Source organism: Antechinus flavipes, chromosome 3, assembly GCF_016432865.1.
Source record: "Antechinus flavipes isolate AdamAnt ecotype Samford, QLD, Australia chromosome 3, AdamAnt_v2, whole genome shotgun sequence".
NCBI classification, from domain to species: Eukaryota; Metazoa; Chordata; class Mammalia; order Dasyuromorphia; family Dasyuridae; genus Antechinus; species Antechinus flavipes.
This window is the reverse complement of record NC_067400.1, coordinates 472,973,285-473,117,463: the sequence shown is the minus strand read 5'-3', so window position 1 is coordinate 473,117,463 and position 144,179 is coordinate 472,973,285. Positions and strand designations below refer to the sequence as shown.

General features: G+C 39.6%; 1 protein-coding gene across 3 annotated transcripts; it reads right to left on the bottom strand.

Moving 5' to 3' along the window:
- Positions 1-64,387: 64,387 nt before the first annotated feature.
- Positions 64,388-127,604, bottom strand: SNX19 (sorting nexin 19). 3 transcript variants are annotated; one of them, XM_051986661.1, is made up of 12 exons: positions 125,809-127,604; positions 124,676-125,049; positions 121,535-121,673; positions 119,953-120,053; positions 119,725-119,844; positions 116,437-116,567; positions 115,099-115,195; positions 114,380-114,569; positions 108,291-108,420; positions 73,265-73,449; positions 72,574-72,661; positions 64,388-70,343 (listed from the first exon to the last, which is right to left on the bottom strand). In XM_051986661.1, exons 1-12 carry the CDS (start codon positions 127,103-127,105, stop codon positions 70,211-70,213), a joined length of 2,985 nt encoding a protein of 994 aa, XP_051842621.1. In that variant the 5' UTR covers positions 127,106-127,604; the 3' UTR covers positions 64,388-70,210. The 3 variants fall into 3 exon arrangements, with proteins under 3 accessions (XP_051842621.1, XP_051842620.1, XP_051842619.1); XM_051986660.1 differs by having other exon boundaries at positions 124,676-125,079; positions 125,860-127,604; XM_051986659.1 differs by having other exon boundaries at positions 124,676-125,365; positions 126,131-127,589.
- Between the last annotated feature and the right edge of the window lie 16,575 nt (positions 127,605-144,179).

Below are 144,179 nucleotides of genomic sequence, written 5' to 3'. Positions count from 1 at the left end.
AATTTCATTTTCTGGAATCTCAGTTTCCTCATATATAAAGACAGAATAATGATAACCATGACATCCACTTCTTAGGGTTCTGGTGAGATTCATTTGAGGCATTATATACTGAATCCTTTACAAATTTTAAATTAGTAAATATCAGCCATTATTACTTTTGTACTGTTCTAGCTGAAGATGGAAGGAGACGGAGGGAGACGGAGATGGAGAGAGAGAGAGAGAGAGAGAAGGAGTGAGGGAGAGAGACAGACAGAAGACAGAGAGGGAGAGAGAGAGACAAAGACAGAGACAAAGAACAAGGGAGGGAGGGAGAGAGGAAAGAAGAGAGAGAAAAACACAGAGAAAAACAGAGAGAGACAGAGAGAGAGAAAGAGAGACACTCAGAGAGAGACACTCAGCGAGAGAGACACACAGAGAGAGACACAGAGAGAGAAAGAGACACACACACACACACAGAGACACACACACAAAGACACACACAGAGAGACACACACAGAGAAAGAGAGACTCAGAGAGAAAGAGACTCGGAGAGAGAGAGAGAAAGACACGCACACACAGACTGATTGACTTTTACTTGCCTTAAAAGCCAGAGAAGTAGTAAAATAAATTCCTATCAAGACAGGAAAATTTGATTATTTCTCTAACAAGAAAAGATTCTAGGGGTTTTGACAGTGAGTTAAATCAGAATGTGTTTATAGGAATAGAATATCCTTTCTTTTTAGCTTAGACTCTCCATAACTTAGATATGGAAACCATATGCACCTGGTTTTCTGGAGAAGCTTTGATTTCAAGAAAAGAAAATGTGTTTTTAAATTAAGCTTTTGCAAAAGAAATATATATTCTTATCCAGACTATGGAGTTTGTAAAATATGTTTGCCATAAATACAGAAGTTTGATTTGGTGGTTCTTGATCAAGAAACTCTTCATCTATCAAATACCTTGACAAAAAAAAGAAAAAAAAAACCAACAACAAAATACAGAAAGTAAAGAACAGGTAACAGAGACAATGAGATATAGAAGTGGTCTTTTTTGACTCTGAGTGGTTGAATTTGCAAGGTGTAACACTTTGTTCTTTTCAATCAGTCAACCAATAAAAATAAACAATAAACATTTATTAAACAGCTATTATGTGGCAGACCCAGGACTAAGCATTGGAGATACAAAAAAAAAAAAAGAAAACAATTTTTGCCTTCCAGATTAAATAAAGGATAATAACTAAGAGAAGGTACTAGAATTGAGAGAATTAGAAAAAGACTTCCTATAGAAGATGAGATTTTTTTTAATGACTTAAAGTAACCAGTAGGTTGGAAAAAAAATAAGAACAACAATAATAACATTCAATGTATAAAGAACAGATGGAGAAAATGCTCAGAGCTGAGATGGAATGTCTTGTTCATGGAACAGCAAATAGACCAGGATACACTGGGGAGTAAGATGTAAGAAGTCTGGAAAGGTAGGGGGAGCTCGGTTATGAAAGCCTTTGAATGCCAAACAGAATATTTTGTATCTGACCACAGAGATAATAAGGAGCTACTGAAGTGTTTATGTGTCTGTCTGTCTGTCTGTATATATACATACAACACACAGTGTGAGGAGGGGGGAAGACAGTGAGTGGGAGGGGCAGTGGTGTGTGACATGGTCAGACCTGCACTTTAGGGAAATCACTTTAGTAGCCGAATGGAGGATGGATTAGAGTAGGGAGAAACTTGAGTCAGATTTACTCACTAGTTGTCTGTTGCAGTAGTCTAGGAGTGAGGTGCTAAGGGGCTATAACAGGATGGTAGCAGTCGAGAAGAGGGTGTCTTGGAAAGATGTAGTAAAGGTAAAATTGATAGGCTTGGCAACAGGTTAAATATGGGGGTGCTGAGAGTGAGGATTTGAAAATGACTTTTAGGTTGGAGACTGAGAAACTAGGAAATTGATGTTGGTCTTTTCAATAAAAGGGAAAGTAAAAATGGGGAAAGATAATGAGTTTTCCTTATATAATAATAAGTAAGGTAGGGAAGGAAGAGAGTAAGGGTTAGGAAAAAATATAGTGAGTTCTGTTTTAGGACATGTCTTAATGGATATCCAGCTCAAGATGTCTGAAAGAATGTTGGAGATGCAGGAGTGGAGGTCAGCAGAGAGGTTGGAATAGGATTGCCAGCATGGAGATAGTGATTAAATCCATGGGAACTGATGAGATCACAGAGTAAAGTAGTCTAGATGATTCAAGAAAAAGCCCTGTTAGACATCTACAGTTAGAGAATGTTGTTTAGAGGAGAATCCAGGAAAGAAGACTGAGAAATAGTGGTCAGATTGAAGGAAGATAAGGAGGCAGTAATGTCTGGGATACCTGTCAAATACTGCAGAGAGGTTAAAGAGAATGATGATTAAGGGGGAAAAAAATCATTGGAATCGTCAATTAGGAGATGATTAATAACTTTGGAGAAAGTAACTTCAGTGGAATAATGTCAAATGCCAAACTGCAAAGAATTAAAACAATGAAGATGAAAAATGTGGGAGCATCCAAGACTGAAGCTTGGTAGGTATAATTAGCAAAATGATAAAGGGACTATGGATCGAAGAGAAGACAATGTAGAGCTGAACTGGTCCACCAAGGGATCAAGATGTGGGAAAGAGGAGAAAGTGGCCTGGGGAAATGGTCATGGAAAGAACTGAAATAAAAGGATTGGAGGTCATAGTTTGGAAGAAAAGCAGTATTTTGTGAGGGAAGGCAGAGGGAGAGGTGAAAAAGCTACCAGAGAGTGAAAGGCCATTTCGCTTCCCAGAGAAGGATGGAGATCAAGCTGGAGGCAATTGTATCATGAGAAGAAAAGCACATGATCAAATGGGATTGTCTCTATTTCAATATTCCCTTTTATTTGAAAGGTGGAGATTAGGCAGAGAAATGGTACGAGAGCAGATAGAAATTCCCTACTAATTTACCCTTTCCTCTTCACTTAAGGCACAGGAGGAAATGGGAGGTCTGAGGTCAAAGAGAAGGTTGCCGTTCCTTTTTGCACCAGAATTTCTCTGCCTCCCCATTGGGAGATGACAGGAAATTGCCTTGTGCTGGCAAGACGGAATTCAGTGCTTTAGGACAGATGAAGGATGTCCAGCCTGTCCCCTTACTGCCTTCCTTCAGAGGAATTGCTAAGCCCAGCCAGAGATAGATGGTGCAAGTATTGCAAAGTTTGTCTTCTTGAGGAGGCTGGAATTGAGGCAGCAATAAGAAGTCAGGGGTAAAGAATTCCAGCTGCCTATCCACAGATTGTAAAGGATAGGAAATTTTGATCCTACTAAAATTTTGAATTAGAGAGGGAAAAGAAGAGGAAGTGAGAGAGGAAGAGAGTCTCGATGGTGTTTGAAGTGGGGATTCTGCTTGGGAGATGTTATTTAGCCTTCATATGCTTCACTTTCCCCATTTGTAAGTGAGAATATTGGACTCCAAAATCTTTTCTAGTTCTCCTATAATGTCATAAAAGGACTGTGATTCTCCTTTATGGAAAGAATCCCCTCTAATCTTACCCCAAATTAATGAAATCACAGATGTCTCCAGTATTCGGGTAGCTTTAGTTAAGTCTTTCTGGTTCACATACTGAACTAGAGAAGATAAATATAAGCTATTATTTTTATTAGGAGCTTTAGCCTGAATGATAAGAAATGCATTGCTGATCTGACATCAGTAGTTGCTGAAAGAAAACCTTCATATGTTCGTACATGGGATGTTCTGACTTACCATCCTTGCCTCTTAGAATCCTTATCTTCAAAGCTCAGTTCAGGTATAACCTTCTACAAGGTTTTTCTTGTTGCTATCCTCTCTCTCCTCAAATTATCTTGTATTTTCTTATTTCTATAAACATAACCATGGATTTTAAGTTGGAAGAGATTTTAGGGATCTTGTCTAACCCTCTCATTTTATGGATGCGGCAGATGAAGTACTGTTGTTGCTTTTCCCTAAGACAGGAGTTTTTAACCTGGAATCCATAAATGTATTTTAAAATATATAAATACATAACACATAAAATGTATTTTAAAAAAAACATTGTGATAAGTATATTTTAATATTATTGATTTCCTTTGAAATCATATGTATCTTTTACCTTTGCAAACATTATTCTGAGGAGGTGTTCATGGGCTTCACCAGCCAAAGGTGTGCATAACACACAAAATAATTTAAGAACCCCTGCTTAGTCAAATGTAAACTCCTTGAGGACAGGATTAGCTTCTTTTGTCTTTGTTTCTTCTAACACCTAGAATAGTGCAGCAAATATTAGCCGCTTAATAAATGTTTGTTTAATAGAATTCACTGGCAAATCTTTGGACATGTAATATCTAAACTTAAAAGAATATATCTTGAGAATACACCTTAATTTTTTGTAAACCTAACCTATCATCTAATACTGATCTAGTCAGAAGTGAATTGGTGAAATCAATGGGGGCAGCTTCTATTGCTGGAAGTTAGTCTTGGTACTTGTCTTTGGTGTCTATGAAACAAAGTGAAGTTAGAAATAGCAGGAAAAAAGTATAATGCAGTTCACTTACTAGACTTCTTCCTCAAAGATTTAGAAATGGCACCAGATTGAACCCTCATAGAGATATCCAAGAAAAAAATTACTGTGAAAAATCATATTTTTTCAACCCAAGATGGGATAGGAAGACTGTGAACTTTGTGGACAAGGTCTGCTCAGGGGCTAGCAGACTATTTCAGCTCCCAGGAATGAAGCAGGACTAATATTTACACTTAGGCAGAAAATACCAAGGTAGAAAGAGGTTTCAAAGAATCTCTGAAGCTCCTTTAGAGTGTGGGACTCGGTACCATTTGGCAGCCCTGTCCAGATTAGAAATCCAGGGAAGACTGCAGGAGTGATCTGTACATAGTAGGGAGAAGGTATATTATGGTCATGGGCCATAGTTGTATTTTGAGTGAGAAACAAATTCAGAAGCAAGCAATGTGTCTCTGATCCTAGGATCAGAAGAGAAACTCATTTCTGGGTTTTAGATCATGTTGAAGCTTACAGGGAATTTACAAGGACATGATTCCTAAAACAAAGAAGAGCAGGAAGTTAGGTTCCTCTGCATCTGCAGACCCTGTCAGCTAGCTGGCCAAGAGTAGCTGAGACCAACAGCAGTTTACTGAAACTTTTAAACCAACAGGTGTCTTGCTGAGATCCAGATGTCAGTCAGAAACCTGCAGATCTCAGAGAAGGAGGGCAATGAGTAGACTTTGCTCCATATTATATCACTTACAAGTCACTGAAAGTTTGCAGATCACTAGCCTGAACTGTCCCAGACATACCTAATATTCAAGAAAGTAGCAGAAGTACTCAAGAAGACAAAAGCTTATTCCTGACGTTCCTTTTAAATGTACATAAAGCCTTGCCCTAAAATAAAGGCTGAAGTAAAGAAGTAGGCTAGAAGAAATAATCAATTTCTTTTTTATTAACGCTTTTTATTTTCAAAACAAATTCATAGATAATTTTCAACATGCACCCTTGTAAAACCTCGTGCTCCAATTTTTTCCCTCCCTTGCTCCCATCCTCTCCCCTAGATAGCAAGTAATGCAATATATGTTAAACATATGCAATTCTTCTATGCATATTTTCACAATTATTCTGCACAAGAAAAATCAATCAAAAAGGAAAATGAGAAAAAACAAATGCAAACAAACAACAATAAAAAAGTTAAAATATTATGTTGTGATCCATACTCAGTCCCCATAGTCCTCTCTCTGGGTGCAGATAGCTCTCTTCATCACAAGACCATTGGGGATTGATCTGAATCACCTTGTAGTTGGGGAAAAAAAAACATGTCTATCAGAATTGATCATCCTATAAGCTTGCTATTGTTGTGTACAATGTTCTCCTGGTTCTACTTACTTCATTTAGCATCACTTCACATACGTCTCTCCAGGCTTCTCTGAAATTATCCTGCCAATCATTTCTTATAGAACAATATATATTCCATAACATTCATATTCCATAACTTATTCAGCCATTCTCCAACCAATGGGCATCCACTCAGCTTCCAGTTCCTTGCCACTACATAAAGGGTTGCTACAAATATTTTTGCACTTATGGTCCTTTTCTTTTTTTAATAATCTCTTTGAGATACAGGCTCAGATAAACTACTAGCTAATGATATAAAAAAGAAAACCAAATTGCCAGAATCAAAAATAGGAAAAGTGAATTTACATCCAATAAAGAAAAAATTAAAAATATATTAGGAGCTATTGGACTAAATAATATACCAGTAAAACCAAATTAAATGGATGGATACTTGCCTAGGTTAACAGAATAAAAATATATTATTTAAAAAAGAAACTGAATAAGCTATTAATAAGCTCTCAAAGAAAAAAATCTGTAGTTTCACTATAAATTATCATTTTCCTTTTTAATCATTTTTGTCAGTCTAATAGGTATAAGGTGATACTTCAGAGCTGCTTTAATTTCCATTTCTCTAATAATTCATGATTTATAGCATTTTCCAAGTGGTTATTGATGTTTTTTTCCCCAAAGGAAGAAATCCAAGCTATCTCAATTTTATCAAGCAATCAGTCAAACATTTAAACTAAGATCAAACAAATCCTTAATCATCCTCTTCACATTTTTTGACCATTTATCAAATGGGTAATGGCTCTTATTCTTACAAATGATGATGGGATCATGGGGAACATATATTTATGGTACTGCAGGTAGAATTGTAAACTGCTCCAATCATTCTGAAAAGCAATTTTGATCTATGTTTTCAAAGCTATTAAACTGTGTCTACCTCAGACTAGTACGAGTTAGGGAAGGTATCCTAGAGAGAAGGTGTTTCATGCCCATTGTCACGTATTACAAGTCTTAAATCTTGCCATTCCAGACATTGTGGAGAAACTTAAAAAGTTGACAAAACATTCCTTGCTCTTTAGACATAGATAGAAATTAAGAATTGGTGGTAAGACATATGTTTATGAAAGAACCATACACAGCAATGAAGTTCAAATTTCATGATATTTATTAGCTATATAACATTGGGCAAGGCTCTTCACTTATAAGAACCTCAGTTTCCATATGTGTAAAGTGGGAATGATACCTATGTTACCTACCACATAAGATTGTTATAAGGGTCAGTCAACGAATATTAAGCACCTATTATGTGTCAGGCACTATGTTAAGCACCAGGGATTCAAAGAATATTAAAAGATTGTCAAGGAGCTCACAGTCTAACTAATAGGAGAGACAGCATGCAGACCACCATAAATCAATAAGCTATAGATGAATAACAGACAATAATAATGTAGGTAAATTGGATGTAATCAACAGAAGGAAGACACCAGCATTAAGACTGTCTGGGAAAGGCTTCTTGCAGAGGTGAGATTTTAGTTGGGATTGCAAGGGCGCCAGGTAAACCAAGAAGCAGAGGAGAGAGAATTCCAGACATAAGGTGTAGCGGGTGAATCTGCCTAGAGTTAGGAGATAGAATGTCTTATGCGGAGATAATGGAGGTAAAACATTTTGTAAATATGAAGTACATTATCAATATGTGCTATCATTATCAATAAGTGCAAGACAATACAAAGTAATCAGACAACAGGGTGATAGAAACACAAGAATTCTGAGATGAGACAGACCATTGCAGGGTAGAGTTAATCAAAGAAACAAGCATTTATTATGAGCCAGGAGCTGTGCTAAACACTTGGAATGCAAATACAAAGTTTTGTACCTCAAAGAGCTTACAATCTAAGGCAACATATGAAAAGGAGCTGAATAGAGGAGATGTAGGGGAGGGAGGAAGAGATGAAGGTACCATCTGTATTATAGAAAAAAATCCCAGATGGTTGGGAGAGAGTCTGGAAAGAAATGAAGACACGATTGGACCAAACCTCATCCTTAAGATGGAAATTCTAATAAGAACCAGCCAATCAAAGAAACTGAAGGAGAAGGAAGTTGCATCCAATGTTTGAAGTCTAGGAGTGGAGTACCAAGGTACAACGAGCATCCAGAATAAGGATGTTTCAGGTGGCACTCCAGGAGAGTTAAGAGTATAGGTATACTATAGGTGGTATTTTATGTTTATAGAATGGGCTCTGTGTATAGTGAGGACTATCCCCCTATATGTAGCATGGGGGTATCATTGGGTAGTTCAAAGGGAGGCAGAATAGATATCTCGAGCCTCTTTCCCCAACCCTTCTCCAAGAATAACTTTAATTCCTGCCAGGAGGAAGAACAGTAAGTTGGGTCTGGAGGCTACTCTGCCCTCCTTGGAAAGAGGGGATACGAGGCTAGAATTATATCCATTTGCTCCTTTAAATATTGTTAGTCTGTATTTTATGAACAAGTTCAATTTCATTTGTTTGTGGGGTTATTACTGGGGGAAAGCAGGATTCCAAGTTCTAAATCCAAGACTTGAATCACTTCTCAGCAAAGATCAGTTTCACAATAAACATATAGCAATTCTTTTTAAAAATCCATTTATTCAAATCAGCAGCAAAACTGAAATCAGAGAAAGTATACATGGGAAAAAATATACAAAACGACAGAGACTGAAGGAGCTCTTACACTGGAGGCAAGGTAACTCAGCTCCACAGAGAGCAAGAGACAGAAAGACAGAAGGAGAGAGGGAGAGAGCAGAGAGAGGAAAAAAAAACAGAGAGCAGGGGAGAGAGAGATGGAAAAAGAGAGGAGGGAGGAGTGTCTTAGATCTCACACAAGGAGAAATCCCCCTCGCTAGCAAGTTGGGGATCGGGGTATGGTGATGGGGACTGCCAGATTCTCTCATCTTCACACAGTCCTTTTCTTCGGCAAAATGGGACTGTGGTTGACCTCTTCTATCTTCCTTCTTGAAGATGGAAGCCAGAAACTCCTGATGTGACAACATTAAAAGTCCCAAAGAAGGCTCTGATCTTCCACTCTCAACAACTCAGTTCTGCTCCTCACACAGTGCAGGGAATTCTTTGAGGAGGGATTTCTATACCAAGAGACTTCAGGACTAAAGTTATAAATATATATATATATATATATATATATATTTAATTTCCCCAGCAAGATTGTAAACTCAATGAAATCTTATCTTCTTTACTCTTTCCTAAAGGCATTTATTTGTTTGGTTGCATATATATATATTTACCTTTTTTTTTTTTTTTTTTTGCTGAGGCAATTGGGGCTAAGTGACTTGCCCAGGGTCACACAGCTAGGAAGTGTTAAGTGTTTAAGGTCAAATTTGAACTCAGGTCTTCCCAATTTGAGGATTGGTGCTCTAACCACTGCACCACCGAGCTGCCCCCAAAGGCATGTATTTGAATAAGAGTCAATATATTGAGTGAGAATTGAGATCAGTCTCACCTCAGTGCTCTATTCTGTCCTCAAGCCTAGAATCTCTTAAAGAATTTTAAAACCTTTGGCTTGAATCAGGTGATTCAACAAAATGAAGAAAACCAAAGGTTCTTGGCCACATTTCATAGAGATCATTATAGAATTTAGAACTGGAAGAGATTTTGGACGGGATCCAGTTTAGTTTCTTTTTACATCCAAAGAAGCTGAGCCCTGGAATAAGAGGGTGCTCTGTCTGAAGTCACCCAGGTAACTTAGAAGGAATATCCTGCATGAATTTTCCCTGTTGAAACGAGATCCTTCCCTTTTCCATCAAGGCCTCCTCCTGGAACCCGGGTCCTTCCCGACCTCTTGTAGCCAGTCCAAAAGGCCAGAGAGATAAAACACGGGAGAGGGAGCAGCTGGTTCTGGGCCCCCGGGGCCCGCCAGGGGAGAGGTGACCCAGCCGGGGCTGGCCAGGTGGCTGTCTGGCCTTGGGCATCACAAAGGCCGCAGTGATCTGTGGGGGGCAGCGCATGCCAGGGGCTCGGGGCAGGTCAGACGGAGACAGCCAGCTTCACCCCACTGGCAGCCGGGGCCTGATAAAGACCTGATTGATTGGGGGAGTGCTTCCTGACAGCTTAATGAATGGCCGTAATTAGGGGGCCCCACTATGAGCTTCTGCACTCACATAGGATCCATTGTGGGCAGGATGCGTGCTGAAGTTCAAGGCCGTAATATGGAATGAGAGCAACTCAAAAGATTTTCCACAGAGAGAGGGAGCAGATCTGTAGGAAAATGTGTTTATGGGGCAGAACAAAGCATCCCCATTTCCTACGGGTCCATCTCTGAACCTCAGGGTCACCATGAATGATTAGCTCCTTGTAGATAGCTGAGGTCCTTTCCCTTGAGGTAATATGGTGATGGTAGCTGCCCTCGCCTTGATGGGAGAGACCCAATGAGCTTATGACCCGAAGGAGTAAAGATAGTCCCTCAGAGGTTGTCAGAAAGCTCGGGGTATCACTTATCTGGGCCTTTCCCCCCTCTCCCTTCTAACCCACAAATATTTAGGGGAATTTAATCCACATCTTTCAGATTTTCTCATGTTTTCTTTATCCAAATGTTGTTTGGTGAAAGTAGTTTGATGCCTGTGACAGTTCCCAAGACATTTTTAAGGTTTTTCTTAGAAGCAGGAAGTGACAGTGTGCCAAACACCAAAGGAGCCAGCTTCTAATGATGAAGAATACAGTGAGTAATGGTAATAATGTGCCCAGAGAGAAAAACAACTCGGCTCATTCTTTGGAGCTAGTTCTAGAGAATTTGTATGCTTGCTTTCTCGCATCACTGATGAGTGGACTTCCTGCTTTGGTTAGCAATATGGAGATACGAGAGGAAATCTCTGGTATTCCAAGAGAGACTGAGAAACCAACTGGGGATATCAGAAGGGATTCATCTATCAGGCAGGATGGGTGGGCTAGCTTTAAGATCCCTTCCCCCAAACCTAGAAGATGGAAACTTGAAACTTGACAAGATTTTTCCTGTTTTCACTCTGATTTTCAAATTTTTCTTAGTGAAAATTTATAAATGGTTCACCCTTTGAGTAACCCTTTTATCTGTCTCTTCTCTCATTTTAAAAATAAAGTTGGAATGAAAAGAGTCCTGGACTTGGAATTAAGAGAGCCTTGTGTTCTAATTGTGCCTTTCACAATTGTGGAATTACGAGCAAGTCTACAGTTTTCTCGTCTGTATAATTGGCATTATAATATCTCTAGCACTTATTTCATGAAATTATGATGAGGATCACAGGAAGATTGTGTTTGTAAGCCCTTTGTAAAACATAAGACACTAAATAAGAGTAGGGGCTTATAACTGTGATTCACTGAGCTGAGGGGCTCTCCCATGTACTGGTTGTGAATTTGCCCCCCTGGGGCCCTGCCATGGGAAAGGTGAGGGCAGCAGGTGAAGGCCTGTCTGGCCTCTGGAATTCTTCCTTGCCAAAGAGAACCAAAATGACCTTATTAGGTTAGGGACAAATTAGTGTTCGCCTGTCACTGATGGGACCAACATGGGCTCGGGATGCTCGATTACAGTCGGACATAAATAGTGAATATTTGGGGTGGATTCTCTAATTTTGCACATCTTGGGTTTCCTCTGAGCTACTGCAACCCTGCTTTGCTGGTAGAGGGAAGCACCTTCTTCGAGGAGGGCACAGCATGCTGGGAGAGCCTATTCCAGGGTCTCCCATGTAGTGGAATCAATTACCAAAGCTGATCAGCACCTTCCTATCAATATGTAGTCTCAGAGAGTTGCCTTGGGGACACTAAGAGATTAAATGGCTTCCCCGGGGGCCCACAAGGACCCCAACCTGGAGGCCAGCTCTCTCTCCCATATGTCATACTGTCTTTGCTGCTGTTATCATTACTTCAATTCTAGATTTTATTTTTTTAATAATAATTGCTCACATGTATGTAAGAATCACTGACATTTGCACACCATTTTCAAGTTAGAAAATAATTTTGCTTCCATTATAATCATGGTGCCTCTTTACAACCTTTCCTATTATCACTTGATAATTCACTAAGTTCATTGCAAACGGCAAGCCTGAGATAAAGGGACTATTGTGATACCCATTAGACAGACAATAGATCTAGCTTGTAGAGTCTATAAAGGGCCACTTTACAGATGAGGAAATTGAGGCAGACAGTTAAACGAATTTTCTAGGGTCATACAGCTGGTAAGTGTCTGAGACTGGATTTAAACTTAGGCTTTCCTGACTCCAGACTTAGCATTCTAGGAAGTAGAACCCAGGTCTTCTACCTCCAACCAAGCCCACCATGCTTTTGTGCCCGTAACTAAGCTAAGCTGCTTCTCCTAACAAAATTCAGTCAGAGATCATGTCTTCTATTCCTTTGGAATTCTTTATAAATGAATTAAGTGCATCAGGTGCTTAATATAATGGTTCTCTTAAAAGTGCAAACATCATAAGCGTTTAAGGGTCTTTAACTGTGGTCCTCTTCTTTGCCCACTGGCTCCCCCAGCTTTGAAAGACTCCAAGACTTGTGGAGGGGGTGAGCTGCTCAGTCTCTCTCTTTCTCTTTCACATATTGTTCCAGTTATGGCTTTATTGAATTATTTAAAATTATTTTTTTTCTTTCAGTTATATGGCATGACTCTTGTTTTTCACACTCAGCTGTCTTACATGTTCAGCCTGAATCAAAGTTCAAAGTATTTCACAAGATGGTCTTGGACTGAAAACTAAAGAAACTAAGAAGACTGGACACTCCAAAACAAATTAGGTGCCAAATTATACAATTATACAATTTCATGTCATAGCTAAGCCCACAAATACATACTGAGGCTACTCTCCCCGTTGCCCCAAGCTACACTTGGTGCTAGGATCAGCAAAAAATAAAATGAAAAAGACAAGCAGATCTGTTGCTTTGAATTTAGCTTTTGAATATCATCCCTAAGCTTTAGCTTTTAATACCACTATTCCTTTCTTCAAAAACAAACAAAACTAAGAAAAAATCTAATTTGTTCTCCTATCCTCCCTTCCTTAAGTATATCACTTTCCCAGTTTCCCATAGATCTAATATATCTGAAGCATTAACCTCCTTTACAACATTTGCAGGAAATGGTTTAATCTTTACTTGATATGTCTAGGGATAATAAATTCACTACTTTCTAAAGTAACCCATTCCTTGTACAGCAAGCTCTAAGGGAAAACATTTGGACAGTGGGTAGAAACCTGATCAGAAACACTTGGGTTCAAGTCCCATCATTGACAGATACTGAATGTGTGATGTTGGACTAGTCACTTAACCTGTCAGCCTTCTAGGCACTCTGAGTCTAAGTTTTAGAGATAATGGTGACCTGCTGTGGGAGAGACCCAATGAGCTTATGACCCGAAGGAGTAAAGATAGTCCCTCAGAGGTTGTCAGAAAGCTCGGGGTATCACTTATCTGGGCCTTTCCCCCCTCTCCCTTCTAACCCACAAATATTTAGGGGAATTTAATCCACATCTTTCAGATTTTCTCATGTTTTCTTTATCCAAATGTTGTTTGGTGAAAGTAGTTTGATGCCTGTGACAGTTCCCAAGACATTTTTAAGGTTTTTCTTAGAAGCAGGAAGTGACAGTGTGCCAAACACCAAAGGAGCCAGCTTCTAATGATGAAGAATACAGTGAGTAATGGTAATAATGTGCCCAGAGAGAAAAACAACTCGGCTCATTCTTTGGAGCTAGTTCTAGAGAATTTGTATGCTTGCTTTCTCGCATCACTGATGAGTGGACTTCCTGCTTTGGTTAGCAATATGGAGATACGAGAGGAAATCTCTGGTATTCCAAGAGAGACTGAGAAACCAACTGGGGATATCAGAAGGGATTCATCTATCAGGCAGGATGGGTGGGCTAGCTTTAAGATCCCTTCCCCCAAACCTAGAAGATGGAAACTTGAAACTTGACAAGATTTTTCCTGTTTTCACTCTGATTTTCAAATTTTTCTTAGTGAAAATTTATAAATGGTTCACCCTTTGAGTAACCCTTTTATCTGTCTCTTCTCTCATTTTAAAAATAAAGTTGGAATGAAAAGAGTCCTGGACTTGGAATTAAGAGAGCCTTGTGTTCTAATTGTGCCTTTCACAATTGTGGAATTACGAGCAAGTCTACAGTTTTCTCGTCTGTATAATTGGCATTATAATATCTCTAGCACTTATTTCATGAAATTATGATGAGGATCACAGGAAGATTGTGTTTGTAAGCCCTTTGTAAAACATAAGACACTAAATAAGAGTAGGGGCTTATAACTGTGATTCACTGAGCTGAGGGGCTCTCCCATGTACTGGTTGTGAATTTGCCCCCCTGGGGCCCTGCCATGGGAAAGGTGAGGGCAGCAGGTGAAGGCCTGTCTGGCCTCTGGAATTCTTCCTTGCCAAAGAGAACCAAAATGACCTTATTAGGTTAGGGACAAATTAGTGTTCGCCTGTCACTGATGGGACCAACATGGGCTCGGGATGCTCGATTACAGTCGGACATAAATAGTGAATATTTGGGGTGGATTCTCTAATTTTGCACATCTTGGGTTCCTCTGAGCTACTGCAACCCTGCTTTGCTGGTAGAGGGAAGCACCTTCTCGAGGAGGGCACAGCATGCTGGGAGAGCCTATTCCAGGGTCTCCCATGTAGTGGAATCAATTACCAAAGCTGATCAGCATCTTCCTATCAATATGTAGTCTCAGAGAGTTGCCTTGGGGACACTAAGAGATTAAATGGCTTCCCCGGGGGCCCACAAGGACCCCAACCTGGAGGCCAGCTCTCTCTCCCATATGTCATACTGTCTTTGCTGCTGTAATCATTACTTCAACTCTAGATTTTATTTTTTTAATAATAATTGCTCACATGTATGTAAGAATCACTGACATTTGCACACCATTTTCAAGTTAGAAAATAATTTTGCTTCCATTATAATCATGGTGCCTCTTTACAACCTTTCCTACTATCACTTGATAATTCACTAAGTTCATTGCAAACGGCAAGCCTGAGATAAAGGGACTGTTGTGATACCCATTAGACAGATAATGGATCTAGCTCGTAGAGTCTATAAAGGGCCATTTTACAGATGAGGAAATTGAGGCAGACAGTTAAACGAATTTTCTAGGGTCATACAGCTGGTAAGTGTCTGAGACTGGATTTAAACTTAGGCTTTCCTGACTCCAGACTTAGCATTCTAGGAAGTAGAACCCAGGTCTTCTACCTCCAACCAAACCCACCATGCTTTCGTGCCTGTAACTAAGCTAAGCTGCTTCTCCTAACAAAATTCAGTCAGAGATCATGTCTTCTATTCCTTTGGAATTCTTTATAAATGAATTAAGTGCATCAGGTGCTTAATATAATGGTTCTCTTAAAAGTGCAAACACCATAAGCGTTTAAGGGTCTTTAACTGTGGTCCTCTTCTTTGCCCACTGGCTCCCCCAGCTTTGAAAGACTCCAAGACTTGTGGAGGGGGTGAGCTGCTCAGTCTCTCTCTTTCTCTTTCACATATTGTTCCAGTTATGGCTTTATTGAATTATTTAAAATTATTTTTTTTCTTTCAGTTATATGGCATGACTCTTGTTTTTCACACTCAGCTGTCTTACATGTTCAGCCTGAATCAAAGTTCAAAGTATTTCACAAGATGGTCTTGGACTGAAAACTAAAGAAACTAAGAAGACTGGACACTCCAAAACAAATTAGGTGCCAAATTATACAATTATACAATTTCATGTCATAGCTAAGCCCACAAATACATACTGAGGCTACTCTCCCCGTTGCCCCAAGCTACACTTGGTGCTAGGATCAGCAAAAAATAAAATGAAAAAGACAAGCAGATCTGTTGCTTTGAATTTAGCTTTTGAATATCATCCCTAAGCTTTAGCTTTTAATACCACTATTCCTTTCTTCAAAAACAAACAAAACTAAGAAAAAATCTAATTTGTTCTCCTATCCTCCCTTCCTTAAGTATATCACTTTCCCAGTTTCCCATAGATCTAACATATCTGAAGCATTAACCTCCTTTACAACATTTGCAGGAAATGGTTTAATCTTTACTTGATATGTCTAGGGATAATAAATTCACTACTTTCTAAAGTAGCCCATTCCTTGTACAGCAAGCTCTAAGGGAAAACATTTGGACAGTGGGTAGAAACCTGATCAGAAACACTTGGGTTCAAGTCCCATCATTGACAGATACTGAATGTGTGATGTTGGACTAGTCACTTAACCTGTCAGCCTTCTAGGCACTCTGAGTCTAAGTTTTAGAGATAATGGTGACCTGCTGTGGGAAATTTCTTCACCCTGGAGTTCCCTATCCCTGTAAAATCACATGTCTAATCCCTATCTAATATTAGGAAGTCTGTCATTATATTATGAACTAACTTCCAGCTATTAGTCCTAGTTCTGATCTCCAAGGCCAAACAAAGTAAATCTAATTTATCTTTTCCATGAGAACCATTCAAATATTTGAACAGTGTTTTTCATTCTTTCCCCCTGATTTCCTTCTCCCTTCCCTATGCCTTGGAACAAATAGCCTTAGTTCCTTCAAACAATCATCATATGGTATAGGTTCCAATTTGTCCCCATCATTGTTACTCTCCTGTGGAAAAACTCTATCCTATCCATGTTCTGCCTTAAAATGTAGTGCCCAGAACTGAACACAATACCTGGATTGGGGACAACATTCATATTATCACCCTCCATCTGGATCATATATTAGTGTCAAAATAGCCTAACTCCACATTCAATTTTTCTGGATGCTGCAGACTCATGATGGTTAAAGGATTAAGGATGATTTTGGCAGGATTCAGTCCAATAGTAAGTTAAACCCAATCTACCATTATTCTTGGGATGCATAAAAAAATTCAAGGTTTTTTTTTAAAGCACATTTAGGACTGAGCCATTAATGATGGAGATAACTTGTATATTCCTGAACTTGAATACTAATTTGACAACTTTCACCCCAGATTTTGGACATTAATCATCTAAAATTTTGTGTAGAATCTCAGACCTGGTAAGGACCCCAAATGTTATTTATTCCAAATTTCAGCTGATTAGGGATCCTCTCAACAACATCAATGGCAAATGATCAAATCAGTCTTCACTTGCATACCTCCAGTGACAGGGAACTCAGTATGCTTGTGGTGGCTTAGGCTACTTTGAGACAGCTCTTAAGTGGGAGAATATTATTCCTTATGTGATGCCAAAATCTGTTTCTCTGAAATGTATTTATATTGCTTCTCAGTTTGTTCCCTGGGTTTTTGAAAAGAACAAGTCTAATTCTTTTCCCAGATGGCAGCCTCTCAAATATTTGAAGGCAATTATATGGCATCAACTCTTTCTTCCTCCTTCTTTCTGTTGAAGACCAAGAACAGATGCAAGGCATTCTACTATTGATCTCTTTCTAGACTGATATCTATCCTTGATTCCCTACTCCACTAGCTCCATTCATTCAACCAGTTCTGAGTTCATCTACTTATATTCTTGCCTAGTCCACATCTTGCCACCTTATTCACAAAAATATAATGAAACACTTTGTCAAATTTTTTTGGTGAAATCCAGGTATGTTGGGTCTATAACATTGCCTTAAATTGCTAGTCTGATAACCCTGGCAAAAAAAAAAAAAAGGATATAATCATGTTGTTCATGGTCTCAATTTGTTTATACAAATTGTATAGGATTGTGATATCTTGACTATTCGTGGAATTTTCAGAGTAGTGATTTGGCTGTGTTTGTAAATTTATTAGGGTTGACTCTAAGCAACTATGAAGTAGGTTAAGATCTATTCTTTTTTTCCAGGTGTTACTACCTTCAAGAAACTTCCTCTGAATCCTGCCCACTGCTTTAGGTGAAAGTGATCTCTCCTTCCTTTATTTTTTCATAGCATTATTCCTGGATGACTTCTATTTTCTTATTGAACTCTCTCTTGTATCAATATTAATTATGTTCACGTAAAGATATAATTATAATGTATGTTCCTTGGAAGCAGGAATTTTGTCATTTCAATTTTTGTACCTCCAGCATCTCCAGCTCAGTGCTTTGTGAATGGTCGGTGCTCCATTAATTGGATTGAATGAAATTAAAAGATTGTTTAATTCAAAGGAATGAACTAGATATAGTCTAAACTCAATGCAATGAAGCAGGCCAATGTAGGAAATATTTAAGGTCAGGAAGTCCACTTGGCAGTGCTGATCCTTATTGGAGCCAGGTCTTACTGACTTTTTTTTTTCCTGAGGCAATTAGGGTTAAGTGACTTGCCCAAGGTTACACAACTAGGAAGTGTTAAGTGTCTGAGGCCAGATTTGAACTCAGGTCCTCCTGACTTCAGCTGCTCTACCCACTGCACCACCTCGCTGTCCCCTTCCTGACTTTTGTTTGAGTGAAGTGGACCCTGCTTGGATTCCCCAAATCTTTTTTATGGAAATATCAATTCAAGCAATCTTTTGCTTTTACAAGGGCAACAAGATGTAACACTGGCATAATAAAATCATGGATGTAACATCTCGATTTGCATCCGATCTTTTCATTTTACTAGCTTTGTGACAGTGGACAAATCACTTAACAAAGAGGTATGCTGGAGCCATCTTTAATTGACTGAGAGCTGGTTGTTAACTTTTCAGCGTGAGCATTTATACCTCTGAAATTAGCTTCCAATCAGTGCTTTCTTTAGTTTTTGTGTTGTTGATTATATAATCTTTAAAAAGGGTTAATAATTCAGATTAAACTTAAAAGTATGTATTTTCTCATTTTCTACTTCCCTACTCCTATCCCAAAGAGTCTGGTGGTTAAAAATTAATCAGTATGCCATTGTTAATGGCTCTATAAATATTGCCTCAGCTTAGGAAGGGCATATGATATAAGTCAGGGAATGAAGTCATTGCCAGACTGAAGACTTAGTGATTGTAAATGCACAATAACAGAAATGACAACAATGTCTACAGCAACAACGAGAGCATTAATCCTAATCCTAATAATAACTGGCATTTATTATATAGCACTTTAAGGTTGGTAATGTGCTTTACATTTATTATTTTATTTGGACCTCATAACAATCCTGCTCAGTTTCCCCATCTGTGAAGTAGAATAATAGCTCTACTGCTTTTCCTTTCACAGGGTTCAATAATGAATATAAATACTGTGAAACTATAAAATGTCTTCTAAATGTGAGCAATTTTGATTACTAGGTTCTGAAACAGTCATCTCAACATTGTTGTGATGTTGCAAAATTTTTGTTTTTATATTTAGGAATAATAACTACCTTCCAGGATTTGATCTAATAGCACAATGTCACTTGTGAAGAAAAACATTTAGATAATGTTTATCTTTATGGAAGGTTCCCTATAGGATCAAACTCTATTTTGATCATCCTTCATAATAGTGGCGAACATATTTTGAACATCTTTTCTATTGCAAAACCTTATAAAGTCTCCCAAATGAGAGTTATAAGGAAAGGGAAAAATAGCATTTATTAAAAGCTTACTGTGCTGATTGATGGGAATACAAATACAAAAACTAAAGATACTGGGGCAGCTAGGTGGTGCAGTGGATAGAGCACCAGCCCTGGAGTCAGGAGGATCTGAGTTCAATTCTGGTCTCAGACACTTAACACTTCCTAGCTGTGTGACCCTGGGCAAATCACTTAATCCCAGTTGTGTCAGCAGAAAATAAACCCAAAACTAAAGATTTTTCTTGCCTTTGATTTAAAAGGGAGAGTATACATATACTCTGATGGCCAGAGAAGAAAATTTTGGTCCAAAAAGCTGCAAGGATGGTAAGTGGGACCAAACATCTCTTCAGGAGCAAGATCGTGTTGGATTTAATCATGATATCAAAACTGGAGTACAATGAATGGAATGGGGTGGGAGAGAAGACATTGCAGAGAAAGAAGCATGAAAAATAGAGTCAAGGGAAGCATAGTGGACTCCACCTGCCACAGTGGACCAGACAAGGTACCTATCATTCAGGGGGGCACAAAATCTGGAGTTGAAATGATTAAAATCTCTGTTGCTCTAGCTTGGGTACCAAGGTGATAGCTGGGGAATAGAAATCAAGTGAAACATGGCTAGAACCTGTTAGGAAGAGTGGACCTTGGTGAAACACTCACTCACTAATGAAGACTTAAAATAGTGATGCACTTTTTAAAATTTTACCTCCTGTTGAGGTAGGGAATCTTACATAGGTGGAGGAAGAATCTCTGTTGTCCAGATTACATTATACATTTGTGGTGGTGAGCTTATGGAACTATGGAGTGTGTGGGTGATTCAATCATTGGAACAATTCCTTAACTTGATAAAGATAAATGGAGGTGAAGCTTTGAGACTTTGATTCCATTCTCATGGGTGTAATAAAGTATTCTTCTTAACAATTTTACTGAGAAGATTAATGTCTTTGGAGGTGAGTTGGTGACTTGGTGGACTTTTCCAATGGTGGATCAGAACTTGAGATTTGTCTTCAGTCTATAAAAGTGGGGAAGGGAAGGATTTGCAGAATTTCTTCCTTCCTTCCTTCCTTCCTTCCTTCCTTCCTTCCTTCCTTCCTTCCTTCCTTCCTTCCTTCCTTCCTTCCTTCCTTCCTTCCTTCCTTCCTTCCTTCCTTCCTTCCTTCCCTTCTTTCCTCCCTCCTTTCTTCCTTTCTTTTCTCCTTTCCTTCCTCCTTCCCTCCCTCTCTTCCTTCTTCCTTTCTTCCATCTTTTCCTCCTTCCTTCCCTTCTTTCATCCTTTCATTTCCTTCTTTCTTCCCTTCCTTCTTCCCTTTCTTCTTTCTTTCCTTTCTTCCTTCTTTCCTTTCTTTCTCATTCTTCTTCCCCTCCATCTTTCTGTGTCTCTTTCTCTCTGTCTTTGTTTCTGCCTCTGCTCCTGTCTCTTTCTTTTTCTCTTTGAGAGAGCCTGACAGATTTGAGACCAGACGTGAGAGCAAACTTTGGGCCCACTGGGTATAAGCACTGTCTGTCTGAATGTCAGCACAGTTTTCCCAAGGGACTAACTGACTACTCCATGACTCTTATTAGCCAAGGGATGGCAGCAGCCAATGACAGGGGTACTAGAATTTAGAATTCCTTGGCTAGTCGTTTATCTACTAATCATGCAAAGGAATATTTAACTTGAATGTGTTTTTAGAAGCCATATGGTTCCAAAAGCCAAGTGGTGAGAATTTCTCTTTGTCAGACTCCTGGGTAGAAGATGGTGCGTGTGTGGGGAGGGGGGACAGGGAGTGTTTCTAGCTAATTGAGAACTCTATATACATATATGTGTCTATATATGCATTGGTTGTTGTCCTTTGTTCTCACTGAGGATCGCAATGACATCACTATGTTAGAGTCAAGTTGCAGTGTGTCCAACTGTGGCTGATTAGACCAATATGAGCTCGGAGTGCTCTGCCACAGGTTGGGCACAAATAGTCCACAGAACATTTGGGTTGGGTTCTCTAAATTTGTGCATCTTGTGTTTCTTTGGAGCTATTTCAATTCTGTGTTGCTTATAAAACACAGCAACTTTCCCGATGAGGGCACATAATGCTGGGTGGTCCCGTGCCAGTGTCTCTCATGTCATATAGTGAATTCCAAAGTTCCAGAGAGATACGCATACGTACACTGTTAGCACAGTGTGTAAAGCTCTGGGCTTAGAATCAGCAAGACTCATCTCCGTGAGTTCAAATTCAGTTTTAGACACTAGCCGTGTGATCCTGGGCAAATAACTTAACCCAGATTGCCTCAGTTTCCTCATCTGTAAAATGATCTAGAGAGGAAAATGGCAAACCAGTCTTATCTTTGCCAGGAAAATTCCAAATGGGGTCATAAAAACCTGACTGACTGAATGAAGTTGAAAAAACAACTGAAATGACTGAATGGCAGCAAGAACAACATATATGCATATTATGTCTGTGTACAATATATAACTGACTGAATCCTAAAAATCAAACCATACCTGATACCCAGGAGATGTCTTTTATTTCCTTGATGATGATTAACTGGGCATGTCCCACACTCACCAGAGGGAGTTACAATTAAAGTTAATCTTGTCTTCCCTAACCTCATCAGTTAATTAGGAAACTCTCGGAACAACCCCGTTACATGCACATATTTCTTGACTTCGGAAAAACAATGATGTGGATCTAGAATTGAATAGAGGGAGCAGGATGGGTTAGATTGCATTTTGGGGGATTGCGCAGTGTTTGTGATGACACAATGCTCAATCCTCAAACAAAACCATATCTTTTAAATATTTATATTCTTCTGGCTTTTCTGTATGACTGTAAGTCATATAATATGACAGTTTTTGAAGAATTACTATTGTGGGTGACCCAAAGCAACAATGAAGAGAGCAAGGAAAGCAATGAAGGAGGGAACGTGAGTTGGCTCCAATATAATAGCAGAAGAATTCATAAATGGTATAAAAGAGATCATGAAGAAGATGAATGACTAAAAAAAAATCACACGGAGACAATCATATGGAGAAAATGAGATGCATAACCAATGAATGGTGCTTTGGTAAAGGGTGGTACCCTTGGGAACAGACAAGAATTTCACAGAATGAGAAGGCTTATAATCAGCATTATTGGAGGGCATTACAGAATTATCAAAATATCCTATTTCCTTATTTTTCACACTTCTCACAGGATTAGGCATGGGTAAGCTGCAACCTGTCACCATTGTAAGGAGCCCAAATTCATGGCACCACATATTCTTTTTCAATTGTTATCTTCCTTCTTAGAGTTCATTACTTGCTTTATGGGCAACATCTGGCTAATTACAGGTTTAATAGAATGTTTCAAGATTGTGTTATCATGACTTTGAGCCTGGTACTCCCACTTGGAAAATAATCTGAGGTAGTAAATGAGGGCAGGAAGGCATAGTTTACTCTTCAGACCACTGTGTGGTGACAGGAGTAATCTAAGAGAAGAAACAGAATTCCAGATTTGTCTCACCTACACACCCTTTTGCTCACCTTCCCCCTTTCTTTGAAGCCTTCTTTTCAGCCATGACATATTGACTTTTTTTAAGCTGAGAAGTAAAATAGAAAAAAAACGAAACACTGGAGTGCCGACCTGGCCCTTTCCAACTCAAATTCTGGGGACAAACTACTGCCTCGTATCACTAAGTCCTGGTTTCTGTGGTTGTTTTGCGTAAGCATTAGCCAAGCAGGTATTAAACATATCCATTTAGCATCTCGAGGGGGATATATCTATCTGTATAATAATAATAATACTAATAATAACACTGCTTTCTTAAGAGCCATGCCAAGTGCTTTACTCATATTAGCTAATCCTTGTGGTCAGGAGGGGAAAGATGTGATTGCATACATCTTTGAAGATAGTTTTGAAAAATCATAAGGCCACAAAAATTCTGTTTGACCACAATGTTTGTTATTTTCCAGGGTGCTCCCCATTCCCAGTTTACCCTATATCTATCACTGCCCTCTCAAACCACTAAGATATTTCTGGTAAAAATTAAGGACAGAAGGAAGAGTCTAACAGTAAATATGCTTCCCACCCCCATTAACAACACTGGTATTATCTTTAATGATTTAGTGGATTACTGTTATAAAGTACAATATTCGTTTAATAGATGTGGGAATAGTGGTGTCCAGAGGGGTGGTTCTCCGATCTGGGTCATATGAGTCAGCCTCCGAAGGCAAGCCCAGAACGGAGCATTGAGATGCCATGCTAGGCTGGTCTTAAACCTGCAAAAATTAGAATAGTGCTTCACCACCTGGTGTAGCTCTCCCTCACGTTTATTGCATTGAGTTAAATTGAATTTTGTCTTGTTATCCCCTTGAATGGGCCTTATTGGATTAGTGGTCTGTTTCTTGCTTGGGGTGTGAGAGGCTCTAGGCTGAAATCCCTGGCAAGCTCAGGCAAATTTTTGGTCTAGAAAGAATGGGGAAAAAAAATAAAGGTTAATACGGAATTGAAACCCAAGATAAGTGAGACAATAGCAAAAGATAGCTTTATTCCCTCAACGAATTCAAGTCATCAGAACTGGATCATCTATAAACCAGGGTGCTGATGGATGGGATTGCTGACCTACTGTTAAGTGACCTTTGAATGACAATGGAGAATGAGAGAGATGTCTTCGAAATAGAGAAAGGCAAATATTATTCTGTATTTCAAATAAGAGATAAGGAGATATTCAAACTATAGGGCAGTGATCTTGATTTTGATTTCTGGCAACATTTTAAAATATATTTAAAAGAATGAGCTTTGAATGTTTAACAGATTGTGCCACACTAATCTCATTTGCTTTTTTTGTTAAGTATATTAAACTAGTAGAGATGGGGAAATTTGTAGCCATAGTTTACCCAGGAAAGTGTTTAGCCAAATTGCTTATATTGTCCTTCTGGTCAGCAGGAAGAGATCTGGGTTAAACAATAATATAGTTAGGGGCATTTAGTTAAATGAATGACTACATCCAAAGATAGACAGTAATGGTTTAATTGCAACTTACTAATAGAAATAGTCCTAAAAAAGTCAACTATGGGAAGAGAAACTGGATTAAACAAGTCTGTGCTACCAGAGACTCAACTTTAAGGCTATTGAAAGATTAATTTGCAATATATTTGGAAAAGGAGAGAATACTTAATTCTTGGTGAAAATCATAGACCTTTGGGGGAAAAAGCAATAAAGAAAAAAGGTACTGAACTATATGTTGACTTGCCCATTCCTATAAAATTTTTATGAGAATAATTTAAATATGTTGAAGAGGCATCTTGATGAAACTTTGTAGCTTTCTAAAAGAAGATATTCATAGTCAGTTCTTTATATATCTTTAGGTTCCACAATTAACTAAAAGACACAGATAAAACCAGACTCCATTGGGCTTATTGTTGGTAATTATAAAAATATATTTGATTTAGTATCTCAAAATGCCACATTAAAAACACTACTTCAAAATGTCATCATGTGTGGATCCAAACCACATGAGGTTCCTTGAAAGATGCAATACAAAATATACATACATACATACACACACACACACACACACACACACACACATATATAATGCACACACACACATTTTCTTTTTAAAGAAAACTCAGATTCAAAATTTGCTTTTTAATACAAGCATATATTATTTCTCCTTCCACTGCCCTCCTCAATTAGACAAGGAAAGAGAAGAAAATTCTCACAAAAAATTCAGGTAGTCCAGCAAAACCAAATTCCTATATTGACTATATTCAAATATAGTCTCTCTCTGTCAGGGGTCAGATGGCAAGGTTCATCTTTGATCCTCTGAAATCATGATTTATCATTGCAATGATAAGACTTCTATAAAGAATATGAAAATTATTTTTCTCTTTATTTTAGCCTTTTTGAATATTATTCTTCAATTTCTGCTCATGTCACTCTATATTAGTTAATAGATGTCTTCTATTTCCTCAGAAACTTTCCAGCCTACTTTGTAGAATAGCCAGGATAATTCTCAGCTTCACCTTCCCTATGTCTGTTTTCATTCAACATCATCAAAATTTGTTTCTTTCATCTTTTACAATCTGACTAGTGTGAGGTAGAATGTAAAACTTCTAGTTTATATTTATCTAGCCATTTCAGCCATTTTTCAAAGATGATTGAGCCACTGATTTTTAATATCGAATGAAGCATAAATCAAGGAAACTTTTGCTTTCCAAGTAATTTTGCCATTGATCTAGAGGATGATAATTGTAGAATTCACATTGTGCTAATTACATAAAACCTGAGAATGTGGTAGTTTCTTTTTATATGACATATATCTTGGACACATATAACAAATAAATAATGAATTGGGCTCAAAACTGACTAGAAGGAAAAATGGGTTAGATAGTTTTTATATACTTTATAATCCCATGCTTTTTCTTAAAGCAAGGGTCCATTTTTTGAGACCAATGCTCTTATGATGAAAGAGATAGTTTCAGAAAAACTTGGATGAGTTGTCTCAACTGATGCAGAGTGAAGAGAATAAAAATGAGAGTAATTTACACAAAAACAATGTGGTAAAAATTGACTTTGAAAAACTTAAAAATTCTAAGAAACACCAACTATGTTTTCAGACAACCAATGATGAAACATTCTACCCAATTTCCTAAAAGAGAGGTAATGGATTCAAGATACAGAATGAGATGTATATTTGTCAACATGGCCAATGTAAGTATTTATCTTGCTTGATTTTACATATATGTACACACACACACACACATACACATATGTGGGATGAGGACTTTGTTTTTCTTTTTCTGTAGTTAGGAGGGTGAGAAAAAAATCAATATAACTGAAAAATAATGTTTAATTTTTTAAAAAACCAAAGTTATTATTCCAATGATGCTATGTGACTATAAATCATTGCACACCACAATTTCCAATAATGGTAAGTGATGGATCACCCAAATCACAAAGGTGAAGTAAATGATAGGAATAATTAATTGAGCATTGCACTAGCAATGGAATAAAAGATGAACAATCAGACAAAGAGGTGGAGAATTAGGTGGTGAGAGAGAAAGATAACAATAGACAGACAATTTGCCTGCTACAGTGATACTCATATGATGTCACAAAATCTAAAGGAAGGTGATGATTCTGTTTCATTCTGCTTTGGTCATAATAAATCTAGAGTATTATATTTGATTCTAAGAACTTACAATTTAGTTACTCCAAATGTTCTTTCAATCTCTGAGATTTTGAGATTCTCTCTCTTTACAAAATGTAATGATTCCCTATTGTTTCTTATCTGCTGAACCTTACCAAGGTCTAGCATCCCCATCTTTTGAGCCAGTTTTTCCCCTCCATGATATCATCAAAATTTACTTCTTCTTTTACCCCAAAACCTTTGTCTCCCAAATGGATATTTCCCAATTTTTTTTTCATTTTCATTTTTGTTTTTGCCAACAAACACTTTTAGATTTGAAAATATATTGATGTAACCCATAAGTGCTAGCCCAGGATAGGAATGTTACCAGAACACTACTGAAATTTATCTTTCCAAGAATCCTAGTGGCCTCTTAATCACCACATTCATTGTTCTTGTCTCAGTCTTCAACAAACTTGAATTATCTATAGCATCTGATATTGTTCACACCTTAACCTGGAAACTCTCATTTCCCTTGGACTCCATTCCTTTGCTTGCTTCTGGCTCTTTTACTGCTCCTGACTGATCTTCATTTTGGCTCCCATGCTCTAAGTGGGAGAGTACTCTAAGGTCTGTCCTTGGCCCTCTTCTCTCTTTGCATGCTTTCCATTGGAGCTGTTAACCAGTTTCATGGCTTAGATATCACTTCATTACAAAAGACTCTCTCACCTCAATTTCTAATTCTAACTTCCCAGCTTCTACAATAGCATCTCTATCCATGTATTTTGCTGATACTTCAAACTCAAACTATTGAAAATTTCACTTTTCATCCCCATTCCTGGAAATTTTCATGTTTCCAAACTTTCCCATTGTTATTGATGATACTACCACTGTCCCAGTTATTCTTGCTCAAAGCCTCAAAAGTCATCTTTGATTTTCCTCTCTTACTCATATTTCACTTGCAGTCTCTAAGTCATTTCTGCACATGCTACTCCACAACTTGGGAAAATCAATACCAAATAGGAACTGTAAAAATTGAACCTACTCTCCACTCTACCCTACCCCAGACTAAGGCATGTCTCTTCTGAGAGAGTATACTCTCAGACATTGAGGAAAATGTTTTTATGTTTGTTATTGCCTTATCTTTGAAATAAATATAGCTTTGTAAAAATTAATATTAAATAATTAAATTGAACTGAATGTTACTCATTGGCCCTTAACAATGGAAAGAACAAAAAGTCAGTCAGGGATTGAATAGATGATGGGAGAAGATGAGCAAAACTAGCCTTGGAAAAGTGAACCAGAAGGTACCACTTCTGGCTATATTTATAAGAAAGGACAACTCATCGGATGTTGGGGGTTTTGGGTATATACAGAAATGACTGTGTTGTAAACACTAAATGCATCAATAAAACAAAAAATACTTTAAGGATATATAAACACCAACTCCAATGCAGATCACAATCTCTCTATCAAAGTGGGTGGTATTTGAGAATTTTTATAGCCAAAAAAAATCATTTTATGATCAATCTGGTAACAAACTTCTCTGGACTTAGATCTTTAGACACACAATAAATAGTCTATAACTGGATATATATATATCCTTTCCATTTTGACAATAGGGCCTACTATCATTGCATTCTTATTCCTTGATGGACTCCTATTTTTAGGGAGTGAGAGATGGATATCAATCTAGCAAAGGAGACAGAGAATGAATGATCAGACAGGTAGGAAGAAAACCAGGATAAGTTAAGGGAAGAGAGACTACCCAGGATGTAAGAAGAAGTAGTGTTAAAGAAGCAGAGAGGTCAAGGATGAATCCTGAAAAGGCCAACAGATTTAATAATTAAAGAGATCATTGGTAACCTTTGAAAGAACAGTTTCAATTTAGTTGTGGGGTCAGAAGCTGACTGTCAAGGGTCAGTGACTGAATAAATTGGAAAGCAGAACTTTTGAGTGCAGAAGTTTTTCTTCTTGAAGAATGCATAAGATTTTCTAAGGTGGAGAGTAAATAGAAATCATTTGGGGAACAAAAATTAATCTTTGCCTTAAAAAGCAGATGTTTCTTTATTATTTTATGTGCAAAAGTCATTTAATAAATATTAAAATGATCAACATTCAACCTGCTTGTTTTCACTCCTCTGCAGCTTCCCTCTTTAAACACACAATGCTCACAGATATGTGCATACAAATATGTACACAATTAAGCACATATACACCTTCCAACTCTCTAATGGAACAATATCAAACTTTAGTTTGCATCTGCTAGATTTCCTATATCCCAAAGCATCTAGAGGGCTCTACCTTCCTTCCCCAAACTGTGCCTTCTTCTTTGAGGCTTTTTTCAACTGAAAACATTCTTTTTATCTCGTGGTTGAAGGATGGTAGATAACCTCTATTATAATTTGGATTTGGGAAGGAGAGAGATAAAAAAAAAAGAGGAAGACAGAGAGATAGAGTCAGAGGGACAGAGAAAGAGAGATAAATACAAAGAGACAGATACAGGAAGGCAGACAGAGATGGGGGGAGAGAGACAGACAGACAGAGACAGAGAGAGACAGACACAAAGATGAGGATAGATGGAAACAGAGACAGAGATAGAGAGAAAGGGAAAGAGACAGATGGAGGAAGGGAGGGAGGGAGGGAGGAGGAGGACACAGAGAGAGAGAGACAGACTGACAAAGATAGAGAGAGACAGACACACAGACACAGAGACATAAAGAATCAGAGGGACAGAGAGAGACAAACACAAAGATGAAGATAGATGAAAACAGAGAGACAGAGATAGCGAGAAAGGGAAAGAGGCACAGGGAGACACAAAGATGGAGAAAGAGACACAGAGAGAAAGAGACAGAGAGAGACACACAGACACAGACATAAAGAATCAGAGGGACAGAGAAAGACAAACACAAAGATGCGGATAGATGAAAACAGAGACAGGGAAAGAGACAAAGAGAGGCAGAGAAAGAGGCACAGAGAAAGAGACAGAGAGAGACAGAGACAGAGAGACAGACAAACAGAGTAAGAGAAAGGGGGGGAAGGAAGGGGAGACAAAGAGGGAAAGAGTCAGAGGAACATTGACAAAGAGAGGAACACAGACTAAGAGATACAGGCAGACTGACAAGATGGAGAAAGACAGAGAATTAGAGACAGAAACAGAGACTGAGAGACAGAGACAGAGATAGAGAAATAGAGAAAATGTTTTCTAAAGAAAGTGGCCCTTGAGGATGGGGAAAAAATTAAGGATGATGAAAGGTGGAAATAAGGAGGGAAGTTCATTCCGGACATGGGAGATAGTTTGAACAAAACATGGAGATTAGATGAGGAAACACCAAATTAGGGCACAATGAGTAGGCTTATTTTATTTTTTTTCTGGAAAATAGGCTACCTGAAAGGGGTGATTAGAAATAATTCTGCAAAACCAAATTGTGAAGGGTGTTAAGTGCTAAACCAAAATTAATCATTTATTCTAGTGGCAATGTGGATCCCACTAAGATTCTTGGCCTGGGGCATGATGTGGTCAGCCCTGTCTTAGGAAGGTTATTTTAGCAGCCACATTGTGGAGAATTGATTAGTGGGAGAGAGACTGATTCAGAGAGATTGGTTAGAACCCTCCTGGAAGTGTCTGTTAACCTGTGATTTAATGAGATAACTATGAAGCTAGAGCAAATGGGATAAGTATTAGGTAATGCAGAGGTAAACTTGACAAGACAATACAAGAATGGTATCTTTTTGGCTATGAAGAATAAGTGGGAGTGCAGAGCCACGGATGGTTGCATCTGTAAAGTTGGTGATTAGAAGGGTAATGGTGCCCTTGACAAGAACAGGAAAAGGCAGTAATAATTGTTGTTGGGTTGTATCTGACTCTCTGTGGACCATACAGTTCATGAGATTTTCTTGGCAAAGATACCAGAGCGGTTTGCCATTTCCTTCTCCAGGGCACAAAGGCAGAAATATTAAATGATCTGCCCACAATCACATAGCGAGTAAGTATCTGAGGCTAGATTGGGCCTGAGGTTTTCCAGACTCCAAACCCAGTGGATTACCTGGGTCTGAGCCACCTCGCTACCTCCTAGGCAAACCCAGGATAAATGACTTGCCTAGAGCCTAGAGCTAGTCTGAGGCTGAATCTGAACACACAGGTTCCTGACTCCAGGCCTAGCACTCTCCTCACTAATACCTCTAGTTGCATTTAATATTTATTTAGCATTTTACTGTAGCGTTTAACTAGTAGTCACCCAATCGCTAGATGATTTTAAGCATCATGTCCCCATTTTTAACAGATGGCAAAACCGAGATCGAGACGAGTTAGATTATTTCTGCGCAGTTGTTTCGAAGCTGTCTTCCACGTTAGACTGTCCGACTCTTCCTGACCCCAAATGGGGCTTTGTTGGCAGAGGGACTGGAGAGGTTTGCCACTTCCTTCTCCAGCCCATTTTACAGAGGGGGAAACTGAGGCAAACAGAGCTGAGTGACTTGCCCGGAGTCACACAGCTAGGAAATGTCCAAACTCCGGTTCTCTGACTCGGGGCCACTCTATCCACCGTGCCTGGATCTAGTACGAGGAAGTATTTAAAATGTTTTTTTTTTCTTTTTGTTTCTCACTTAGTGCAGGATTTGAACTGAGGTCTCCTGATTTGAGATCTATTATTCTTCTTCTCCTACAAGCTGCTGCCTGAAGTCCAGGGGTCTAGGCGGCAAAGTACCCTTCCATCTGCCGCTGGGTAGCTTCGTGGTTCACCTAGGAAGGTGCCCTGGTAAAATGGCAGCAGTCCTATATTCATTTAATACAATCTATTTTCACCCCGAGACTCCAGCCTAGGCGGGAAGAGAGCGGGGTTTATGGGACGTCTCCGGGGGTCCGGGATTAGAACTCTGGGCCCTCACTCCCACCTCCGGGAGCCGTCCCTCCCCTTTCCCACAGCCAGCGTTCCGGCTTGGCCGGGCCTTTCGGGGCGGGGTGGGGACTGTGGGTGCGGCAGAAGCAGCATCTTCTCCAGGGACCACGCTCCGCACGCAGGGATGCTCCGACATCCCCTCCCCACTCCCCGCATCCTGCCGCGCTCCTTCTTCAGTGGCTAAGGCAACAGCACCATCTCCTGGCCGGAGCGCCTCTCCCTGATGGCGAAAACAAGAGGCCCTTGGCCCCCTCTTGTGGCCGTTTTCAATACGGCGCCCTAAAGTTTCTGGCAGAAATGCAGAGGGAAAAGGGTTAGTATACGATTTATTTTTTTTACAGGATAGGGGGTTCTCGGGCGAATAAAATGCTGGGCTCTGAATCAGGAAGATGTGAGTGCAAATCCTAGTTCTTGCACTCAATTCCCTCATTTGCAAAAGAGTGAAAATGTTACCTTTAACACTGGCAGGGACTCGGATAAGATGCTGCCCCTAAAACCTCTTGCAGACCTTAAAGCGCCGCTCGGATGTCGCGGAGCGGCAGCCCCTGCGGCTGCAGGAACAGTCCGGGGATAATTTGCCCCAACGGAGCCCAGCCAGCGCCTTCCTGGGGTTCGGGACCGGAGGGCCCCACGTGGACCCCACGGTACCGTGCCCGACTGAAACCCGGACCGGGCCCGGGAGCCGTGTGCGGGAAGCCGGCCCCAGACGGCAGCAGCACGGAGGAGCGGGGGCGGGAGAGCGGCAGGGAAAGCCTCTGGGGGCCCAAGGGCCAAAGCTAAGGGGAGGGGATTCTGAGCCCTCCCGTCCCCATCAGGACAAAGGTCATTGTAGTGAGAGAAGATGATTTAGAGGCCGAGTGCGCAGAGCGGGTCTCTCCCCCAGGTACATGCGGCCTTTCCAGGCAGCCCCGGCAGTGCCGCCCGGCAGGGCCTTCCCCGGAGGCCTCCCACAGCCCATCTCTCCGGCCTTCACTGGCCTTGTCCTGTGCTTGGCAAGTCGTTAAAGGTCTCGGGCCGGCCCCGGCCCCACTCTGGTGTCAGCCCCGAAAGAAGCACAATGGCTTGGGAGCACCAGCCGCGACTGGAAACACAGTTCCCCTGAAAGGCCCGTCTTTCTGGGACAAATCTCGTGCCATCCTGTCTTGCCAAGAGATTATTGTTTTTAAACTGTCAGTCCTCGTTCCTGTCAAACACAATATTACCAGAGCAAAGCAAAGGAGAATAGAGAACAGAGAAGGAAGAGAAAGTAAAGGGAGAGGGAAAGGGGGGGAAGGGAGAGGCAGACAGACAGAGGGACACAGGGACAGACAATCAGAGGGACAGAGAGAGACAAACACAAACAGAGAAAAGAAACACAGACAGACACACAGACAGAGACAGGGACGGACAATCAGAGGGACAGAGAGAGAAACACAAACAGAAACAGAAACACAGACAGACAGACACAGGGATAGACAATCAGAGGGACAGAGAGAGAAACACAAACAGAAACAGAAACGCAGACAGACAGACACAGGGACAGACAGACACAGGGACAGACAATCAGAGGGACAGACAGAGACAAACACAGAGAAGCAGAAACACAGACAGACAGACGGACACAGGGACAGACAATCAGAGGGACAGAGAGAGATAAACACAAACAGAGAAAAGAAACACAGACAGACACACAGACAGAGACAGGGACAGACAATCAGAGAGACAGAGAGACAAACACAAAGAGAGATAAACAGAGAAAAGAAATGGAGAAGATAGAGACAGAGAAAGGGAAAAAGAGACAGAGACAGAGGAAGGAAGGAAGGGAGGAGGAAGAGAGAGAGAGAGAGAGAGAGAGAGAGAGAGAGAGAGAGAGAGAGAGAGAGAGAGAGAGCCAGAGCCAGAGATAAAGAGACAAAGAGAAAGACAGAGACAGAGTAACCCTCATGGGCCAGCTGGGAGATGGTTCAGTGTACTTTCCTGGAAACCTCTGGGGAGGCTAAAACAGAACATCTGGGATGAATATTGTCTGAAGAACACGGAACACCCACAGTGTATCAAAACAATTCAGCAAGAATGAACCTAATAGCTCCCTCCTTCTGCAGCATCCCCCCAAATCAGTGTCCCAGTTTGTGCTCACAGGCCCCAGAGTCCTCACTGGCTTGTGCTGGACTTGCAGAAGCAAGGAAGGGCCCAGAAAGTTAACCCTTAACCCGAGTCAGTGTCCTCTTCTATCCAAGGTGAGCCATCATACCAAATCCTGCCTAGCATATAGACTTGTGGGAGTTAGTGAACCAGTGCCCAAAAGCGTCGTTCTGCAGATTTAGCGGGCTGTCCAAGACCAGTTCAACGGCAATTTCTTCAAGAATGTTGTTTAAAACACTTAAAAATATGTCTTGCCAGACAACTAGCCTTCTTCTTAAAAATAAAAACAACTTGTGTGCTCATAATTCCCGAGTAGAAGGACACCAGAGGCCACGTAACCCAAGTGTCTCATTTTCCAGATGAGGAAAGCGTGCAGAATCTCCTGCTTGGCAACGATGATCTTGAACTTGGGAGGAAGCGGCCCTTCGGTGGCAGGTGCAGCACTGGAGCATCCTTTGCTCTAGGTGAGTTAGTTGTCACTTACCCGGTCACAGAGCCTCCAACTCTGACCAGCACAGGCAGAAATGTCACATGCCAAAGCCCAAGAGGCTGATTCCTTGGACGCGTACGATGGAGCACTTCATGACTGAATGAGAAGAATAATGTTATATCCTGGGCCTTGGGCTACTCATGAAGTTCACCTCGGCTTCCTCATCTGTTAAACGAGGGGGTCGGACTAGGTGACCTCTAGGGTCCATGACATCTCTAATTCTTTGACCTGGAATATTTGTTTACATGGTAACTTCTGGGAATATCATGGCCACCATTGATTGAATAGTTACCATGTGAAAACCTCTGTAGTAGACATTGGGGATAAAAATACATATAAGCAGGGTTCTTGCCGATAAGGGATCTAGTTAGGGAGTAAGCATGAAGATTTAAGAACTATCACAAGACCACATAAGTCAAGGACCCAATAAAGATTAAGGGTGTTTGGATAAAGGAGGTGCCACAGTGGCTTGGTGGTGGTCAGAAAGACTGGACCAGAGTCTGCAGGGCTTGAGCTGGGCCTCGAAAGTAGGATAAGACTAAGCAGAATGAAAGAAGGTCAGACCGGAGGAACAGAGAGCCAAGGGGTAAAAAAGCAATCGAGCCATTTCGGGGAATAAAGAAGGATCCACCCTGGCCAGAACGGAGAGCTTGTTCAAAGAGGTTTTAGAAGAAAAGATTTGGAATAAATAGTGGAGGCAGATAGCCAACAGTCTTGATTTATTCTCAAAATGCCAGATAACAAGGATAAAAAAGCTGCAGAAAGGTGGGGGAGACTTATCGTATTATCTAAAGCAGAGGGGTCTGTCGAATAGGATATTATAGAAAATCCTTAAATGTCTTATAAGCTTTTATAAAACTAGGTAGGTATACCATCTTTCAAACCAAAACCTTGGTTCATCTATTTTATAAGTTTTGGGAAAAAAAAAAAAAGCAAAACTTTTAATACTGACATTAACTACACGAAAGTAGGCTTGGCCCCCCAGCTCAATAACAACATAAATCATGTTTTTCAGAAGTTTTCCGTTGTTTCCATATCTTTTGACCCCACTTGGGGTTTTCTTGACAGAGATAGTAGAGTAGTTTGCCATTTCCTTCTCCAGCTCATTTAACAGATGAGGAAACTGAGGCAAACAGGGTTTGCCCAGGGCTCACAGCTAGTATCTAGGCCTGATTTGAACTAGGGAAAGTTATTTTTCCTGACCTCAGGTCCCTAAACTTGATTCACTTCACCTTTTATTAAGTGGGTTTTTATCCTATCAGGCACTATGCAAAACTGTGGGGATACCAAGAAATAGTCAATACCCGACTGCCTTCAAGGAACTCACAATCTCATTAGGCCATCGGGTAGCACAAAAGTCAAGGCAGTGTGCCATAGTGTACAAAGATCCCTAAGCCTGCAAGGGGAGAAAAGAGAGCTGGGTTTGGGGGCAGAGGTCTTGTGTGAGCATCCCAGCTCTGACACTCTCTATGCTGATCACCACCATAGCCCTTAGTTTTCTCATTTAAGAAACCAATCATTCAAATGTTTTTTGTTCTAGAATTAGGGGTCCTCAAACTACGGCCCGCGGGCCAGATGCGGCAGCTGAGGACATTTATCCCCCTCATCCAAGGCTATGAAGTTTTTTTATTTAAAGGCCCACAAAACAAAGTTTTTGCTTTTACTATAGTCCGGCCCTCCAACAGTCTGAGGGACAGTGAACTGGCCCCCTATTTAAAAAGTTTGAGGACCCTGTAAGATGAACTCTAAAAATCCTTCTGGTTTAGATGCAATGACTTATGTTTATTTATTTGTGAATACATTGCTCTCCCCAGTAGATTCAAAGTTTGAGAGCAAGGTCTGTTCTTTTGTCTTTCTATTTCCTGTACCTGCCCCAATGCTTCCAGGGCATCCCCCCTAAATTCAGTGGAATTGAAGTGAATGCCTCTGGGCCTAGTTCTAGCATCTGAGCTGGTACGATCCTTCTCACTGGGACTTGCCTATAAAAGGGACCCTTCGTGGGAATGGCAGTTCTTTTCTCTGGCTCCATCTTACTCTGCCATTGTATGTTTCTCCAACCTCAGAAGAGAAAGGTCTGCTGCACGTATGATACCTCTAATTCCAAATACTGGGACTCGTTTTGTGAACCGTGCATGAGTCCCTTCCATCCCTTCCTTGAACCTCACCCTGTCTTCCTGCTCCTGTCTCAGACCACAGTTCATTGGGTGGGAGGCACGGAATGGGGGCTGAGAAGACCCTAGCCATTCCTGCCCATCCACCCTAGCACGGGCTGGGCTCTGGGATCCTGCTTGCCAGAAGCAGACCCTGCCAGCCTTGCTGCCACCCCCATGAGATAATGTCTCTCTACTTTGGGTTGGTGACACAGACCTCGTCCGCCGGTGCTCACATTGCATGCAAGACAGGGACCAGAGGGACGACAGGGAAACCTGAGACAGAAGGGACATTCTCAGGCTCAAAAATCACAGCCCCGGCAGGGAAAGGCATCTGAGCATCCAGAGACACCCCCAGGGTATTTTCATGCCCCTCATTCTCTCTCTACTTCAGACATGACTTCTCCGTCCCAGCTCCCTGGCAGCTTGCATTTGACACTCACTTTGCCTCCAACCTTGTTTTTAATTGCAGGAGGTTGCCCACAGTGCTCTGACCTGGGCCCGAGGGAGGAAGATGAGCTGAGACATCATATCTATATATTCCTGTGCACACAGTGTTCGACCTGGGGGAGGACAGAACGAGATCTCTGAGGTTCCTTGGGAGATGACAATGGTTCCAGTGTAAGGAGATACTCTCTCTATTCCTGCAGCCTCCGTATTTGCTTTTAAGGACCGTCAGGTTGAACGTCATCCAAGGGCCCAGGCAGAGCCATCCATCAACTTGAACTTTTCACTAAGTGGCAAGGATGGAATTAGCTCCCCTGGTGTGGAGCTATCAATCAATCAAGCAAGTGTTTATTGAGCACATGCTATATATCTAGTATTTTCCCTGACTCTATGGAACACAGATGCTTTCATGGGTGGGATGATCCCTGCTCTGGAAGCTTAAAAGCTAATCGAAGAAGATGAGAGGTCAGCAGATGAAGCAATAATAGAATCACCAAATGTGTACTTGGGACGTGCAATAAGATCAGGATGTGCAGGGGTCAGTATTGAAGGCTTTTTGGAGAAAGGAGGACTTGATAAGCTTTGAATAGGCAAAGCATAAAACAGAGATCTATCCAGATGGGGTGAGTGCAAGCAATTAAAGATTGGCCCTTGATAAGAAATATGATATGCAATGGCTACGAGGAAGCTGTTCTGGATGATTTTTGTAACCTATTGCAGAAGAGGCCAGCCACTTTAAGTGGGTAGTGATACTGAAAGGGACCATCCCAAGATCCATTTCAGCAAGCTAAATATTTCTTAGGTCTCTCTCAAAACTCAAAATCCTACTCTTATTTTTTTTTCCTGTATTTTCTTTGTTAAAGCCAAATTGGAAGTCTCCAGAAGATGAAGGGATGCTTTAACTTTCAGTGATCCCCAAAGTTGTTATCCTAATCAAGTGCCCCCAATAATGCTAGAGATGAACCCCCCAATCATTTGTATACAATCTCCTCCCTCAATTCACCCCCACTCTCATTTCCTAATATGTTTTCCACCTACTATATCATCCTTTTTAATATCCCTGTTAAGTAAGGTGGATATCATCCCCATTTTAGAAGGGGAGGAATTGACTAGTTAGGACTAGAATTCAGGTCTCTTGGAACTTGATAGCTTAGCTAGAGGTAAAAAACACAAATCTTGGTTCCAGGAAACCTGAGGTCTACTTCTCATTACTGGTGAGACTTGAGGCATTGCTTTATCTACAAATTATACAGTGTCCTTTGCAATTTTGGCGTAAGCCATCTTTGAAAAAGGAGAGAACAGACAGACCACAAAGCCCTAAAGTGGGAACTTTGCATTTTAATGTTTATCATCCAGCTTCTTAGAATAGAAAAAAAAAAGGCAATTCTTCAGCCAAGGGAAGTTCAGGGCAAGACTATACAATACATCAATTAGGGGATAGAATCTTGCCAAATATCTAAAGAAAACTGAAGGTGAAATTTTGCACTGGTGAGGGATCTTCTAGTCCTATCGCTTCATTTTATGGATAAGGAAATGGAGGCCCAAAGCATTGATGTAACACTCCCAAATTTATATGGCAGCTTAGTGTGACAAAGTCTGGACACATTGGATTTAACAGCAGAAGACTTAAGTCAAATTCCATTGCTGTTGAATACGGATATGACTTGAGGTGTCCCTTCATTTCTCTAACCTCAGATTCTTCATCAATATTATGAAGGAGTTGGGAGATCCTCCCCAGATATAGAGCAGTGATCTTACAAGTAGACTATCTAGCAACGATCAGCGATGAAAGACTTGGTTCTTCTCAGTGGTTCAGTGATCCAAAGCGATCCCAATAGGCTTTGGGCAGAAAATGCCGTCTGCATCCAGAAAAACATCTAAGGAGACTAAATGTAAATCAATACATGCTGTATTCGCTTCTTGTTTCTGTTTATTTCTCCCATGGTTTTTCCCTTTTGCTCTGATTTTTTTCTCCCAATTTGATTTATAAAGCAATGTGTATTAAAAATAAATAAATTTTCCAGGAAAAAAGAGTGGACTACACACAGGGACAGGTAGAGAGCACTTTGGACTTTGCTGGAAGTGGAAACATCTCCTCAACATATTGAAAACAGGGCCTGATATATATGGTGGTGAGTGTGTGTGTGTGTGAGCTGAAGTAATCAATTATAGCTATTAAATATCAACAATTTCCCATGAAGCTGACATTTCTAATCCCCTGCCTGACCTCCTTATTCACACACTGATGACAGCAGCCTCTCCCCACTGAGAGGAGACCTTTTTCAATTCCCTTAGCTTTGTTCCCTCCCACTTCAGCTCAGAATTAAAAACAAAACAAAACATCATAATAAGAAAGGGCCCTTTAACTATGGGTAGGGCTGTTTTTGTGGGGGGAGTATGTCTGTTAAGGGGACAAAAAAGTCACACCCTCTTAGGAGCCTAGGTTCTACAGGCTTCTTCCCGGGGAGATATAAAAGTCCTTTCACCCCAGCAACCAGGAGGTGGATGTTGGATATGTGCTTCCTGGATGGGCTATAGTTAAGAGCTGCCAATCTGGGGCCTGCTTTGGTGACATTTTTACCTCAGATTAGACAGTGAGCTTCAAAAGGCATTAGAGTGTGGGTCTCGCTGGTTGCTGAGGCAACGGGCTCTTCAGAAGGTGCAAGTTTGAGGGGATGGCTGCAGTAGCTATGAAACAGGGTCTGAGACACCCTCTGGGCATCCTTTCTCCCCCCCAGCTTAAGGTTAATGAGGTCCCTCCCCCTGCCATGGTCTCAGAGCAGAGAGACAACCTGGTAGAAAATTAAGGCCTTCTGCAGACCCTGGCGCAGATTCACTGCTGCTCTCCCATTTTATGGGGATGGATACTGCCAATGGAAGAGTCGGATCCAAAACTCATCAGGAAGAGAAAAAAGGTTGGCTAGATGGCCTTTGGGAAACTGAAAATCCCCTTGAAATGATCTGAGACTATTCCCTGAAACAAAGGGCCATCTTTTTTGATCTCAATTTTCTGCTGGTGGTGGTCTTTAGTGCCAGGTCATGGGATACCACAGTCAATAAAGAATCAAAAACAAAGCGCCGCCATGACATTACTCTAACTCCCATTTGCAGTGATAAGCAGGGTCCCCAGAATATGACTACTGTGTGGCTGCTCTTGGATCCCGAAGGGACTGAGCGATGTCCTTCTAATGTTTTATAGCTCAGAAGCCCCCTCCACAGCTGCTAGGACTAGGAGTTGATATACATTAATCAGCCAGACTTAGGTACAAAACCTCTCCTGAAAAACTGTGACACAATCTCCCAGATAAAGTAAACTAGGCTCAAGCTTAAAAAGCACATGTGGCAAAGGGGTAACGTAGTTTATGGAAGCCCATTTGTCCCCCCATTATGGTGAAAATTTTTCCCTCAGTAGGTTCTTTGTAGTACCTTCAATCTATGTTCACGCTATCATTGATTTTCAATACAAATAAGGTTGTTAGCTGTTCTGGGAACACTGCTGTGATGTTGATGGGAAAACGGGACGTTTTGAGTGAATTCAGTCTCGTGGAGAGATAGAGAAATCCACGCTGGGTAAGTGCCAATAGATAGATGGAGTCAATGGGAATTTCTAATTCTAAGCCATGTCTTTCTTCTTAGGGTCTCTCTTAGGGAAATCACTCTCTAGTTTTTTGTAAAAGAAGCAACGGTCTGAACCAGTAATGGTGATATCCCATCACAGCTGGGCTCCTCAGCATTGATCCCAACTTCTCTTTCTTTCTGCGGCTCCTTACAACACGATGCATTTGGAAACAAAGGGCCCATATTGGAATTCTGGCTTCATTACTTCTTACCTGTCACAGGTGAGCCATTTTGCCAAATAATGAAACTGAGAATCAGATGCCCCCAAAGGTCCCATGAAAATAATTGTACCCAGCTATATAAACTTCCTGAACTCTGTCACCTGCTAACTCTTTAACATTATTCCTGGGACTGAAGTGGCCAGGTTTCCTCCTAGGACTCCAGATTACCTAAAGAGAATCTTTCTTCCTGATGCACTCGCACACACACACAGAACACAATACAGAGATACACTCACACCCTGATTAGGTCTTCCCTAGAAATGTTCTGGAGGAAATGAATTTGCTGAGGTTTGATGCAGTCTGTCCAGACCAGATCTTTTGCCCCAAACGGGCAAAATTTTGTCACACCAAAATAGTTGAGAAAACTGATAAATCCATCCACAAGGTCCTATGACATCCCTGACCCCAAAAGAATTCACCAAGCCCTGCACATGTCCTTATTGGATTTACTATGATGGGTACAGTTACCAGGTATTTGGGGGCTGATAACCTTAGAGGAGCATATTTGGAAAAAGTTCTATATTCTCTTACCCTACTGACTATAACAACACGGCTACCCTGAATCTGCTATTGCTCCTCAGGCCTGGCTTTTTATCCCTGTATAAACCTAACTCTCCTAGAATCATCAGGGTTACTACTGTTTCTCTTCTCAAGAACCGGAACAGCTGAGAAATAGGAAGACTCTCAAAGCGGATGGTGACACCGTGTATTCTGTTTATACATGTGTACAACTACTGCTGTGTGCTATTACCAATAGATCTCATCGTTTCATAGTGTTCCAAAAGCATTTTGTTGTTCAGTTGTGACTGACTATGACCCCATTTGGGGGTCGTTTGGTATCTCCTCCTCCAGCCCATTTTACAGATGAGGAAACTGAGGGAAAGAGAGTTAAGGGACCTGTCCAAGCACACTTAACCAGTCAGTTTCTAAGACCAAATTTGAACTCATGCAGATGAGTTTTCCTGACTTTACACATGATGCTCTATACACTGCACTACCTAGCAGTTTGGATTCCAAAAGTTTTAGTACAGTTTTAAGTTTTAATCACTGAAACGTACACTGAAACTTTTGGAACACCCTGTATTAGACGAGTGTGGGTCTGTGATTTGGTTTTTTGAGAGGAGGACTGGACTAATTCCAGATTGCCACTCTGAGCTTACTCTGAGCCAACAGTAAAGGCTTCTTGTTGAGGAGCTTTGGGAGCCCAAACACACAGGAGTGAACTGGGAAATGATTTGCAATCAAAAAAATTTGCATTATATAATGTTAAATTTAATCTGCATTATTAAGATTTTCTCTATTACATTCTTAGGTCTGGACAAAATGACAAAACAAAAAATCAAGTTCTGATTTATAGTATTTGCTGATTTCCAAAGTGTAAATGCTGACCTTGAAAATTTAACAATGGACTCCTAAGCCAGTTTGAGCAGACTCCCGAACACCTCTGCAAATGTATCTTTTCCCACAGCCACTATCCAAAAGAATATTTGCTGAGTCCTTGCCTCAAGGGATACCACGATACCAGGGGATACCAATTAAGGTTAAATATTATAGGAACAAACAGTACATAATTTGAAAGATACAGAGGCATCCTTTAAATGATTATAAACTTTTCCCAGTTTTCAGCGTGCCACAAATAATATTTTGAAGCAAGGCAACAGTCTTATAAGATACAGCTCAAAAGCTGGCTGAATGAAGGTATAATAGATATTCCTTTGTGGTGGCAGAGAATCTGAGCTTTACCTGTCCTACCTAATAGCAAAGAAGCTAAGCCTAATGAGTTCTGGATATTAACTGAGTCCAGTTCTCCAACCTGATCAGAATGAAGAAATTGCTCCACAACTTTTACAAATTCAGATCCTTTTTTCCTTTACACTGTTATAAAAAACAACAATGGGGAAAAAATACCAGTGCTTAGGTATCAAAAGATCTGAGTTCATATCCTGTTTCTGATACTTTCTAGCTGTGTAATTCTGGAGAGTCACTACCTCACTGGACTTTGGTTTCCTATTCTATAAAATTGAGGGTTCAATTAAATGACCTTTGAGGTTCTTTCTAACTTTAGTTGTGTGATCCTTTATATTTTTCCCCATAGTTCTAAATGTAGACAATGAGCCAGTTTTAAAGCCGAGTCCATTTTTTTCCTCTCTATTCATTTTTATCCATAGTTCTAAATATCTAATTTTAAGTTTTTCTTATCCTTCTGATTGTAGCTTTTCCTATTATATTAGAACTATTATTAGAGCTCTTATTAGAACCATTCTATGCTGATCTATTGAAGCAGTTTGGTGGCAGAGTGGATAGACTAAAAAATGTCTCAATTTCCTGAGTTTAAATCTAGCCCCAGACACTTACTAGCTGGGTGACTCTGGACAAGTCACTTAATTCTGTTTGCCTTCATTCTTCATCTATAGAGTGAATTGAAGAAAGGGTAAACCATTCCAGTATCTTTTCCAGGACAATCCCAAATGCGGTCACAAAGACTCATTGAATCATTGAAAGGACCAAACAAGAGACCAGGGGCAACAAGAACACTATCAACAACTACCACAGTAGCCCCTCCACTTGAACCATTGATAAAGGCTGAAGAAGCTGGACACTTTGAATAATGATCTGCTTAGGCTTAAAAGGAAACAAACTGAGATAGAAAAAAGGATAGATATCTTCTTTCGAGAGTTTAATTAAGGAAGACTTTGTAGTAAAGAAAAATTTTGAAGAAACGAGAGGTCTGTAAGGATCTGTAAAGAGGGGTAAAAATAAATATACTAGTGGAAGTGGAGGCTAACGACTGGTGAAGTTGTTAAGCAGGTAAAATGAGTGTTCCTCTTCATCTTTTGGCATCCTTCTCCCCCATTACCTGCTGTATTTTCTGCTCTGCTTGTGTAGAAAAGCCTAGTGTCCTCATAAGATCCAGTCCCTCGAAGAGCCTAGAGAAATTGAACATTGTTCTATTATGCCCGTTCTGATTTCTGGCTATCCTTTCTGATACTATAATGGTTTTCCAAATATTTTTGGATATTCTTTGCTTTTATTTTGTCTATTTTCCCAATGTATAATTTTTTCCTCTCCTTGTCTCAGATAGTTATTCCTTATAATGATGATTTTTTTTTAAAAAGGTGATGGGGAGTTTATAAAAATTAACTGATATATGGAAAACATCTGATATCATATGCATTGTCCCCCACGTTTGTAAAAAGCAAGTGGGGCTTTTTGATATCTCTCTTTTGGAGCCGACAATATTCATTGTAACTTTTTAGGATTTAATGATTTATCTTTGTTTTTATTCTTTCCATTTACATTATTGTAATTATTATGTATGCTATTTTCCTGGTTCTGCTTACTTATGGAGTAAACAATTATGCTCAATGATTTATTTTATGTCACTTTGCCTTTTCTTAGAACCACAGAATCTTAGAGCTGGAAGGAAGGCCATCTCATCTAACCTTTACCTTAACATTAATCTTCTCTACAACATACATGACAAATGATTTTCCAACTTTTGCATAAAGACTTCCAGTGAAGGAAACCTATTACCTGGAATAGCTCTAATTATTAGGAAATGTTCCCTTTTGTGAAACCTAATTTTTTTCTTTGGCAATTTCCTCTTGCTATTCTCCATTCTGTCCTGTGGGGCTAAACAAAAGTCTAATTCCCAGTCTTCCAAATACTTGAAGAAAACCATCATGTTTTCCTTAAATCTTTTCCAGACTAAACATTATGAGTTTCTTCCCTGGATCCTCAAATGACATGAACTTAAGGACCTTCAGCAACTTTGTTCAATTCAATACAATTCAATTATACTCATTTCAATAAAAAAATAAAGACAAAACTGAAATAGTTGTTGCCTTGAACTAGATTACATTTTATTGGCAGAAGTGAATAAATGGGAAATATAATATACAGACAAAAAATAAATACAAAGTAATAAAAATTGATTTTAGGAGGGAGAGAATCATAGCTAGAGAAATCCGGAAAAGCTTTATGTAGTAGATCTTACCAGATCTGGACTCAAAGAGCTGAGGATTTCTACAAAATGAAGGTGAAGAGTAAGTGCATTCCAGATATGGGGGATTATTTCTTCAAAGGCATGCAAACAGGAAATGCAATGTTGCAAGGAATAGCTTGAATGGAATAGAAGATGCATGAAGAGTGATGTCAAATAAGACCAGCTAAGTAAGTGAGAACCAGGTTGCCATGGGCTTCAAATGCCAAGTTAAGGGGGATGGGATGGTATGTTATCCTAGTAGCAATAGGGAGCCACTGGTGACTTTTGAGTGGGGAGAGTCAGAGTCAGTTTTATATTTTAGCTTTATAAATTCAGCAGCTTTGTGGATATTGGATTGGAAAAGGAAACAGGGGTGGCTGCAGTAGTTTCAATGAGTTGTGATGAGAACCTACACCAAGGTAGAAGCACTATAAGGAGACAGAAGAAAATGGATATGAACAATACTACAGATGTGGGATCAAAAGGATTTTACAATTGATTGGATATGGGACATCACTGAAAAATTAGTTTAACAGAAGACTCATGGGTGCTATAACTGTGTTATACAGGTATAATCAGTTTTTAACATATTTCCATAAGTTATATTGGGAAAGAAAAATTAGAACAAAAGAGGGAAACCACAAGAAAACAACAACAAGGTGAAAATAGTATGCTTCAATGAACTTTCAATTTCCATAGTTCCTTCTCTGGATGTGGACATCAATTTCTATCTCAAATCTGTTGGAATTGTCTTGTATCACCACATTGGTGGGAAGAGCCAAGTCCATGATAATTGATCATCAAATAATCTTCACCAAAATCTTAAGTTTTTTTTTTCAGATGAACTGCTATCCATTTATACCTCCCCTACGTTATACTTACAAATCTTATGTTTTTGGAACTAAAAGTAAGATGTTAGATGTATTCTCATTAAATTGCTTTTTATTTCTTTCAATCTTATGTTCAAGTCTGTCAAGATCTTTTTGAATTCCCTCTATCACTGTACTCCCTAGATACTAAGCTGTATATCACCTGCGTTCTGCACAATCCCTTATCCTTGGAGTGTTCAATTAGCAGTCTTCCTCCATATTGACTCTAAACCATTAAAGCCTACTCTTTGGGTTCTGCCATTCAACTAGTTCTGAATTCATCTAATTTTACTGGCTCCTAGTGGACTCTTTCTCCATATTTCCCACAGGAATAGCTTGAGATTTAGACAAATTTTATTTACAAAATTTCCAGTTTCTGTCAATTGAAAAAGGAACTAAGACAATTCAGGTATGACCAGTTCTTCATAAGATTATCCTGGTTTGTGTTCATTTTCAAAGTATTCCCACATCTTCCCTTTAATAATATCTTTCAGCATTTTACCAGCAATCAAATCAAACCTGCAGTTTTTGGACTCTTCCCCTTTTGGAAACTGTGATAACATTTGGTCTTTTCCAAGCTTGCAGTATGCCTTTAGTTCCCCACAATCTTTCAAAGATCACTGATGACTCCACAGCTTCATCTGTTAGTTCTTTCAGTATCTAAGGATGTAACGCATATGGACCAAGTGACTTGAACTCATGTAGGGCAGCAAGGTGCTTGCCAACTGTCTTCTTCCTTATCTCACTAACAGTCATTTTTTCTTCTCTTTTTCTAGGTTAAAGATCATTTTCTTCGTCTGAAAATAGGGGAGAAAAAAAAAAGCAGCTGTGCCTTCTTGTTAATTATCATGATTCCATCCTCTCTGAGCTGGTCTTCTATTTTCTTTGCTGTTCTTCCTCCATATCTAAAGAGCCTTTTTTGTTTAATTTCTTAGCTTTTCCCATCAGCCTCAGCTTCTTTGCTTTCATATTCTTCACATTAAATATGCAAGATTTAACATGGAAGGAGTTGTTTGGACAGTGCAAAACTGAGAAGAAATTGGAAGTATTAGAGCCAACTGTAAGAGCTGAGACCAGAAATCCCCTTTACCACTTCCATGACTTGAGCCTGTGTTTTATAGACCTCCAGTGATAGAGAAACCAATTGCTTGGTAATTCCACTTGTGAATAGCTTTAATAGGAATATTTTCCTATTATCAAATCTAAGTTTGTTTCTCTTTAAATTCCTACTGTTGCTCATAAATTCTGTCCTCTGGGGCCATATAGAACAAATTTAATTCCCCTTCCATATGGTAACTTTTAGGTACTTAACGATGTCTACCATATTATTTCTTTGTCTTCTTATCTTCAGGCTAAACATTTTCATTTTCTTAAAGAAAAATTCTTTGAAATTATCACCCAAGTGGGTTATGTTCAGTGTTCAAGGAGGACCAGAATCTCTGGTGTGAGAGCTTGTTGAGCTCTTTTCAGGGCTGATCCTCCACTGTTGTATCTACCTGGCATTTAAGTCTCACCTGTGGTTCCGAGAAGCTATAGCATGTGCAGCCGCCGCCCCCTGCTAAACTGCTCTGGCTGATGAACTAAGCAGGTTGAGGGCAACCAACAGGTCTCAAACCCACCTGTGAAACAGGCAGGGGGTGTCTACTTCAAACATGGGAAGGCTTTGCCCAGTGGAGTGAGCAGGTGAGAACGATTTGTTCCAGGGGTCACGAGGGCGACTGAAGCAGGTGCTACAGCCTTAGAGCTTAGTCAGTCACTGAAGACACGGAGCTCATCCCCTGCATCCCAGCAATCCTCAGTCATGCTGACTTAGGTCTAGTCCCTGGGCGTCAAAGACTCTGGAAGTGAGAGTGAAGCTGCCCCATTAAATCCAATTCACATGCAAGTCAAGAGAGCACCTCATGATATCGTTGGTCTACTTCAAAAATGAAGGAACAAGAACAACAACTGCCCAACTACCACGAAGGTAGGGACAATTTTATTTTTATCTTTTATCCCAGTACCTAGCACAGTGCCTTCTATACAGAACAAATCCATAGGTGATTGATAAATGCTTGTTGTATCCAACGCTAATAATTAGGGAATTCTTCCTTATTTCCTTACTTTTTATTTCTTGGTCTAAGTTTGATATGTTACCATGCTATTTGTGTTATCATATTTCAAGATCTCATTTCTTCTTTATGCTAAAAAGCCCCTTTTCTCCAACAAATAATAATCTAAAATAACATTCATTCCATGGAATATACATTGAGTTATCATGGCCATTCCAGGGAAATATCTGTTCATTTCTGAAGTATTTGTTGCTTTAGGATAATACAGCAAACCCTGTATTACTTTTTGGTCCTACATTTCATAAAGACTGAAATGGGGAGAAGGTATCGTTAAAGACACATCTGATAGAATTAGCTGTTCACACAGGAGGATCTACCATCTCAGTAGATTTCCTTTTTTGTTTTGTGAGGCAGTTGGGATTGTAACTTGCTTAGGGTCACACAACTAGTATGTGTCAAATGTCAAGTATCTAAGCCTGAGAGCTAGTATTCTATCTACTGAGTCACCTAGAAGCTCCCATCTCAGTAGATCTTAAAAAGGGAATAATTATAACTCTGTCTCAACCTCCCTTGTGGCAAGTAGCTTTCCTTGAGAAAGTCGGGAAGGGTTGGCAGGGTTTCCCCCTCCCCCACCAGAGCATCCTTTGGATGACAGGACAGGGGGACTAAATCTCAGTTCTTGTCTAGGAAATCCCGAGCCTAGTTTTTGGACTATCTCTTTTTCTCTCCCTCTCCCCCCCAAGTATAGAAGACTGAGCAGTGGTCCTAAAATGAATATTTTTTGCTTTGAAGCCAATCTTGAAAATTTGTGAGGTAGGAATATCAAATATCTTCAGTCAGTATTTAATCCATTACAGGAAGACCCAAGGACTCTATGTTGATTATAATGATTTTTGATAGTGAAGATACCAATTGGCAGGAAGGTAAGCCAATACAGGATAAGCTTGTATACATGCATAGAGAAGATGTTTGGGGAGTGTAAAGCTGAGAAGAAACAGGTAATTCAGCAATTCAACAAACTATATTATATTTGAATGTTTTATATATCAATATACCAGATTGATATTAGTTATAATTTATGGTTGTTTAAGTTTTTCTAATGATGTGTACATGTGTGTCTTATGTGTTTGCAGAGGAAACAAATAATTGTCTTATATCTGATGTATATTATACTTTGAGTAACCTTTTTGGTCCCTCACTTTGGGGGAGACACTAGACATGACATGCTATGTGCTCAAGAAAGTGTTCAAGACTATGAACCACTACACAGAATTCCCAATCCCTCTATTTTTGTCCACCTGCATTTTTGATTTCCTTCACAGGCTAATTGTACACTATTTCAAAGTCTGATTCTTCTTGTGCAGCAAAATACCTGTTTGGACAGGTATACTTATTGTGTATTTAATTTATACTTTAACATATTTAACATGTATTGGTCAACCTGCCATCTAGGGGAGGGAATAAGGGGAAGGGGGGGAATTGGAACAAAAGGTTTGGCAATTGTCAATGCTGAAAAATTACCCATGCATAAATCTTGTAAATAAAAAGTTATAATAAAAAAAAGAAAGTGTTCAAGAAAAGAATCCAGTTCTTTCTCCTCAGGTCAGGCTTCCCCAGAACTATACCCACACTATACATACATGGATCCACAGCTGAGAGGGAGCCCTGAGTGGAAATGGAGAGGATGAAGTCCCCTTGGCCCGAGCAACATTGGATTCTTTCAGCACCCTAGTGTCTGTAAGCTAGATGCATTCCAGCCTATCTTACAACATTTCAGGTCCCAATTGTACGAGTCCTACTAAATCAGCCAGTTTGCCCATTGGAACTTGGGATTAAATCAAAGTAACTAGATTGTCTGAGGGAGGAGAATGATATACTGGAAGGAATACTGGACCTCAAGTCAAGAGGTCCGAAATGAAAACCTATCTCTGCTGTTTATTTGCTACATGTCTTAATTCTCTGAGTCTCAGCTTGTTGATCTCCCAACTGAAGTTCATAATGCTTGCCCTATCTACCTGATAGTGTTGTTGGAAGGGAAACAGTTTACAAATCCTAGTTACTAATAGGCCTGGGAAACCCTGTAGATGAAGTTTGCTGTTGGTTCTTCTTTCTCCCAAACCATTTATGGGCAATTACTATAGACACAATAATGATTATTCAAATGATTAAAAATGTGCTAGATTAACTTCGTTGTAAGTTTTGTTTGATTTCAACACAAGACTCTTTATATCTGTGCTTATACTTTACTGATTGTGTCACACTACTGGTTGCTTAAGCTGCATGGTCATTGCTTACAAATTGAAAAAAAGATAGAAGGAATGTTACAAGAGACAATTTTTCATACCAAGAAATGAGTTATGGGATTTGGGGCATTAGGGGCAGGCTGGTGTGGGAAATATTATGAGCCCCACATGGGTCATCACTTCCTTGTAAGGTTGGCCCTGGTGAAGGATTGGAACAAGAAGGAGCAAGTTGTATATTTTCAGGAATTGCAAAAAACTGTAAGAGTTCTTGTCCAATGTAACAGATGTTAATTTAGAGTTGGGCCTGAGATGGAGCTTGGACTCTGAACAAACACCCCCATGCATCCAAGATTTCTGTAGAGCTAGAGAAGTCGCTCCCTTTTTCTTGGGTTTTCTGTGGCTGTTTCCAGGTGCCCAAGCTCTAGAACTTGGTATAAAATAGGCTGGGTGAGGGCAGTGTTAGGGGCAGAATTTATGAAAGGAAGCTAAGGCCATCAAGGGTAAAAAAAAACAATGAGAGTGATGGAATGAAGAAATTATCAACAAGGAAGCTGCACAAGTTTATGTATTCACCTGCATTTTGCTTGGCGGAAGAGGTTATTATTGTAATTTGAATGTTTGGCATTGAATAATTACTTTATATAATATTGTCATTTTTATTAAATTGGCTCCTTTATTTTTTAAAGCCATTCACAAAAATTCCCTTCTTTATCACTGGATCCTCATTGTATATCACTCCTCTGGTACCCTGTGATTTAAGTAGACTAGCCTTCTTTCTTTCCTTCACATAAAACCATCTACTTTCTGTCTCCATATTTCTACAATGGTCACCCCTCAAGCCTGAAATATACTGCTTTCTCATCTCTTTCCCTTTTCCATGAAGTCCTTGATCTTCATCAAACTGCTAATTCCCTTCCCCGATTATTTTGTATTGAACTACTTTGTATTTATTAAATACAATTTATTTGTATTTATATTTATACTTATGTATTATATTTATTCTGCTTATAGACTTACATATAAATTTGTTATTTCCCCTGTTAGAATGTAATCTTGAGACAACGGATTATTTCATTTGTGGTATTTGTATTCCCAATACCTGTGATGACATTAATAAATCGTTATTTATTCATTGATTCAAAATACAACTAAAAATGATTGTTTGTAGTGTAATGAATAAAACATTTGAGACAATTTATGAGCAATTAATAATTTTAAAAGTTGTAACTAGAGAATAATTAATAAAAGGATGGTCATGTGGCCATCTCTCTTACCAAAGAGGAATCTTAGAGGCTTCTTAATGCTTATGTGCCTTTGGAAGAGTGGGTGTTCTTGACAGGTGGTGATCAACTTTGACTGGTTAACAATTAATGAGCAAATGAATGAGAGGTGGGATTATTCTAATAAGGGGCTGAAGGAGGTGACTAATCAGTTAGTCTTGGAAAAAGAGATTTGTCTAACCAGTTCACCTCTGTAAAGGACAATCTAGGCAAATGGAATCCAACTCCACTCAGACCTATCTGACTAGAGCATAATAAGCCAGAATTCACTTAAACTAATATCTCTTCACTCTTTGGTCAGATTTCCAACTCAATAAGTTTCTTTCAATAATTTATCTTATCATCAACCCTGTCCTTCAAAGACTGACTACAAAAACTGAAATCTGCAGAGGCTGATTTCTGAATAAGGCAATAGAAAGGGGAAAAACCTGGCCTTATTTAATATTGATTATTAATTTAATCATTTCTCTTAATAGAAATACATACCTAAATAATTATAACTAAAATTAATTGCTTGTGCACAAGATGGGCCAATATAATAAAAATGACAATTTATTAATTCATTTTATTTAATTTGTTTAATTAATTTATTTATTCAATGACAAACCAATCAATTTACCAAAAGATTACTTTATAGAACTAGGAAAACAATAAGATAATTCCTTGGGAGGTGGGGGAAGAAGAAGTCAAGAATTCAAGAGAAATAATGAAAGGAAATGGGAATGTGCCATATCTCAAACTCTACTACAAAATCATAATTATTTAAACAATCTGGTACTTTTTAAAAACAAAGATAGATCTATCAGTGTAACAGACAAATAAATGTATTTAGCACTCTAATAGTAGATAAACACAAAGAGACCAATTACTGGCATAGGAACTCAATCTTTGATAAAATCTGTTGGAGAAACTCAACAGTAATATGGAAGAAGTTAGATTTAGAACAACACCTTATTCTCTTATACAAGATAAACTTCAAATGGGTATATTAAAAGCACTTTCTTTGAAATAATCTCATCCACTAAAACATGCAATTTCACTATTTCCTTTTACAGATGAGAAAGCAAAATAAAACCAAGACTGAGAGAATTCAGGGGTTGACCTCTAGCCAATGTCAGTACCTGGGTTTAAACCCAAAACTCCTTTTCTTGAGTCTAATCTTTTCACTCTGCTACCATCATAAAAGAACAACTCGGTGGTACAGTGGATAGAATGCTGGGAATGGAATTGGGAAGACTCTTCTTTCCATCAGAGTTCAAATCCAGCATCAGACATTAGCAGTGTGACCTGGATTAAGTCACTTACTCCATTTCCCTCAGTTTCCTCATCTGTAAAATGAGAAGGAAATGGCAAATCCCTCCATTTCCTTGACAAGAAAATTCCAAGTGGGATAATAAAGAGTTGGACACAATTGAAACGACTGAACAACAACCATTATAAAATCCTCCAAGAGAAGGAAAAGCAAAATTACACTACATAAGGAAAAAGAAAGGATGGCTTAAAGGAGGAAAATTGTGTTAACATCCTAAAAAACTTGATTTTAGTTTTAACAAACACTAAATATGCAATGAAAAAACCTTTTTTCCCCCTCTTTAGCAAGGGACTTTCCATACTAAATGCATACACTTGAACTATACTTAGGCAGAAAGCAGGATTTGAGAGAAAAAGGAGAAAAGAAAATGCCATTTAGTCAGCCTGCTTCAGCTGGGACTCACTCAGCTTGAGTGATGCCTTTGATCACAGCCCAGTTCTCTTCCCCAACATGGTGGGAGTTAGTTACAGTGAGTTCTGGACTTTGAGAACAGTGGTATTTAGCTATAGTCCTGAGGGCAGGAAAAGCACATGGAATTCTCATGAAAGTCAATCAACCACTTTTTTGACTAGAGAAAGAGAAAAAAAGAAAATTATATTAAGATATATTATTATATATCTCTTTTTCAAGAGAAAAGAAGAAAATTATAAGAGGAAAGCAAATCAATGATGCAGAATTGGGAATTTAAAAAATGAAACAAAACAAGATTATTCAAAACGCAAATTCTATCTATCTCATAGATATCATGCTCAGTTTCTTCATTTTGCAGGAAAGGAAACTGAGGGTCAGAGATGCTAAGGGACCTGTCCAAGGTCACTTCTAAATGACTACTGAATATGTATATCCTCTGATCCCAGATCAAGCACAGTGGGTTCACTCTCAATGGATACCATTAAGGAACAGTTGGATGAACACTTGTCAGGGATCTTTTATAGGTACTTCTAATTGCCTTGCATGAGATAGCCTTCAAGCTCTCTCTCTCTCTCTCTCTCTCTCTCTCTCTCTCTCTCTCTCTCTCTCTCTCTCTCTCTCTCTCTCTTTTTTTTGAGGCAATCAGGTAGAGTGACTTGTTCAGGATCACACAGCTAGTAAGTGTCTGAGGCAGGATTTGAACTCAGATCCTTCTGCTCCAGGACCAGTGCTCTGTCCGCTGGGCCATCTAGCCGCCTTTAGATTTTTCTGTGAAAGAAATTTATAAATCGGTTGTAAACCATGCAGCCTTTATTCTGGCCACCCTCCACATCCTCTTCATTTTCTTGCCGCTGGACTCCACCTTGATGATGTTAATATCTTATAGATGTACTTCATCTGATTTCATCTTTACTTTGCTTTCTAGGTATTTATTATATGTATGTGTGTATGTGTGTGTGTGTGTATATATATATATATATGTATATATAATATATGTATGTATGTATACAGATGCAATGTTTCTAAATAGAGTAATGTCTGTATACATACATAAATAAATATAGATGGATCTAGTAGATAAAATGCTGGTTTTGAGGTCAGGAAGATTTTCAGATCCAGTCCCAAGACCCTTGAGAGTTGTGTGACAGTGGACAAATCATGTAACCTTTTGATTTCAATTTCATTATCTGTAATATGGGGATAATAGCAGCCCCCACTTGCACAGTTATTTTGAGGGTCCCACAAAATAACACATAAAAATGCTTTTCAAATCTCAAAATGCTATATAAATACCATTATTATTATTATCATTACTAGTAGTAGTAGTATGAGTAGTAATAGTAGTAGTAGCAACAGCAGTAGTAGTAATTATATCAACAGCAGTGATGAGAATTTATACATTCTACAAGAATTTTTGACTGGAGCAAGGAAGCTCAGTGAGACAGCTCATTGAAAGTGGAAAATGCAAAATTTTATTAATTTCTTCTCCTTTTGCCTTTGGAAAGATTTCTTGGCACAGGACTAGAATACAAAAGAGAGAGAGGGGAGAATGCTGGCCCTAGATTACATGTCCAGGCTGACTTGTTGGATACCAAGGCTGCTGTAGCAGAGAATCCTACCTACCAGGACCACAAGCGTCAGCACAACTGAAACAACTCAGATTTGGTGTAAAAAGAGATACTAGACACAGGGGTCCTCAAAATTTTTAAATAGGGGGCCAGTTCACTGCCGGACTATGGTAAAAGCAAAAACTTTGTTTTGTGGGCCTTTAAATAAGGAAACTTCATAGCCCTGAGTGATGGGGATAAACGTCCTCAGTACCGCATCTGGCCTGCGGGCCCTAGTTTGAGGACTCCTATAGAGTATCTGGAGCAGCAGCTTTGGAGAATGGAACCAGTTGCTGAAAATAAAGGGACTCCCTTTCCATAATGATTCCTTGGACTCATAGGTTCCTGCTCCTTGAAAAGGCACCTCAGACATAAAAGTCCTTTCCCCCATCTTTTTACCAACTGGAGAAAATAAAATAGAAGTTTCTGATTTAGGAAAAAGTTGAGGAGTTTTCTTATTACTTTTTTATTCTAAAATAAGATAAATACAACCACAATAAATAGAGAGAGTCAGGACAGCAAAAGTAAAGATGTAGTTGCTTGAGAGCAGTAATGCTCGGTTTTCCTACTTCAGCAATGTTACGACGTATTTTATATTATGCCTGAGATTTTAGAAACCTTGGCCAGTGAGGGCTTCCTTTTGCTCAGTCCTTTCAACTTTGGGACTTGAAGGGGTTTGAACCTTAAAGATGTTGCTGTTGCTCACATAGCACCTCAAGAGTCACCTGAGAAAGCCCATCCAGTGCATAACCTGCCTGCACTATCCCCTGTACACTCTCACGTACACATAAACTGCTAAGTGTGTCTAATATACTTTGGCAACATGGTGGCTTCCAGTGGGCTAGAATTAACAATAATAGCGTGGCTTAGTACTTCTGTTTCCTCTCTCATTGTGTCCGTAATGGAACTATGTGCTCTGGGCTAAAGTTTCCCTTTTCCTCTTTATCCTTCCCATTTCCCCTTCCCTTACACACGTGTTGTGCAAAAGAGAAGCAGCATAGTGTCCAGCTTTGGAGTCAGAAAACCTTTAGACATGTACCAAATGTCGGATCTTGGCTAAGTCCTTGAATCTCTGAGTCCATAGAACAACAATTTATATTATAAGCAGAATGGTTCTACATAGAATTCCCAATCCCTCTATTTTTGTCCGCCTGCATTTTTGATTTCCTTCACAGGTTAATTGTACACTATTTCAAAATCCGATTCTCTTTGTACAGCAAAATAACTGTTTGGACATGTATACTTATATTGTATTTAATTTATACTTTAACATATTTAACATGTACTGGTCAACCTGCCATCTGGGGGAGGGCGTGGGGGAAGGAGGGAAAAAGTTGGAACAAAAGGTTTGGCAATTGTCAATGCTGAAAAATTACCCATGCATATCTCTTGTAAATAAAAAGCTATAATAAAAAAAAATAAAATAAGCAGAGTGGTTTCTAGAGTGCTTTGGTTGAGGGAGTTAGATTATAAATTTCTTGAGGGCAGGACTGTCATTTGCCTCTTTTTGTATCCCCAGTGCTTAGCACAGAGCCTGGCACATAGTGGGTGCTTAAAAATATTTATTGATCGATCGACTTTCACCCTGATAAAGAATCCTGCATAATGTAAACAATCAGTTACCTCAGTTTCCTCACCTATAAAATAGGAGGATTGGACTCGATGTATTTTGTAAGCCCTGTGATAGGTAGATATCTGTCTCCTTAAAGGCCTGAAATCTTCCCTCCAGCCCAGCTGAATTTGTCTTTATTAATTATAAAGGCAACGGAGCCAAGAAAGTCTCTGCTGAGAGGATTATAATTAATCCCTAATAGATGGGTAAGAAAAGAACCAGCCCGAATGTGATGAGCAGAAAAGGTGCTTTTTAGAGACATAAGTATCAAATCACAGGAAAACCAGAGAAAAGAGAAGACTGAATCAGGAAGAGCAGACATCACTCCCCTCAGCTGTATGTGAGAAAATGGAGACAATAGTTCAGGGAAATTTTCCTGTGGGTAGGGGTAGACTCCAGGAAAGTTCAGGCTGTAACTTGACATGTAACAATGATTGAAAACAGCTTATGAAAGTTAACATTGGCCTAAAGAAGGTTTAAGTGGTTTTCATTATTTAGGTATGATTTGATCTGGATGGGTTGTAAGGTTCCTTCCAACTCTATTAGACTTAGGTCTAGAGAAAACCAAGTGGAAGATTTCAATTAAAACAGCAATGTTCTCTTGGTGGTGCAGTGGTAGGGTCCTGGGGTAGCGCTGAGAGGAGCCCGGCTCAGATCCTGCCTTGGACACTTGCTCTATGTGTGACTATGGCAAGTGACTTAAAATCTTAACCAAAAAGCACGTTTTTTTAACCCTGAAATTGAGAAAATTAACCTGTGGGAGCCTTTCTGCCCCCAAGTCTCTCACCTTTGCTCTTTCTTCCCCTGACTGAATTCCCTGCTCTGTCTCTGGGGAGGACCGACTGAGTCTATAGGAACAGAGACGCCCACATTGTACCTTATCTTGGAGGAGTCACTGAACATCATTTGTTCTTCATTCCAGTTAAATTATGCCCTTATCATGGGCATCCTGGCCTGTCACAGACTCCCTGGGCGTGACTCTAAGCCTGCTGAAACGCATTTTCCTGCCTCGCTCCTCTCCGGAGACAGCGGAAGAGGAGGCGTGCCAGCCTGGGAGTGCCAGAAAAGGGTGCACAGAGGCCGCCTCTCCCCGAGCTGCAGTCCCCCGAGGGCCGCCCGGACCTCTCCCCCGGGAAATGCCCGTCTCCCAGAAAGGCAGACAGGGCACACACCTGCAGGGGGGGAGACCCGTCTAAAAGCCTGGACCCACCCATCCAGAAAGCCTCCCCTCTGCCATCGGTGAAAGGAAGGGGCTGGATTAGAAGCGCCTCCCTGCCCTGGCCTTCTGCCACGGCCCCCTCCTGCTGCCCAGGGGCTCAGTGGTGCCCTGGGCTCTGGGCCGCTGCCAGGCTGCTCTCCAGCTTCCAGAGCGGTCCCGAGGTGCATCCAGCTAGGGTGTACCTACAAGCAGGGCGCACGTGACTCTTTGGAACACAGGCTCCAGTTGGATCTGGGATTCATTACCCAGCATTCTGCACTGGAGTAAGTGGTTAATCCCACTGAGGTTGATGCTGGAGAGGGACCAATCTGCCCTGGGGTGTATATGGAACGGATCTTGGCTCCGGTGGCTATTCCACCTCATGTGTTGTGCAAATGTTCACTGGCTCAAGAGTAATGGATTTCATACTGGAAACCCCACAGCAGATGGGAACCTTCTTGTGCAGACATTCTGGGGGGAAAAAATGACCCAGGAACTTAATTGTGTAAAGTTTTCTTTCTTCTCTTTTTCTTTCACTCTTCCTTTTTATTTTTCTCTTTCCTCTTTCCTTTCTTTTCCTTCCTTCCTTCCTTCCTTCCTTCCTTCCTTCCTTCCTTCCTTCCTTCCTTCCTTCCTTCCTTCCTTCCTTCCTTCCTTCCTCCCTTCATTCCTCTCTCCCTTCCTTCCTTCCTTCCTTCCTTCCTTCCTTCCTTCCTTCCTCCCTTCCTTCCTCCCTTCCTCCCTTCTTCCCTCCCTCCCTTCCTCCCTTCCTTCCTTCCTTCCTTCCTTCCTCCCTTCCTCCCTTCCTCCCTTCCTCCCTTCCTCCCTCCCTCCCTCCCTTCCTTCCTTCCTTCCTCCCTTCCTTCCTTTCTCCCTTCCTTCCTTCCTCCCTTCCTTCCTCCTTCCTTTCTCTCTTACTTTCTTTTCCTTTCCTTTCCTTTCCTTTCCTTTCCTTTCCTTTCCTTTCCTTTCCTTTCCTTTCCTTTCCTTTCCTTTCCTTTCCTTTCCTTTCCTTTCCTTTCCTTTCCTTTCTTTTCCTTTCCTTTCCTTTCCTTTCCTTTCCTTTCCTTTCCTTTCCTTTCCTTGCCCTTGCCCTTGCCCTTCTCTTTATTTTTCCTATTTCCCTTTCTCTTTCCCTTCCTCTTCTCCTTCCCCTTTCTCTTTTTCTTTCCCTTTCTCTTTCCCTTTCCCTTTCTCTTTTTCTTTCCCTTTCTCTTTTCCTTTCCCTGTCTCTTTTCCTTTCCCTTTCCCTTTCTTTTCCTTTCCCTTTCTCTTTTTCTTTCCCTTTCCCTTTCTCTTTTCCTTTCCCTGTGTCTTTTCCTTTCCCTTTCTCTTTTCCTTTCCCTTTCTCTTTTCCTTTCCCTTTCCCTCTCTCTTTTCCTTTCCCTGTCTCTTTTTCTTTCCCTTTCGCTTTCCTTTTCCCTTTTCCTTTCTCTTTTCCTTTTCCCTTTCTCTTTTCCTTTCCCTGTCTCTTTCCCTTTCCCTTTCTCTTTCCCTTTCTTTTTTTCTTTCCCTTTCCCTTTCTCTTTTTCTTTTCCCTGTCTCTTTTCCTTTCCCTTTCTCTTTTCCTTTCCCTTTTCCTCTCTCTTTTCCTTTCCCTGTCTCTTTTCCATTCCCTTTCACTTTCCTTTTCCCTTTTCCTTTCTCTTTTCCTTTTCCCTTTCTCTTTTCCTTTCCCTGTCTTTTTTTCCTTTCCCTTTCCCTTCCTTTACCCTTTTCCTTTCTCTTTCCCTTTCCCTTTCTCTTCCCCTTCCCCTTTCCTTTCTTTTCCTTTCCTAGCTTAAACTTTATTTTGAATGTCTTTTCAACCTCAGACCCCTTTACTTCTCACTCCATCTCTGCCTTCCTCCAAAAAACTCACGAGGGACCCCAAAACAGGTGCATTCCCCTCTGAGTGGCAGTCACCCCCATCCACAGCTTTTTACGATCACTGATATTCTTCACATTCCTTATATCAGGTGATCTTACTTGATCTTCTTTATTAAAGCTGCTGTGGCATCAGAGAAGAATACAATTATATTTTATGGGAAGAAACATTCACTCCCTTTCCTCATCTAAAGAAAAAAAAGCTTACTGGAAGCTCTTCAAAGGATTTTCTTTGTGGTATCTCCGCAAATGGTTGTTGGAAAAGTTATGAAAATAATCTTTGGCCTTCCCAAAGGAAGTTAGGAAACGGGTCCAGGGTGAAATCAGTTAAATGGCTTAAGAGAGAGGTAACATCATTTCCCTTCCCTATCTTTTGCTTTGACTGTATTCCTTGGGAGGTGGCTCGTGCAAAAGGATTCTGTGTATGTGTAAAGTGTGTGAGGAGAAATCTGGGCAAGATTAAAATATGTGGCCTTTTTATGTCTCTGGCATTTTCCTGAAGAAGTGTGAATGCCAACTATTTTTTTTTGTTGTCCCCACAGTCCCTAGAATCCTGACATATCAACAGTAGGTAGGAAATAAATGTGTGTTGGATGAAATTAAAATGACCATAAAGAGAACTTTTCTAACTTCCAGAAAATGCAAAACTTGAGTACACTGAATGAGAAAATAAGGGGTGGGTCTATTTCCCTCCTACAGGATCTGCTATATTTTAATTAAATGATAACAATAAATGAAAAATAAATTTTCTTTTTGCTTTTCCTGTGCACTTGCCATCAAATTATAAAATTATATAACAAGATTATTTTTAAGTACACAGGATTCCATAATTTCAGGATGGATTTTAAAAAAATATGGCATCTGGTCAACTAGCTTATTGGAAGCTCCAATAACCTATCCAGATACAAAACTCTCTAAAGTACCTTGCTTTAAGGAATTGGAAATTGAGTGGATGCCCATCAATTGAGAAATGGCTGAATAATTTGTGGTACATGAATGTAATGGAATATTATTTTATAAGAAATGATCAAAAGCCTGGAAAGACTTAAATGAACTGATGCTAAGTGAAATGAGCAGAATTACAATAATATTGTGAAAAATTATGTGATGATCAATTATGATAGACTAAGTTCTTCTCAGCACTGTGATGATTCAAGACAATTCCAATAGACTTGGGAGGGAAAATGCCATCCACATCCGAATGGAGGCTGAATGTGGATTGAAACATAGTATTTTCATCATTTTTTGTTTGCTTTTTCTTTCTCATGGTTTTTTCCCTTTTGGTCTGATTTTTCTTGCATAACATGTCAAATATGGAATATGTTTAAAAGAATTGTACAAGTATAACTTGTATCAGATTGCTTGCTGTCTTGGGGAGGGAGTGAGAAAAAATTGGAATACAAAATCTTGTGAAAATGAATGTTGAAAACTATCTTTACATGTATTTGGAAAAATAAAATACTATTGAGAACAAAAAGAAAGTAAACAATTACCAAAACTTTTTTTTGATAGATTATTGGTGGATGTTTTATAGTTTAATGAAGATGCCTAAATTTTACAAATGTATATCTATTTCTGATAAGCTTTTTTTGTTTGGTGTTTGTTGAATAAAAAAGTAAATTTTATTGATATAAATTAAATTTTCCTAAAAAAAAATGAAATAGTTGCCTTCTAGTCTGCTTTGCCTACTTCTCATCTCATGAAGATCATGAGAAACACATGAACTTGTCTTCATCAAACATATGTAAAGATTCTGATTAGGAGGAACCTGAACAAAGTGGTTAATGTAGAGTGTGGACAATCCATTTCTTGTATAATCTTTGGCTCATTGACACTACAGTAAGGGTGACTGACTCATGACCAGTTTCAGAATATTGGGATTAGAACTTTAAAAGGGAAAAGCAGAGTACCTGAACTGTGAGCTAACAGAGAAACTCTTTGGTTGCCTGGAGGGGAAACTTATACATCCAGGTTTCAGAAGTGGTGGAAACCATAGAGAGCAAAGCAAAAGTAAAGAAGGAACTCCTGGGGAAATCCATGATCTGATGGAACTTGTCAGCAATGATGGCACTGCAGGAAATGGGTGGAGGAGTTCCTGAGCAGGCAGAATTCTAGGACCAGAACTGCCAGACGTAATGAGGAATTCTTAGAGTATACTCTGTGGTTGGACTCTGTGAAGAAATTCAAGAACTAAGCAAGACTTGGACCCAAAAAGCAGCAAGCAATAAAGTCAACCTTTCAGAGCAGACAAGCATATGGCTGTCATATGAGTCACAGATCACCCAGTATGAGAAAAACAGTTTAAACATTATCTGGCGAATATTTAACAAAATGAATAATAATAATACAATAAAAATATAGATAATGTGTTTTAGTTATAAAGTGGTTTTCTAAGCAAATACACAGCTCACAGGGATTCTTATATACGTGCTAGTGGCCCCGTTTCTCATTTCTATTTGGGTTTGACACTAATGAACTAGACGAATAAATCTGTATTTTTGCCTTCTTCAAGCATTTAGTGCTAAATCTCAAGGCCTTTATTTTCCTGCCTAATAATTCAGATATGAAGTTCCTTAGGGAACATGTCTACATTACGTCAAAGGATGAAGACAATAAGAGCTTTTGGTCCATGGACTCCTTTACCTGGTTCAGCATCCAGTATTGTCCACAGATTTCTCCTTATTTCTCCAAAAGACTTGATCAAGAAACTTCCTCAGTATCCAGGAACTTTCTTTGATCCCAGAATCTCTTCTACCTGTCTTAGAGCTTCCCCATCACTTCACCATACTCCAATGCATCTGGCTGAGGCAGCTGCCATATTGGATGAAGAATTTCTCCCTGTTCCCCTGCTGTCATCTCTGGGGTCAAGCTGTTCTCTGCAGGGGAAATTAGAGGGATGCAAGCTTCCTCTCTAGAGAACCGAGTCCACATGTCTTTATGTAGTTTAGCTGTGTTTTGCTCTTTGCCAACTTTCCTCTGCAAGCCTAATCTAGGTGCTTTGAAACTGGAATCAATCATCCTTAAAGTGGTGTCAGTCAATCAAGGGGAAAATAAGTGGGAGACAAACTTTTCTGAAGATGCTTACAGTAACTTGTTTACAGTGTGATGAGATAAGGCATTGAGTGGTATTAATACCATGTGAGAAAAGAGGTACAAGGAAGGAGGGCTCAAACTGAGCTGGAACAGTCAGATAAGGATTCAAACAAGCTAGGTCTTGAAGGATGGATAGGATTTAGGTAGTTGGAAGCAGAAGTACATTCACTTTAAGATCCTTACACAATGATTAGAATTTCATGGAGCTTTATATTCCTTCATGTCATATTTGGGGCTGGATTTGAACTCAAATCTTGATTCCATACTTGGTGCTTTATCCCCTGAGCCGTATAAGCCGCTCCTCTGCTTTCCTTGTTAATGGGTAAGATTTGAACCCTATTTTGGTAGCTACCGTCTAGTGGACTTTGGTCAAGACTCACAGCTCAACCAAATAACCAGTAAGTATTTATTAGGTACTTGCTATGGACCAGATGAAGTTACAAGTACAATGAATGAAGCAATTCTGATTCGCGATGAGTTTATTTTCTAATGGGTGGCCCTCAGTTTTCCTTTCTGAAAAGTGAATCTTGGACTAAATGGTATCTAAGGTATCTCTCTTAGCTCTGAAGTATCCTCAACAATTACCCTGCATGACTCAAAATGTGTGATTCAAAATAACTCCTTTCACACAGAAACAAGTGGACTTTTGCTCTTCACTCATTATCCTCAAGTATACCATATCTCCTTGATAATAATAACATTATTATTAAGAATACCTAAACTATCCATAGTTTCCTTGATGTAAGATATAGCTAGCGACATACTGGAATCATCTGGTACCTGTTCTTGAAAAATAATTGCTAAATTTTCAGTGTGCGTATTTACACTTCAGAAATTGGCAAACACTACATAATAGGAATAGCAACTAGATGGTCCCATGATAATGTGGTGGACCTGGAGTCAGGAAAACTCAATTTTGTGGGTAAAATCTGGCCTCTGACACTTTTACTAGCTGTGTGACTCTGGCAATTCACTTAATCCTGTTTATCTCAGTTTCCTTATCTGTAAAATGAACTGGAGAAGGAAACTGCAAACTACTTCTTTATCTTTGCCAGTAAAACTCCAAATGGGGTCATGGACAGTTAGGCACAACTGAAAAATGAACTCATCAGGATTTTATTTATTGTCATACTGATTATCCAGACTTGAGAAAATGTTAATAATGCAGTTTAAACTTAAAAGCATGTTGTGAATCTTTCCCTCTCCCCACGGAGATCCAGTTGTTAAACATTTAGTAGTACATCCCAGACATACCTGTCCATCACGACAGATCCAAATCTTTCTATGAGTTGATATCCTTTGTGAAATCTTAGGTCCAAAAAACTTAAAAACCTTTGTCCAGCCTGGTCCATGGGGCTCTCAGAGCTTCACTGCACTTTTTGGATGACAGCTGAAGAAACTCTCACAGAAAGCCAGTCAGAACTAGTGTTCTATGTGTATATATTATTAGACTTAGTGTTCAGGTATATATATTAAACTTTTTTATTAGATTTTATATAGAGATTTTTCCAGATGTAACTCACTTCCTGTTGTTAGATGATCACTTAGGGCTTCAGGTGATTCATTGTCAGTATAAGCAGGACATGAGGGCATCTCTCTATCCACTTACCCCATGCTGCTTTGTGCTAATTTTTTTTAATTAGGCAACGAGGTGGCTCAGTGGAAAGAGTGCTGGCCTTGAAGTCAGAAAGAAATGAGTTCAAGTAGTCTCAGATACCAATTATGTGAACTAACTTCAATTTTGTTATCTGTAACATAAAGGTACCTACTTTGCAAAGTTGTTGTAAGGGTTAAGCAAAATATATTTGAAATACACTTTGGAATCTTAAAATATAATGTAAAAAGCTAGGTATTATGAATATATCATTTTGATAGAATTTTATATATATATAAAACTATATATATATAAATTATGCTTCAAAGCAAATATATATTTGCTTTGAAGCATAATTTATTAGCAGGTATTATTAGCAGATTCATTGCTAAAGTATTATATCAAGGAATAATAGAATTATATATTGAATGAATAATCCATGGGCTTGGTTCTTTTGACTTTTACTAGATTTCTATCTGTATTACAGATTTGACATTTTCCAAAATAGTTCCATGTTCTTGGCAGTTATAATTACATTTCTTTTTTTAATAAAGAAAAATGTATTTTATTTTCAAGTAAAATTGAGTCTTTTATGGAATTCAATTTTTAAGCTCTCTTGCCTAAGGCCTAAAGAGTCTGAAACTTGTAATAGGATAATCTTTGGAGTAGAATCAGCAAGAGCTGATAAAAGTAAAGGATTTCCCCTTTCCTAGCAACCTGAGCTAACAGTATGGAGCCAGATGCCAAAATTGGTTCTGTGGTTATCTATCTGTGGAATACTTGCTTAGAGATATTTACCACCCCAACCAACCAAGGTTTTTTAGTTTGAAAGAGAGACTTTATCCTAAAAACAAAGATCAGTGATCTATTCGTGCTTTTCTTAGAGGGAGGTGAAGCCCAAGTAAAAGCAGCCTTGACAATTATTGAGTCATTTGGAATTATAGACAATAAAAGACAAACTTTCATCACAAACCACATGAAGCTGGATAGGAACTGGCACATTTTCAGCTTTAATTGGGACTCCAGATGGGCAGGATTTGTAAAGGATATAAACTCCAAAAGAATATTTATTTTCTTAAAAGGGTCTCTCTTCACTAATGGCGGGATACAGAATGGGTCCATCTTGCTAAATCACTAATAATCTTTGTGGCTACAGGGATGAGACGATACTCCAAGAGCAGACAAAGCAAAATGACTGGCAGTTTATCAGGAAGGAATGGGAGTGATTGACTCCAGATTGCCAAATCTAACTCAATCCAAGGTAAGCAGACTTGACCTCATGTACAGGACGTTGATCTTCATATCACAGAATTACAAGAACAGACTTTTTAGTTCACCTTGCCTGGTCCTTCCTTTTGTACTTAATTTTAGGCAGTTCTTAGTTATGCATCAGAATGGAGGAGAAAACAGAAATATCTGCATATACAATGCAGATACATACATACACACTTATATACACAATTGTCCCAGAAATCTTAGTGCATAATGAATACATAAATATATTTGTATGTACAACACACATAAATACACAAACTTATATACATGTTATCCCAGAAATCTCATTGCAAAATGGAGGAGCACACATAAACATATTTGTATGTACAACACAGCGACCTATATATACACACATGCATATATAGTATCCCAAAAAATCTTAGTGAAATTTTAAGCTTTAATAATTTTTAGAAGTGTAAGTGCTATAAACTTAGCAAAAGTAATTTGAAATTTTACTTATTTAAATTTATTTTATACTTATTTTGCTTAGCAACTTTCCAACAATAATATTTTAAGAAGATATGGTAAGGGTGTCACAATTTGAGATGACATTTTCAGTCTTGTGGATCAGTATGCATTTTGTTCTTCACTGGCCAGCTTAATCACTTGATCTATCTCCATTAGACTTTTCTTATGGGGTCACATGAAAATTATCATGGTTATATCAAATTCTCATTCTTTGATTGATCTAAGTCCTTTCAATTGCTGAGCAGCAAAGTTCAGAAATCAGAGGGATAAATAGTAAATTTGTAGCAATTAAATTTCTGAACTTTTTAAAGTTTGAACTTATACTATGACGTTTGGGACATGCTGTTAAGAAGAGACAGAAAAAATGTATTTTAAAAAATTCAGTATAGATTTGCCTTGGTAATCGTGTTATATAGTTTGGCTAATGTCAAAATTTTGTATTCCATAGACAAGAACTGACTGATGGAGAGCAATAGAACTAGCTGGGGGTAGGGAAGGTAAAGGGGGAGCAGTCAGATAGCACAGGTCCTGGAGTTAGGAGAACCTGAGTACAAAGCTGACTCAGACACTTACTAGCTGTGTGATATTGGGCAAACTATTTAACTCCAGTTGTCTTGAAAACAATAACTACAGCAACTATCTGGGGATTCAAAATTAGCCACTAATAATCCTATATATAAAAAATCAATGCCTTCACCGAATATCTTTTCACACTGGGAGAATCACTTGATTTTAAGTCACCCTCAAAACAATAACAAAACAAATGAAACATCCAGATGATTTATTACACAGAATCTCATGTGAGAGACATTTAGACTAGCATGGACATATTTTTGCCTCTTTCCCTTTTCTATCACCTAAATTATGCTTATTATCATCCCATCCAGGTAAGTGGAGTGAGAATGCTGCCAGATTAGAGATGGTTGAATTGGAATCCTAACCTGAGACCTGAAAAAGGAGTGAATTTCAAAGTGAAGGTGCCATCTCAGATGGCAGGATCTGCTAATAATAGCAGTAAGTAACATTAACCTTTTCTACATGTTACTGGGATACAGTCAGTCCAAAGCTTTCTCCTGCACTTCCTTCCTGGCCAGTGCAGAACTCAGGTGTTAAGGAGACAGCTTGGACTATAGGAGAGTGGATAAATCAACTCCAGGCCCAATGGAATCCCTGTCATTAGTATGAATAGCGGTGTCTCTGAAATATTCCCACTCTGCTCTTTATCAGCCCAAAGCAAAGGTTTCCAGTCACTACTGGGACCCAGCTTCTAATGCTTACTTTCTCCTTTTTGTGGAGCTGATGGGGGCAAGCATGATATCCTTTGGCACTTCAGGTATAGAGAAAACACTGGGAATTAGACATGGTTATGTTCACATAGTCAGATTTTGAGCTACAAATTTAGTCAACCCCCTTCCCCCTCCTCCACTGGTTCCTGCTTCTTTCTGCATCCAACAGAGTTAGCTCCTATTCTTGCCTTTGCTTGCATGATAAAAATATATCATCCTTTTTTTGCATAGCCTCCCTGGGGAAACAACACAGTTTTTGAGGGGGCTGCTGAATCTCAGAATGCTCAGGTGATAGATTAGGTGACGTTTATTAAAGTAATAATACATCTCTTGCTTCTTACTGACAAAATAATGGCTGGTCGGAGGAGGAATTAGTGAGGCAGAGGAAAGGAATAGGGCCGAGGCCATGGAGACATGACTAAGGACCATGAAGAAAAAACAATGAAATCTAGCTATGGAATGGGGCAACTAGGTGGGATAGTGGATAGCACAGAGTGCATTGAGCTTGGATCAGGCAGACATCTTCCTGAGTTCAAATATGGCTTAAGACACGAATTAGCTGTGTGATTCTGGGCAAGTCACTTAACCTCATTTGCCTGGGTTTTCTTATCTATAAAGTGAATTGGAGAAAGAAATGGCAAGCTGTTGCAGTAACTTTGCCAAGAACATCCTAAATGGGATCATAAAGAGTTGGACATGACTGAAAGTGACTAAACAAAAACAAAGTTTTTGGATTTTATAGATTTGGATTAGAAGGAAATTTTATGAGTTATATAGACAAATGCCTTCTTTTTATAGATGAAGGAACTGAGGCACAGTCAGGTGAATGACTTGTCAAATGTAGTTATAAATAGCTGAAGTAGGATTTGAACTCAGGCCCATGATTCTGAGTTCAATATTCTTTCTACCATACCATTCCCTCATCATCTACTGTATCTATTTCACTGCAGGGAGGAGCAGGATGGGGAGTAGGAATAGGATGATGTGGTGATGGGGATGATCATCCTTTGCAGTTTCTTCATTTTTGCACCTCCCACGATGCTTTGCATGTTTTCAGGCCCAGGGAGGGCTTCTTTAAGCATCTTAGGTACTCATTGTTTAAAATGAATTAATGAATGGGAAATGAGACTTTTGGACACTTAATGTACCTGGGTCTTAGTTCCTTGCTCTGTAAAATCAGAGATTTGAACTAGATGACTACATTCATAGTTCTAAATCCTATGCTCTAGGATTGGGGTAATTTCTCCAATTCCTACTCTTCTGCAACATAGTTCCCAGGAGTGAATAATAAAAAAAAGTACAAGGCAAGGCAGACTCCCAAGTTGGACTGGCCTGCTCCACATACTTGTGGCATCTCTCCCAGGTACAAGACTTCCCATGCTGCCTGAACTTGCTCCCTGAAACCTGGCTGGCTTGTTTGAGAAACCTCATGGACTTTTTCCTTTGTCACTCTCATTCATTCGCCTCCTGGGCAGAGAGTGGGCTGAGGGACAGTTTGTCTCTCTGGAGGCAGGTGGGGAAGAGGCAGGCTTTTCTTATAAGGTGGAACCCAAGGAAGCTCTTCCCAGCCCTGGAAGTGACTTAAGATTCTTAGGAATTTACAACCACAGGCAATTTATGGTCTGTCCAGTTATTTATTGATTTTATGCCACGTGTAAGCTGGAACTAGTCATTTGACAAGCACCCAACCTGTGGCTGGCTGCCCAGAGAAGCATGGTAGGACAGGTGGCCAAGAGCATGTGTCAAAGGGAAAAGCAGAAGATGGGGACATCTCCAACTTTCCAAAGTAACAATGTTAGCCTCCGGGTGAAAGAGTTGTAGGAGGAGAAGCTTCAGGGAGACAGGATGAATGCCCTGGCTCATCCCATAACTCTACAGACATTTGCCAAGCAATCAGCCATACCCGCCTCTCAATGAGATAGCTTTGGGAAGGGGGAAGAGGACTCCAAGAAAGTCCGGAAGTCATAATACACTTAGACGTGGAAAGAACCTTAATACACTTACATTCTTTATTAAATGCCCATTATGTGAAGACTACTGAAGTTATCTCATCTGGCCTCCTTGACTTCAGGCAGAATTTCATCTTAAAACCATCCCAGACAGCTCAAAAATCCAATGGGTGGTTTGAAACTTTCCCCAGAAAAGATTCCATAGCCTCCCACTTCCCTGTGCAATACATCCTCTACCTAATAACTTTGATATGCGTTCATGTCCTTTCATGTCCTTCTCAGTCTAAGCTCCCAAGACTTAGCCAAGTTTGATGATCTTATAGATTATACAGAAGAAAGTTGTTTTCCACTGATTTTATGTATGCAGGGATGCCAGTGGGCACAAGGGAAATTAAGAGGGCAGAGTGTTTGTCCCACTGCTTTGGCTTTATCATTCACTCTTCCTTCCATTTTTTATTTAGTTCTTATCCTACCACTGCCTCTTTCTATGTGGGTGATCTTGAATAGGTCACTTCCATTTTCTCATCTATAAAATCAAAGGGTTTGAACAGATGACCTACAAATCCCCTTCTAAATTCTAAATCTATTGTCCTTCCTTTTGTGACTTTTCCCTTTACCTCATTTCTCTTCTACATTTTTTTCTTCTTTTGACTCATCTCTTCTTTATGACAAATTACAGGGCTTTTTAATCACAGGATAAAGATCTGACCTTGTAGGTCAGTTTTATTTCTTTGTCTATGAACGAGAAGTGGAAAAGCTTTTGTGGTGTAATTAAATGCCTGAAAAATAGTGCCTGAAAACTAGTCTTTAGATTGGGGTGAAGATAGAGCCCCACAGGATCTTTGTTCCAGTTCCTTAAATGTCTTAGGATAAGGAGGACCTATATTTCTTTGACTTTGTGCAAGATTTTTCTTTCTCTTCCCTAAGTGCTGACCCAAAAAGTTCTTCCTCTCATGCTTCTGGTTTAGGGAGATGGAACTAGAGCATCCTCCCAAATTTTGAGGAGGCAGACATGACCAAAAAATAAAAAGCCAAAGGGTAGGTCCTACCAGGAAGGATGTGGGAGGAGGCCTCAGGTGATTCACGAGAAGTTCAGCACAGGAAGAATGATGCTAGCCAAGTAGGTGATCTAGTTTCCTCCCTTGTGCATGAGGACATGGCCAAGAAATCAACAGCAGGGAATCAAAAGATCTTCCCTCTCTTCTCTCTCAAGGTAACAGAAGAAACCAAATGGGACAACCGAATATACTTTCCTGCTACTTGATGGAATTGTCCTGCATCTCATTTCTTTTCAGGAGGAAGGAAAGTTTCAGAGACAGATAAACTAGTCTCTTCCCTAAGAGGGCCTGGCAATAGTTTTCCTTGCTTTGTGCAGAACCCCTATGACAACAGAGTTTCAAAGGGACAAGTGATAATCAGATGTCAACCTTGCATGGCAGGGATTGGCAGAAAGAGGGATGGAAGAGGATGAATGTCTCTATCTCTTCTTCAGTCTCCAGGATTTTTCTAGAGAAATCAGGTTCTACTCCCTATTTGCAACCCAACTGGTTGTGAGACTGAGGAACCACAGAAGTGGATGGACACGCAGGTGACGCATTCATCCCTACCAGCAAATTTGAGTGATCCTTTGCCAATAATACAACTGGCTGCTGAGGATACTAACTATGCCACAAGACTTTCTCGGTCACTGTTGCTCTCACCCTATAAGTGCTGAGAACATAAGCTTCTCATCCTGGTTCCCAGGGAGATGGGGTATCTTGAACATTAGCACTTAGAAGCTTATTCTCTTTTCTCCAGTCTTAGCCAGAACATTTGTGAGGAGTGCTCAGCAGTCAGGGGGAGACCCCCATCCTTCTGGGATTATTTGGTGTGTCCGGAGCAGGGGTGGTCGTGGTAGACTCTTCAGCAGAAGCACTGAGATCCAGGAAGTCCAGGATGATATCCCAGAGGCAATAAATTAAGTGCCTGAAACGAACAGAAAAACAAGAGGGTTTAGGAGACTATAAGAGAAGTGAGTCAACAGTGCAATGTGATGGCCAAGAACAACAACAATAACAACAAAACTTGTGACCTTGAGTTGCATTAATAAAGCAACAGGGTTCAGAAGGATTTGACAATCTGTACTATATTGCTCTGCTCAGTATACACATACAGTATTGTGTTTGGTTCTGGGTGCCAATTTTTAGAGGAATACTGCCAAACAAGAATGTATCCAGAGGATGGTGAGGGGATTTAAAACCATACTGTATGGAAACTGACTGGATGAAGGAACCAAGGATATTTATCTCAAGAAGAAACTTAGAAAGGGCTATAACATAATATTGGATTTATATGCTAGGAGGTCTAAGTTTGAATACTGTTTTGGACACTTACTAGCTATATGATTATCAGCAAATAATTAAAATCGTGGAGCCTCAGTTTCCTTGTTTGTAAATTGGGAATTATAATAATTAGACTATCATTTAACAGAATCCTTCAAATGAATAGTTCTACAAACCTTATAATGCTATAAAAATTGGACATTATTACAACTAGCTAAAAGGCATGTATATGGAAGAGAGATTAGACTTACTTATTCTGAATGCCCTTAAGGGTACAAAACTAGAATCAGTGGATGACAGTTGTAGATGGCAAAGTTTCAATTCAATGTAAGGCAGAAGAAGTTTCAATAATTAAAACTGTCCTCTGATTCATGGACTACAGAGTTTCTCATCATTCAAAGCCTTCAAGCTGAAATTGGATGACCATTGTGGGCAGAATCTCCTTTTCAGTGAGTGAAATAATTATTAATAACCAGTGATTCAGGGAAAATTCAGATTTCCACCTTTTTCTCTCTTCCAGAAATTATGTTTCCCAAACTTTTTAAAATGTCACATCAGGTAGAGTTGGATTGGAAGCCCACTGAGTTTCCCTCTATCTTTGTTCTTATATCATATCCATCAAAAAAAAAAAAAAGATTTCTGATAGAACTAGAGAGAACACACCTTGTGAGGCTGAAAAGTTTAGCTATGACCCAAAAGGTTAGGAGCATTTTTCTGCTTATGCTACATATTTTGAGGGAGCACTGAAAACCTTCCATTTCTCAGAACTTTAGAATCTTAGAAAAATCAAGGGATGGTCGATTCATAGTCCAATTTTCTCAACTTGTTTAAGGAAAAAATATGATATTCCCAGAATTAGATCTACCAGAGGAAAGATAGAATGTTAGAACCAGAAGGAACCTTAATAATCACTTACTTTAATTTTCTCATTTTATAGATGAAGAAACTGAGGTCCAGAGAAGAAAAATAACTTGAAAGGATTATAGATTTAGACCTCAAAGAGATCTTGGAAGTCATTGAATCCAGTCCCTTCATTTTATATATGAGGAAACCAATTGAGTTAAGTGATTTTTGCCCAAGACACTCTGCTAATGAGCATCTGAAGTGGGATTTAAATCCAGGTCTTTCTGATTCTAAACACAATGTTCTTTCTACTTTATTAGTAGTTCTTAACTTGTGTGTGTGTGTGTGTGTGTGTGTGTGTGTGTGTGTGTGTGATGGACCCTTTGGTAATCAGATAAAACCTATAAAAAATTTAAATAAAGGAAATACTAAATTTTAGTTTTCTGAAAATGAGTCCCTGAAATCTATCCATTTCTAAAGAATCTGTTGACCCTGGCTTAAGAACCTTGCCCAAAGCTTGCCTAATCTTCCCAGATAGTAAGAGGTAGAGAACTAGAGTTTAGAGTTTTTAACCTTTCAGTGCTGATATATTCCTACTATTCTTCCTCAATAAGAGTTTTTTTCTCCATTCATACTGCTAAACTATATTAATAGGACCTGATTGGCATCTCTTTCCATATCAGTATTCTCTCTAAGTTCCCCATTTCTACAAGAATAAGTAGATGAGACACACCTAGCCCTCCAGGAAAAAGATGAACTCCTCCAGGCAGCAAGCATTTGTTTGCCCAGTGGTCTGTGCCTAAAGCTGGTCTACGGGCAAATAAATCATGGTAGAACAGTGGATAGCAACACTCTGCCTTGAGGACTAAAATCTTGGGATTCTACCCAGTTGGCTTCTTGCAGTCTGTCTAATCTTGCTCGTAGAGGGCTAGAATCAGGAGAATCTCTGACCTAGATCCTTTGACCTCTCAGTTCTTGGACAGCTCCTGCCATTGGCTGAGTAGACTTTAGGGTATAATTTTTATCTCTACCTGTTGATGAGGGGCTGCTGCAGAGATTCAAGGACCAAACCCCAGCTTAGGCGGCACTTGCTTGCTCCGAGGATTTCCACGACCAAGTCTGACAAGGAAACAACAGAGAAACATTTATGAATATTCTCAACAATGCTCTGCACTTAGGGCATTCTCTTAACAAAGCTTTGATGAAAAAGAGATAGAGACCTAGCCCTGATTTCTTCAGCTGGCTAAGGGAATGGAGAATCAGTAGATCCATGGGTCATAGGATTTAGTTATACAAAGAACTTGAGAATTCACCTAATCTGGCCCCATCATTTTACACATCAGGAAACCGGTTCAGATAATTTAAATTACTTGTCCAAGGATAACAGAGCTAGATTTCTAAGCCAGATCATGGATTTAGAGCTAGGAGAGACCACAACATCATCTAGTCTGATTCTTCTTTCCCCACCTCACCTCACTCAGGGAGGAAACTGAGACCAGAGAGGCAAACTAAGTTGTCCAAGTTTGCACAGGTTGTAAGTCACAGAGAAAGAATTTGAACATAATTATTTTGACTAGGGTTCCTAATTACTCCATATTGTTTTATTAAAGCCTGGGGATAAAGCAACTTGTAGGGCTTTCACAACTAAGCCACGAGGAAGGACTGTGGAAGAATGGTCACTATTGTCTGTCTGGTTAGCTGATGATGTGATGACGGGCTCACCTGGAAGGACTCCCATCAGACTCTGCAGAGCTTGCTCCTCAGTAGCCTCCTTCTGCTCCTGTGTTCTCAATGGCTTCGGCAGCACTGGCAGAGTGCCCCCCGGCCAGATGGACTCCTGCAGGAGCCGGAGATACTGGACCCAGCGCTGGGGGCATGTCAGATTAGCTACCTGAACCTCCAGCCACCTGCCAGGGGAGGGCAAGAAAGGCAGAGAGAGAGAGGAGTTGAGAAGGATGACCCAGGTGGGCCAAAAGTATTTCCATGAAAAATATGCATTTGAGGATGCAGATGTTTCACATGACTGCCTCAATTCTGCAAATTGTTGTTTTGATTTGTTTTCCTTTTGGGGGATTTTGTGAATGTAAAAGTAAATCACTGCTACTTTTGTCAACTAGTTCAATCCACAACAATCCCTCCCTTCGAGCTCCATGGAGGTTAGTGTCTGTATCACATATTTTGCACCTGGTTCTATGTTGTTTTATGTCTACTTGTTTCACCTGGGTAAGTCTAATCACTTTTAATTAAGTGGTAAATTCTGTGAGCACAGGGACCATGTATTTAAAAACAGTCCTCAGCTTAGGTAAAGGACTTCCATCCAAGAGTACTCAGATCCCTAAGCATTAGAAGAGGATATGGGAAATATTTGGTAAATTATGACAAATACCTATTGTAAACATTCCATTTATTGTAACTTATCTTTGTAAAATCAGGATTCTCAGCATTGTTCATAATCAAATTCAAAACAATAACAACAACAATAATAAAATAGCTAACACATATCACATGCCCACCATGTGCCAAGCACTATAGCATTATCTCATTTAATCTTCACAACAACTCTAACAATTTAGTGCTATTATTATTCCCCATTTTACAGATGAGAAAATAGACAAACAGAAGATAAGTACTTTAAGGCTAGATTTGAACTCATATTTCCTCTACTCCTGACTATCCATTATGCCACCTGGAAGCAAACTAGAAGCTAAATATAATATAAGGGTATTTCTTTCAAAAACTATATTAAAAATAAAATTATTTGTGAATAGGAAATACCTGTAATTTATGTGACTATATTCTGATAAACACTAAATAACTTTATGATAGTAATCTGTTGTATACCAAATAAAGTTGTCATCATGAAAAATGTACATAAGCCTCGAGAACTCTAGAATTTTATTTCCTTTCATATTGAGTATGGGGTATAGGAAGATTTACTGAAAGCCAAGGATTACAAAGACTGAAAAAGATCAGAAAACTCTGGCTTAGAATGATCCTAGCACTTAAGACACAAATGGTTATGCAGACACTGAGTGGAAATAGATCTTCAAACTTGAACTCAGAACAAAGAACAATTTACTCTTTAACTCTTAGGCTTGCTACAGAGACATTTATGAGAGGGAAAAGGCCACCAAACAAACATCTTTGGTTTTTTTACTTAAAAAGTCTCCAAGTGACTCTAAGTTTCCTCAAAAGTCTTCTTGAGAATGCTTGTTAAAAATCTCCTCAAAGAAGCCCTCCTGAATTTTAATGAGAGCTTTGTTGTAGAAGATGAGGAAAGCATTTCAGGATGGGATGAAAAATCTCTGGTTTGTGGTCCTTTCTGAGCTGAGAACCCTGATTCTTGGAATCATGGAGGACGGCTGTGCAGGCAGTGGAGCAGCATATAAATCAATCTACTTATTTCAAGGAAGGGTCATGGTGGGAATGGAAGTGAGGTTACTCTTAATAGAGATGTTCCTGGGGGGCATTGTGAGGGGCAAGAATTATATTTTATATTCATTGAATATGCTACTGCCACTCAGCATAGCATTATACTCAAATTGATGCTGAATAAATAGTTATTGATTTGATTGAAAGAGCAAAGACTATTGGATAGATGAGCTAAGTGATAGTTGAGAAGAAATTATACCTAAGCAAGGAGAGAGAGAGAGAGAGAGAGAGAGAGAGAGAGAGAGAGAGAGAGAGAGAGAGAGAGAGATGGAGATGGAGATGGAGATGAAATCCAGGCTACAATTATTCTTCATTGCCTGAAATCAGCTTTCTTTCCTAGTGTAGAAACAAGACAAGTCTCTGAAGTGAGTTTACATGATAGCAAGCTGATGGAGTGGATAGAGCAACCCTCTATCCTGAAGTCAGGAGGACCTAAGTTCAAAATCAAGCCTCAGACACTTACTTAGTTGTGTGACCATAGGCAAGTCACTTAACCCCTGATTGCCTACAATATATAAATTAAATAATATTTATATTATTTATATGGGCCCTCAAGCCCAATAAAAAATAAATAAATAAAAATAAAATAGAATTAGGACAGCTAATATTATGTTTCTACCTTTGGGCAAGATTCTATTTAAACCAGTGGAGTAACATAGTATTATCTGAACAATCTCCAGAAAAACCTCCTTTCTTGGTACTATTACAAGAATTTACAACTCTTTAAGTCAGGAGGTTATTTGTAATATTTTACCTAAATCCCTCTTCCTTGTACCCTTCTTCCTTCGGCCCAGTCACCAAGTATTGTTTATTCTTTCTTCACTGCCCCTCTCAAACTCCTTCTCTTTATTTTGTCCCCATCTGCTACCATAACAAAATAAGACTCTTAAAGTTAGAAAGGTCCTCAGAGATCATCAAACCCAACTACTACCTAAAGCATCCTATAACAAATAGCCCTAACTTACTCAAATGACCATTCATCTTTCTAGTTCCTAATTCCATAAGGAGGCACGTAAGAGATGCTTAGTGGATTGAATCTGCCAATTAAATCTTCCAGTGACATCTGGACAACTTCAATGATTAGGATCCCTCTGATGGTACACTTCTGTAATCCCTGCTATTGGGCAGGGAGAGTCTGGTGGATCACTGGAGTTCGTGAATTCTAATCTGAGGTAGAGCTAATGATGATTGCCTTTCTGTCCTAACTATGACATCAATGTAGAAGCCCTCAAGAGTGGAGGTCACCAGTCTGCTTAAAGAGATCCAGATCAGAAAAATGGAGCAGGCTGAAGCTAAATTACTACTGGGATCAGTTTGTAAATGGCTACTTTCAACTTGCGCAAAATAAGGAGATCCAGTCTTTAAAAAAAAAAAAAAGTCCCATAGTATCGTGAGATGAAATCTATTGTTATATAACTTTTACCCACTGGTTCTACTTCTGTACCAAGCAAAAATCTAATCTTTAGTTAAGTGCTTAAGAAATGCTTTTTCAATTAGGCTTCAGACATTTACTAGCTGTGTGACCCTGCAGAAGTTACTTAACCCTGTTTGCCTCAGTTTCCTCATCTGCAAAATAAGCTGGAGAAGGAAATGGCAAAGCACTCCATCATCTTTGCCAAGAAAACCCCAATTATGGTCACTAAGAGGCAGACACAACTGAAAATTACTGAACGACAACAAAGATCTCAAAGCTTAGATTTGTAAGAGAAGAATGAAGTAGCTTCTAGCTAAGAGGAAATAATAGAATTTGAGAATTAGAAGGGAATAAATGCTTTGTCCATCTAGTCCACGTTAGCTTCCTGTCAGTCTAATCTCCCCAGTGGAGACTGAGGCAAAACCTGGCTCAGGTGCAGATCATAGGGGAGTTACCCGGCTCCTTCTACCCAGGAGGGAGGGGTTGTGAAGAAGCATTTAGACAGGACCTACTATGTGTTAGGCTGAAGTACCTCCTAGGTGGGGACCTATAGCTCCATCCTTCTGGTGGTTTATGCCATCACCCTGTACCCGAGTGACTTGTCACCTGTCCAATAGCAAAGAGGAGTTGCCAAGGCAAACTTTATTTAACCTCCACCATGCCAGACAGTCTACATTCCTCTCAAGCAAAGCATTCCAGTCCCGAGGGCTCCGTTCTCTCCAGCCCACAGCCCAAGAATAGGACTCAGAATAGGAAGCCTGAAAGGTAATGGCAGGGCAAGAATGGCAAACATCAATGGAGATCAAGAGCGGCATCAAAGGCACAAAGCCATGCATTCCCCGAAATAGCCACCACGATCCCATTTGTTATTATTAGGGCTGCACAGTCTTTTTATAGGGCTTTTCATTCAGCGAGTCTAAGATGCCTTACCAAAGGGATCTGGTAGCACACATTGCTGTCCCTGTTTACCAAGAAGGGTAGTTGAAAGGAGACAGGTTCAATGACTTACAAATCACTCTAGAGAGCTGAAGAAGCCATATGCAAGAAAAATCTAAGGCTATAGGACCTCTCTACTTCTCCCCTCTAAAGCAAGAGTTCTTTACTATGAATGTATTGTTTATTTTTTTAAACTTGATCATTGTTTCTCAACATAATTGGTTTCCTTTTTAATCCTATGTATTTTATTTTTTGCATTTACAAGATTGTTTTGAGAAAAGGTCTGTAGACTTCACCAGACTGTTAATGAGATATATGATATTAAAAAAAAGCATTAAGAACCTTGATTGTAAATCAATTTTTATTGTGAGAACAAAAGAGTTATTGGGAACTGATTTTAGTAATTACTAGAGAAATCTGTAGTTTAACAGATCAGAGTATGTGTCCTCAATAGAAATGGAAAAACTTAGAAGAACAAAAGATTTTTCTTTTCACATACATTCACCGGGCAGGCCAAATTTTCTTGGTGTCCTATTGCTATTCAGTAGGGCTAATCATATTAATAACTTGCCCTCTTCAAAAGTATCCCCAAAACTGCCTCCTCTAGTAAACATTCCCGGATTATGACCCAATTAAGCATACATTCTAACTCAAATCCAGAAGGAATAATGAATGGCTTTCTCTTCAATATAATACTTTATTCATGTTCTATACATATTTCTGTGTTCTTATAAGTACCTCAATAGAATATTAACCCATCTTTGCAATACAACAAAAAGGCAGAACAGGGACTAGTAGAAAGAGAACATGAAGTCTATGAATTAATTTTGTTATTTGTATACCCTGTGTCTGATTTTAGGTAATTCACTTGCTCTCTCAAGTCTTTATTTGTAAAGGGTGAAATATTATTAGATAACGATATCAATTAATCAAATCAACATGTATCTATTAAACACCTTCTAAGCACCATGTCTATAAAGCACTTGAGATACAAAGACAAAATCAAAACAAAACAAAAAATCTCCTTCAAGAAGTTTACAAGACTCTCTCAGTTTCTAAACTCTGTCTAAAATTAATTATTTTAATAGCTAATATCTGTTTACTAGTTTAGTATTAAAATTTGACCTTCATAATAATCCTGTCTGAGAAATGTTGTTAACAATATTTTCTTCCTCAGTGACTGACAAAAGCAGGTGCTTAATAAATGTGTCTTGATGAATAGTTTGATTTTTACTGGAAGGAAACTGAGGGACATAGAAGAGGAACAAGTTCAATTAGATTCAACAGATATTTGCACACCTATTGTATGCAAGTCACTATGTTTTCTTCTGGAAATTTTTAAAAACTTAAACTTGTAATTTCATTAGAATTTATTCTCTACCAGTGCAGATTGACATCTACTCTGCTACTCAATAGTGTTAGAAAGTTGACTGAAATCATTGAAAGGCTAAATGATTTGCCCCAAATCACATAGCTAGTAAGTTTAAGTATCCAAAGCCATATTTGAAGATAAGTGCTCCTGACTTCAAGGCTGGCACTCTATTCACTGTGCCACCTAGCTGCTCTAGCAGTTCTTTTTCTCCTAAACCATCCTACTTTTTACTGGGGATATACCTTCCCCAAACCTCCATAAAATAATTCCTCAAGGATCTTATATTTAAGAAGTCACAAACTAGTAAGAGTTAAAAGGATGAAAAGTCATCTTTCTTGACTCCAAATTCATTTTTTGGGGCCACATCATATTTCCTTGGACATAAAATTGGAATATTCTATAGAAGAAAAATATAATTAAATGTAACAACAACAGTAATAATAGGTGGCATCTATATAGTGCTTTAAGTTTGCAAAGCGCTTTGCAAATATTATTTTATTTGATTCTCACAACAAGCATGTAAAGCAGGTGCTATTATTATTCCCATTTTACAGAGAAATATTAAATAATTTACCCAGAATCACATAGTTAGTAAGTGTCTGAAGCTAAAATTGCACTCAAGTTTTTCTGACTCTAAGCCCAGCATTTTATACATCTACTACATCAGGTGGATGAACAAAAATGTTGTGAAACCAGCAATCAAAGGGCTAGAGAAGACTGAACTCTCCCAGGTAAAGACCAGTTGCTGACAAAGAAAACCTTGGTCAACCATTATAGACCCTTCAGCACAGAATGGGTCAATCAGAGATTCTGTAAGACTCAGTTCCAGGAACATTAGCAAACTAGAAGAAAACAAAACACATTCAGAGACTGAAAAGAGAAAGTCCAGAGAGAGGAATCTGTTATCCAGGTGCGGACAAAATTTTCTACACTATCATTTTTCATACCCTGTTTCAAAGACGAGAAGCACCTGAGGAAAAAAATAAAACCACTTTTTAAAGAATTCCCCCCCGGCTTCCTGCTTCCTATTGACCCCACTCTTGACCCCCTTTTCTTCCAGAATACACACTTTAAAAGGATTTCCCTGGACATTTGGGATCAGTCAATTTTTACTTCTTAGCCCCAGGAAACCTGTGGGGGAACAGTGAGGAGCTGTAAAGCTTTCCTGTTTACTGAGATCTGTGGTAGGGATTGTGGTCTTAAATGATGAGTGTTTGAGCTAACCCTGGAAATAACAGTCTGGAAGAGAAAAACAGATCTCTAGAATTTGTGAGAGGTAGTTCAGTTTCAAAAACAGGTTATATTCTCATTCTCATTCATTCTCTCTCTCTCTCTCTCTCTCTCTCTCTCTCTCTCTCTCTCTCTCTCTCTCTCTCTCTCTCTCTCTCTCTCTCTCTCTCTCTCTCCCCCCGGATCTGTCTCCTGTGTCTCTGATTCTGCAACTCTTTGTCTTCCTTATGAACACACATCTACTGACATGTAGGCATTCTCAGGATTGAAAGGAATATCTTGAGCAGCAACATCCTCCAATGGCATAGAAATATCTGTCAAAGGGGCATCTTTGTGCTACTTAGCTCTGAGGTGCTTGTCAGAATAACACTTAAACTAGAAAGCTCTCTATTAACATGAGTTACCATTATTTTTCCCCAATGAGAGAGTATGTCCAATTTGCTTGGTTCAGCATCTAGCACTATATTATGTGCAGATAATGCTTCCATGTTAATGCTAGAGTTCTCTCAGAGTTTTCTTATTTTATTCATTCATTCTGCAGATTATTAATAAGCACCAATTATATACAGAGCATTGTGCTAGACAAAGACAAAGATGAACACTGTCGCTGCCCTTAAGGAGCTTGCTGTTGTATTCTGGGATTCCATTTGGGATTGTCTTGGCAAAGATACTTCCGTGGTTTCCCATTTCTTTCTCCAGCTCATTTTACTGATGAGGAAACTGAGTCAAACAGGGTGAAGTGACTTGTCCAGGATCAAACAGCCTAAGGCTGTCTTCTGACTTCAGACATGCTATTCACTGTAGCTCCCCTGCAGAAGAACCTTATTTTCTCTATATCTAATATTCAGCAAAAAAAGCCTCATAATTCTTTTTTTTTCCAAACTTAGCTGGCTCTGAAACAAAAATAAGCTAAGAAAGAGATAGGGTAGAAAAGAGGAAAAAACCAAGCATCTGTCGCCTTGATGTTGATTACTTCTGTTATTTTTTCTGTATGTGTCACCTTCCTCCATTTCTCCATAGTCTATAAGCTCCTTCAGGGCAGGGACTATTTCATTTAGGTCTTTTTAGTCTCAGGGGTAAAGACAATGCCTGGTACATAGTAGATGCTCCAAAAATACTTGCTGATTGAGTTCTAGAATGACAGCTGGAAGGGATCTCAGATATCACCTATGAACCCCCTCATTTGAAAAATGGAAAAACTTCCATGAAGTTAGTTGAATGACTTGACCAAAGTCTCATAGTAAGCATCAGACTAGGAACTTGATTGTAGGTCTTCTGGCTACAGAGTCAATACATCTCCCACTATTCCACCTTAATCTAAAATGAGATGATGTATACAAAAAAAGTGTGTAAAACCTGAAATGCTATAGAAATATCCATCATTATTATTGTTATTACCCTTATCTATGCCAAAAAGGAATATAAAGAGACATATTTTATTGGGTTGAAAACAGTAGAATTTGCTTGTCCCAAAGTCCTTTTTCTCTCTAAATCCTGAAAAGTCACTGTTGGTAGAATACCATCCAAAATGGACAAGGAAATAAAAAACTTTAAGGAAGATATGCCGGCATCTTGCAGTAATACTGATTTTATAATTTATTTACTAAAAGCAACCGTTATTATTTAGGTCACTCAAAACAGATGCAAGGTAAACGTGCTAAAAAAAGTTGGAAAAGAATTCCAAATGGAATTGGTTTTATTTTCTGATGACTGACAAGTTACTATTCTAATCCTGGCATTTGATACAAGGATAACCATCCCTTTCTCCACTCCCTTCCCCCAAAGAAAAGGAAAAAAAAAAAAAAAACATGCTCTGGAGGACCATCTATGAGTGATTTAGTACACATGACAGTCTTATTAGGGGGCCACAAATAGCCAATAAAATGAGGGAAGCAACAATGGATTAACACTGCGATACTTGAGAGCTCTGTAGCCTGCCCGGCATGCAACAAGGCTGGGATGGAGAAGTGATTGGGGCTTGCCATTACACTGGGGGTACATACCTAGCCCATGCTGTAAGGGGCCCCTATTTGTAATAGCTGAAGATAGAGGAATGAAGTGATGGCTAAAAAGGAGCTAATTTAATACCAGGGCTTAAGATGGCACTTCAAGGTCAGCTGAAGGTCAGCTTCCATCAAAATAGCAGAAAGAAGAAAACTTATGAGTGAGGAGAAAGGGCTTGAGGGACCAGAAGCCTGCCTCACCTCCCCTTTTCCCCACAAAGTTGCTGTGGCTGAGAGAAGGGTCAGAATCTAGGAGGCTTGAGATTTGGGGGATGGGAACGTGGCTTTCTTCTCTGCCTTCAGGTTCACCAGTGTGTGGCCCAAGGACAACCACAGTCCTGGTAAAGTCCTTTTTGCTGCATTGTTATTATTGGGAAAAGGCTCATTGATGGGGAGATTGAGATTGAGACAAGGAGATTGAGAAATCAGGAAGTAACAACCTTCAGGGAAGCAATAAAAATAATGTAATCCAAAAATTGCCTAATAGCTTTATCAAGTAAGTCAGTCAACCAATCCACAAACATTTATGAGGCACCTCCTCTTGTAAGACATTATACCAGGAATTGAAAAAAATAGGAATGAGAGGTGGGGGTGGAAAGTTGTAGAAAATCCCTGCACTCAAGAAGTTTACATTCCATGCAAGATTCATTTTATGCAAATGCACTTGTAATTTTCTTGTTTATGTGTGGGTGGCTCCGTTTCAACCAATCAAAAAATGAAAACAGATCAAGAAAGATAAGCTTATTCCATTTCCCATCAACCCTGAGCACTCTTTACTAGTCAAGTCTAGACTTGACTTTGAGTCTTGGGCAGATAGTTTCCCATCTCTGGGTCCCAGTTTCCTTTTTTTGGTAAAATGGATGTAAGGGACGAGGTCATCCCTGAAGTTCTTTCATAACTGACACCGGCAGTTTTCTGAATTTAGAGAGCAGGGATGGATGAGATCTAGCTGTACAACATCACAAGGAGCTGCTTCTCCAAAATCAGCCAAGTCATGAACACCTGTGAATATCCCCCTACCCTTATTGCAAACCTCCTCTCAGCTCTAGGAAGGACCACACTCAACATCAGATAATTGCACGTGGTACCTTTCAATCTTCCCTGAAAGAACTTGAGTTCTTACCAGGTGATCCCCTCCTATCATTCTCCAAACCACCTCCCCAGTGCCATCAAATATCATCCACTCTGAAGCGATCCAACTTACAAACCAGCAGCCCTTCAACCCCCTTTATCGATCCATAAATGCCCCATGGGAAATGCTGCCATATCTCCATCTCCCCCTTTCACAACTTCCCTTGTAACTGGTGATGGAAACCTCTGCACTAGCCCTTGCAGGTCCCCAGTCCCAAAACTCCTGTCACTCTGAGTGGGACCAAAGTAGCTGTAGGAAATGGCTTTTTCTATTTCGTTGGTAGTTAGGGTCTCTGGAATTTAAAAAACAAACACAGTCCCTGAATATGCAAATTAAATCACTTCGAGATTTGCTCAAAACAAAACCTGGTAGTCATCTAAGCGTGAAGAATCGGGAGTCCTGTCCAGGACTGGGGGAAAAAATGTTGAAGCTGCATCTTTAACTTCCTGGAAACCATCCCCTTTCCAGCACCCTGTAAAACCTTTACAATGGCATTAAACTATGAACACTGTGTTCTCTCCCCCCCAGACCTAGCACATTATTATGAAGTGTTTGTTCATCTAATCAGTAACCCCCACCTTCAGGACAGGCGGGAAAGGGGGACCGGGGAATTGCTGGTAGGGATACAGGGCATTTCCCGGTGAACAAACTGTTTTTGCCAACTCCACACCTGATAAAAGTAACACATCTCTGTTTCCTGGGCCCCTTCCCAGGGCTCTGCCTTCCTGCCTGCTGGCCCGGGACCATCTTTCTCTCCCCTCCATGTTTATACATATTTCCTCCCTGTGAGTTTCCAGCTCCTAACTTCTGAGGGCTGTGACTAGCCAGGCCCAAGTCACACAGCTAAAGTTCAGCCTTGCTGCCCTCTCACTCCTTTGTTTTAAGGCAGGAGCCATCCTTTTCTGCCCTGGGGAAGAAAAAGCTTTCAAGAACTTAGGATACGAATCTCTAGTCCTTCTACCCAGCAAAGAGCCCGTGATAGCCCTGCAAGCTTGGAGAGACTATGAAATATTTTTTATTTCTTTATATTTGTTCTTCTTATTATTCACTCAAGAAATATTTGTTGAATGAATGCTGAATGCAGCTTAAAACGTGCCCACATTTTCTGATGTACAGTACGTGCTTGAGGGGAAAACAAAACACACACATGCACACAAACACAGACTCCAAGACATAGTGATTTGAGTTATAGACTGTTATTTTTAGCTATGAAAAGATTCTGGGGGAGGTGTTGGTTGTAGAGATGAAATTAGGTAGCAGAGATTTCATAGAGTCTGAATTAGGGGAATAATCTGGGTACAGCCCGAGTCTCTAAATTCAATCTGATCTTTGTAATTTTGATTTTATCATCTTATGTACTTGGCTTAGTACTTCAAAAGCTTTATGATTTTATCATCACAGACACTCCTTCCACTGATGCTGATGGCAGTTCTTCTGCTTTAGGAGAGGATCTTTGTGAGTTGCTGTTGTTGTTGTTTGCTATTTGTTTTTTCCTCAGAGCACTTTCTAGTGACCTTTCTGAAATTAGTTAGACTGAATTTTGGAAGACAAGAAGAGCAGGGTGTTAAGCCCATACTCTTAGCTTTTCTGGACCTGCCAGAGCTTGAAGTCACCTGGCAAAGCCTTTGAGAACTCTCATATCTAAGCTTTGATGACTTATCAGAATAGAACTTTTGTGTAGAATACTAATGTATATTTAAAAAAAACCCAAATCCCCAAACCTGAATTGTGAAAAAGCATATGATCAAGGCAGTGTGCATAGTGGGTAGGATCTTGGCCTTGGTCTCTTGGGTAACTTATCTATTATTTCCTCATTGAATGTAAGCTCCTTGAGGGCAGGAATTGATTCTGATTCAGTGCTTACCATAATGCCTGATCCTTAATAAATCTTGTTTATTGAGTACAGTGAAACAGAGAAATAAGCTCATTAGGGAGGGTACTACATTTACCTGTCCTATACTCTTGAACATCAGAAAAGAATCTTTAAAGATCATATCAGGGGCTTTAAAGGAGAAACAGGTTGGAATGAGATGATTGAGGCCAGTTCCAATGAGACTGTGATGAAGAGAGCCATCTGCACCCAGAGAGGGTGCTGAGTGTGATTCACAACATAGCATTTTCACTCTTTATTGTTGTTTGCTTGCATTTTGTTTTCTTTCTCTTTTTTTCCTTGTTGATCTGATTTTTCTTGTGCAGCATCATAATTATAGAACTATGTATACATCTACTGGACTTAACATATATTTTAACATGTTTAACATATATTGGATTACTTGCCATCTAGGGGAGAGTGTGGGGGGAAGAGGAACATTTGGAACAGAAAGTTTTGCAAGGGTCAATTACCCATGCATGTGTTTGGAAAATAAAAAAGCTTTAATAAAAAAGGGAGAAACAGGTTGGGTCGCACTCTGCCTTGAAAATATTATAATGGGTTGTTCTCTTTCATTATGAAAGAAGTGGGTGGTGATGGAATGGTAAGGTTTAGCATTTGACATGTTTGGCAAAGGCATTTCAGTCAAATTGTCATAGACCAAATGAAAAAAGGAGACTTGTAGTGGCAACTGACAGAAGCATTTGCTTCTTTTCATTTTAATCTTAAAGAAAAACATTTGTCTTTTCAAAAATTTTCAACTTCCCTTCTTGAATGAAGGGAAGTTACCTTCCACCTAGAATGGTGTCTCTGCGTCAACGAGGGCCCTCAAAGCTACTGTTAGCCAGGATTCAAGAAGCCCTCCAAGTGTTAACTCTTCATCTGCCTCTCATAAAATACTTTGGACACAGAAGAAAGGGGGGAGGGAGTTAGAATCTCTGCAAATCTCTTTTCTCTCTTATAATATCAAGTGACATAAAACCACAAACAAAAGAAGGACTAGGGGGAGGAATGAAGATTGGAGATGATTTTAGTCCTATTTATTATTTATGTTTATCCCCTGAAGACCTAATTAGGAACCAATTTAGTTACCATGGAGAGATCAATATATTGAAAAGGATAACTGTTAAACTCAAGGTAGGGTAGTAAGATAGAATAAGGGAATATGGAGGTAGTATTGCCCTATCCAGAAAGCTCTTCACATAATGAATTATCAGTTGTACATAATCTTCATTCTAAGTAAGAATCATATGCACAATCTTAAATTTGAAGTTATTGGATGAAGGAAACAAGTCTGTTTTACACAACCTGGAGACTTAACTGTAGAACATTTTCAAGGGCATATCACTTGCTAAAAAGTAACTGACAAAATGTGATATTGCAGCCCAGCTCTATCATGGAATTATAAAAGCTCAGATATTGGAGGGCATTTTAAAGGTCAATCAATGAGCAGGAGCTTAAATTCTAATATTCCTGCCAAGAGGTCTTTCAGACTTCACAGATCTCCAAATACTGCCCGAAAAGAGGTAGTCAAAATTCTAGGAGCTTGGAGTCTGTGTTTTCTAAACATGAGAGATATTTCTGTGACCTGGTAGTACAGTGGCTTGAGTGCTGGACCTGGAGTTGGGAAGACTCATCTTCCTGAAATTACTAGCTGTGTGACCCAGAACAAGTTACAACTCTCTTTGCCTTAGTTTTTTCATCTGAAAAATGAGCTGGAGAAGAAAATAGTACACCACTGCAATATTTCTGCTAAGAAAAGTCCAAATGGGATCACAAAGAGTTAGATAAAATTGAAAAGACTTAATAACAATAATATGTACCATATAGGATTGAGATGAGATGATGTATACAGTTGTCCTGCTAACTTTATAGCATTATAAAAGCACCAGAAATTATTGTTATTTTATTATAAAGTTCTCCCTCTATACCCATCCTTGGTCACATTTTTACACTGCTTTGTATAAAGATTACATTGGTAAGCAAATTGCTTGGAACAAGCAATACTTGTTATATTGTGTCGCAGCCACGGTCATGTCTGTGTTTCTACTGATATTTGACTGTTTAGAACATTTAACTTTGACCAAATGAAAATAATCTGAACTGATTTTTATACCTTTCATTGTTTTTTGCTAGTTGAGTGTTAGATGTATTTATGTTCTATTGCTCTTTTTTTGCTATTTCTAATCCTGTGGTTTTAAATAATGAATATTGTTACTCCAAAGAAAAGTTTGGGCCATAAACAGCATACTTCAATGACTGTTAGAGACATAATGATTTTTAATATGGGGATATGAAATGTTTCAGGGATCATTCAAGTCCATAATGATAAAGAATCATTTTATCCTGAAATGTGAAGGAAAATACAATTATAAATAGAAAACAAAAATAAAAATCCCTTTAAGAAATGATGCATTATTGCTATTCGATACACTAATTCAAGTTCAGAAAACAAACCATGGTTTTCCGACATCTTATTGTGTATCATGGACTTACTGAAGTTAAAAGTACAAGGAGATGAACAATAAAATAAAAACTAAAGTTCCTAAGCACTGCTATGAAGAAGGAAAAAAATGTGATAGATAAGGTAATAACAAAGAACTGAAATACTAAAATTAGAAAAAAGAATTTTTTTGTGTATGAAATTCCCTTTTTCATTCAAGACTATATCAAACATATAGAAGTCCAGGTGACCCTGTAAGATTCTATATTCCTTATCAGATTGTTAATCATCTATCTACCCAAAGAAGATATTTCAGATTATTTTTACTTCCATTAGGTCTAGTAGTTCTGCCTCCATTAATGGAATGTTGAATTCCAATAAATACATTGATACACTTATGTAAGAAATAAGATTCCACCCTTACCTCAATCAATCAACAGTTATGATTAGGTTTTCAAAATCTATAAACAAAATTGTCTATATATGTCTTGTGATTTTTTTTTTAAATCAGGCGTGAACTCATTAATTGGTCAAAGATTTGCTAAACCAACTAGTTATGCCCCTGGGGACTTTAAGTAATGGAATTATTTCAACATTTGTTTAGAAAAATGGTAGAAGAGTTCCAGTTTGGATGATTCCAAATCAAGATAAGATATTTGCCTCTGCCTTTGTCTCTTTCTGTATGCCTGTCCTTATGCCTTTTTATCTGTTTTGTTTTTTTCTTTCTCTGTCTTTTCTGTATCACTTTCTCCATCTCTCTTTCTCCCTCTCCCCTTTTTTTCCTCTCCTACTAATCATGTCATATACTGAGAGTGAGGAATAAAATGTCAATATTTGAGTTCTCCAGCAATATGAAATATCAAAGACTTAAATGTAGGTTTCTGGTTTATTGGGTGGATTGTTTATATAGGATTGAGAACAATATGTGGATAAGTATTTTACAGGAGAGAAAGCAGAGAGGAATCTTTTAATGAGACTGTAGATACTTTAAAGTATTAAAATACACAGAATGGGATGTTTCAAGTTTGTTTTCCTAATTAAATTTTGTTTAGCTTAACATATATTAAATTAAACCATATAGGTATATACCAGTGAAAGTGCAGAATGGTGGGATAGAGTCTGGGCTTGGAGTCAGGAAATCTGGATTCAAATCCCATCTCTGATAATCTCTAGTTGCTTCACCTCTGAGCCTGTTAAGAACTCCATGGGACACATGGGCTAAGTCATTGGCTTATTTCAATCTTCTGGGAAGACTTCTCTTCCTGGGAATTCCCATTCTGACTAAAGCACAGGTCTTCTTCATTATTAGCCTGAGGGTATTCCAGTAGCAGGGGGAAGCAGAATAGAGTGTTCAGATTGGAAGCTAATTGTGAATTTAAAAACAATGGATAATCCACAAAACATACAATCCAAACATGTCTAGGGCCTTGGATCATACTTTGGAAGAGAATAGATGTGGCTGGGCTGTGTTTCATATCTGGGGCACATTATAAATCCTGGGTAAGAGGGTAGCTGCCAGCAGCCAATGTTTTTGCCAGCTCCCAAGAAAGACCATGGCACAGAAAAGACCCAAAGTCAAACAATAACAGAGGAATCATGAGTGAGTCATACTTGTATTTCAGGAGGTGCTTCTGACAGATGGAATATTGTCATATCAACTCCAGTCTTTTCCCCAAAACTTGAGGCATAAGGGGAAGGGGACGTTTTGGTAATAGAAATAGCCAAAAATAGCCCAGGAGTTGGAACCACCTTTCTTCAGATGTGGGTGCAGAAAGAAGTAGGAACTGGGAGTAAAAGAGCACTGAACCTGGGGTAAGGAAGACTCACGTTTGAAGATGACCATGGACATTTATTAGCTATGTGACCCTGGGCAGGTCATTTAACTTCTTTTTGCCTCAGTTTCCCCAGCTATCTAAAATGGAGAAAATATTAGCAGGGTAGTTGAGGAAATAAAATAACGTTTGTTAAGGATTTTGTGAGCCTTAAAGCACTATGTCAATGCTCCTCATCATCATTAGGGAAGCGTGGGAGTGAACATAAAGAATACTTATTCTTCAGGCTCTTCCCAGAAAGACTGATTAGGGTGGCACCTCAGGATTCTAAACATTATATTATTTAAAATACTTCCTTAAGAGCAAATCACTTTGGAAACTTTCAGACTCTTTACTCCTCACAATGTAGCTGCCAATGCATCCCTAATTATCTAGCATCTTCCATAATGACTAACAGTAGATGCACAATAAATAACAAAAGGTCCTATTTATATAGCACCGTAAGGTAAAAAATGCTTTCAACAGAATTCTGTGCATTATGGGAGGATTAGAAGTCCAATTTGCAGATGAAGAAACTGAAATTCTCAGAAGTTAAGTGACATATTCAAGGTCGCTCATATAAGAAATGTCAGCGCTCAGACTTTTGGATTTCAAGTTGTGTGCCTCCCACCTCATTGTGCTGCTTTTCCTATGAATGGACAAACATTTCCCCCTCAAAGGTGGCAGAGGAAGAGGAAACAGAGCAGCCCAGTTCTCCTACAACTACCTTAGTGATGTGATGTTAAAAAGCAACAGATCAAGAAGTGATCAAAAAATAAGTAGAATAAATGCTCTTTTTTTTTTTTTTTTTTTTTTTTTGCTGAGGCAATGGAAATTAAGTGACTTGCCCAGGGTCACACAGTCAGGAAGTGTTAAGTGTCTGAGACCACATTTGAACTCAGCTCCTCCGGACTTCAGGGCTAGTGCTCTATCCACCGCACCACCTCGCTGCCCTAGTAAATTCATTTTCTAGTCAGGACAAAAACACCTAGAATCCCGGGCTTTGGGAAAGGATCCAAACAGAAAAGTCTGGCCTATGAGTGTAACTGATGAAAGCTTCCAACCAAGGGCCATGGGACAAGTCAGAGAAGGTTATAGTCTGTATTATATGCTGGGGACAGTGATGGGAGACTAATCAAGGGTCTAGCCAAGGATATCTGTAGCCTACATCCATGTCCCTCTAAACCCAAACGTGTGTCAGAAATGTCTGAGTCCAGGAACCTGAAGGTAACAGATGAGGAATACCCTTGTCAGAATACTCAGTGCAGATTTCCTCTGCTTGATTTTCCCCGTACCCCTTCATGTAGATCTCCCTAGTGTAGTGTGTTTACTGGAACCAGTCTTGAAACACTTGAAAAACACAGTTTTTTTTTTTTTGCTGAGGCAATTAGGGTTAAGTGACTTGCCTAGGATCACACTTGCCTAGGAAGTTTTAAGTGTCTGAGACTAGATTTGAACTCAGGTCCTCCTGACTTCAAGGCTGGTGCTCTATCCACTGCTCCACCTAGCTGCCCCAAAACACAGTTCTTAATACTAAGATCTTATATAAAGTATCAAAAAAGGCCTAACCATTCCTTCCAAAAAATGTAAAGAGCCTGGCCCCAAGGAGCAAAGCTAGGGAAGAAAACACAAAAGAAAACTTTGATTTTTAAGATCATCAATTAAAGACACGCACATATATCCACACAAACAGACACAGACACACTCACAGACATATACCACACCATGGCTAGAGAGCCATGGATACCTAAGATACAGACCCAAAAGGGAATAGCTTCACAAGCAAAGGTGAAAATAAAATAATGCATTTGCTGCAAGCTCTAATGGAATTCCTGGAAGAAATAAAACAAGAGTTTAAAACAATCATATAAATTAAATTAGAGCTCTAGAGGAAAGATTTAGGAAAACAAACAGTTAGGAAAACAAAGGAAGTATAAAACCTTGTTTAACAGATTTATAACAAGAAACCTTGTTATAACAGATTCCTTGAGTTTAGATTGGACTAGACAGATCAATGGTTAGATGAGATAACAAGAAATATTAGGGGAAAAATAAGAAAACATAAGGGCAAGGTGAAAATAGAAAGATTCCATCAGTTCCCAAAAGAAACCCCAAAATGAAAATTCAGAAACATCATAGCTAAACTACAGAGCTTTCATACTCAAGACAAAATACTGCAAATTGCCAGAAGTAAAGAGTTCAAGTACCAAAGAGCCACAGTCAGGATCACACAAGACATGACAACTACATTTAAAGACGAAAAGAGCTTGGAATGATATACCAGGAGGCAAAAGAGAAAGTCTATGCAGCAAAGCTAAATATAATCTTATGGGGGTGGGCATGAAGCTTTAATGAAACAGGAGATTTCCATATATTTCTAATGTAGAGATTAGACATAGGTATATACTTTGAATTGCAAACATAGAAGTAAAAAGAAACATAGAAAGATAAATATATTTGACCATCTGAAAGAACTTTGTAAAGATGAGGTGTTTATATTTTAACAGAGGGCCAAAAAACAATTGTCACCATGCAACAAATGTTAATTTTTAAAGGTCATAAAGCAAGAAAATAAGATTGATGACTATAAATTGTATCACTTTATGATGAGTAAAGTGCAAGTTTAATATTTTTCATTTGTGCACTTATTTGCAAGGTTTTTATGCCCTAATACGTGGTGAATTTTTGTAATGGTGCCACTCACAGTTAAGAAGGTGTAAAATAAATGCTTTCTATTCCTAGTTAGTAATAGCCAGAGAGCTGTCATATCTAACTTTTCTAAAAGTCTGTTCAGGTCCTTGACATCTTTCTTGTTTTTCTTTTGTTTAGATTTGCTAGAATCTGTAAGGTATATTCAGTCCCCAATTATTAGAATTTTTTATTGTTCTTAAGAGAAAAAAGAAAAGGAAACTATACTAAAGAAGAGAGGAGGAGGTAGAATTTGCTGTTTTATATAAATGGGGCTTGTGATAATAAATATACAAACACTGATAAAATGTAGGTTGATGGGCTATAATCATGGTATTAAACAAGGCAATAATGAAAGTATACTTCATTAATATATATAAAGGAGAGAAATTACATTGTTTTTAAAGGCACCATAGATAATAAATATCAATACTTAATATACATGTATATGCATACAATGGCATGGCATAGCATCTAACTATTTAGAGAAAAAGTTAATTGAATTTTTGGGGAAAATAGTTAGATTCTAATAATTCAATTGGCTATTTATTAGTGGAGGAAAGAAGAAGAAATGAAGGTAATCAAATGAACTCTAAGGATCTATTATTTCATAAGTCCTAGACAAAGAAAAATCTTCTTAGGCCCCTAATCCTCTATCATTTAGCCCAATCTTCAAAGGAAAGACAAATAAAACACTAATACAAGACTGGTGTATGTGGAATGAAAGTTGTATTTCTTGCCTCAGTTTCTCCCTTCTTCCTCCCTAGCATACACAAGGGAAGTGATGTAGGGAGAAAACTGTGGGATTAAATTTTCTATGTAGATTGAATAGGAAACCCCATTAAGCACATACTTCTGAAGCCTTTTCTGCTTCCCTGTCCTGAGCCACCTGAGTTCCATCCCTTTAGAGGCCCCAAGACTGTCTAAAGTCCCAACTCCATTACTTTTCTTTCCCCCAGGCTAGCTCTCAGCTCCGTGTGAACAGTCAGATCTGCTCATTCTCAATCGCCAGGTAGCCATCCAGCTCTCTCCTTTCCCAGCACCTTGGGGGTAGAGGAGGCACAGTCCAGAGAGAGCTAATTAAAGCGGCCACCCAGTCAGGGGAAAATTGAGTCCAGTTGAGGGGAAAGGGCAAGGAGAGGGGGAGCAGCCCTCCGAGTTAGAACACAGCCAGGAGGTCGAAGAGACAAGGGAGGGGCTACGTGGGCAATTTAGTGGTCGCCTTGGCAACCAGGGGCCTCATTGTTCATGGTGACTTTACCTCACTGGGAGACCTCCATGCTCTGCTCTGGGTACAGAGTTACTAACTCAGGGTGGAAGGAAGAGAATAAGTAGGTTGGAGGTGGGGGTTGAAGAGGAGATAGGAAAGAGAGTGGACCCTATACCATGGCCTTATTCCATTTTGACAAATGAGAATAGTTGGGGGAAATTTTTCTACAGACGTTCCGAATAGGGAAAAATAGGGATTAAATATAAATTAGCAGGAGGAGCAAGGAAGTCTGAGAGTACTCATCTTGAAAAAGACTGATAAAGTTTGAAAACATTGTCATCAAGGAAACAACTCTTCATGAGTTGGACCCCATTTGTGATTTTCTTCATGAAGATGCTTTTCCAGATCCTTTTATAGACAAGAAAACTGAGGCAAACATGAAGAAAAATTCAAAGGGTCTTTAAGTACAAACCCCTGCCTTCAAGCAGAGTTCCATATATACAATACCACTATAGTTTTAGAATGTGAACTGTTTTAAATAAAATCACATATCCCCTACTATTTCCTTACTAAACAGATATATGTAGATCCTACATACAGTATTTGATTCAGTTTCTATATTCACAAGCGAGGCAATGTGATATATAGTAGAAAAAGAAGTGGGATAGGGATCAGGAGGCAGATCACTGACTTCACTTGCCTTGTGGGGATTGTGGGGAAGAGGCTCTGCAAACTTTAAGAGAATTAAATGAAAATGAACAGTTATTTTTTTCACCATCATTTATTTTGCTTTGCCACTATCTCTCTGTGTAACTGTAAGGAAGGCACATGGTTTACTCATTTATAAAAGAAGGACTTGGTAATACCTATAGCCCTTGTGGTTTAATATTCTCTGTTTCTCTGAAGTATCAGCTTCATTTTGAAAGCATTAAAATAGTGGAACTAAGATGAAGATATTTCAGGAAGATTACGTTTGTAAGAGCCAGAGAATTTATAGGTTCTAGGACCCCAGAATGCTGTATATTTTTTCTTCCTCTTATCACTATTAGGACAAATCGTCATTTTAGGGTCATGAGGACTGATAAGGAATCACAGATCTAACTGGTCTTTGGAAAAAAGGATCAATTAATTCACAGGCAGTCCGAAGGAAGCTCCAGCATCTTCAGGCTGTCCAGCTGGGATGACATCCTCACACCTCACTTCTGGATGTTAACCAAATTGTCCCAGCTCTGAGTTCTTAGGTCAGAAACAGTTCAGAATGAATCAGCTGCAGAGCCGAGTACTAGGAGAGAGGTCATAAGGGCAACCAAGTGCTGGCTGTACACTCTGCTCATTGAGGGGAATGCCGGCTGAAGCACGGGGAGGACACTGTGAAGGCTGACCCTACTTAGCCCGTAAGTTGTTGAGGCTACAAGAAAGGGGAGGTTACAAGGTGCCTGAGTCATAGAACAGCATCACTCCACAATTCTGCTTGCAGTTTCCTGCCAACACCAAGTGTACATCCTTGTTCATCCAACAAGCATCTGGGATGGGACCTCTCTTTGTTAATTACAAAATTAGTTTGTTTCCACTAACTCAGCCACCAGCTCCTATTTATTTTCATCAGCAACCATCTGGAATGCTGGAAGGTAGGTAACTACAGCTTATCCTGTACTGCCACCTGGTGGTCACAGGCTGAAATAAAACAAAACTAACTCCAAGTCGGCTTCAGTGAGTGGATAATAACCTGCTGGGGTCTGGAATCAGGAAGACTTTTCTCTCTGACTTCAAATCTGATTTCAGACACTTGCTATGATACTGAACAAATCACTTAACCCGGTTTGCCTCAGTTTCCCTATCTGTAAAATAAGCTGGAGAAAGAAATGGCAAGCCATTCTAGTCACTTTGCCATGGAAACCTCAAGTGGAGTCACGGGAGTTGGACATGGCCAAAAGTCAACTGAACATCCAATTAGGAGTGAATTAAATACAAGCCCCCATGACAACCATCAACCAGCAGGTGAATAAGCAGGACCATGGGTCTAAGATGGAAGGGACTTCAGAGCCCAATGGCTGCATTTTGGGGATAAGAGAATTCCCCAAGGTCATACAAATAATAAATATTAGAGGCCGACTTTGAACAAGACTCTCAGTCAGTGCATCTTTCATTGCACCACCTTCTTCCTACATAGAAGTACAAAATAATCAAAGGCTCTCCCCAAAGCCTTTTATTTTACTACAATTGTTCGTCTTCCTTCTACTATGTAAACTCTACCCACCCTTCCACTTTATTATCTTATCTTCTCGCTTCCAATTTGCTTATCCAATCTTCTTCTTCCAAACTACTCGGATACTGAGGGATCTGTTCTAAATTCCTAATGTACTTAGAGTCTTAGGTAGCACTTAGTGTTTGACTGATATCATCCTTAATTGCTTCTTTTATTATTCCTGAGGTTTAGTAAAAAGCACATGGGACTTAAAGGAAGATTACCAATCCTCTGGAAAGACTTACATGAACTGATACTGAGTGAAGTGAGCCCAAGCAAGAGAGCAGTGTCTACAGTAAGAAGATTATGTGATGATCAACTGTGATGGACTTGGCTCTTTCAACAATGAAGAGATTCAAGGCAACTCCAATAGACTTGAGATGGAAAGTGCCATCCTCATCCAGAGAGAGAACTATAAAGATTGAATGTGGATCAAAGCATAGTATTTTTACCTCTTTTTTGTTTGTTTACTTTTTCTTATGTTTCTCTCCCCTTTGGTCTGATTTTTCTTGTCTCACATGACAAACATGAAAATATGTTTAAAAGGATTGCACATATTTAACCTATATTGGATTGCTTGCTGTCTCAGAGAGGGGAAAGATAAGGAAGGAAGGGAAGAAAAATTTGGAGCACAAAGTCTTACAAAAACGAGGGCTAAAAACTATGCATATATTTGGAAAAATAAAATAACTATTGAGAAAAAACAAAAAAGATTACCAACCTTGCTACTCATTAGCTCTGTGACCCTGAGCAAAGAATTATCTTTCATAACTAGTTTATTCATTTAAAAAGTGGGGATAATAATACTTGTACTACTTAACTCACAGGACTGTTGTAAATAAAAATCCTGGCAATTGGGGATTGTAATAATTATAATTATGATAGCTAGCATTTAAGTGCTTTCAGTTTTGCAAGGCATTTTATAAATATTATCTCATTGTATCTTTACATCAATCTTGAGAGTAGGTGCGATTAGTATCTCTATTTTATAGATAAGGAAATTGAAAAAGACAGAAGTTAAGTAATTTGTCCAGCTAGTGAGTGTCTCAAGCAAAATTTGAATTCAGTTCTTCCTACCTCCCAAGTCCATTTTGTCTACTGTGAACATCTAGCTGACTCAACTTGATAATACAAGTATGAACTATCATCTCCCCAATGAAGACTATGAGCACCCTGAAGTCAAACTTTGCAAACCAGTCACACCTGTATCACAACCTACTATATAATCTAGGTAATTAGCTAACCAAGTACAACTAGAAAATCATATAAAAATTTATTGCACAGAAATTATTGAAACCACCCTCCTGAACACCTGATAACCAAATTCTAGAAAGTTAAGGAAAGAGGATTCAGAGACCATAAGTTTACTTTTTAGTCTCCTTGGATTCTGAAAGCTGGCCAAGTCCAAATACTTTTAGAGCCGACCAAGCAGACTGTGGAAAAATCAGTCAGGAAACTAAGTTTGAATACTATATCAAACTCTTGTTAACTATGTGATGCTGGGGAAAAACACTTAACCTCTCTGAACCTTTATTTCATCATCTGTAAAATGGGGATAATAATAGAATCTACTTCAGAGTTGTTAGGAGGATCAAGTAAGATAATACTTGTAAAACATTCAAATGAGAGTTAACTATTATTATGTCTGACCAGTCTAGTACGTAAGCAAGATAAGCAACTTCCTACATGGTGTGATATAAAGGGCACTGAAAAGTCTCCCAAAATGTCTTCTCTAATAATTTGTCTTGATAATCAAATTTCCCATCATTAAGGATATTCTGTCTGGAAAGTTCCTGTTAAAACTTGAACTCTATAACCTGGATAGGAACCAATATTTTGCATGGAGACAGATGAATTCATCAGTTTCCTAGCAAAGAAAAGGACCCCAAGAGAAGGGAAGATGGGGATCTAAGTATTGAAAGGCTAAAGTGAAGGAAGTTGAGAAGGATCAGAAGCATGAGCTGTTGTTATAAGGGATAGGTTATTTTTGCTGAGAGGGCTCTGAGTGTCCTTTTTGAAGGACGCAGTACCAAAAAAGGTAGGTGAGAGAATAGGGCACTGAAGAAACTTTTGTCCTATCTCACCTACTTCATTTGAACCTCGCAAGTCTGGGAAGTATGTAATGTAAGACTTATTATCTCCAATTACAAATGAGTAAGTGGAGGCTCTGAGAGATTAAGTGATTTGTTTTAGATTCCCACAGCCTACTCAGTAGTAGAAAAGAGTTCAAACCTAAAATTTTGGACTAAATTCACTGATTTCTTCCATTTCAGCTCTCTCCCAACTCTTCTAAACTGAATACTAACCAGAACCATTTAAGAAGCATATCAAATAGCCAGGATATATAAAGAGGAAAGATTAATGAAGAGAGCACTGGACTTGGAGTCAAGTGAAATGTGTTTTAATTCCATCCTTGATAGTAGGCAAGGAGGTGGCTCAGTAGATAAAGCACTGGGAATAGAGTTGGAAGACTTGAATTCAAATCTAGATTCAGACATTTACTAGCTGTATGATCCCTGATAAGCCCATTCCCTGATGTCTGCCTCAGTTTTCTCATCTGTAAAATGGGGATAATAAATAGCATCTACATCTCAGGATTGTTGTGAGAATAAAATAAGATAGTATTTTTAAAGCATTATGTAACTGTTTACTAATATTATTAGTTCCACTACTCTGGACAAGTTCCTTCTGAACTTCAGTTTGTTTATGTATAAAATGGGCATAATAATATTTATATTACCTACCTCACAGGATTATTGTGAGTCTAAGTCATATGTGCTAGAAATTATAATCATAACTATAGTAATTATAATCAGTAATATGTGATAGTAATTGTATCATGTTATAGTGGTTTGGAATAAGAAAAAGTTTATAAGTCCTTTCTCTTATGCATATAAATTCTATGACTTTGGGCAAATCAGTAAACTCTAGGAGCTCCCTAGAAATAGATAGTTTCTATCTATTGATGAAATCCCAGGTGTAGACTTCCTGGCAGTTTTTTTTTTTTTAAATACAAGATTATCAGTATTTTGATCCAGCAAGGAATAGTTCTTGTGTACTTTTTGGTTATCTCCTGGCACTTGTAAATCTCCAATTCAGGGTCCTTTGCAAAGAAAGTCATGTGTGCACACAGACACACACATTCTCTCTATATATACACTGTCCACTCCACCTATTTCAAACCTTCTGTTGGAATCCTGATCGGGTAACCAAGTGTAGACAGCCAGAATGTGACAAGACAGACAGAGAGGATCTCTTTATCCCAGAATCAATGCAGAATATGTGACTCCCAGGAGTGGGAGGGAGAGGTCAGGCAGGGCTGCCCAGACACCAGGGCCCGACCTGGGTATGACTATAGAAGGCAAGATCCTTCCTGTGCAAAGACCAGTCAGGGCAGGCACGGGGTCAAGTGGGATTCTTTCCCCCAAAGAAGTAACACATAACCTGAGCGAAGCCTCAAGGATGGCAAGGATGGCTCCCAAAGGCAGCCAAAGCCAACGTAACTTGACAAGCAAAGTGAAATATTACCTCAAGAAACTTCTAGGCCTGACATCCCTTAGGAAAATACCTACAGGCTTACAAAATACTACGGGCTGAAACTAGCACAGATTTGGGCCAAGACAGGCAGGTCACTTATGGCTCAGCCACCAGCAAAACGATCCTGGGAGAGCAAGGGGGATGTGGCTCTGTCCCTGTTTTCAGTGGGAACAAGTGGAAGATGCTTATTTTGATTTTTGATACTTTTAATGCTTTATGCCAATGGTTCAGAGCCTTGGGATCCAAAGACTCCAAATAGTTTATAGATAGATTTCAGGAAGTCTAGAAACACAGATGGGGAAAATCATTACATCTATTTTCCCTAAACTCTGATGAAATTTCGCATTTCCTTCAGACATGAATCAACAAACATTATTCTGAGAAAGAGTCCATGGCCTGGCAAAGGAGTTTATCACATGCACACAAAATTAAAAACCTCTTATTCTACACAATTCTTAATTCGAAAAGCAATTAAAAAGTTGGAACATAGTGCTGCTGAAAAAGTCAGTTAATTAATTATAATTAATGATCATACTTATAGTAATTATAATTAATTTGTAATCATACTTATATAATCAATAATATGTGATAGTAATTAGTATCATGGTATAGAGCCTTGAAATCAGAAAAGACCTAGATTTAAGTCCTTCCTCTTATGTAGACAAATTCTACACTACTAGGCAAATCAAGAAATTCTAGGAGCCCCTACAACTATTTAAGATTTTTAGTTATAATTTCTATCTAGCTATTTTCCTATACATATCTTATACATCCTATGGATTAATATAAGATTTAGAATCAGAAATTCTCCAGTCTAAAGTCTTTAGTTTATAGAGAAGGAAACAGACTCAGAGCAGATAAGGGATTTGCTGACAAGTAATAATAACTAGCTTTTGTATTGTGCTTTAAGATTTTTGCAAATTATTAGTTCACTTAGTTCTCACAACCCAGAAAAGTGAATGCTGTTATCAGCATCATTTTTCAGTTAAGGATATAGGCTCATTGCCTAGTCCAGAGTCAGGTAGCTAGTCAATGTCCAACTTTGAATTTGAACTTGGGATTTCCTGAATTTCAGGCTTTATTCACTGTACCACTTACTGGTTGCAACTAGTAAATCACAAGACTGGGATTTGAACACAGGTCCCCTAACTCCCAAAGCCAGTAGTTTTCCTGCTGAACCAAAATGTCTCTATAGGCTCCCAGCCAGGAGAGCTTTAAGAACAGAACTAATGATCAGCTTTCATGCCTGCTTAGGGTACAATCCTGTCTGTAGGCCTGTCTGAGGACTATTTGGTCCTCGGAGTCCATAACCAGACAAAAACCGATACCTGAATGATAGAGTACACAATGGAGGGTGGTTTTGGATGGTTTTTTTTCCTACCTAAGGCCTTTCCTTGCTATAGGACTTATGATTATAGTGTTCTTCAAGCTAATCAAGGATAATCTTCCCATTTAAAAGAGTAAATGTGAAATTGAAAGAAAGTAATGCATTCAACATGCAAGAAGTTTCAGTGTCAAGATTCCAATGCACGTCCTTAGCACTCATTCAAATATACTAGTGCCTGTTTTGCCACACAGGCCCAGGGCCTAGGAAAATTAGACTGGGAAGGGCAGTGGTGGGGGTGTTAGCTGAAAAGTAGGAAACTTGGGCCAAAAAAACTATTCTGACTCTCACTTTGCCTTTTTTAGAGGAAATTTGATGGGTGAGAGGGAATGAGCCTGTCTGTTGTAGAGAAATATTTAGGGAGATAGGAAGCAGAAATTGGTTCAGATAGGAACAGAGAGATCTGGAAACTCAGGGAAGGACAATTTAAATGGCACACGCTGATGGCATTTAGGAAAGGAAAGGATGAAGCATTTATAGAGTACCTAGTGTGCTAGGTGATTTGCAAATATTACCTTGTTTGATTCTTTTAAATAGGCAGGTACACAATTTACAGTTGAGGAAATTGGGGTAAACAGAAATGAAGTGATTTGCTCAGGGTCATCCAGCTAGTAAGTGTCTTAGATTAGATATGAACTCAGGTCTCCCTGATCCTATATAATCTGTATCTCCTCGTTGCCTCTTAATGGCTACATGGCTTATGGTTACCTGCATCATGTCTCTTACATCTTCCCTCCTAGGGAACCTGTGATAACCCTGGGCAGAGTCAAAGTCAGAATAAAGGGTTTTGCTTGACCATTTAGAACTGTTTAACCACTTTCTATTTCTCCCATAAACCTACAGAAAGGAACAATGTGAATAGAGTAATCTCCAAGGCCATTATGATTGTATAAAGGATAAATAAAGTGGAAGAAGCATCATCACTATAGATCTTAACTTTTAGTGTGTCATGTTCTCCATGGGCAGTTTAATCTTTAGATTATGGACCCAAGCTCAGAATAATGTTTATTGCCAGCATTCATTCATAACAGAAGGACATACTAAGATTCAGTTAGACGTTGGTGAAAGCAAATATGTATGTGTGTGTGTGTGTGTGTGTGTGTGTGTGTGTATGTATATATATGTGAGCATGTGTATATACACACACACATATATATATTTATTTATTTCCTATCCAGGTTTACAGACCCTCTGAATTCTGTGAATCCTAGAACTTGGGTTAGAAATCCCCATGATACCAGAGTGATTCTCAAGGCCGATGGAAACAGAGCCCTGCCCAATAACCCCAGACTCTCTGTCTATATACGCCAGATCTCTTTTCCTTCCCTCCCACCCAGACCTTCTCCCCATATTTCATGGGAGATGGCTCAGAGGAAGAGATCATTTCTAAGAAGACTATTCCGAGCCCTCCCTGGTCTGGTTTAAGCCCCTGGGCTTGCTATTTAATCCCTTCCTCCTAGCTTTGAGGTCTGACTGGCTCCTCTAAGCCTGTCTCCTTCTTCCCTATCTGCTCTCCTCCTGGATGCGTCCCTGTTTTTCCTCCACTCCCTTCTGTCCATAAGCCCTAGCGCTTCCTTGCTTCCATCATCTCCCCCTCTGCTTCCTCCCCCCGTTCCCTTTTTCTAAGAAACCCTGATGCAGACTTGAGGAATGTGTCCGCTGCCCTTTTGACACAGGGACTGATGGCATCCTTGGGGCCGTGGGCAGGGCAGAGCCAAGAGACACGGCTCACATGGATTCTCTCGGCCTGGCCCATATTTGTCTCATTGCATAGCCTGGAAGCCTAGAAAAGGACTCAGTCCAACTCCTTCTCATTCCTTCATTCTCTGCATCAGGACCCATAATAACCTCCCACTGACTTTCTGTTTCCTGACCATACATCCCCTCGCACTGCGCCCCAAGAGCCAGAAAGTTTTCTCTTCCTCTCCTGTCGCTGTCACTTTAGCCAGCCCCCCCCCCCCAACTTGGGTTTCATTTCAGGTGGGGACGCTTCTCCCCAGCTCTGGCCCGGGCTGCTCTCAGACACCATAAAGCCTGCCCGAGCTGGCCAAGCTCCCTGGCTTAGATCTGCCGCCCCTTCTCCCCTTTCATGCTCCCATCTCTGGCTCCAAGGAAGGAATGCTGCCTGTTACATAATTGGATGTTCCCAGCACAGAAGCTGACATAGGAGGTCATGCGCGCACGTGTGCAAAGTCGCCCTTTTACTTAACAATACCTTTTTCGGGCATCGAGCTTTCCTTCTTCAGCTCCGGCCCCCCTCTCTGCACCATCAACAATCAAGGGAGATTTATAGAGCTTGGCTCTCAGCTCAGAGCCATTCCAACCTCCGTCTGGAAGGAGGGGTCATGGGGTTGAGTTTACTCTGCCTTTTATTTTTCCCCTTGTAGAACAGGGAAAGAAGTTACTATTTGGCAGCGGTCTCGGGTGCCCAAGGCAGCTGTGTGTATGGATCTTTCAGGCAGAACGGGTCAGAGAAAGTGAAAGGAGATGGGGACCGTAGGAAGAAGCCTTTTTTGGGGGGAGGGAATTTAACAAGACCCGAAGCTTGAAAAGCAGTAAAGTACGAGGAAGGAGGAGAAAGGGGCGACCGAGGAGGCAGGGGCGGTGTCACCCCAGAGACGAGTCACGATGGTCCGGAGAGGGAGAGAAGGGTGTGGTGGTGGCAAACTTGGGCTGGTTTAGTTCTGCAAAACCCCAGCTGACCCAGACCCTTAAGATGTAGATCTCTACCCTAGGCTCAGGGTAGAGAGAACCACACTGCCCCGGTGGGCTGGGTGCTGTCCTGGGCACACAGAGTCTCGGCGAGCTCAACATTGCACAGAACTGATGCTCTTAGGAAGGGCTCGGGGCCTGGGCGAGCAGGGATGCAGTGATGGAGTGGTCGTGATGGCTAAGGCTTCAGAAAGAGCTCAAATTTCCAGCTTCTTTTCTTACCTCTTAAAGCTTGGTTGGGACAAAGTCAGCTAGTGATGTTTTAAATACGAAAGGCACAAACCTCCGGGGTTTGATGGGAAAGGGGAGTGTGTGCATGTATGTACGACTTCTGTTCTCTTCCAACAAATCTGCCCCTTCTAAGATGAGGCAGCCCCACTTGGAAGCTTCACAGATTATAGCTCCCTTGTCTTCATCTTCATCTCTGGGTCTCTCATCTCTAAAGATCTATCCAAAACATTATCCAGACCTCGACTGTTTTTCTTTTAATTCCCCACTCAAAGTGCTCTTCTCTTTATCTGGAATTGGCTCAAACCCTTCGGGGTTTATGGCTTGCTGAGACCTCAGAAGAAATCTCAGTTACACTTTTGCAAGGAATCTCGGGTTGCCTGGTTCAACACTTAGCTTGCCTGAGATTCTCCTCCATGCCATCTCTGACTGAGGGAGCCAGTTTGAAGGCTTCACGTAAAGCGGGGAGGCAACTCATCCCATTTTTGGATAGCTCTAATTGGGAGGAGGTTTTTCCTTTCATCATACCTAAATCGGTCGCTCTGAAACTTCCACCCATTCAGCCTTATCCCTTTTCCATGTGACAGTCCTTAAAATACATGAAGAAAGCTATCATGATCCATCTCTCTCCTCTAGTTTTCTCTTCTTTAGAATAAACATCCCTATTTCTCTTTAATAATTCTCAGATGAGGAGAAGGGTAGGATTGTGAATGGAGTGCTAGAGTTGAGATCAGGAATACCTGTGGTTGGATCTAAGCTCTGACACTGGCTCACTGTGTGACCAGCCTCAGTTTCTCCCCCATAAGCTGTTACTTATACAATAACTTCATGGGGTTGATATGGTATGAGGTTAAATGTCTATAAACAATTCTAAAATGCTATTATTGCATATGGTATGACCTTGAGTCCCTTTGCCAACCTGACTCCCTTTCTGTAGGTATTTAGCTCTAACTTATCAAGGTTTTTTCCAAAATATAGCTACAGGAGCTGAATACGATACCCCAAATGGAGTCTGATGTTTAGGGAAGAATTCAGAAGGACTGTAACCTTTCAATGTACCCTAAGATACATCATCCTTCTTACAATGACATGGGAAATGGAATTTTGAACAATTCATGGAAATTATCCTTTCTGTACTTTCCATATGGCCTACCATTCCCTTCTGAATTCTCCCTTACTTTTTTACATGGTTCTAAAGATGAAAGATTCAGAGTTGGAAAGGACCTTAGAGGTCATTTAAGTCAACTATTCTGGTGTCTTCTCTTGCAGAGCATGGAGATGATCCTAGAATCCAATGATTATGTTAGGAGCTCACAGGTCCTACCAACCTAGAAAGGCCTTGAACTTGCATGAACTATGAGCTTATTTTTTAAGACTAATAGCCTATTAAGAGATGTATAGCTTAGGTAGGATCATCCTAAGAAGACTGGCCATTGGGTTGGCCATTATTTTTGGTCAGAGAAATTCATGAAGACAGTCAACTAAGGCATGGAGGAAGCTGTAATTTGTATCAGTTATGGGAATACCCAGACTGATGAAATGATCCTTCCTTTGAAGTTCTGGAGAAGTAAAAAGAAGCATGTGGCTAACATTTGACCAAAGGAACAGAAAGGACTGGCAGATGTGATTGCTGAGTCAATATCAACAATCTCTGAAAGATTATGGAAAATAGGAAAAGCATCAAAGCACCACGGAAGGGCAAATGTCCCAATTTTCAAGAAAAAGAAGAACATAGAGTCTGCAAATTATACTCTGGTGAACTAGGCTTGGAGTTCCGGAAAATTGTAGAATATATTATCAAAGGAATTGTTTATAAGGGAAGAGATGATCGCACAGGGCCAGGATGGTCTCATTATGTATAAATCATGCTAGACTAACCTCACTGGGTTATTTTTGTTGTTGGGGCTACTAAACTGATAGACGTAGAAGATGCTATAGAGATGGTTTATTTAGATTTTAGCAAAGCAGTTAACAGTCTGTCATCTCTTGGATGAAGTTTTCAAGAGTATATCTTGGACTTCATTGAATGACTAGGTCTAAAGAGTAATCGTGAATAGTTCATTGTCAACCAGGAGGGAGATTTTTAGGAGAGGACTCCAGGAAAATCTGTTCTTGGCCCTATTCTTTTTAGCATTTTTACCAGTCATTTGGTTAAAGGCATAGATGGATTTGTTTGAGACCACACCATATTAGAATAAGCTAGCACAAATGGGGATTCTCAGCATGGAAAAATGAGAAAAAAATAGAGGAAACACAATAATTATTTTCAACGATTTGACAGCCTGACATATATAAGAAAGATCATATTTCCTTTCCTTTGTCTTAGATATCAGACTTATGAATGGAAGTTACAAAGAAGAGCTTGCTTTATTCCATAAATAAAAAATAAAATACATTTTTTTAAAAAAGCAATGAGATGGCACAGTAGATAGTAGGTGGGGTTTATGAGTCTGATTTAATATTCTTCTTCAGATACTAATGATATAACCTTGAACAAGTTGCTGAACCTGTCTGCCTCAGTTTTTTCATCTTAAGGGGATAATAATAGCCTCTAATTCCCAAGCTATGAGGATCAAATGAGATATACATACACACATAACACACACATACTATATATATACATACATATAACACACACACACAGCAATTTGTCAGCATCAAAACCAGTGGCCTTCTGACTGCCAGACCAGAGTTTTCCACCAGCCACCTGATGCCATCTGATTTCAATGTCAAACACATGTTCTGAAATGAAGTCAGAATTTGGCCCCTTCTTATTTTGGGATCAGAACAGACTGCTGCTTCTGCTCACTCTATGCCAGACCATCCCTTAAGAAGACAGAGATCAGAACGAGGGAAGAGGAGGCCAAACCACAGAATCACAGAATGAGAAGCCACATGTCTATCTAGGGTTGAGGGAACATCTTTCCCCAGACCACACGTCCCAGCTTCCTTTGCTTCAACATGGCACGGCTCGGCACAGCTGGAAGCATTCTATGTTAGCTTTTCCTACCTTTTTGAGGAGCTTTGACCCAGTTCTGAGAGGCTGGAGGGATGCTGGGTACGGGAGGCTGTGATCATAAAGTCTCAAGATGCAAATCCAAGTGCCCTTTCCTTCACTACTGGTCTTGGCAAGTCCTTCCTCCATGCTAAGTACACACACACACACACACACACACACACACACACACACACACACTGTGGAGAGTTCTTTGAAACCCACCATTCTGAGTCTTTGTCTTTGTGAAAGCTATTGCTGAATGAAAGATTTTCTAGTTACACACAGGGAAAAGGGAGGCGGGGTGTGGAACGAGAAGAACCTCCTGCAACATAGGAGAAATGCCGATGACTGAGGATGGGAAATGACCAAGGAAGGTTGGCTGCAAGCATATATTAGCAAAAGGAGAATGCTGCCTTTAAGGGCTTCAAAGTACAAAGCACAGGCTTGTATGTGACTCTGAAAGTGCCAGAAAGCTGACCAAAACCCTCATCAAAAGTTGTTGATTTAAGCTATTGGAAATTTTTTTTCCCCTAGTGGGAACATGCTTCTTCATTTTTTTTTAAAAAATGGGATATTAACAGGAAAAGACTTGCTTTACAGAAATTAAAAAAAATTTCTATGGAAAAAATTACTATTTTTGGGGAAGATGTTTTTTTTTCAAGTAGGACATTGATCAGTACCATATTTTTATTCTGTTCTCTATATGTACTATTTTGAATATGTTTAGATGGGGGGAATGAATTATTAGGTTTCTTATTAAGAATATGTTTATTGAAGGAAAATATAATGATAAATGTTGGAGGGGATGTAGGAAAACTGGGACACTAATGCATTGTTAGTGGAGTTGCGAAATGATTCAATGATTCTGAAGAGCAATTTGGAATTATGCCCAAAGGGCTATCAAATTGTGCATACCCTTTCACCCAGAAGTGCCATTACTGGTTTGTATCCCAAGGAAATCATAAAGGAGGGAAAAGGACCCACATGTACAAAACTGTTTGTAGCATCTCTTTGGTGTATCAAAGAATTGAAAAATGAGTAGATGTCCATCAATGGAGGAATGGCTGAACAAGTTGTGGAATGTTATTGTTCTATCAAAGATGATGAACAAGCTGATTTTATAAAGGCCTGGAAAGATTTACACGAACTGATGCTGAGCAAAACAAGCAGAATCAGGAATACATTGTACACAGTAACAGCAAGAATGTGCGATGATCAACTATGAAAGACTTGGTCTCCTCAGTGGTTCAGTGATCCAAGGCAATTCCAATAGACTTTAGGATTGAAAGAAAATGCTATCTGCATCCAGAAAAAGAACTATGGAGATTGAATGTAAATCAACATATACTATGTTCAATTTTTTTCCTGTTTTTTTTTAAATCTCTCTCATGGTTTTCCCCTTTTGCTCTGATTTTTCTCTTCCAACATGATTCATAAAGCAATATATATTAATCTAAATAAATAAATAAAGTGGGGGGGAAAAGAATATATTTATTGAGATATGCTTGGCTATTTCTGATTATAAGCTTATGGGAGAAGAATGTCTTTATTCCTTTTTGCTTGGTACCCAATAAATACAGTGTATTGGTGAATTAAGTGACCAATCTTTTATTACAATTATTGTTGTTATTATTTATATGAATAATTATGATAAAAATGATTAATATTCACATTTCTATAGCATTTTATGTGTCTTTTTAATTAGGCCTTATAAAAACCTGATGTCCTAGTTTGGGCCTGTACTGTTATTCTCATTTGCTAGAGGAGGAAACTGACTTAAAAAAGAACTTGCCCAAGATTGCACCAGTATTAAGTATCTTAGACAGGAATGGAGCTCAGACATACTGATGCCCACCTCAGAACTCCTTCCATGACATTATGAGTTTTTTCATGTAGTAATGGTCCTTAGAAAGGCTCTACTGTGATGTCAGAGCTACTGATCTTTTCTTGTCTCAGTGGTTCCTAGAACGTCCTGAACTTTGTAAAGCCCAGAATTCAGCGGAGGGTCTCCAGAGTTAGCCTCTGTCTCTCAGAGATTAGCTGTTGGATTAGTGGGACCTTTGGGAGGATCTCCAAAAGTCAGGAGGAATGCCAAGGCCTTACCTCTGTATCAGGGTCCCAAAGAGAAGATGAAGGGCTTTCTGCATGTTCTCAGTACATAACCACCTCCACTGTTCCATCATCAGCAAGAGAAGGAGGTCCAGGGCTGTGTCAGCTAACTCTGTCTCTGATTCTGCAGACAGGAAAGGGCCAGGAGTAACTCACAGAGCAGGCCTTTGTTCAAGAAGTTCATTAAACAAAGCAGAAACATAAATCTCCTCCATTGTCAAATAAATCCCGTCATAGCTACAAAATTCCGTTAATTTAAAGTAAGCTAGCAAATCCTTAGTGACTAGTATGTACAAAATGGGTGCAAGAAGCTTTATGTGTTCTGTTTTACTTGGTACATAGAGGTGGCTAGGTAGGGTAGTGGATAGAGCACTGGACTTGAAGTTAGTTAGAAAGACCAGAGTTCAGTCACCTCAAATATTTACAAACTTAGTGATGCTAGACAAGTCATTTAACTTTTCTCTGCCTCAGTTTCCTCCTCTATTAAAATGAAGACAATAATAACACCCATTTCCTAGGGTTATCCTGAGGAAAAACTGAGGTAATATTTGTAAAGTATTTTGCAATCCTTAAAGCTCTCTGTGTCTCTCTGTATCTCTCTGTATTTTCTCTCTCTCTCTCTCTCTCTCTGTCTGTCTCTGTCTTTGTTTCTCTCTATCTCTGTCTCTCCTTCTCTGTCTCTGTCTCCTTCCCTCCCTTTTTTCCTTTCTCTCTTCCCTCTCTCCCCACCTTCTCTCTCTCACACACACACACACTCTCAGAAAGTTGCAAAGAACTAAAATGACTAAACGACAGTTTCATGCATCAAGATATCTTTGGGTTGTGTATTGACTCAAGTTTTTTTTTTTGAGGCAATCTGAGTTAAATGACTTGCCCAATAGCTAGTAAGCATCTGAGGTCACATTTGAACTCAGGTCCTTCTAATTGCAGGGCCAGTGTTTTAATCATTAACTCAGTTTTAAAATGTAATGTTAAGTATGTTTTATTGTATTTTAATTATTTTGTTATGTAGCCATTACATTTTAAATATGTAGTGCTTTAAGCTATATATATAGTTTTTTTATACATTTCACATATTATATTTAATAATATGCAATAATACAACATATATTATCTATTATATATAATAAATATATATTTGTATATATGTACATATATATACACACTAGCTATTATTACATATTTTTAATATACATAATATAAATTCCATATATACATTCCATCTGCCCAGACAGCTCTGTAGAGAAAAGAATTATTATGTCTCAGAATCAAAAAAATCTCAGACTTGAATCTGAAAGCATGAATTCCATATGGTAGAATTCCCAAGGGGTCATCTTGCCTCTAGTTGAAGACTACCAGCGTCCGGAAGCTCATTCCCGCTAAGAAAGCCCATTTTATTTTTAGATAGCTCTGATCATTAAGAAGGTATTTCTTTGATATAGAATGGCTACAGAACTTGAGTGTGGCCAGTGAAATAATTTATCTACCATTCTACTTGCCCCCACCCAGTCTCATGGAAAGTCAGAAGGTTTTAGCTCTAAACCTAGAAGGATCCTCAGAGAATGTCCAGTCCAACTACTTCATTTTATAGAAGGAACTGAAACTGGGTATTTAATCCACTTGCATAAAATCATAGGAGATGAAAGAGACAGGACCTGAACCCAAGCCCTGAGACTCTAGCTGCCCTTTCCATCACACTTTTCCACTGTGTCTCTGGAAGAAAACCTGACTAGCGAGACTGTCATAGCAGGGGAAACTCCGGTCCATACACTCACAAGCTTGGGATTCAGGATCTTAAGATACTCTCTATAATTAGGAATTCTATTACCTTGTATTATTTTTCTGTTTCAGTAAAACAGAAATTATAATTATGTCGTAATTATGGTTCCTTCCAATGTCATGGGTGGACAGTTTGCATGGTTAAAAGTAAGTAGGCTCCTTGAAGAAAAGTGTTAGGAGCCTAGACATGGCTGTTCTCCTGAGCTGTTCAGAATAGCCTCAATTCCTCTCCAATTAGACTGGCAAGAACCCTGGAGTTGCTAGAACTTCGGATATACTCTAGGAAGAGTGCAGGGGATCCCCTTGGGACTAGACTTCCACGTTCATGCTCAGTGAAGTCTTAGCCCTATGGGCTGGTCCCAGAACTGGCCTGATTTTCCTGGAGTTTCCTGGCCTACAGAGGGTTCCACCGTTGGGTGGACATAACTAGAACTAAAATTGTAGAATTCTAGATCTGGATCATAGATCTATAGCCAGAAGGGATCTTGGAAGCCATCTAAGGCATCCAACTCAATAGAAATGGAGGAAACGCCCCATACACGGGCATCTGGGTGGCACAATGGACAAAGTGCTGGGCTTAAAGTGAGGAAGACGTGAATGTAAACTCAGCCTCAGACGTGACCCTGAACAAGTCACAACCCTTTTTGCCTCAGTTTCCTCATTGGTAAAATGAGCTGGGCAGGGAAATGGCAAGCCATGGCAGTATCTTTGCCAAGAAAACCCTAAATGAGGTCACGAAGAGCTGGACAGCCCACAGCAGCAACCACAGCTTCATACATGAATATCTTGGTGGACCGTATATTAACTCAGCTTTAAAATATAAAAAAATTTTTTTTTGCATTTTGCACATCATTTTCAAATTACTTTAATCTGGCCTATTTGGGCACTTGAGTGTTGTCGGTGGACTCTGATGCAGGTCAATATTCTCATTTTTCAAATGAGGAAGTTGGAACCCAGAAATGGTGGTGGAATGATTCTCAGCGCACAAAGGTAGGCAGGAGCAGAACTGGGATTGGAACTTTCCCGTACCACTCCCATTTAGTGTTTCCTCTACTGTTCATTAGCCACTTAAACCTGGATTTACCTGCCCCAACCTGCCGGGGTCCAGACTTCTTGGTTTTGGGCTGGATTCCAAGAAAGGGTGGGGAATAATTAGACACTAGCATCTTGTCATTTTTCCTGGGATAGGACGTTAATGCTTCAAGATAGGCAAAGGCTGTCTGAGCTCCATTCATACGTTTATAGCATAATCCAATCTAGCTGCTTTTAAAGCTCGCGTCTGGAGCTGCCACCTTGTGGCCAAAACAGCTTACTGCTCAGTGGAACCAAAAAGGGCAAGGAAGAAGGTCCATTATAAAGAAAAGTGGGAATCCCACTTCCCTTTCCTCCTAGACTTTTAGTTCTCTCAAGTCATAGAAGGGGTTGGCAGGAGATAAGCATTTATGCAGCACCTACTGTTTGCCACATAGTGTGCTAAGTGCCTTTCTAAAAAATAAATGCCAAAAGAGCTTACTGCTCAGTGGAACCAAAAAGGGCAAGGAAGAAGGTCCATTATAAAGAAAAGTGGGAATCCCACTTCCCTTTCCTCCTAGACTTTTAGTTCTCTCAAGTCATAGAAGGGGTTGGCAGGAGATAAGCATTTATGCAGCACCTACTGTTTGCCACATAGTGTGCTAAGTGCCTTTCTAAAAAATAAATGCCAAAAGAGCTTACTGCTCAGTGGAACCAAAAAGGCAAGGAAGAAGGTCCATTATAAAGAAAAGTGGGAATCCCACTTCCCTTTCCTCCTAGACTTTTAGTTCTCTCAAGTCATAGAAGGAGTTGGCAGGAGATAAGCATTTATGCAGCACCTACTGTTTGCCACGTAGTGTGCTAAGTGCCTTTCTAAAAAATAAATGCCAAAAGAGCTTACTGCTCAGTGGAACCAAAAAGGGCAAGGAAGAAGGTCCATTATAAAGAAAAGTGGGAATCCCACTTCCCTTTCCTCCTAGACTTTTAGTTCTCTCAAGTCATAGAAGGGGTTGGCAGGAGATAAGCCTTTATGCAGCACCTACTGTTTGCCACGTAGTGTGCTAAGTGCCTTTCTAAAAAATAAATGCCAAAAGAGCTTACTGCTCAGTGGAACCAAAAAGGGCAAGGAAGAAGGTCCATTATAAAGAAAAGTGGGAATCCCACTTCCCTTTCCTCCTAGACTTTTAGTTCTCTCAAGTCATAGAAGGGGTTGGCAGGAGATAAGCCTTTATGCAGCACCTACTGTTTGCCACGTAGTGTGCTAAGTGCCTTTCTAAAAAATAAATGCCAAAAGAGCTTACTGCTCAGTGGAACCAAAAAGGGCAAGGAAGAAGGTCCATTATAAAGATAAGTGGGAATTCCACTTCCCTTTCCTCCTAGACTTTTAGTTCTCTCAAGTCATAGAAGGGGTTGGTAGGAGATAAGCCTTTATTCAGCACCTACTGTTTGCCACGTAGTGTGCTAAGTGCCTTTCTAAAAAATAAATGCCAAAAGAGCTTACTGCTCAGTGGAACCAAAAAGAGCAAGGAAGAAGGTCCATTATAAAGATAAGTGGGAATTCCACTTCCCTTTCCTCCTAGACTTTTAGTTCTCTCAAGTCATAGAAGGGGTTGGTAGGAGATAAGCCTTTATGCAGTACCTACTGTTTGCCACGTAGTGTGCTAAGTGCCTTTCTAAAAAATAAATGCCAAAATAGCTTACTGCTCAGTGGAATCAAAAAGGGCAAGGAAGAAGGTCCATTATAAAGATAAGTGGGAATTCCACTTCCCTTTCCTCCTAGACTTTTAGTTCTCTCAAGTCATAGAAGGGGTTGGCAGAAGATAAGCATTTATGCAGCACCTACTGTTTGCCACGTGTGCTAAGTGCCTTTCTAAAAAATAAATATTTCATTTGATGTGTCCGATGACAGGCTCACACACAAAATAGGAAACTAATGACCCATGGTTACAGGCTCATATTTGTGGGAGGAATTCATTATTACATCCCCTATTAGGCTGAAAGTCTTTTCTCTTTCAATGGCGCTTTATTAGGAAAACATTTCATCTACCTGCTGTAATTGTTACCCAGCAAGGTAGGAAGGTGCAGACGTCACAGAAACATTCTCCTTATAGGAAAACTGAAGCTAGGGTCCCTGATAGAAACACTACCAGGCCCTGGTCTCTCACCACCCCAACCCTTTGTAAACCAGGACGAGTATACTAAGAGGAGCAGCCCTTCAGGGTGGTACAATGGACAGAGCACCAATCCTGGAGTCAGGAGGACCCGAGTCCAGGTGTGACCACAGAAACTTAGGACTTCCTGGCTGTGTGGACCCGGCAAGTCCCTTATCCCCAGTTATTTCTCAAAAAAAAACCAAACCCAAAACAAAGAGCAGCACACCCTCTCTGAAGATACTCTACAAGAACAAAGTTCATGTGATACGCTCAAACATCCTGTCTCAGGACTCGGGATTCTCTTTTGGTCTGTTACAGTTATATACATCCTCCGCTCTCCTGGTGATGTAGGTAAACTGTGAGAGTCTAGGCAAACAGGGGTAAGGGACTTGCCCAGGATCACACAGCTATTGCATGTCTGAGGCTGGATTTGAGCTCAGGAAGATGAGTCCTCCACTAGGCACTTTATCCGCTGAGCCATCTAGCTTCCCCTATATTAGGTGTATTTTTAAATACATACATATGTATGTATTTAATAATAATATATATATATAGACACACATAGTAAATATATATATAATATGCTAAATATATGTATATATGTTTATATATATACATATATGTATGTATGTATACACACTAAGATTTATCTATCCTTAAAGGAGCCTGGATCAATTTATACAAGGAAAATTGAGATGTGTCCTGCTCATCGGCTAAGACTCTTATAAGACACAATCTATGCCTTTCACGGGGAGCACCGCAAGCATCTGTCCCTGCTGAGACTTCTGCTGGATGTTGGAACTCTTGTTTTCCCACCAACTTTTCCCATGGCTCAAAATATCACCAAGATTTAAAGTTGTTCTTGCACCAGGGAGGACTCCTGATATAAGGTTGACATGCATGAATGAACCATTTAAACCAAAAATTAATGCCATATACAGTCAAGTGTGTGTGTGTGTGTGTGTCGGGGGGGGTAGCACAGATGACCTCTAAGGTTGCTTCTAACTCCAAGTGTGCGAGCACGGAGTCTCCTCTGAGCTTCGGATGTCCTTGACACCATAAAGTCCAACTCCAGTAATCCACAATGAAGAGAGGATTTGGACTCCCTCTTCTTACTAAAGCAGGGACATGGCCACTTACCTTGGTCACTGTTGCTCTCATTTTGAGATGAAGCAGCCTTCTCCGAGGGGCCCTCACTACTGTGATCTGTACACTCTTTGGAGGTCTGCTCCAAATCTTTTTCCAAGGCTTCTTCTGCTTGTATTTCCAAGAACTTACTCTGCTTTTCAATGAACGACTCCATCCCAGAGATTGACAGGATGTCTGACTCCTAGAGAAAGCAAATGACACGGGTGGATAGGGAGAATCACAGCAGCAAGAGAAAAGCCAAAGATCAAAGGCAGCTGGACCAATCCCTTCCCTTCTGTTCACTTTTATTGGAAGCCAGAGCTACCTCAATAACAGTTTGCCTTCATCCTGCACAGGAAAGCTTCTATTTACAAGTTAAGTTGCAACTGAAATGATGTCTCATTTAATTAATAAAAAATTCACTATATTCAGTAAATATTAAATGAGACATCATTTCCTAGGATTGATTTCCCTCCTTATTTATCCCCTTCTTTCCTCCTATCATGAGCGTATGCCTCTTATAAAAGCCAAATAGTCAAATTGGAGTAGCACAAGACAAGAAATACTCCATATATCCAGAACCACACATTTTATCAAGACAATATGTTTTGATATTATATATGGCCAGCTTCAGATATTTGCCCTTTAGGAATTATCCAATCACTTAATAATACTATGATCAAACATAATGGCTATTGATCTTCGAAGATCCCTGAGAATTCTTTTCTTACCACATTACTTTCCCGGAGGCAATACAAGACCTTCTCATGTGATTCAGCCACATTTAATACAGGAGCAATTTTGCTAGAAGGGAATCTTAGTCTAGACCTGTAAGGACACAAAACAGGGCCTGATATGAATCTTGGTCCCCAACAATCATCTGATATATTCACAGATCCCAACAGAGCAGAATTTCAGCATTTCTCCACTGGTCCCACCTAACCAGGCACTACATACTAAGATTCTGAAAAGGTGATTCTAGGACTAAAACTAGCATTTGGACTGAGCTGTGGTTTTCCCCATGCCTTTGAATTTGACAGTGGTATTTGATATCGGGCAGGTGACACAGGATAACAATATCAAAACAACTGTCCTAGTCTGCTGGTTCCATTTCTGAAATGGTATTATTCTCCTTGGGTCAGAGGATCTGTTCCAAAGTCAACTAGTGAGGGAGCTGGTATCCTGCGCAACATGGAATACTCATTGTTCCAGGTATTACTGGGGACCCATAAAATATGGGTGTGGGCAATGATAAGGTAAGGACATTGACCTATTTATCATAACAAAGATGTACATTGAATTAATGAATGAATATATTAAAAGAAGCCCTTGAATGGTCCCTGAAACAAACAAAAGCCCTGGGAAGGAAGAAGCTCCTGTGTTTCTGCTGATGCTGACTTCAAATACTTTTAGAGCAATGCCTGACAACTTTCGGGCTAGTAAGATAAACTGTCCTTAGTCTGAAACCCCAGAAACTGCAGCCATTTATTTTGGTTTTCTAACGAAGTCTGTTAAAATATGTGGTCCTCTTAAGATCTGCCGTTGTTGTTCAATTGTTTCTGATTCTTTGTGACCCCACTGGAGATTTTCTTGGCAAAGATAGTGGAGTGATTGGCAAATACCTTTTCCAGCTCATTTTACAAATGAAAAAACAGAAGGAAATAGGATTAAGTGACCTGCTCAAGGTCACACAGCTAGTAAACGTCTTGGGCCAAATTTGAACTCAGATCTTTCTGACTTCCTGACACTCTATTCACAGTGCCATCCAGCTTGTCAAAGATTTACAGGAGAGATAATAAATAAAGGTAGGTTTTAGCTAAGACTTTAATTTTAAAAGCCAAGAAATCATTTTACTCTCCTAGGAATAGAGGGCAGAGGAAAATCTCTAGATCCTGCCAAGAATCCTAAACTACCATGGATTCACATTGCCTGTGGCAGTAACATACATTAAGCAGTGTTGCCCACCCAAGCCCCCTTTGAGCCCCAGTTGGTGATCCACTGATGTCACTTGGGAGTTTTCCTCCTTCCTTGGCTTTGAGGGGCAGGATGAGGAACAAGAGAGGTCTTACTTATTGGCCTTCTTGCCCTCGGGTTGCGGTTTGCCGTCCGTCTCTGCTTCACTCAGATCTTCTGTAGGGCTCTGGGGTTCGGAGCGAGGAAAGGCAGTCTTTAAGGTATCTACTATGGCACTCACTACCATCTGTAGGAGGAAGGAGCCCAGGTTAGCAGGGTTCTAAGAACCCCAGTCCCCTGCAAGCCCAGCTATAACAGTGTCTCCTCCCCACATCTCCCCAGGGCTCGGGGCTTCTCTTCTTCCGAACGATTCCCGAGAGGCAACTAGGTGATGCAGGAGGTAGCTGGGGGGCCCTGAGAGCAGGAGGCCCTCAGACTAACACTAGTGACTCTGGGCAAGTCATTTAACCTTTGCTCAGCTTTCTCAACTATAACATGGAGATAGGTGTCCGGAGCGTAGTAATAACTCCTTAATAACTCCCTTGTACATGCTATTGCTTTCTCTTTATAACAGGTTTTTAATCTCTCTGGGTTGGGGAGCCCTTTGGAATCCCAGGTTAATCTGTGCTCTATAAACTCCTCAGGACAGATTGCTCCATCTTTGCTTTTGTATACCTAGGCCTAACAAAATGCTTGCCACATAGAGGATTGTTAATTCATGTTGTCAATTGACTGACTGATACATAGAGAGAAGTGTTTGATGCACAACCATTCCATGACACTAAAGCTTAACATAAATAGGAAGAGAGCATCTATGTTAGAACTCTGTGCTTTTGAAAAGTCAAACTGTGAACAAGCCTTGAAAACTGGGGAGTACAGCCTCCCAGAAAAGTTTTCTCATAAACAGATAGAGTCTCCAAATTTGATAGATCTATATCTATATACATATATATATATAACACACACATATAATATACATATATTATATTCATAAATAAATTTATATTTTTGATTTATATACATAAACTGATACATATATGTAACATATATAAACTGATATAGCTAAACTGATATGTATCAGTTTAAATAATATTTTTATATGAAATGATATATAAATACATCAGTTATCACTCTATTAATGATATAGATATAAATATACATCAGTTACATATCAATTATTACTCTTGCTATTAATGATATTTTGTTGTTATTCGGTTGTTTCAATCGTGCCTGACTTTTTATGATCGTATTTGGGTTTTCTTGGCTAAGATATTGGTGTGGTTTGTTCTAGAGATGAGGAAAGTGAGGTAAAAAGGGTTAAGTGATTTATACAGATAGTAAGTTTCTGATGCTAAATTTTGGGGTCCAGGTCCAGAACTCTTACCACTGAACCATCCAACTCCATATGCATATGTATGTGTGTGTATATGTGTTATTATATAGATGGATAAAGAGATATAGTTAGAAATAAAGATATCTATAGATATCTAGATACAGATATAGATGTGTATACGTATATATTCATGTATGTATAATATATTCATATTATATAATTATATATAATATATAAACATTTTATAAATAAATATATTTAAGTATATAAATATATACCTAACCTATAATATAACTAAGAAGAAGTTATTATTCTTATTATTCATGAGAAAGCTTTCTTGGCGAGTCACCTTCCTCCATTTTCATTCATTATCACTTGCCCACTGTGATATATACAAACACACATGTATAATATTATACATGTCTACATATATATTACTTTAAAGTTTGCAAAGTACGAGGCAGTTAGGTTGCTCAGTGGATAGAGCAGCAGCCCTGAAGTCAGGAGGACCCGAGTTCAAATCTGACCTCAGACACTTAACACTTCCTAGCTGGTGACCTTGGGCAAGTTACTTAACCCCAATTGCCTCAGGGAAAAAAAAAAAAAGTATGTGGCCAGAAGAAATGATTCACAAATATGGGAAATAGTCTACAAGAGAGAGCTGAGATGAATATGTCTCCAAATAAGGGTAAATAATCTCAAAGTGAAACAGAACCACATTTGCACAATCAGGCATCTATGAAAGTTTGCTTTTCCATTGAGCAAGTTAATGATTAAAATTCCTCTGGTCACAGAGAAGGCTCCTGGAATGAGATAGCATGGTTCTTTGTATAAGGCAAAAACACTTTGATAATGGATTGTGGGATCACAGATCCAGAATTATAAAAGATCTCAGAAGCCTTCTTGATCAATTCCCCTCATTTTATAGATGAGGCAAAGTAAGATCAACAATTTGACCCATAGGTAAGTGTCAAAGGTAGGTTTTGACCTCAACTCAGTAGATTTTCCCTGAATGTACCACCCCATTCCAACTCATAATCTCTTTGCAAAGGGAAAAGCATTAGGGTCCCCATGCTTGGTTCAATGAACAGTGTGCTAGATTTGAAATCAGAAGTTCTTGTTTGAATCATGATTGCCATTTAGCACCTGTGTGACCTTGAATGAATATATGATCCTCTGTGACTTTCAGTTTCCTTACCTCTAGAGTGAGGGGATTGGACAAACATGAGTGGTGTCAAACTCAGAAAGAAACGGGGACCACTAAACCATACACAGAATCTTGTGGGCCACATATTCATTTGGATAAGTACACATTAATATTGTTGTTGTTTGATTGTGTCCAGCTATTTGTGACCTCATTTGAAGGTTTCTTTTTGGGCAAAGATACTGGAGTATTTTGCCATTTCCTTCTCCAGCAAACGGATAAAAAGAATTGAGGGAAATAGGATTAAATGACCTGGTCCACAGTCACCCAGCTAGTAAGTGCCTGAGACCACATTTGAACTCAGATCCTCCTGACTTCAGGGCCAGCTGCCATCTAGCTGCCCCTCAGCTATCCGTATACTAATATTCTTTATGTTTTATTGCATTTTTATTCATTTTGTTAGATATTTCCCAATTACATTTTAATCTATTTCAGGCAGCACTCAGAAATATTGTGGGCCACATGTTAGACACCTGAGATCTCTTCTAGTCTCAATCTAGAATGCTGGGATCCTTTGAAGAATGAGTCCTGGGACTCATTAATAAAAGAGTGCAAGTGAGTGATACAGCCAAGATCTTAGGATCATAGTTCTAGACCCGGAAGAAGAGTGGCCACCATGATCACCTCCCTCAATTTACAGATGAGGAAACTGAGGCACAGAGATGTTAAGTTACTTGTCCAGAGTCACACAGTACTAAGTGTATGAGGTAGCATTTGAATGCAGGTCTTCCTGAATCCAAGCCCATTACTCTATCTATTTCACCAAAGTAATGAGGACTCCATTCTCTTCACTCTTCTCTTGACCACTGATTCTTCAGGTTCTATATTGACAGACTCAGACTGAGAGCACATTTGTCCTGCTAGTACCTTGTCTATTCTTGAGACCATGAAAGGTTTCTTGACAAAAGCTATTCGAGCATCTGTGTTGAGAGCCAGGAACTCTTGTACTTCTTCACTGTTGGCAATCTCAGGGATAGCACACAGTTGCTGCAAAAGCAGAAGACAGAGCTTAGATTTTCTCTGTCATCATTACCCATCTTGGGAGAACAGTTGTGAATTGCTTGCTTTTGGGGTCAATGGCAAAAAGTTACCAACCTTCAGGAATGACTCCAGAAGACTCTTACGGGCTTCCACCCTGTCACTGTCCATGTTTCCAAATGGAAGATCAGGAAAGAGCTTCTTGGGACCCTTCACATCTAAGAAAACAATAATAATTTGTGTTGTATATTTGTTAAAACAAATATTCATTAAAAGCTCCTGTTGTTCATAAATGTTATATACATAAATATTGCCACAATCTCAGAAGAAAATAGAATATTTCTCCCCTGGGACATTTAACACATAGTAGAGAGGAGTAAGAAAATTTAGATACAATACTGAGCATAGCATAGAGCTTACCTGTGGTATTTATGGTTAAAGATAATCATATGTAACTGAAATTTAGAGACAAATCTAAAACTCATTTAAGTGCTGTTTTAGTCTTGTTCCTCAGAGATTAGGGACTGATCTCATTGGTAAAAGGCACTTCTAGAATTTAGAACTTCCTCTTTCAATGTGGATCTGCTACTTACTATCTTAGAACAGGGATTATTTCCTCTTTTTGTGTCATGAATTGCCTTTGAAAGTCTGGAAAGCCTATGGGCTCTTTCTCAAAATAATATTTTTAAATGCATAAAATAAAATATAAAGAATCAAAAGGAAGCCAATTATACTAACGTAGTCAAAAAAGATTAATTTTTAAAAATCACATCCCCCACAATAAGAATCCTTGTCTTAGAAAGTTGCTCAGAATATTCAAAAGTTAAATGTTTTGATCAGGGTCACACAAGGAAGTATGTATTAGAGATTGGCCTGGAACCCTGGTATTTATAACTTCAATGTTGGGCTCTATCCACTATACCATCCTGCCCCCCCCCCCCCAGTTGGAATCATCTTTATTTACCAGTTCTTTAAATGTCCTAGTACTTTGGGCTCTTGGTTACAGAAACAGCTAGTTTGCTTTCACTGCTCCCTCTTACCCACCATGTAGTAGCAATGTAAATAAAAGTCAAAAGGAAGATTGAGGAAGGAGAGATCAATGACTATCCAGAATTATGGATTTAGGGCAGAAAGGACCTTGGAAATCATCCTGTTCAACCCTTTCTTTTTACAGATAAGGAAATTTAATCCAAGTATTAGTGACTTGTCCAAGATCCTATGGGTGGTGAGTAAAGATCAGAGTCAAGATTCCAGCTTTTTACCACAAATCTAGGATACTTTTCATAGCATCATGGTGCTCATGGATTCCTTTTTTGTTTACTGAATGCTTCAGAGATGTTATCTCACTTGAGCTTTGGTATAGCCCCCTGAGGTAGGTATTGCATTTATAGACAAGGAAATTAGAGGCTAAATAATTTACCCATGGCCAGACGGCAAGACAAAATACCCAAAGAAAACAATGGTACCTGGATAATATATGGATTAAATAGTCCCCAAATTAGTGAAAGTTGGGGTAGACCTCTCCTCATCCCCCAAATCTCCTGAAGCCCCCTCAGGGACTCTGGGAAACGGAACATGACCATCTTTGGCCAGGCAAACCACAGGCCCTCTAGCCATCAGTGATGGGATCTAGGACATTGTGGTGGATTATAAGAAAGGTGAGGGGCGGGGGGGAAATGTGGAACATGAAGCTCCTGACTTTTGATGAACTTCCGTAGGTCTGGTTTCTCCTCCAGTCTGGTCTGCAGATTCAGAAACTCCCGGTAGCGACGGTTCACAGTGTGGTAAGCCACCTGCTGAAGGCCGCTGCTGTTCTCACTGTCGAGGGCTGTCTCATACTGTTGAATAAGTGAATGACTTGAATTAATGAAATGGGCATTCCTAAACATTTACTTTAGTTCTTGGATACGAGGAAACGGAATTGTGGGTGGGGTGGCAAAAAGTTTCTTTGCTCTGTCCACAGCCTTTAATTAAATTTAATTTAATAAGCCCTTAATAAGGATTCACTCTGTGTGAGACCCCGGAGAAAGGGAAAAGGAGTAGATTTCTGATTATTTTTAGTAAAGAGAATTTCCTGATGAAGGACATTTGCTCTACCAATGCATATCAGCATCTCTGCAACTTAGGTTCTAAAGAATATTGCCTAGAATACTGAGAGATCAAGTCATGTGCCAGAACTTGAACCTATTATCTCATGAATTCTTCTCTTTCATATTCACTGGGCACTAGGAATACAGAGACAAAAACAAAAGTTTTGGCCTCCAAAGAACTTAACAATCAATAGGGGGAGACAACATGTATGCAGATATGTGAATATATAGTAATTTTAGGGAAAGAAAGAACACTAATAACTGGAAAAATCAAGGAAGGCCTTGTGTGAGAGGTAGTCCAGGTGTTGAGCTTGGAAGAATGCTAACATTTTTAGAAGTTGAGATGGAACATTCTAGCCATGGGAATTTCTTATAAAAAGATACTGAGGTCAGGGATGGAACATTGTGTGCAGGAAACAGCCAATTGGTCACTTTGGTTATAACACAAAGTTCATGAGGAAGAATAGGAACTGTCTGAAAAGATAGTTTAAAGCCAGGCTAGGAAGTTTGTTAAGTGGGAGGGAACTTTGTATTTTTTCCTAAAAGTAATAGGGAGACAGTGAAGCTTTTTGAGCAGGAAGTAATGTGGTTTAACCTGTATTTTAAGAAGATTATTTTGGCAGCTTTGTGAAGGTTGGATTGGAGAAGGAAGAACCTGGAAATGAGATCATTTAGGAGGCAATTTTACTAACTTAGGCAGAGGTGAAGATGGAAAAAAATGAATTAAAACAATGGCTTTGAGAGGGGAGAGATTGAAAGATGTGGACATAGAATCCATGAAACTAAGCAAGTGACTTAATATAGGATTGAGGGAGAATACAGTCAAAAGTGACTAAGGTTTTGAACCTTAGTGATTGAAAGAGTCTGGATGTCCTCAATTGAAACAGAAAAAATTATGTAGAATGTCAGTTTAGGAGAAAAAAAAGAGTTATATTTTAAATACATTGATTTTGAACTACGTATGGGGCTTCTAATTGGATACATCGAGCATGCAGTTGCTTTCTAGTTTTTCTATCTTTCCAGTTTTCATATATGTGTGTGTGTGTGTGTGTGTGTGTGTGTGTGTGTGTGTGTGTTCCTCTCCAATTTCAGCTCCAAGATGCAGGGATATTGCCCCCCAAACAACTCCCAACTCATCTCCCAACTTAAGGTTTTTTCACTGGCTAGCCTTTGTTTGAAATGCTTTCTTCCTTACCTTTGCATCCTGACTTCCTTGAAGACATAGTTCAAATCCGGCTTTCTACAGGCAGCTGTTCCTTTTCTTCTAGTTTTCCAATCCTACCAGCACTTTCTTTTTATGTCATTTGCATGTTATCTCTCCAATTAGAAAGTAAGCTTCTTGAGAGCAAGGACTGTGATTTTGCCTTTCTTTATATTTCTAGTGCTTAGCCCAAAATCTGGCATAAAGTTAAGGCTTAATAAATGCTGACTAATACAGCACTACTCGGGAGAGAGGTGAAAGCTGGATGTGTAGAACTGGGAATCCATTACACAGGCATGATATTTCAACCCAAGGGAGCTGGAGATATCACTATATAATTATTGCGTTGGCTTGTAGACTATATTTTAAGCAGATACCCATTTTCACTAAGTTAAGAAAATTTGTATTTAGACATAATACAAATGTATTGAATGTGTATCCACTTTTTAAATTCATACTATATAGTGTGACCAAAATAAGAAGCATCTCATCTGTGTAAAATTATAATTATTTCTTCCTTCTCAAAGTGATTTCCACAGCTGACTGTGATGCTGTTTTGTAATTATAGTCAATTTTAGATGAACTAATGCTGAATAAAGTGAGCAGAACCAGGAAAGCATTGTACACAGTAACGGCAACATTGTGCAGTGATCAACTTTGATAGACTTAGCCTTTTTTCAGTAAGTGATACAAGACAATTCCAAAAGACTTGTGATGGAAAATGCTTTCCATGTCAGAGACAGAACTACGGAGACTGAATGTAGATCAAAACATACTATTTTCACTATTTTTTTTTCTCTCTCGTGGTTTTCCCCCTTTGTTATGATTTTTCTTTGCAACATGACTAATATGGAATATGTTTAACATGACTATACATATACAGCCTATATTGGACCATTGTTTGTTGTCTTGAGCAGGGGAGAGGAAGGGAAGGAGGGGAAAAAAGTCTGAAACTCAAAATCTTATGAAAATTAATGTTTATATATTGGATTATTCACTATGTGGGATAGAGAGTAGGGAAAGGGGGGAACAACGGGAATTGGAACACAAGGTTTTGCAAGGGTTAATATTGAAACATTATTTATGGCCTACATTTTGAAAATAAAAAGCTTTAATAAAAAAGAAAAAAATTTGATGTTGAAAACTATCTTTACATGTAATTGGGAAAAATAAAATATCATTAAGTGGTAATTATAGTCAAATCTTGATTATACAAATAGAGTAGGAGAACATGTAATTTAAAAGAATAACTAATTTAAAATTTCTCCTTTGCAATGCACTCTACAAATTTGGTGGGGGGCAGGGCAGCAGATTTGCCTTCCTAATTCTGTTTTTTAAGTCAATATGAAAATCTACCAGAGCAGTTACATGAGGTGTGTCAGAAACTTGCCTGGACCGAAAGTTGACTTTTGAACCTTTCACCTTTTTCAATCTTTTGAATGGAAAACGAACAAGTGAATGTGACCTTCAGATTTCCCCGTGTAAGAATATTAACCTTTCCTTATCATCCCTCACAGTGGTGGGCACACCACTGCCCTGACCCCCTTACCTTCACTGTGTAGAGGGTATAGGGATGGAAACTGGTCCCACTGTGCTCCCGGGCGGTGATGGTGCCCGTGATCCGTAGGTTTTGAATGACAACTGGGCCGTCGGGGCTACTGAGGGGCTCAAAGCTGAAGGTGGCCGAGCTCAGGGGGCCCGTCGGGGAGGCCGAGAGCAGGCCCGGGGGCAGGCCGGGGTCCAGGGGACTGACGCCGTTGGTCAGGTCCTTCTCCAGGCAGGAGGGCCGGGGCAGAGAGGCTCTCTGGGGCCCTCCCAGCAGCGCCGTCAGGGAGGCGAGCTCTTCCTGCTCCTCGTCTTTCTCGGCCGAGTTGATCTGGATTTCCGGGCAGGGCTTGAGCATGGAGGCCAGCAGGCCTGGGTCTGGCCCCGGACCCTCCTCAGGCTCGGGCCCTTCAGGCTCCCCGCCTTCCTCGGGCTCCAGGGCCTCTGGGCCGCTCTCCAGGGCAGTCAGGGCATCCTGAAGCCTGTCGCTGAGGAAGTCGCTGGGAGTCATGAGCACGATGGAGTCCGTGTCCCTGCCCAAGTCAGACAGCGGCGAGTCCAGTTCTGAGTCCTCACACAGGAACAGGGGCCCCCGGGGGTCCGGCTGCAGGAAGTGGGCCGCACTGTTTCCCGACTTCCTGCCCTCGGGCTCCGCATTCAGGTCCCCTTCCAGCGCCTCCTGGCCCTCTTCCACCTCTGGGGAGCGGCCCCCCGGCCCCTCGGGCCCGCTGCTGTGGGGAAGGGCCAGGCCTCCGGCTGGGGACGGACTCCTGGCCTCGGGCAGCTTCTCTGCAGGAACGGTCAGCGGCAGGGACCTGGGCACCGGCGGCTGGCTGGGCGGCTTGGCCCGGCGGGCTGGCTCGGGCTCTTCGCCCGCTCCTGCTTTGGCCTTGGAAAAGATGCCAACCAAGGCGAGGTGGATCCAGTCCGGGTCGGACATCTTGCTGATCAGTGGCAGGAGCACGTTGCACGTGATGAGCTCCACCACCACGTAGCGGCCGGTCCTGGTCTCCAGATGGGGCTTGGGGGCCAGCCCCAGCAGCGCCGTCAGGGAGGCGAGCTCTTCCTGCTCCTCGTCTTTCTCGGCCGAGTTGATCTGGATTTCCGGGCAGGGCTTGAGCATGGAGGCCAGCAGGCCTGGGTCTGGCCCCGGGCCCTCCTCAGGCTCGGGCCCTTCAGGCTCCCCGCCTTCCTCGGGCTCCAGGGCCTCTGGGCCGCTCTCCAGGGCAGTCAGGGCATCCTGAAGCCTGTCGCTGAGGAAGTCGCTGGGAGTCATGAGCACGATGGAGTCCGTGTCCCTGCCCAAGTCAGACAGCGGCGAGTCCAGTTCTGAGTCCTCACACAGGAACAGGGGCCCCCGGGGGTCCGGCTGCAGGAAGTGGGCCGCACTGTTTCCCGACTTCCTGCCCTCGGGCTCCGCATTCAGGTCCCCTTCCAGCGCCTCCTGGCCTTCTTCCACCTCTGGGGAGCGGCCCCCCGGCCCCTCGGGCCCGCTGCCGTGGGGAAGGGCCAGGCCTCCGGCTGGGGACGGACTCCTGGCCTCGGGCAGCTTCTCTGCAGGAACGGTCAGCGGCAGGGACCTGGGCACCGGCGGCTGGCTGGGTGGCTTGGCCCGGCGGGCTGGCTCGGGCTCTTCGCCCGCTCCTGCTTTGGCCTTGGAAAAGATGCCAACCAAGGCGAGGTGGATCCAGTCCGGGTCGGACATCTTGCTGATCAGTGGCAGGAGCACGTTGCACGTGATGAGCTCCACCACCACGTAGCGGCCGGTCCTGGTCTCCAGATGGGGCTTGGGGGCCAGCCCCTGCAGCACCAGGTCCACGATGCCGCGGGCGTAGCCCACCTCTGCGCCGGGGCTCAGCACGGCCGGGTGGCAGGCGGCGGCCCCGCAGTAGGCCTCCCACAGCTGAGCCGGCCCCGCCCGGGCGCCCGCGGCCTCCTTGGCCCGCATGTAGCTCTGCAGGTGGCAGCCGCAGAGGGTCAGAACCTTTCGGGTCAGAGCCCGCCTGTCCACCAGGGCCATCCTTCTCCTGAGCTCCTGGGCCATGCCCGTCATGGCTGCCCTCACCTCCTCCTCAAAGGCCGGCTCGCGGCCCACCGTGCAGTACCACGAGGACACGAAGTCCCGGATGATCTTCTGGATGGTGCCGTCGATCTCCTGCTCCAGCTGCTTCTCGGCCTCGGGGCTGGCGGGGCAGCTGGGCAGGGAGACGAAGCGCTCCAGGTGCAGCCGGCCGCCGAGCCCGGCCATGGCCTGCGAGCCCACCCAGCCCCCCAGCACCATCAGCAGCACCCAGAGGAGGCACAGCAGCCACACGTTGACCAGCAGGTGCACCAGCAGCAGCCAGCCCAGCATGGCCCCCAGGGCCATCAGCTTCCTGCTCCCCAGCGGGGGGTCCGGGCTTGGCTCAGCCAGCGGCCCCTGGGAGGGGGGCATCTTCCCAAAGCCGGGCCTGCGCCCCCGGCTAGCTCCCCGCAGCCTCCCAGGCCTCCCAGGCTCATGGGCCTGGGGCTGTCCCCACAGGCAGCCAAGGGGGCTCAGCAGGAGCCAGGGGAGGGGGCCGGGGGGCTGGCTGAAACCATTCCCCCAGAAACCTCTCAGAGGAGCCCCCGGGCGGGAGGAGTCAGCAGGCAAAGCCTCTGCCCCTGCCCTTTCCAGGAGGGCCTGCCAGCAGGGGAGGGGGGGAGCAGGGCAGGGAGCCGGCCATCTCTCCTCAGCTCCGGGGCTCTCCTGGTCAGGGGGGCTCAGACCCCGGCAGGGCCCATCAGGGGAGAGAGGGCCCTTCCTCACATCGGGCCGGCCGGCTCCCAGGCAGCTCGCTCCGGGCCGGCTTCCTGGGCAGCATCAGCTGGGACGCGAGAGGTGCAGGCTGGGAGAGGAAGGTACGCCAGCAGGCAGCAGAGAGCAGAGCCGAGCCGAGCAGAGCGGCCGCTGGCTTTCCAGTGCCATCTAGTGTTAAAGCCCTCCCATGGACACGCCCCGGGCCGGGCCAGCAGCAGGAGCTCCCAGAGGGGGCAGAAAGCCAGGGAACCACCAGGCCCTGGGGGGGCTCCGGGCCCGGGCCTGGGGGGGCTCCCGGCCCGGCCCTGGGGGGGCTCCCGGCTCTGGGGGGGCTCTGGGCCCAGGCCTGGGGAGACTCCCGGCCCTGGGGGGAATCCGGGCCCGGCCCTGGGGGGGCTCCCGGCTCTGGGGGGGCTCTGGGCCCAGGCCTGGGGGGACTCCCGGCCCTGGGGGGGCTCTGGGCCCGGGCCTGGGGGGGCTCCCGGCTCTGGGGGGGCTCTGGGCCAGGCCTGGGGGGACTCCCGGCCCTGGGGGGGCTCCGGCCCGGGCCTGGGGGGGCTCCCGGCCCTGGGGGGGCTCCCAGCCCTGGGGGGACTCCCGGCTCTGGGGGGGCTCCCGGCCCTGGGGGGGCTCTGGGCCCAGGCCTGGGGGGACTCCCGGCTCTGGGGGGGCTCTGGGCCCGGGCCTGGGGGGGCTCCCGGCCCTGGGGGGGCTCCCGGCCCTGGGGGGACTCCCGGCCCTGGGGGGGACTCCCGGCTCTGGGGGGGCTCTGGGCCCGGGCCTGGGGGGGCTCCCGGCCCCCTCCTGGGCTGCGGGGGTCACACATCTGTCAGGCAGGAAGTAAGCGCAGAGCCCTCTCCTCAAACCTGCTTATTTCAGCCACTTCAGACAAGGAGGCCTTGAAAGAGAGTGACTCACCAAAGCACCCGGCATCTACTCTTCCCTCACAGCAGCTTCCCTCAAATAGCAAGGACAATTTCATTTATTTTTCATTTATTTTTACCTTTGAATTCACAGAACCCAACACAGTGTCTGGCACTAAGTCTAGGCCCTTGACAAATGCTTGTGATTACTTAATTCCTTCAACAGATCAAACAACATTATTAAAGTGCCCACTATTTACAGTAATAATAGTCAATATTTGATGGTGTTTTAGATTTACATAAAGCCTTTCTCCCAACAGCACTGCAAGGTAGATTGTGCAAATATTATTAGTCTTTTTTTTTTTTTTTTTGCCAGGAGTCCTGTGATTTTAGTGAAGCAGAGAACTCCCAGTGAGGAAAGTCTCTACCAATGAAGATGAAGAGCTGCTCTTCAATCAGTCTCATCAATAGATGAGAAAATAGAATCAGACTCATTCTCTAATGGATAAGTGGACAAAAAGTATAAGAACAGGAATGAAAAATACTCTAAATAACAGATAATTGGAGAGATGCAAAAAACAAACAACAAAACCAACAAACACTGAAATTCCACATGTAGTCTTTATTCATTTATTTCCAGATCTTTGTGACCTTGTGGATAATATCATACCAATATTGTGAGGTTTTTCTTTATAAGGATGTTGGAGTGATTTGCCATTTTCTCCTCAAGTAGATTAAGACAAACAAGGTAAAGAGACTTGCCCAGGCATTCACTCTCTTCTTCCCTCCCTCCCTCCCTCTTTCTTTTCCTCCCTCCTTCCCCCTCTCTTTCCCTCCCTCCTCCCTCTCTTTCTCTCTGTCTCTCTCTGTCTTTCTCTGTCTCTCTGTCTCTGTCTCTCTCTCTGTCTCTCTCTCTGTCTCTCTCTGTCTTTCTCTCTCTCTGTTTCTGTTTCTCTCTCTCTCTCTCTGTCTCTGTCTCTCTCTCTGTCTTTTTCTCTGTCTCTTTCTCTCTGTTTCTGTTTCTCTCTGTCTCTCTGTCTCTCTCTCTCTGTCTCTGTTTCTCTCTCTCTTCTCTCTCCCTCTGTCTCTCTCTCTCTCTCTGTCTCTGTTTCGCTCTCTCTCTCTCTCTCTCTCTCTCTCTCTCTCTCTCTCTCTGTTTCTGTTTCTCTCTGTCTCTCTCTGTTTCTGTTTCTCTCTGTCTCTCTCTGTTTCTGTTTCTCTCTGTCTCTGTGTCTGTCTCCTCTCTGTCTCTGTCTGTCTCTCTCTTTGTTTATATTTCTCTCTGTCTCTGTTTCTCTCTCTCTCTCTCTCTCTCTCTCTCTCTTCTCTCTATCTCTGTTTCTGTTTCTCTCTGTCTCTGTGTCTGTCTCCTCTCTGTCTCTGTCTGTCTCTCTCTTTGTTTATATTTCTCTGTCTCTCTGTTTCTGTCTCTCTCTCTCTCTTCTCTCTATCTCTCTCTCTCTGTTTCTGTTTCTCTCTGTGTGTCTCTCTCCTCTCTGTCTCTGTCTCTCTTTTTGTTTCTCTCTCTCTCTCTCTCTCTCTCTCTCTCTCTCTCTCTCTCTCTCTTTCTATCTCTCTCTCTCTGTTTCTGTTTCTCTCTCTGTGTCTGTCTCCCTCTCTGTCTCTGTCTCTCTTTGTCTCTCTCTCTCTCTTTCCCCCTCTTCTCCCTCCCTCTCTTTTTCTCTGTGTCTCTGTCTCTCATTCTCTGTTTCTGTCTCTGTCTCTCTGTCTCTTGCTAGCTAGAAAGATATCTATGGAGCCATCAATATTTACATATGTATATATGTATACACACACACATATATACAAATATTTAGATCTATTTATATCCATATATCTATAGTCATACGACATATATATTGCAATAATTTGTTTTAACTATATATGTTTGCATGAGTGATTTTATTTTTGCTTTCCTAATGGGAAATGAAGAGAGAAGGCACATCTCCATTTAAAAAAAAAATTTTTTTTTGACGAAAAGAGGTTCAGAGAGGTGATTGGTACTAAAGATTAAATTAAAAAAAACTAAAACAAAAAACTGGTCTGGGGGCAGATAGACAGTGCAGTGGATAGAGCACCAGCTCTGAAGTTGAGTTCAAATCTGACAAGTCACTTAATCCTAATTGCCTGTTCATTAAAAACAAAAAAACAAAACAAAACAAAAAAAAAACAGATTAAACAAATCACCTGAATTTGTCTGGTTGCAATTTCATTTGTGTAAGAAAATTCCTCAAACTTATATTTTCTTCTCCTGTGCAAATGAGCAATTTGTCTTTAATTTACAGACTCTAAGAGTTTCTGAGGCACTGGGAGTTTAAATGACTTGTAATAGTTGCAAAACTAATATGTGGCAGAATACATATCAAGCTACCTGGTATTCTATGCAGGACGTCTCAGTGATTCTCAAAGGCCACCGGGGATACATTTCCTTTAAGAGAAAGAAAAGGGGAACACAATTATAACACAAAATAGAATTCATTAAGTACAGAATAGAGATACAAATCATTCTTGTTCTTTTTGCTATGCAGGCGTTTTGTATCTTGACTCCATTTGGGGTTTTCTTGGCAGAGATACTGGAGTAGTTTGCCATTTCCTTCTCCAGCTCATTTTACAGAGGAAGAAACTGAGGCAGACAGGATTAAGTGACTTGCCCAGGATCACACAGCTAGTACATATCTGAGGCCAGATGAATTCATAAATTCCTGACTTGAGGCCTAGTAGTCTATTCACTGCCTAAAGAACCAAGTTAGTAATAATCCTGGCAGGGACATTAGGGGAAGAATTCAATAGAATAGATGGTATCTGAGGAAGGGGAGGATTTTATTGAGTTTCAAAATATCTCTACTTTATATGGATAGCCAACTTGCAATGATCTGTAAATTATCTCCTTTATGACCCTGATAATTTTTAATCCTATGCTCAAATTCCCAAATTACCTCTTCTTCCATTTACCTAGTTTATAAGGAAATGAAAAATAATTTGAATACTAGCCTAAGCAAAATATAATTAGGAAGGTAAATCTTCCATTTAAAATAATAAAATGTATCATAAACCAATTATATAAGGTTATTTGGAACTATCCATTCAACTGTGAAATCAACAAAATTTTTGATCACTTTCTATATGCTAGGCACTGTGGGGGAATGAGCTATATAATCTCTCTGTAGAGAAAAAGCCTATATTCAAGAAAAGATAATAATGAACAATTCAAGCAAGTATAATGTAAATAGCCAATGAATATTCTTAAATAAGTGTTTTATGATTGGTTTAAGAGGGGAGGGATGGGAGGAACTATACCATGGGCTGAGGGATTGGACTGGACTGGCAGGAGAAAAAAAGGAATCAAAGTCCTATTTATTATTTCTCTGACATCCAACCCTTCTTTGCCATTCTCACTGCCATCCACCACTCCATTCAGGCTCTCTTTATCTCTTTGCCTAGACTATTGCAAGAAACTGCTGACTATTCTTCCCTCCTCCAGTTTCTCTTCTCTGCCAATCTATCCTACTTTTCATAGCCAAGTAAAACTCCCTAATGCACATCTCTAATCACATCATTCTACTGATCAAAATTCCAGTAACTCCTCATTGATTATTAATAAAGTTCAAATTTTCTTGCATGGCATCTAATGCCAATAAATGTTTATTGTATTTAATTGAACTGAATTTAAGGCCTTCCAAAATCTAATTCCAATCTGCCTTTTCAGTTTTAGCCAATATCCTTTATTGTAGGAGAGAAACAAGGTTATACTGGTAAATGTTTAACAACTGGCTCTCTGGGGGAAAATATACTTATTTACCTAAAAATAAAATATGTATACTTATTTATTTAAAAATATACTTCTAAGTTCAACTTTCATTATTTTTCTCCATCATTTTCTTACATCTGGAAGATCGACAAAATAATGTGGAACCCTGATTTATTTGCTAATTGCCAAGATATAAATGCTTATACTTAAAATTTAATAATCCAATCTTTCAATTTTCATAGGAATTGGTTCCTACACACCTTTGGAAAGGCATATTATCACAGAATTTCAGCCTTGAAAGAGACTCTCATCTATACCTCTCATCTAGATGGGAGACCCTTCTGTAACCGCTCCAAAAATGATCACCAGACATTTACTTGATGCCCTTCAGGGAGAGGGAGATTACTACCTCCTGAGTCATTTTATGATGCTTTGGGAGAGCTTTAGTTGTTGGGAAGATTTTCCCCATGTAGACTCTACTACACTTGTCGCTCTGCAATTTTACCCATTACTTCTTTATGTTGCAGTTCTTAAAATTCTTAAAAACAATCGGTCTCCCCTGTCTCCTCCATTCTACACTAGACATCACCAGTTTCTTCAACTAAATATGATGGTTTTGAAACCCTTTGTTATTCCATTGTTCTCTGGGTGTGTTTCAGCACACACACAATGTCCTTCCTCACATGTGGTGCCCCAAAGTGAACATGTGCTCTAACCAGGGGAGAAATCAACAGGACTGGAACCATTCTACTTCTGCATGTTGGGCCTCTCAAAGCAGTCCAAGATTACATCAACTATTTTTAGTTGTCAAATTCACAGTGTTGACATAGAATAAGAATGTAGTCTGCTAAAACTTCCTAGAATCTGTTTCATAAGAACTGTAGTTTTCATCTTAGGTTTATAAATTTGATTTTTTTTAGTTAAAGTATGAGTTTACATTTAGCCCTATTAAATTCTATCTTATTATATTGAGTTTATCATTCCTGCATGACAAAATCTTTTTGGATTGTGACAGTCATTTGGATTGGGACTGTCATCCCTCTGAGAATATGTGTCATCTGCACTTTTGATAACTATTTCATCTATGTCTATCTGTATAAATAATTGATAAAAATGTTAAATAGCATGCGCTAAACACAGATCCCTGAGAAATTCTACTAGAGTATAAGTAGAAGTTGCCATTGACTTATTGATTGACTTATTGTTCAACCAGGTGTGAATCTACCTAACTAGCTCATATCTGCTTCCACTTTCTCTAGCAATATAGAGATAGAATCAGAGACTTTGCTGAGGTCAAATATATTCTATCTATAACATTCCACTAGTCTATTAGTCTAATCACTAATGTGAAAAAAAAGAAAGAAAAAAAGGTTAGTTGTGTGTGATTTATTATTGAGGAAGCTAAACTGTTTTGTTTTGTTTTTATCACCACCCCTTCCTTTTCCACACATTTATCAACTATTCCTTTAATAATACATGCTCAAAGTTTGTCAGGAATTGAAGTTAAGTTCACTTGGTTTTATTTTAGAGATTTTATTTTCTTTCCTTTTTTTGAAAATTGAAATGTTTGTTGTCTTCTCCAGTTCTATGGCATTTTTCCTATTCTTTCAAAAGTCAGTAACAATAGATCTATAATTATATCTTTCAGGTTTGTCTACTTTTTAGAACTGTGGTTATATGAGACATATAAGTGGTACAATGGATTGAATGTCATGTCTAGAGTCAAGAAGACTCATCTTCCTGAGTTCAAATCTGGCCTTAAACATGTAAAAACTATATAACCTGGGCAAGTCACTTAATCCTGTTTGCTTCAGTTTCATCATCTGTAAAATGAGCTAGAGATGAAAATGGGAAACCATTCCAGTCTCTTAGCCAAGAAAACCCCAAAGAGGGCATAAAGACCCAGACATGACTAAAACACGACTGAACAATAAAAAAAAAATTACTTATAATGGAGACTTGAATATATATTCAAGGGAGCTGAGTGCCCTCTCTCTATCTCCCTGTTTATCTAGCTTTAGATCCCATTAACAATTGTCTTAAACCAGATTCAGGGAAATTTAGAATCCTAATAGTCTAGTACAAGGAAACATCATACTTACAATAAAGCAAAGTAATCCAGTTATATTGAAAGGAGATGCTAACAAAATGAAGGCAATCAGGGAGAATGATGGAAACAAGTCTTCTGGGGCCATGGATAGAATTGGGCATTGTTGGGGGTCCTAGAAGGAATGATCACACTCTTCCCCAAGCAAGTAAAATCTGGTGGGTTTTTACAGAGTTCTTATATAGCTCTAGTAGGACCAGATATTGGTAGAAGGGAGCAAGAGGTTTGGACCTGCATTACTGGGTCTGTATCCCAAAAAGGTCTGAAAAGAGAGAAAAGGATCCAAATTGTTTGTAGCAACTCTTATTGTCATGGGAAGGAATTGGAAATTGAATGAATGCCCATCATTTGGAGAATGGCTGAATAAATTTTGGTATATGAATATAATGGAATATTATTGTTCTATAAGAAATGACGAGCAGGTCGGTTTCAGAAAAATCTGTAAAGACTTACATGAACTGATACTGAGTGCAGAGGAGAACATTATACACAGCAGCAGCAAGACTGTGTGATGATCAACTTTAATAAACTTTGTTCTTCTCAGACACACAGTGACCCAAGACAATTTTAAGAGATTGGGGATGAAAATTGTAAAGAACTATGGAGACAGAATAGATTGAAGAATACTATTTTCACCCTTGCTTGTGTTTTTTCTCTTTTGTTCTGACTTTTCTTTCATAACATGACTAATATGGAAATGTTTTAAATTATTGTACATTATAATCTATATCAAACTGCTTGCTGTTTTGGGAAGAGGGAAAAGAAGGGAAGAAAGAAAAATTGGAATTCAAAATCTTACAAAAATGAATGTTGAAAATTCTTTACATGTAATTGGAAAAATAAAATACTATTAAGAAAAAAAGAAGCCTGGACCTGGGGACTGATGTTGATTCAGGCAAGTCAGGGAAAGGAGAACTGCTGGGAAACCAGCAGGTAGTTGTTCTTCAAACTTCCCAACAGTGGAGCAAGGGATGTTGGACTATTAATACTAGTCATACTCTGAGAAAGTAACTCAACTTTCCTGTCAGAGATTGATTTTAGATTTAGATTTTAAATATAGAAGATTAACTTCTTCTTCTTCTTCTTCTTCTTCTTCTTCTTCTTCTTCTTCTTCTTCTTCTTCTTCTTCTTCTTCTTCTTCTTCTTCTTCTTCTTCTTCTTTTTTTTGCAAAGAAGGGTTAGGAGGTTATTCTATCTCTTTCCCATAACCATTTTTTGTTGTTTTTCTCATTCTAATGATCCTTTTTCTTTGTAGAGAAAAAAGAAGATAAGAGTTGAGTAGTTCTGCCTTCTCTCTATCATCCATTATGATCCTTCTCTCTTCCCTTTGTGGTGTTTGATCCCATTTCATATTTAATCTTTTTCATTGCCAAATAGAACATCTTTTCTATTTTCCTATTTTGCTCATTCTAATGTGTTCTGAGTCCTTTTCTGACAGTTCCTGCATTTTGAGGAATATGAAAAGCATTCTGAATTGCTTATGAAACCAGATGTTGCTGCATAGATGTGAAGTGTGTCAGGAAAAGAGAACATTGTTTACATACACAAGTTGAATTCTGTCTGCTGAGAGCTAGTCTGTACTAGGAAAAATCATCGGTAATATATGCCTTCAGAAAGGTTTCAAATGGAAAACTTCAGGACTGTTTAGCAAGGTACCTCTCTCCAAACAACCTGGTAAGTTTGATAGACTTCCTTGTATATTGAGAATATAAATAGTTTTGTAAAGCTCACGAATCTAAAGCACCCTCTTCTCCCCTCTTCCTCAGCATACATCCCTTTGATACCTTTCTCTACTATTTTCTTCTCCACCCCTTCTCCTTGTCAAGGCAAGCCCTTTAACAGGCACAAGTGATCCAATTCCATTTTATATTCCCTAACAGATTGCCTCCTCTATCATCTCCACTCTCATGTTAATCTTCATTATTTTTTTCTGCCTACTGACTGGAATAGCTGAGTACAAATTCAACTTCATACAATTACCAGCTATATTACTCTGAACAATTCACTTATTTACCTGCCTCAGTTTTCTCATAAAATGTGGTTAACAAAAACACTTTTCTCCCAGGATTATTGTGAGGATAAAAAATATTATTAAAATGTTTTGCAAACCTTAAAGCACTATGTTAAGTGCTAGCTTTTTTGTTATTGTTGTTCTTGTTATTATTATTCCTACTACTGACAAATATACCCATGTCTCCCCATCCTCAAAAATACTTGGGTCCATCCATACCTGCTAGTTATTATTCTATATATGTTCTACCTTTTGTTGCTAACTTCCTTGAGAAGGCTCTCTTCAATAGGTTCCTTTACTTCCTCTCCTCTCCCTCATTACTTAACTCTTTAGTGTACAACTTATGACTTAATCCACGAAAACACCTCTCTTCAAAATTAGTTATGATCTTTTAATGGCCAGACCTAATATCCTTTTTTTAATCCTCATCCTTCTTTCCCTCTCTAAAGTCTTTGACAATGTCTCTCTTCTCTCCAGGTTTTCATGCTACTACTCTCTCCTGGTTCTCTTGCAGTCTATCCATTCCTTTGAGAGATTTTCATTGATGATAAGCCTGCAAATCCCATTGGGTATCACAAGACTCGCTTTTAAACTCTCTTTTCTTCTTTATGCCATATCATTCGATTGATCACATTAGCTCCTATGTAATCAATTATCATTTCTATGAAGAGGATTCTATGAAGAAGATCTATTTACCGAGGTCTAATTGCTTGTTGAACATTCACAACTGGAAATCCTGTAGACATCTTAAATTCAGCACATTCAAGACTGAACACATTATTTTCCCCTAACTTCTTAACTTATTATCATTGAGGGCACCATCATCATCCTTGTTGGGTCACCTGGGTATCACTGTCATCTCCTCATCACCTCCCCCCCCCAATATCCAATTTATTGCCAAAGTCTGTTGATTCTACCTTCAAAACATCTCTGCCATATGCTCCTTTCCTACCTCTGCAGCATCCTGGGCAAGTGCCTTTATCTCCTCACACTATTGCAGTAATCTGTTGGTAAATCTCTCTAACTCAAGTTTCTCCCCATTGTAGTCTATCCTCCACTCAGCTGTCAAATTAGTTTTCCTAAAGTAAAGATATGATCAAGTCACACCCACACCCATCCTATTCAATAACTCCTCCAGTGGCTCTTTATTTAGATACACTGCAAAAGAACCAGGAGAGAGTAGTAGCATTTATCCAGCATAAAATATAGTCTTTTTTGGCATTCAAAGCCTTTCACAACTAGCCCCCTCCTACCCATTTAGTCTTCTTGCTCCTTGCTCCTTATGACCTTTCCATGATGTAGCAGATCTTGTGGCATTGACTTACTTACTGTCCCTTGTACAAAATATTTTCTTTCCCTACTCCAGCTCTTATCATTATTGGTTTTCTCCTATTATTGGAATTCTCTCCCTCCTCATCTTGGCCTCTTGGCTTCCATCAGTTCCCAGATAAAATGTCACTTTCTGCAAGAATCATACTTTCTTTCTTAGATTATTTCTCAGTTTATCTCACATAGAATTTTATGTACATAGTTGTTTTTTTCTCTCATTAAAATGTGGGCTCCTTGAGAGTAGAGACTATTTTTGCCTTTGTATTATCAGAGTTTAGCATAGTGCTTTGTATTTAGTAAGAACTTAATAAATGCTTTCTTACTTGACTTGCATTTGGGAGATGAATAAAATACATTCAATGGATAGGACTTCATTTTAATTTACTTAGAAATTAAAGGGAGGTATGTAGAAGAATTAGACTATATGCTGGAAGCAATAGGTTTTAATTGGAACATTTAAGGGAAGGCCTAGGAACATGGAGAGAAGGCAGAAGAAACAAGGAAAGGAGACTGCCCAAACTGGGACAGCTGCTCATATTGCCAAAATGGCAGATAATTCTTTTGTCAGACATATTTCTATATTTGTGGGGGAATACATGATAGGGCAATTGGTAGGGAAATAAATCATAAGCATATTGCTAGAGTTATTGGTAAGAAGTTTTTTCATAGAAGGTGTATTATTTGGTCATAGTGGAAATGTGGGTATGAGGCTTGGATTCATAGAAAAGCTATGATAAGGAGGAGCATTTTTAGTGTAAAGAAAATGGTGTTGTAATAATCCTTTCTTTATATATGGTAATCCATATTTTGTCTATTCTAGAGTTCTTTTTGATCTTTGTGGTTATAAAATTTATTTATTTTGGGGTAAAATAATATTATATTTTTTCCAATTATATGTAAAGATAATTTCAACTTTCATTTTAATAAGATTTTGAGTTTCAATTTTTTCCCCTTCCTTCTCTCCCCTCTTCCTCAAGATGTAAAGCAATCTGATATAGGTTATATATGTTCAATCATGTAAACATGTTTCTATACATTTGAAGCAGAGTGATACATACAGAGTAAAGGTAAAAGGCTGGAGCAGAATCTACTGTGCTTCAGGTGAAGTAAAAAAAGCAGGGGTAGCCATCCTGATCTCAGATCAAACAAAAGCAAAATTTGATCTAATTAAAAGAGATAAGGAAGGAAGCTATATCTTGCTAAAAGGTAACAGATAATGAAGAATATCAGTACTAAACATATATGCAAGTAGTGTAGCATCTAAATTCCTAAAGGAGAGGTTAAGAGAACTGCAAGAAGAAACAGACAGCAAAACTATAATAGTAGGAGATCCCAACCTTGCATTCTCAGAACTAGATAAACCAAAACACAAAATAAATAAGAAAGAAGTTAAAGAAGTAAATAGAACACTAGAAAAGTTAAATATGTTAGATCTTAGGAGAAAACTAAATGGAGACAGAAAGGAGTACACTTTCTTCTCAGCAGTTCATGGAACCTATACAAAAACTGACCATATATTAGGACATAAAGACCTCAAATTCAAACGCAGAAAGGCAGAAATAGTAAATGCATCCTTTTCAGATCACAATGCAATAAAAATTACATTCAATAAAAAGCCAAGGGAAAATAGACCAAAAAATAATTGGAAACTAAATAATCTCATATTAAAGAATGATTGGGTAAAATAGCAAATCATAGACACAACTAATAATTTTACCCAAGAGAATGACAATAATGAGACGACATACCAAAATGTGTAAACATGTTTCTGCATTAGTTGTGTGAAAGAAGAAATAGAACAAAAAGTAAAAGCCACAAAAACTGCAAAAAAGTAAAAATAGTACATTTATATCTGCATTCAGACTCCATAGTTCTTTCTCTGAATGTGGATGTCATTCTCTTCACAAGTCTTTTGGAATTGTCTTGGATTATTATATTGTTGAGAAGAGCTGAGTCTATCATCATCATGCGATGTTGTTATTACTGTGTACAGTGTTCTCTTGGTCTGCTTATTTAATTCAGCATCAGTTTATGTAAGTCCAGGTTTTTCTGAAATTTACATGCTTATTACATTCATATACCATAACTTGTTTGGCTATTCCTCAGTTGATGGGCATTCACTCATTTTCTAATTCTTTGCCAGCACAAAAAGAGCTGCTATAAATATTCTTATGCATGTGAGCTTTTCCCTTTTTTATGATCTCTTTGAGATACAGATCTATTTATGGTATTTCTGGGTCAAAGGGTATGCACAATTTGATAGCCCTTTGGACATAGTTCCCAAATTGTTCTCCAAAATGAAGCAATAATATATTAGTGTTCCAATTTGCCTATATCTTCTCCAACATTTATCATTTTCATTTTTTGTCACATTTCCTAATCTGAGAAGTGGGAGATAATACTTCAGCATTTTTAAAATTTGCATTTCAAAAATTAAAAAATAAATAAATAAATAAATAAAGGAAAGAGGAGTCATATGTACAAAAAAAAATAAAATTTGCATTTCTCTTATCAATAGTGATTTAGAGCATTTTTTTCCTTTGATTATAAATAGCTTTAATTTTTTCATCTGAAAATTACCTGTTCATATCATTTGACCATATGTTGCTTGGGGAATGACTTGTATTCTTATAACTTTAATTCATTTCTCCTTGTATTTGAGAAATTATGTCTTTATCAGAAATACTCACTATAAAAAATGTTTCCTATATTTTTGCTTTCTTTTTAATCTTGGTTGCATTGGTTTTGTTTTTACAAAAATGATTTACTCTCTTGTAATCAAAATTATCTATTTTGCATTTCATAATATTTGGCCAAAAAGTCTTCCCTTCTCCATAGGTCTGACGGGTAAACTATATTTTGCTATTCTAATTTGTTTATGATATCACTCTTTGTTCCAAAATAATGTAGTCATTTTGAACTTATCTTGGTATAGGATGTGAAATGTTGATCTATGTCTACTTTCTACTGTTCTATTTTCCAGTTTTCCCACTAATTTTGTCAAATACTGACTTCTTCCAGAAGCTAGAATTTCTGGGTTTAGCAAACAGTAGATTAATATAATAATTTACTACTGTGTCTTATGTCCCTAACCTATTCCATTGATAGACCACTCTATTTTTAGCTAGTGCCAAATACTTTTGGTGACTGCTGCTTTATAATATAGTTTTAGAACTGGTATAGCTAGGTCATCTTCCTTTGCATTTTACCCCCATTAATTCTTTAATACACTTGACCTTTTGTTCTTACAGATGAATTTTATTATTTTTTTTCCTACCTTCATAAGTAGTTTGATTGGCATGGCACTGAATAAGTAAATTAATTTAGATAGAATTATTATTTTTATTATATTGACTCTGCCTACCCATGAGTAATTGACATTTTTCCACTTGTTTAGATCTAACTTTGTGTGAAAAATGTTTTATAACTGTATTCATATACTTCTTGGGTTTGTCTTAGCAATTAGACTTCCAAATATTTTATTTTATTTACAGTTATTTTAAATATAATTTCTCTTTATCTTTTTTGCTGAGCTTTGAATATATATGGAAATACTGATGATTTATGTGAGTTTATTTTACATCCTGTAACTTTTCTAAAGTTGCTAATTATTTCAAGTAGTTTTTAATTTGATTTTCTAGAATTCTATAAATATACTACGTCATCTGCAAAGAGTGATAATTTTGTTTCCTCATCACCTAGTCTAATTCCTTCAATTTTTTTTTCTTATTGTTCAGGCTAACATTTCTAGTACAACATTGAATAGTGGTGATATTAGGCATCCTTGTATCATGCCTGTTCTCTTTTTGGGAGGCTTCTAGCTTATCCCCATTACAGATAAAGCTTACTGATGATTTTAAATAGACACTACTTAACATTTTTTTAAAAGCTCCATTTATGCCTATAATCTTGTGTTTTTAATTGGGATGGGTGTTTTATTTTGTCAAAAAAATGTTCTGCGTCTATTGAGATAATCATATGATTTCTGTTGGTTTTGTTATTGATGTAGTCAATTATGCTAATAATTTTCCTAATATTGAACCAGTCTTGTATTATTCCACCTAGTCATGGTGTCGTATCCTCATGATAATTGATGTAATTTCCTTACTAGTATTTTATTTAAAATATTTGTATCAATGTTCATTCGGAAAGTCGGTCTATGATTTTCTTTCTCTGTTAGGCTCTTTCTGATTTAGGTCTCAAACATCTTATTTGTTTCATAAAAAGAATTTAGTAGAGCTCCTTCATAATATTCCAAATAGTTTATATAGTATTGGAATTAATTGTTCTTTAAATGTTTGTAGAATTTACTTGTAAATCCATCTGGTCCTTGAGATTTTTTTTCTTATACTAAAATTGTGTAATTTAAATATTTTATTTCCTCTTCTGTTAATTTGGGCAATTTATATTTTTTGTAAATATTCATATATTTTACTTAGATTGTCAGATTTATTGGCATACAGTTGACCAAATAGTTCCTAATTATTGTTTTAATTTCCTTTTCTTTGGTGGCAAATTTCCCCTTATCATTTTTTGATACTAGTAACTTGGTTTTCTTCTGTCTTTTTAAATCTAATTTGATTAAAACCCAAAGATTTGTTTTCTTAAGGTATTTTTTAAAAATAAAACCCTCTTTTAGTTTTATTTATTCATTTAATAATTTTCTTATTTTCAATCTTATTTATCTCCCCTTTTATTTTCAGAGTTCCTAATTTGGTATTTAATTGGGGATTTTAAAATTGTTCTTTTTCTAAGTTTTAAAGTTGCATGTTCAATTTATTGCGATGCTCTTTTTCTATTTTATTCATGTAAGCATTAAGCAATATAAAATTTCCCCTAACTACTGCCTTGGCTGCATTGGTATGTTGTCTCATTCTTGTTATTTTCTTTGGTGAGATTATTGATTGTTTCTAAGACTTGTTTGACCCTTTCATATTTTGGGATCAGATTAATTTCCAATCAATTTTTAATATATTTTTCCATGGCTCTTTAGTAATATAATTTTTACTACATCATGTTCTGAAAAGTATGTATTTGATATATCTGCCTTTTTGTATTTGATTTAAGGTTTTTATACCCTAATAAATGGTCAGTTTTTGTGTAGGCAGGTACCATTTCCACTGAGAAAAGTTATATTCCTTGCTATCTCCATTCAGTTTTCTCCAGAGATTTATCATATCTTACTTTTCTAAAATTCTATTCATCTTCTTAACTTTGTTTTGTTTATTTTGTGGTTAGATTTATCTAGTTCTGAGAGGGGGAGATTAAAGTTCTATAGTATAGTTTTGCTGTCTATTTCTTCCTGTAACTGACTTAACTTTTCCTTGAATAATTCGGATGCTATCAATCACTTGATGCATATATGTTTTCTATTGATATTACTTCATTGTCTATGGTACCTTTTTAGCAAGATATAGTTTCCTTCCCTGTTTATTTTAATTAGATCTATTTTTGCTTTGGTTTTGTCTGAGATCAGGGTTGCCATCCTTACTTTTTTTTTCCTTCAGTAGAAACATAACATATTCTGTTCCATTCTTTTACCTATACTCTGTTTCTCTCTCTGCTTCAAATGTGTTTCTTGTAAACAGAATATTGTATGATTATGATTTTTAATCCACTCTGCTCTTTGCTTCTGATTTTTGTGAATTTATGCCATTCCTATTTATAGTTATGATTTCTGTATATTTCCATATATCCTTATTTTCACTTCTTTTTACATTTTTCTCTCTCATTTTACCCTGTCTCTCCTCACCAATGTTTTGCTTCTGACCACCACACCCCTAATCTATCTTCCCTTCTTTCAGTCCCTCCTTTGCTTTCCCCTTTCCCCATCTACTTATGCCCTCCTTCTCTTATAATTTTGTGCCTCCCTCTGAACATGCATAATGAAGACTTTGCCATAGGTAGGTCTCCCTATATATGTGGGGTCCTCCTGCAGGAATATGATTTTGGTCACTTATTTTTGAAAAATATTATGGTTCAGGGAGCTAATTTTTTTCTAAAAGTTGAGATATTTGTTCCCCTCTCTGGCCTGGGATTATTCAATACTGTTTTTTTTCTCCTCCAGTATCCACCAAATATATTTTGAATAGTCCTGCTTGCCTACTTGATCACACCTTAAAGCTCTAATTGTCCCAGGCTTTTATTTAATGTTCAAATTAATAATAAAAGATTTTCCTTCCTTCCTTCCTTCCTCCTCCCTTCCTTCCTTCCTTCCTTCCTTCCTTCCTTCCTTTTTTCCTTCCTTCCTTCCTTCCTTCCTTCCTTCCTTCCTTCCTTCCTTCCTTCCTTCCTTCTTTCCTTCCTTCCTTCCTTCTTTCCTTCCTTCCTTCCCTCCTTCCTTCCTTCCTTCCACAAAATAACCTAAAGGAGCTAAGTTAATGTTTATATTATCAAGATTCAAAGTAGTATTTACTATGGCTTAGACCATCCACTGCTGCTTCCCTTCCTGTCCTAGAAAAGTTTAAGCACAGTAGGTTACCCCCAGGCCACTCAGAAAATGCTCACGATGTTTTGTTTTCCATTCTCCTGCTCAGAAAGCACAGCCTGCCATTTCTGTTAGAGAAATAAGAATCCCAGTATGTTTGAGTTTCAAGACCTCCCAGGATCCGTGCATAGAAAAAGTCTTTTCTGTACCATTCTGTGGCATGCCCAGGACTGTAAGAAATTGA

Excerpts from the sequence above, each read along its gene's own strand:
- SNX19 (XM_051986661.1), bottom strand. The coding sequence starts at position 127,105 with ATGCCCCCCTCCCAGGGGCCGCTGGCTGAGCCAAGCCCGGACCCCCCG. Across the intron at positions 116,568-119,724 it reads TGGTCTCAAGAATAGACAAG|ATGGTAGTGAGTGCCATAGT; the intron begins GTACTAGCAGGA and ends TTCCTCCTACAG. Across the intron at positions 114,570-115,098 it reads GCCTCCGGGAAAGTAATGTG|GAGTCAGACATCCTGTCAAT; the intron begins GTAAGAAAAGAA and ends TGCTTTCTCTAG.